Below are 134,502 nucleotides of genomic sequence, written 5' to 3'. Positions count from 1 at the left end.
CCTCCCTTTGGGTTTGTAGCCCTGGTGAACTGCCCAGAAATTGTTCTCTCCGCAGGGAAATTGGACCTTCTCCGGCTTTGTTTCGCACACATCTCTTTTTTTTTCCTGCAACTCCACAGATCCAGGCTCTGAATCTGTTTCCCATTCACAGAAATGAGAGAGTTGACTGGCTGCACCCCTGGGATGGGAATTAAGCTCTAAAACGCAGTGGAGTTAAATCTGAAGGCAACTGAAAAACTGAAAAGGAACACCTAAAACGAATACAGTGTTGTATAACTGTAGCTCAATAAAAGTGGGCGTGTGGGGGTGGAGGAGACTGTTTCGCAGAAAAAGTCAGCGTACATCCAGGTGGATGGGGCTCCTTCGATCTACAGCTTAGTGTGATCTGCCCGAGGAGTTTTAGAATCTTAGCACATATCAGGAAAACTTCAGGCCGCTCCTCCTCAAGATGGATGTTGCTACAAGGCTTGGGATCACTGCCCCCCAGGAAATTCAGAACTCTTATATAACATGAGATAAGCGAAGGAACAGTGGACTTAGAAAATACCAGGCAGGGTACTAATCTTTCAGCTGTGTAAACTCGGAGATGTGGCATAATCTCCCTGGGTAACCTCTCATCAGTAAAACGAGAGTATGAGTATCTGCCTCTTAACAGGGTTGTATACGGTATGTGAAAGATCTTAATACTCTCACGTACCAATCAGGTGAAATATTAATTGTAGTAATGCTCTGTTCATCCACATCTTGCTTATAAAAACTATCACTGGGTTCCTATTATCTGAGGAGATATAGATCTGTACTTGTAAATAAGGATCTGCCCACATCTCTTGAATTATTAAACAAAGACTAGTTCCAGCTAGTTAATTAGTCCAGACTAATTACTAAACAAAACCCAGAAACTCAGGCCTTGAATTTACTTCCCCTCATACTATTTTGTATATTTAAGACATATGCAAATCTAGAGTTTGTAAACTGAGGGCTGCCTGTTTAGTTACAATCATCTTGAAACCCATTTATTTGCCTTTTTTTTCTCCCAAGTTCCAGTTTTGTTAAGAATTATCCTCTCCCTTTGGAAAAGTCCTCAAACATCATCAAATTTTCTATCCATCCTTGTAAAATCTCTTTTAATCCCTACTATGAACACTGTGTACTTAAAGAGAAGCTCCTTGAAATGGTCATCTCAGACTCTAATTTTTTTTTTCTTTTCCTTCTTTTTTTTCTTTTTTTTTTTTGTAGTAAATAGAGGAATTACTTGTCAACATTTTGACTGACAGAGAAAAACAAATACCATACATTAATGCATATATATGGAATCTCAAAAGATAGAACCAATCATCCTACATGCAGGACAGCAAAGGAGACACAGACATAAAGAATAGACTTTTGGACACAGTGGGAGAAGGAGAGGGAGGGATGATTTGAGAGAACAGCATTGAAACATATACATTGCTATGTGTAAAATAGATAGCCAGCGGGCATTTGATGTGTGATGCAGGGAACACAAAGTCAGTGTCATCACAATGTACTGGAGTAATTATCCTCCAATTAAAATAAATAATTTAAAATATTTAACTGACAAACTTATGTTTGCATAAAACTTGTACAAGAATGTTCATAGCTGTTTTCTTCTTAATTACCAAAACCCATAAATAAGCAAAATGTTCTTAAGTGGGTGAATGTTAGATAAGCAACCTATGTTGCATTCATACAATGGAATACTACTCAGCAATAAAAAGGAACTGATTCATGCAGCCATACATTACATGACATCCTAGAAAAGGGAAAACTATAGTGACAGAAAACAGATCAGTGGTTGTCAGGTGTTGAGCGGGGGGAGTGATGGAACTGCTCTATGTTTTGATTACAGTGGTGTTTACACAAATGTATGAGCTTGTTAAAATGCACAGCACTATGTACTAAAATGGTTTTAATTTTACTCTGTGGAAACATACTACAATAAATCTGACTTTTTAAAATAAAATGGATTAATAATTTTTAGCTCAAAAGATCAGTGTGGAAGATCAAAATAGCTCAGGAAGTACATAAACTTCAACACGAAAGTGTGGCTGCAGTCCAATGGCATCAGTATCACTTGAAAGCTGATTAGGTATGCAGAATCTCAGCATGTCCATTTCCGCCACCACCCCAGTTCAGTTAAGTTGCTCAGTCCTGTCCAACTCTTTGTGACCCCATGGACTAGAGCACACCAGGCCTCCCTGTCCATCACCAACTCCCAGAGTTACTCAAACTCATGTCCACTGAGTCAGTGATGCCATCCAACCATCTCATCCTCTGTTGTCCCCTCCTCCCCCTGCCTTCAGTATTTCCCAGCATCAGGGTCTTTTCAAATGAGTCTGGTCTTCACATCAGATGGACAAATTATTGGAGTTAAGGCTTCAACATCAATACTTCCAATGAATATTCAGGACTGATTTCCTTTAGGATTCACGGGTTGGATCTCCTTGCAGTCCAAGGGACTCTCAAGAGTCTTCTCCAACACCACAGTTTAAAAGCATCAATTCTTCGGCACTCAGCTTTCTTTATAGTCCAACACTCACATTCATACTTGACTACTGGAAGAACCATAGCCTTGACTAGATGGACCTTGGTTGGCAAAGTAATGTCTCTACTTTTTAATATGCTATCTACATTGGTTATAACTTTTCTTCCAAGGAGTAAGCATCTTTTAATTTCATGGCTGCAGTCACCATCTACAGTGATTTTGGAGCCCCAGAAAATAAACTCAGTCACTATTTCCATTGTTTCCCCATCTATTTGCCATGAAATGATGGGACCAGATACCATGATCTTAGTTTTCTGAATGTTGAGCTTTCAGCCAACTTTCTCACTCTCCTCTTTCACTTCCATCAAGAGGCTCTTTAGTTCTTCTTCACTTTCTGCCATTACTATGGAGTCATCTGCATATCTGAGATTACTGATATTTCTCCCAGCAATCTTGACTCCAGCCTGTGCTTCATCCAGTCCAGAATTTCTCATGATGTACTCTCCATATAAGTTAAATGAGCAGGGTGACAATATACAGCCTTGATGTACTCCTTTCCTGATTTAGAACCAGTCTGTTGTTCCATGTCCAGTTCTAACTGTTGCTTCTTGAACACATAGATTTCTCAAGAGGCAGGTCAGGTGTTCTGGTATTCCCATCTCTTTAAAAATTTTCCACCCTTTGTTGTGATCCACATAGTCAAAGGTTTTGGCATAGTCAATAAAGCAGAAGTAGATGTTTTTCTGGAACTCTCTTGCATTTTTGATGATCCAACGGATGTTGGCAATTTGATCTCTGGTTCCTCTGCCTTTTCTTTCTTTTTTATTTTTTCATGTACTTTTATTAGTTGGAGGCTAATTACTTTACAATATTGTAGTGGGTTTTGTCATACATTGACATGAATCAGCCATGGATTTACATGTATTCCCCATCCCGATCCCCCCTCTCACCTCCCTCTCTACCCAATCCCTCTGGGTCTTCCCAGTGTACCAGGCCCGAGCACTTGTCTCATGCATCCAAACTGGGCTGGTGATCTGTTTCACCCTAGAGAATATACATGTTTCGATGCTGTTCTCTCGAAACATCCCACCCTCTCTTTCTCCCACAGAGTCCAAAAGTCTGTTCTGTACATCTGTGTCTCTTTTCTGTTTTGCATATAGGGTTATCATTACCATCTCTCTAAATTCCATATATATGTGTTAGTATGCTGTAATGTTCTTTATCTTTCTGGCTTACTTCACTCTGTATAATGGGTTCCAGTTTCACCCATCTCATTAGAACTGATTCAAATGAATTCTTTTTAATGGCTGAGTAATATTCCATGGTATATATGTACCACAGCTTCCTCATCCATTCGTCTGCTGATGGGCATCTAGGTTGCTTCCATGTCCTGGCTATTATAAACAGTGCTGCGATGAACATTGAGGTGCAAGTGTCTCTTTCAGATCTGGTTTCCTCGGTGTGTATGCCCAGAAGTGGGATTGCTGGGTCATATGGCAGTTCTATTTCCAGCTTTTTAAGAAATCTCCACACTGTTCTCCATAGCGGCTGTACTAGTTTGCATTCCCACCAACCGTGTAAGAGGGTTCCCTTTTCTCCACACCCTCTCCAGCATTTATTGCTTGTAGACTTTTGGATAGCAGCCATCCTGACTGGCATGTAATGGTACCTCATTGTGGTTTTGATTTGCATTTCTCTGATGATGAGTGATGTTGAGCATCTTTTCATGTGTTTGTTAGCCATCTGTATGTCTTCTTTGGAGAAATGTCTGTTTAGTTCTTTGGCCCATTTTTTGATTGGGTCATTTATTTTTCTGGAATTGAGCTGCAGGAGTTGCTTGTATATTTTTGAGATTAATCCTTTGTTGCTTCGTTTGCTATTATTTTCTCCCAATCTGAGAGCTCTCTTTTCACCTTGCTTATAGTTTCCTTTGTTGTGCAAAAGCTTTTAACTTTCACTAGGTCCCATTTGTTTATTTTTGCTTTTATTTCCAATATTCTTGGAGGTGGGTCATAGAGGATCCTGCTGTGATTTATGTCGGAGAGTGTTTTGCTTATGTTCTCCTCTAGGAGTTTTATAGTTTCTGGTCTTACATTTAGATCTTTAGTTCATTTTGAGTTTATTTTTGTGTATGGTGTTAGAAAGTGTTCTAGTTTCATTCTTTTACAAGTGGTTAACCAGTTTTCCCAGCACCACTTGTTAAAGAGGTGGTCTTTTTTCCATTGTATATCCTTGCCTCATTTGTCGAAGATAAGGTGTCCGTAGGTTCGTGGATTTATCTCTGGGCTTTCTATTCTGTTCCATTGATCTACGTTTCTGTCTTTGTGCCAGTACCATACTGTCTTGATGACTGTGGCTTTGTAGTATAGTCTGAAGTCAGGCAGGTTGATTCCTCCAGTTCCATTCTTCTTTCTCAAGATTACTTTGGCTATTCAAGGTTTTTTGTATTTCCATACAAATTGTGAAATTATTTGTTCTAGTTCTGTGAAAAATACTGTTGGTAGCTTAATAGGGATTGCATTGAATCTATAGATTGCTTTGGGTAGTATAGTCATTTTGACAATATTGATTCTTCCAATCCATGAACACAGTATGTTTCTCCATCTGTTTGTGTCCTCTTTGATTTCTTTCATCAGTGTTTTACAGTTTTCTATGTATAGGTCTTTTGTTTCTTTAGGTAGATATATTCCTAAGTATTTTATTCTTTTTGTTGCAATGGTGACTGATATTGTTTCCTTAAATTCTCTTTCTGTTTTCTCATTGTTAGTGTATAGGAATGCAAGGGATTTCTGTGTGTTAATTTTATATCCTGCAACTTTACTATATTAGTTGATTAGCTCTAGTAATTTTCTGGTGGAGTCTTTAGGGTTTTCTATGTAGAGGATCATGTCATCTGCAAACAGCGAGAGTTTCCCTTCTTCTTTTCCTATCTGGATTCCTTTTACTTCTTTTTCTGCTCTGATTGCTGTGGCCAAAACTTCCAAAACTATGTTGAATAGTAGTGGTGAGAGTGGGCACCCTTGTCTTGTTCCTGATTTTAGGGGAAATGCTTTCAATTTTTCACCATTGAGGGTAATGCTTACTGTGGGTTTGTCATATATAGCTTTTATTATGTTGAGGTATGTTCCTTCTATTCCTGCTTTCTGGAGAGTTTTAATCATAAATGGGTGTTGAATTTTGTCAAAGGCTTTTTTCTGCATCTATTGAGATAATCTTATGGTTTTTATCTTTCAATTTGTTAATGTGGTGTATTACATTGATTGATTTGTGGATATTAAAGAATCCTTGCATTCCTGGGATAAAGTCTACTTGGTCATGGTGTATGATTTTTTTAATATGTTGTTGGATTCTGTTTGCTAGAATTTTGTTAAGGATTTTTGCATCTATGTTCATCAGTGATATTGGCCTGTAGTTTTCTTTTTTGTGGCATCTTTGTCTGTTTTTGGAATCAGGGTGATGGTGGCCTCATAGAATGAGTTTGGAAGTTTACCTTCTTCTGCAATTTTCTGGAAGAGTTTGAGTAAAATACATGTTAGCTCTTCTCTAAATTTTTGGTAGAATTCAGCTGTGAAGCCATCTGGTCCTGGGCTTTTGTTTGCTGGAAGATTTCTGATTACAGTTTCGATTTCCTAGATTGTGATGGGTCTGTTAAGATCTTCTGTTTCTTTCCGGTTCAGTTTTGGAAAGTTATACTTTTCTAAGAATTTGTCCATTTTTTCCAAGTTGTCCATTTTATTGGCATAGAGCTGCTGGTAGTAGTCTCTTATGATCCTTTGTATTTCAGTGTTGTCTGTCGTGATCTCTCCATTTTCATTTCTAATTTTGTCAATTTGGTTCTTCTCCCTTTGTTTCTTAATGAGTCTTGCTAATGGTTTGTCAATTTTGTTTATTTTTTCAAAAGACCAGCTTTTAGCTTTGTTGATTTTTGCTATGGTCTCTTTAGTTTCTTTTGCATTTATTTCTGCCCTAATTTTTAAGATTTCTTTCCTTCTACTAACCCTGGGGTTCTTCATTTCTTCCTCCTCTAGTTGCTTCAGGTGTAGAGTTAGGTTATTTATTTGACTTTTTTCTTGTTTCTTGAGGTAGGCCTGTAATGCTATGAATCTTCCCCTTAGCACTGCTTTTACAGTGTCCCATAGGTTTTGGGTTGTTGTGTTTTCATTTTCATTCATTTCTATGCATATTTTGATTTCTTTTTTTATTTTTTCCATGGTTTGTTGGTTATTCAGAAGCATGTTATTTAGCCTCCATATGTTTGAATTTTTAACACTTTTTTTTCCTGTAATTGAGATCTAATCTTACTGCACTGTGGTCAGAAAAGATGACTGGAATGATTTCAATTTTTTTGAATTTACAAGACTAGATTTATGGCCCAGGATGTGATCTATTCTGGAGAAGGTTCCGTGTGCACTTGAGAAAAAGGTGAAATTGATTGTTTTGGGGTGAAATGTCCTATAGATATCAATTAGGTCTAGCTGGTCCATGTGTCCTTTAAAGTTTGTGTTTCCTTGTTAATTTTCTGTTTAGTTGATCTATCCATAGTTGTGAGTGGGATATTAAATTCTCCCACTATTATTGTGTTGCTATTAATTTCCTCTTTCATATTCGTTAGCATTTGCCTTACATATTGTGGTGCTCCTATGTTGGGTGCATATATATTTATAATTGGTATATCTTTTTTTTTGGATTGATCCTTTGATCATTATGTAGTGTCCATCTTTGTCTCTTTTCACAGCCTTTATTTGAGAGTTTATTTTGTCTGATATGAGTATTGCGACTCCTGCTTTCTTTTGGTCTCCAGTTGTGTGAAATATTTTTTTCCAGCCCTTCACTTTTAGTCTGTATGTGTCCCTTGTTTTGAGGTGGGTCTCTTGTAGACAGCATATATAGGGGTCTTGTTTTTGTATCCATTCAGCCAGTCTTTGTCTTTTGGTTGGGGCATTCAACCCATTTACATTTAAGGTAATTATTGATAGGTATGGTCCCGTTGCCATTTACTTTGGTGTTTTGGGTTCACGTTTATACAGCCTTTCTGTGTTTCCTATCTAGAGAAGATCCTTTAGCATTTGTTGAAGAGCTGGTTTGGTGGTACTGAATTCTCTCAGCTTTTGCTTGTCTGTAAAGCTTTTGAATTCTCCTTCATATCTGAATGAGATCCTTGCTGGGTAGAGTAATCTAGGTTGTAGGTTATTCTCTTTCATTACTTTAGGTATGTCCTGCCATTCCCTTCTGGCCTGGAGGGTTTCTATTGATAGATCAGCTGTTGTCCTTATGGGAATCCCTTTGTGTGTTATTTGTTGTTTCTCCCTTGCTGCTTTTAATATTTGTTCTTTGTGTTTGATCTTTGTTAATTTGATTAATATGTGTCTTGGGGTGTTTTGCCTTGGGTTTATCCTGTTTGGGACTCTCTGGGTTTCTTCGACCTGTGTAACTATTTCCTTCCTCATTTTAGGTAAGTTTTCAGCTATTATCTCCTCAAGTATTTTCTCATGGCCTTTCTTTTTGTCTTCTTCTTCTGGGACTCCTATGATTCGAATGTTGGGGTGTTTCACATTGTCCTAGAGGTCCCTGAGATTGTCCTCATTTCTTTTGATCCTTTCTTCTTTTTGGGGGAGTAATAGGGAATTTTAAAAGAAAATAAAAGAGAAAAAAATAAAAAATAAACAAAAAAATTTTTTTTAATTAAAAAAAAAAAGTAAAAATGTATCTAGGAATTTCTCTGGAGCTGTTGCGGTCAGTGTGGGTTCAGTTCAGTTTCAGATAGCTCCTCGTTCCAGCTTACACTTCTCCATATCTATAGGCCCCTTCCAGTAGTCAGTGTTATCTACAGGGATTTTAATCTGTTGCACCGGTCCCTTCTGAAGCGGTTCCCTTTGTTTATTTGGCTTCTGTTTGCCGGTCTCTTCAGTGCCTCATTTCCGCTCTGACACTGGCAGGCAGAGGTGGTCTCTTGTTCAGGTTCGCTAGTTCCGTCGCGCTGCGGGGAGGGAGGGACGCTGCTTTCCCCGTCTATGCTGCTCAGGCTCCCAGCTGCTCTATATGGAGCGTGCCCTGCGTTGTGTGCAGTTCCAGTTTTTGGGTATTCCACAAAAGCGCGGACTCGGTTGCACCTGCGTTTTGTGCTCAGCTCAGGCAGCCAGGAGCTTGACGGGCGCACTCTCCCCTCCACGGCCCCAGCCTCAGTTTCCACCCGTGCCGGTCGGGTGCGTGCGCCCTGTGTCTAGCCGCGACCCTCCCGGTGGATGTCGACCATCCAGAATCTCAGGAAGTCTTTGGTTAGAAACCGGAGGCCTGTTTGCAGTGTGGTAGGGGATTCCATCTTTGGGGCCGAGTTTGCCCCTTTCTCCTCCCCGCTCCCCCCACCAGGTCTACTAAATAAGAGTTGCACTTACACCAGAGCCCCAGGTCATCTTTCACATGTTAAAGTTTGAAAATCTCTGCTAGTATAAAGTTGTTCTTGTTGAGTCACTAAGTGGATCCAACTCCTTGTGACTGCAAAGACTGTAGCCTGCCAGGCTCCTCTGTCCATGGGATTCTCCAGGCAAGAATACTGGAGTGTGTAGCCATTCCCTTCTCCAGGAGCTCTTCCCAACCAAGGGATCGAACCCAGGTCTCCTTCATCGACAGACAGATCCTTTACCAGTGAGCCACCAGTAAAGCTCCTAATATAAAGTATCACCATTCAAAGAGTAGTTTGCACACTGCTGCCAGACCAAAAGCTATCACCTGTTCACAAGGCATTCAGAGGGAGCACTTAGAGACTTTACAGCAGTTTGGCAGAGGAATTTCCTACTTGTTGCATCTAGTTTAAGGGGGAAAAGAATGCAAGGCTTGTCTTTTATTTCAGTGTTCTAATAATTCGTTTTTACTCTTTTAAATATAAGTGTTTGTCTGCAATGAATTAAAAAAAAAAAACACTGTTACCACACCTAATGAATGCATCTTTAACAAGAGCCAAGAGAACACACTGGTCATAGCAAACAAACACTCTCTTCTAACAACACAAGAAAAGACTCTACACATGGACATCACCAGATGGTCACCACCAAAATCAGATTGATTATATTCTTTGCTCCAAAGATGGAGAAGCTCTATACAGTCAGTAAAAACAAGACCAGGAACTGACTGTGGCTCAGATCATGAACTCCTTATTGCCAAATTCAGACTTAACTTGAAAAAAGTAAGGAAAACCACTAAACCATTCAGGTATGACATAAATCAAATTCCTTTCGATTATACAGTGGAAGTGAGAAATAGATTCGAGGAATTAGATCTGATAGAGTGCCTGATGAACTATGGATGGAGGTTCATGACGTTGTACAGGAAGCAGTGATCAAGACCATCCCCAAGAAAAATGCAAAAAGGCAAAATGCCTGTCTGAGGAGGCCTTACAAATACCTGTGAAAAACAAACAAACAAACAAATAGCTATGAAAAGAATCAAAGCAAAGGAAAATGAAAAAGGAAAGATAGTCCTACTTGAATGCAGAGTTCCACAGAATAGCAAGGAGAGATAAGACTTCCTCAGTGATCAATGCAAACACATAGAGGAAAACAACAGAATGGGAAAGACTAGAGATCTCTTCAAGAAAATTAGAGATGCCAAGGGAACTTTTCATGCAAAGATGGGCACAATAAAAGAAAGAAATGGTATGGATCTAACAGAAACAGAAACTATTAAGAAGAGATGACAAGAATACACAGAAGAACTGTACAAAAAAGATCTTCATGACCCAGATAATCATGATGGTGTGATCATTCACCTAGAGCCAGACATCCTGGAATGCGAAGTCAAGTGGGCCTTAGGAAGCATCACTATGAACAAAGCTTGTGGAGGTGATGGAATTCCAGTTGAGCTATTTCAAATCCTAAAAGATGATGCTGTGAAAGTGCTGCACGCAATATGCCAGCAAATTTGGAAAACTCAGCCGTGGCCACAGGACTGGAAAAGGTCAGTTTTCATTCCAATCCCAAAGAAAGGCAATGCCAAAGAATGCTCAAACTACCACACAATTGCACTCATCTCACACGCTAGCAAATGCTTAAAAATCTCCAAGCCAGGCTTCAAAAGTATGTGAGCCTGAACTTCCAGATGTTCAAGCTGGATTTAGAAAAGGCAGAGGAACCAGAGATCAAACTGCCAACATCTGTTGGATCATCGCCAAAGCAAGAGATTTCCAGAAAAACATCTATTTCTGTTTTATTGACTATGTCAAAGCCTTTGCGTGAATCACAACAAACTGCGTGAATCACAACAAACTGTGGAAAATTCTTAAAGATATGGAATACCAGATCACCTGACCTGTCTCTTGAGAAATCTGTATGCGGTCAAGAAGCAACAGTTAGAACTGGACATGGAACAATAGACTGGTTCCAAATAGGAAAAGGAGTACATCAAGGCTGTATATCATCACCCTGCTCATTTAACTTATATGGAGAGTACATCATGAGAAATGCTGGGCTGGATGAAGCACAGGCTGGAGTCAAGATTGCTGGGAGAAATATCAGTAACCTCAGATATGCAGATGACACCACAGTAATGGCAGAAAGCGAAGAAGAACTAAAGAGCCTCTTGATGGAAGTGCAAGAGGAGAGTGAGAAAGTTGGCTGAAAGCTCAACATTCAGAAAACTAAGATCATGGTATCTGGTCCCATCACTTCATGGCAAATAGATGGGAAAACAGTGACAGACTTTATTTTGGGGGGCTCCAAAATCACTGTAGCTGGTGACTGCACCCATGAAATTAAAAGACACTTACTCTTTGAAAGAAAAGTTATGACCAACCTAGACAGCACATTAAAAAGCAGAGACATTACTTTGCCAACAAAGGTCCATCTAGTCAAGGCTATGGTTTTTCCAGTGGTCATGTATGGATGTGAGAATTGGACTATAAAGAAAGCTGCATGCTGAATAATTGATGCTTTTGAACTGTGGTGTTGGAGAAGACTCTTGAGAGTCCCTTGGACTGCTAGGACATCCAACCAATCCATCCTAAAGGAAATGAGTCCTGAATATTCATTGAAAGGATAATGCTGAAGCTGAAACTCCAATACTTTGTCCACCTGATGCAAAGAACTGACTCATTTGAAAAGACTCTGATGCCTGGAAAGATTGAAGGCAGGAGGAGAAGGGAACAATAGAGGATGAGATGGTTGGATGGCATCACCGACTCGACGGACACGAGTTTGACACCAACTCTGGGAGTTGATGATAGACAGGGAGGCCTAATGTGCTGCAGTCCATGGTGTTGCAGAGAGTCAGACATGACTGAGCAACTGAACTGAACTGAACAATAGCAACTTCCTATGTGAGAAAAGAAAATGTTGCATAGATATTTACACATCTGCATAAGGCAGGGCATCCCTACCCACTTGTATGTTGGTAATTGCCAAAGACTAGTGTCTCTACAGAGGCCAAGAGCAGAAACCCTGAACTCATTCACTTCCTTAGCACAATTTATTTCTGTAGTCAGGACAGGAGCCTGGGTTCAGCCCAGTTCAACTTGCTTTTGTTTTCCCTGACATCTAGCCTTCTCAGGTGCTACTATCTTCCATCACAATCTTTTAACTTAAACAGTTTCATCTACTTTGGTCTTCGAAAACCTCTTTCAATACCTACTTTGAATACCATATATTTAAGGGGTTCTGCTCACATAATCATTTGAGATTTTCATACTTTTTACTGGTAAACAATCTTACCCTTTTTTTTTTTTTAACCTACTGGAGCACTTAGTTACAATAAGACAAAAGTTTCAGCTGGTCCACAAGGCTCTGATCATATTTCAAACCCTGGTCATTGCTGTCTCAAATTTAAGTGCTCTCAAAGTGGGATAACTAAGACTTTGAGTGTGTGTGTGTGTGCATGTGCATGTGTGTGTGCACGCTCAGTCCTGTCTGACTCTTTGGGACCCCACAGACTGTAGCCCGCCAGGCTGTCCATGGGGTTTTCCAGGAAAGAATACTGGCATGGGTTGCCATTTCCTTCTCCAGGTGATCTTCCTGTTGGCTCAACATAAAGCTATCACCATCACTGGAAAGACAGTTTTATCATACAGTGAGTTTTAAATTTCAATGTTCTAGTAGTCTTTAGCAGACAATAATCATTTTACATTTTGACTCATTTATCACATTAAAATAAGTGAATATTCTCCCCATATTTTCCAAGGCATCTAAGAGACAGAATCCAGAAAAGAAGGTGAATTCTGATCTTACTCAGCCTATCCACTATCCCTAACCTTTCAAAAGGTAAATGCAGAAAATTCTCAATCACAAAAACATGGCACTTAATTACTGAAAAACTACCATTACTATTAAATCATGTAAATAATTGTCACTTCAGACCAGTTGTGTCAAATTCAAAATGGATTCAAAGCCACATATCTATCTCAAAACTTTGAAAATATTTCAGTCTGTGTTCAGACTTTCTTCATTTTGTGATCATGTGTGTAAATTTTGTTCTGAAGACTGATAGATTAAAAATGCAAGAAAAAAACTGGACATCTATTGAAGAATCAATAATCATTGAAATTGTATCAATATTCTATACTTATAGTTTTGGATGTAAAGCCTCCATTTCCTGCCCTCCCTCTCTCCCTTCCTTCTGGAATCACCAGTTAAAAGCTATTAGGCAGGCTTGAGAAAAGCTGCCCAGCATGGGTAAAAACTCAAGGAAAAAAGGTAGCTAAGCAGGGCAGTAGCCTAATGTTTGTGAGACTGAACACATACAAAAGGGTAGGGCAAATAAGTGAGTATACTGAGGATAAGAGCTAGGCTTCTTGTTGTCAGAGAAGTGAGTTACAAATATACCAAGAGGAAAGCTAGAATGAATCCTACAGAGTTGAATTTGAATTAGTGGTATTGGTGTGAATTTACAGTTTTTAATATTTTTAGATACAGAAATACAGAGGTGGTCTCTGTACTCATGGAACATACAGTTTAGTCAGGGCAGATGGAAAATAAATTAATCATACCTCCAGGATAACTTTAATTAGAAGAAATTTGGGTAATATAATAACAATAAAGCTAAGAATCTACAAAACAATAAAAATTTGCTTGTTGTACAGAAGAAATTAATACATTGTAAAGCAATTATCCTCCAATTTAAAAAGAAAGCCTATGATAAACCATAATGGAAAATAATACTTAAAATATATATATATATGTACAATGGAATGACTTTGCTGTACAATAGGGATTAACAGCATTGTAACTCAACTATACTTCAATAAAAATAAAGAAAAAATTTGTTCTTCTAAGATTCATTTTAACAGTTTCACAGTGCATAGAGAAATTTTAAATGCACATTTTTTACTTTAAAGGGTTCATCACTCATATTTAAAATGAGACTTTTTGCTTCATTATTTTTTCATATATTTTTGCTATGTATACTCAAAAATTAAATGTCTTTTACATCGTTTTGCTTGTATCTTCATAAGATCTTCAAACTCATGATCACTTGTTTCTTTGTAGTAATGTGACTGAAACTGTATCTTTTTTTCCCAAAAAAAACCACACGAAAGTTTATTAAAATGAACCCGTATCTTTGTAACAAGTTTTATATAGTTTGAGAGCAATTCAATTTGCAGAAAGTCCATCTTTTTAGTACATTTTCAAAGTGTTATTTTCCTTTTGAAGGAAAAGGATCCACTACTGAAAAAATGGCCACAATGTAATGTTGCTACCAACTCAGCAGAGGGCGCTCCAACTTAAAGATGAAGAACAGCTTTAGGATCTGTATTAATAGTAAAAACAGAGGGAAATGCAGGCAGGCTGCAGAAAGGAAGATTAGTAGGTCTTTATTTTTAAATCATCAATATGGTTATGGATTCCTAAAATATACCAACAAAAATATACAGAACTAAAATATTATTTAAAACCTGGGTATAACATTTTTTCTTTTTAAAAAATATTCTCTGTCCATCTTCATTCATATATTTTATATATTGCAAAAACAATCTATTACATCAACATCCTTCCATCAATAACAAAATAAGTTTCCTTTGGAATCAGGAACTTTATGACCTCTGTGAATGACTTCTCAGTGACTCAGTCATCTATTTAAGCCCTGAAAGATATAATGTAACTTTGTGCTGGGGGCGGGGTGGGCGGGGGAAGGGGGGAACAATGGTTAAAGTTCATTTAGTAACCCTTGAAACCTTCTGTTGTCAAAACATACCTCTTTTTAAAGTTGTTATAGTGTTGATTCTTCTTCATTATTGTTGTTGATTTTAATCAACCTTCCTTTTTCATATCTTTGGGCTTTCCTAGTGGCTCAGCTGTAAAGAATCCCCCTGCAATGCAGGAGACCCCAGTTCTATCCCTGGGTCGGAAAGATCCCCTGAAGAAGAGAACAGCTACCCGCTCCAGTATTCTGGCCTGGAGAATTTCATGGACTGTATAGGACATGGGGCCGCAAAGAGTCAGACACGACTGAGCAACTTCCACTTTTATGTCTTTAAAAGTCTTCTAGATGTTGACTCTGTATAAGGCATTACATTACATGTGTGTGAATACAGTCAATTTATGGTCATACCCTAATTCTGTATTTTCTATTTTCAAAGAAAAATACTTGAAGAAACTTAGTAGGCTATAAAGAGATAGTGTTTGGAGAGTCCAACTGCCAGAAACCCAGACTGACTAATTTATGCAAGAAGCCAAGGACTGCAGCTGGAACTCAGGTAAAATAAAAACCATGGGGACTTCCCAGTAGCCCAGTAGTTAAGATTCTGCACTCCCACTGCACAGGTTTGATCCCATGTTGGGGAACTAAGATCCCACATGCTCAGAGACATGGCCAAAAAATAAAAGCAAATTAAACCAAGAATCATGAACTGGAACAGCCTCAATATTCTGCATCTTGTGTCTCTGCTCCCATCTGTGCTCCTGCTGCTGTCTTCTCCCACAATGCAAATCCCTTTTCTTCACATAGTAGGAAACATAGTTGTACCATCTCCCAGTTTCATATCTTACTACCTCAGGCACCAGAGACAGCATTTTAAACACTTTTTCTGGCACTAAGTTTCCAAATCCTCTTGAGGGACTCCTCAACTTAGGTTAGGTGCTCGTCAGGAGCAAATAACCATGTCCATGGGCCAGGATTATAGCAGTGCATTGCAGTTCCCAGTGAATCCAAATAAGAAAGGGGAGAAGTGCATTTTGTGGAAGAGTATATAGATGTACAGAATTTTCTTTTTAAATATAATTGACTTGGGTTTCAGTATACCAGATTATATGTAATTTGTCAAATGTTCAAAAATTAATTCTATTTGAAAACAAATCAGAAAAAATTAAGCATCTCTGAAATTGACTTAAATCAATGGCAAAATGGGATTCAATTAACAAAAACCAAATTAATAAGCAACCTTGTAGGGACATAAATTTTATATAAAGTAAAGTAGAATTAACAGGCTGTTAAATAGAAATTTAACTAAGATACCACGACAACATATATCCTAAGACAAAATGAGATGCAAGGCCATAAAAGCAGAATTTTCAAAGGACATTTAGTAGAAAGTCAGTTTTGTGGCCCTTGAACCCCTCACCCATATTGAGAATAAAAGGGGTTGGGTTGGGATTAGAAGCTATTTAGAGAGAACTGCTACTGTATTGAATGTCCCCTTCCACTCACCCCCACCTCCTACCTAGGGAAAAGGGTACCTGTCTCTCACCACAGCCTAGGGCAAGGAACTTCAGTGAGACTATCTGAAAAGTTTGGTATAAAAATCTTACGGTTTTAAAGACACAGTGAACTGGTATCTGATTCATGCTTAGGAAACATGTGCTAACCATCCTCACAATACAGTGAAGGAGAAGCTGTGCCTTAGACAAGTTACACCCTCAGAGTTTGTTGAAACAAAGAATGTGTGAATATTTCCCTTGTACCAGAAATAGGCTGTGAAAAGAGAACCAAGGTGGCGTTGTCTTAAATCCTGTCTGCAAGGACTAAAGGGCTGTTTGAAGAGATTAACTTCCGCAGGAAAAAAAAGAAAAATGATGGAGGCACCATCAGATATCTAGAGATTGTTCAGAAGGAGACATAGTGACCAGCATGATGTCCAACAAGAAACTACAGAAGAGAGTTTCCTAGTAACTAGGTGGGTCTACAAAGAACCCACAAAAGAGCTGATAAGAGAAAGAGCTTCATGAGATGTCAGGGCAGAAAACTCAAGTGCTGCTCACCATGGTCTTAGGTAAACACTGGCCAGCTGGACCTTTCCTCAACTCTCTGTTCTACTGGGACTCTGAGGGGGTTGGCAAGCTAAAGAAACTGAATCCTAGACGGGAAAAAACAAGCAGCCAAAAATGTCTCTGTCTCATCATAGGCCTTTTGTCTGTGGCAGGTCTGAGCAGAGGTAGAGAAAGAAATTTTAGTTTAAATCAAGATTGAAGTTTTGATGACTGTGCTAGGCCAAACATTTTATTGATTGAAAGTGATAAGAAAGGTGGTGAGATTTGCCCTGACGTTCATCTAGAGCAAACAAAGAACCAGCCTCAAAAAATGAGTTCAAAGAGACTCTGGGAAAAGTCACAAAGGCCTTTACATCACGCAAGTTATACTTGTTCCCATACATAAAATACTCAGCTACAATACAATCTCACACCTGAGAATGGCTGTTAACAAAAAGACAAGGATAACAAGTGTTGGTGAGGATGTGAAGAAAAGGGAACCTTCATGTACTATTAGTGGGAATGCAAACCAGTGCAGCCAATAAGGAAAACAGTATGGAGATTAGTCAAAAAACTAACAGTAGAACTACCATATGACCTAGTTGGGGCTTCCTAGGCGGTGCGGTGGTAAAGAATCCACCTGCTAATGCAGAAGGTGCAAAAGACACAGGTTCAATCTCTGGGTCGGGAATATCCCCTAGAGTAAGAAGGGGCAACCTGCTCCAGTATTCTTGCCTGGACAATTCCATGGACAGAGGAACCTGACCAGGCTACAGTCCATGGGGTCACAAAGAGCCAGACATGACTGAGCAACTGAGCATGACCCAGTTATCCCACTTTTGGGTATTTATCCAAAGAAAATAAAAACACTAATCCAAAAAGATATATGCACAGTGAGCTCCAACAGTCATCTTGGTCATGTGGTGGTCTGATCAGCATCATCTTGATTGTTTTAAGCATTAGTTAATCTTCATTTCTAGGGCTGATTTGTTCCGACTTTCTTGAGGCCAGTTCTTGGAAATACGCAAGACGGAGCAGCTTATCCCATGGATATAGTCTCGTTATCATACAGTTAGCTTTTTCACTCTGGTTATAAGTAACTGCAGGACAACTCAGGAATGTGCATCCGACACTGTTATCTATGTCCTTCAGGGAGGAAGTAAAGATTCTGTGATGCTATTGTCCTAATCATTAACTGCCTGAGCACCTGTTTTGTGTGTGTGTGTGTGTGTGTGTGTGTGTGTGTGTGTGTGACTAAGAGGAGTCCTGGGTGACTCCGGACTTTTTTACAAAGAGGCAGGCAACATAGGGGGGCTTTCATACTTCGGAGGGCCCTGCACAGTCTTGCTTGGTTTCAAAATGAACTGAGGCAGCTGTTAGAGAAACATCCTAAATTCTAGACACTTTACATATATAATTCTCATATAAGTCCTATAACGATCCTACAAAGTAGGAATTAATAACCCCTCTTTTTTTCATATATGTGATGCCTATCAAGAAGACTGGGTGACTTTCTCAAAAAACAGAGTCATGATTCATATTCATGTTTATCTGGTCCCAACAAACATGTCCTTTCTAAAGGTCACATTAGTTCCTGTTTCTGACATCTTTAAATTCCAGATAATTTATCAAAAATCTCTGAGCTCTAGTTTCTCTGTGGACAAGATTGGATTAAAAATGCCTGCTCTCCTTCCTTCTAAGGATACTGGAAGAATCATGAGATAATACATTATACATTATAAAGAGGAAAGGAACAATACCTTATTGTTCCTTCCTCTGCAGACAGATTTATATTGGAGGTAATCATATGAGGGGATCATAAATATAATCATAAATTGCTTGGGGTATACTATACTAAAAGCCATTATATCTTCTCTGAAAAACATTTAAAAATGGAAATGCTTGCTTTAAATATAAGTTTACTGGTCTACGAACATAAAAAACAAAAGTAGAGAATGGAAACCATTCCTTTTTCACTGTTCACTGAAACAAAAAACTTATTTGGATTATGCAAGTCATTACCAATCTAATAATTGTCTTGGCTGCAGTAATCCAGACTGTACATGAATGACATGGAGGAAGGCTGGCCACTATGTGCACCTGTTTGAATTTTCTTTGGGCAAATTTGTTAAGCCTCAGAATAACTTCCTGTTGCCTACACAACATCCTGCATAGACTTCCTGGTAGCCTTTTGTGGTATGTCAGGGTGAGTAACTAAACAACATTGTAAACAACACTTCAACTTGCAGTGAGGCATTACCATCCTCTCCCTAGGAAAACAAAAGTTATTTATGAGAAAGAGAGGATGACTAAGAAAATTGACTACTATAAAATTACTAAGTTTTAAAAAATGAATTAAAATATGCCCATTTTAGTTACCTTTTTATTCTGTTTAAATGCTAAGGCATTTAATCTTAAATGTAAGGCTTCATTAGCCACCTGTGTTATACTAACATTTTTTCAACCATTTTAAAATTCTCCCCTTTATACCAATTTCTTTTGCTATTTTTAACTGACCTATATAATTTCATTTCTGATTACAAAATGATACATGTTTATTGTGTGGAAAATACAGAAAATCACAGAAGAAAAAAAGTAAGCATGATCTCACTGTCCAAAGGTTTAACTTAAATGTAAAGACTTTCACTTCCTCCCTCCCCTGTCTTTTGTATAACTGCTTTACTGCATATTCCTTTTTTGATTAAAATAATCTCAGATTACATATTACTATGTTTTTAATATTTTTTTTTATTTATTCATTTATTTGGCTGCACCAGGTCTTAGTTGCAGCGTGTGGGATCTAGTTCCCTGACCAGGGATCGAACCTGGGCCGCCTGCATTGGGAGCTCAGAGTCTTAACCACTGGGCCAGCAGGGAAGTCCTACATATTACTATTTTGAATACTGCTTTTCCTAGTTCATATAGTATAGCCATTTGTCCATGTCATTAACACTCCTATATCATTATATCAAATAACTGTTTAATACTGTATTGTGTTACGTTTAAATATTTTGTTAAACATATTCATTAGTACAATTCTCTGCTATTATAAACAATGAAAAATATAAACTCTCTAATAAATCTTAACCTTTTTTCCCCTCTCTTCCTCTACTGCTTTATTTTGCATTACATGAATATTTCTTACATAAAATGGCCACATCTTAATAGGGTATTAGCTCTATAAAGGGTTTTTCTTTCATTAATTCACCAGATACTCAACAAGAAGCTTGTACTGATAGGCTATATTGCTTTAACAAATAGACCCAAAAATGTAACCAGCTAAAAGTAATTATTTCTCACTCACATAATAGTACTACACAGGTGTTCCAGGTCACAGATACCTTTCCTCCATGCAGCTTCAGGAAATCTAATTTCAGGCTTAGAAACTGTACTTATCATTTCCACTCACATTCCATTGGAAAGAACTTCACCGTATGTCTACCCTCACTACCGGGGATGCTGAGAAATCTTTAGGTGTTATTTCAAGGAAGAAGGGGAGATTGCATATTTTTTGGACACCCAGACATCTCTAACTTAGTACTATGAAGAAACCCGAGGAAATATGTTTCTCTGGATAGTTCAACATTCTGGAATTAACTCCTTAATTTACAAGCAAAAATCTTAAGAAGCTTTATTTTAAAAAATTAAGCAATATATATACTTTCACAAAAGAAAAATTAAAGCAGGCTACAGTGTCACAATGCCTTAAAATTTTTTTATAGACCCACAAAATTTAGAGTAGGCTTTTCTTTCCAGGATCACCTGTAGGAGCTATTCCACTAAAGACTATATATTACCTTGTGCTTCACAGTACGTCTAATGTACCACTATTTCTTGGTATTCTTAATCTATCCTCCCCTGATGTGGTTATTGAGGTCATTATACTCATATGGTCCTTTCCTCGACATAATCTTCTATTTTCCTATGGCAGTGTTCTACTGGTCTGACTTTCCCAGTGATAAGATAAAATCTTATGTTTTCACATAGCCCTGTGTCTTCCTTAACCAGACTTCTTTTTAGTCATTCACAGAACCCATAGCTTTTATAGAAGGGACTTTTAAAATTCATTTCCTTCCTGATATTTTCAGTCATTATAGTTATTTTAAAGGAGATATAGCAGATGTCAGGTCAGAAATTCATTCCTTCCTCTTAAAAGGGCTTTTCTTCTCTGATTATAGATCCACTACCTTGGCTAAGAAAAATCTCTGCCGAGGTTGGTGTAAGTATGAACTCTAACAGGACAATATTACATTTCTTAAAGCTCAGTTACTACTCTACACAGCAAGGAAAATCAACTACACTAATTGATTACAGGAAAATCACATCAATGACAGTTTTCACTTGTCCTTCCAGTAATAGGGCTGAGAATTCAAGTGTATTCAGGACTTTCTAACTCCCTCTGTTCAGTTCAGTTCAGTCACTCAGTCATGCCCGACTCTTTGCGACCCCATGAATCACAGCACGCCAGGCCTCCCTGTCCATCATCAACTCCTGGAATTTACTCAAACTCATGTCCATCATGTCAGTGATCCCATCCAACCATCTCATTCTCTGTCATCCCCTTCTCCTCCTGCCCCCAACCCCTCCAAGCATCAGGGTCTTTTCAAATGAGTCAGTTCTTAACATCAGGTGGCCAAAGTATTGGAGTTTCAGGTTCAGCATCAGTCCTTCCAATGAATTCAGGACTGATTTCGTTTAGGATGGACTGGTTGGATCTCCTTGTAGTCCAAGGGACTCTCAAGAGTCTTCTCCAACACCATAGTTCAAAAGCATCAATTCTTCTGCAGTCAGCTTTCTTTATAGTCCAACTCTCACATTCATACATGACTACAGGAAAAACCATAGTTTTGACTAGATGGACCATTGTTGGCAAAGTAATGTCTCTGCTTTTTAATATGCTGTCTAGGTTGGTCATAACTATTCTTCCAAGGAGTAAGCATCTTTTAATTTCATAGTTGCAGTCACCATCTAGTGATTTTGGAGCCCCCCAAAATAAAGTCTGTCACTGTTTCCATTGTTTCCCCACCTATTTGCCATGAAGTGATGCAACTGGATGCCATGATCTTAGTTTCCTGAATGTTGAGCTTTAAGCCAACTTTTTCACTCTCCTCTTTCACTTCCATCAAGAGGCTCTTTAGTTCTTCTTCACTTTCTGCCATAAGGGTGGTGTCATCTGCATATCTGAGGTTATTGATATTTCTCCCAGCAATTGTGTTTCCAGCTTGTGCTTCATCCAGCCCAGCATTTCTCATGATGTACTTTGTATATGTTAAATAAGCAGGGTGACAATATACAGCCCTGACATACTCCTTTCCATATTTGGAATCAGTCTATTGTTCCATGTCCAGTTCTAACCATTGCTTCCTGACCTGCATACAGATTTCTCAAGAGGCAGGTAAGGTGGTCTGGTATTCCCATCTCTTTAAGAACTTTCCACAGTTTGTTGTAGTCCACACAGTCAAAGGCTTTGGCATAGTCAATAAAGCAGAAATAGATGTTTTTCTGGAACTCTCTTGCTTTTTCAATGATCCAACAGATGTTGGCAATTTGATCTCTGGTTCCTCTGCCTTTTCTAAATCCAGCTTGAACATCTGGATGTTCACAGTTCATGTACTGTTGAAGCCTGGCTTGAAAACACCCTCTGTAGTTTATCATTAGTATCCCGTCATCAATATTAATGTAATCAACAATATCATCATCATAACAGTTATGTACTGGGCTGAACATCAAATTATCTAGTAAAAATATTTCACACAAACCCTATGGCAAGTGAAACAGTGTCATTAGCTATTCCTTTAAATAGCTAATACGTGTGTGCATTCCCCTTTACCTTCAATTTTTATAGGTGAGCAAAAGGAGATGGAAGCCATCAGAGCTTAAAGTTTGGGATTAACTCAGTAGGTGTTCAGTGAGCACAATACCACCTCCTAGGAAGCAACTTGAAAATTTATGAAAGAATTTTAAAATTATTCTTAATAAAAAATTAATTTTGGAGTAGTTTGAGATTTACAGGAAATTTGTGATGATAATACAAAGAATACTGAGGTATCCCATGCACAGTTTCCTCCTGTTATTAACATTTGTAATTAGTAAGGTACATTTGTCACAAAGAAGCAATATTGCTAAGTTATTAACTGAAACCCATAGTTTATTCACATTTCTTTGTTTTTAACCTACCACCCCTTTTATTGTCCAGGATCCCACCCAAGATACCACATCCCGTCCAGTCATGATGGCTCCTTAATTTCCTATTGGCTTGGCTATGAGGGTTCTCAGATTTTCTTTGTTTTTGATGATTTTGAAAAACTTTGATGACAGTTTTGTGGAGTACTAATCAAAGAATTTTGTTAACTCTCACTCAGTTTAGATTCCTCTGATGTCTTTCTTATAATTGTGGGGTTTGGGGAGGAAGACACAGAGGTAAATTGCCATTCTCATCACACGGCACTGGTAGTACATATGATCCGTATTGACCTTCCCTGGTGGCTCAGATGGTAAAGCGTCTGCCTACAATGCGGGAGACCCGGGTTCAATCCCTTGGTTGGGAAGATCTCCTGGAGAAAGAAATGGCAACCCGCTCCAGTATTCTTGCCTGGAGAATCCCATGGATGGAGGAACCTGGTAGGCTACAGTCTGTGGGGTCGCAAAGAGTCAGACACAACTGAGCGACTTCACTTCACATTATCAGTATAACTTAGCTGATAATGACTTTGACTAGCTGGCTGAAGCAATGTTTGTCAGATTTCTCCAATTAATCTAAGTAACCTTCCCGCCTTCCATATTACACTCTTTGAAAGTCACTATGCATAGCCCACACCCAATGAATGGGGAGTTGAGGAGTTAATTCTACATAAATTATTTGGAATTCTTCTGCAAAGAAGAGTTGTTTCTTCTCTCCCGTTTATTTATTCGATCATTAATTAACATTAATGTGTACTCATGAATATTTTATGTTGGATTATAATGCCATACCACTTCATTCTGTTGCTAAAATTTCTCCAGCTTTGCTGATTTGGAGCTCTTTCGGTGGGCTCCTGTGCCCTGTTGACATATCTCCTTCAGTGTGTGCACATGTGTGGGTTTGGCTTTTTGTTTTATTTGGTTTTGTGAGCACTTCTTTACTTTCTGGCACTACAAGATGCTTCAGGGTCATCACAGGTACTTACTTCCTGATTCCCAGAACCAGTTATTTCCTGGAGTCCTGCTTCCTTATTGGAGAATGGTATTAGAAACCAAGATTTGGGCATAAGATGTGCTCACTGCTACAGGGGTGTTGTTTCTCTGGGGCAATTTCAGCTGATGATGCAAAGAAACATAGGTGTGTATGCTGTAAATACAGCTAACTACAAATGTTCCCTAGATGTAACTATCTGTATCTATATTAAGATAAATATGAGTTCTTACTGATGTCTCCAACAGTAGTCCTTAACACATAGAATAGAGCCTCCTGCTCTTGTTTATTTCTAACCTTCCACTCCAACAGTGAGAAAGGTGGCTCCCATCATCTGCCACCATGTACTTAACTATCAAATTTCAGTATACATGTATGCATATGTTAGTTGCTCAGTCATGTCCTACTCTTTGCAACCCCATGGACTGTAGCCCGCCAGGCTCCTCTGTTCATGGAATTCTCCAGGCAAGAGTACTGGAGTGGGTTGCCATTCCTTTCTCCAGGGGATCTTCCCAACCCAGGGATCAAACCTGGGTCTCTCACATTGCAGGCAGATTCTTTACCATCTGAGCTACCAGGGAAGCTCATACATGCATAGTGGTTTCAGAATTGTTAAACTGTGCCTCTGTGGGAAGCAATTTTTATCAACTAGAGCATAATGCTCATGTGCAGTTCTTTTTGCCTTTAGTCTTAACAGACTTGTGGAAGCACTTTTTGATGGTCATAATGTTTGTAGGGGTGGCTCTGACATTTATAAGGGAGGACTCAGGAATACTAAATGTCCTGAAATGTGATGCACAATTCTGCACAAAATATTGCATACATGACTTAAACATCCCACTGGCCATGTGTGCAAGTAAAACCTGTTTATTATCTATTTTTACACGGTTTTAATTTTCATTAAACATTTCAAGAAAGTAAGTATCATGTAAATCAAGGGAAAATCATATTTCTTTTGTTCAGAATGTTACCAAGTAAACATTTACCATTTGGGGAAATAATGTCACTGATGGTAACACTGCTTGTGGTATTTGAGCTGCCAAAGCAACTTCTCTACATCTGTTGCTGTCACATTTGTGTAATTCTATGTGTGTATACAATCATGCTTATTTATCCTTTATTTTAAATGTCAAATACAAGGAAAAATTGTCTAAATATTCAACTGAATATATTTGTCTTACTTGGAGTTCCTGGTTCCAATGAAATGAAGTAGATGCTAAGTTTTTAATTGTTCTATTCCTAGAAACTGGAGGAAAAGTAAAAGGAAATAAAATCCCTTAAATACATTTCAGTGAAATGGGAGAAAGTGAAAATCTGAAAATTTCAAAATTGGGCATGAGTGCTGCCCTATGGCCCCTAAGAAGTTGGCATAGGAGTTTGTAACACATGTCCTAGGGAGGAACAGAGGACTCAGCAGTAGATCTCAGAAATCTCCACAAAATGTTGTACTCTAAGAGAGGGCCCTATGTGTAGAGGAAACTGTGTTGAGCAAGACTGAAACTGGATATGACACACGAAGGGGAGAGGCAAAAATTGAATGCTCAGAAAGTGCTGGTGGACGGAGGCCCTGAGGGTGCAGATTTCACCAAGTTCCCACACACTAAACCTTCTAAGATTGCAGCATCTTGGAAGGTGATTACTTTGTTTCCTGGTGATGGAATCCTTTAAACAATGTGTGCAAGCCCACGGGTCCTTAACTAGGCTGGGTTTAAGAACACAGCAAGAGGAGATATGACTATACAAAGGCAGCGATTTTAAGTTGTCCCATGAGCAATGAAGCTTAGAAAGCTACCTTGGCCTCCTCCATCAGAAAAAGATGTGCCCTGGAGAAGGGATGAAAGTATTCTGGCTAATGGAAAGGATTAAGCGCCACTGTAGATTAATAACTTTGCATTATGGTATAAACCTTAGACTTGTGAGTAATTTTGGTTAATTTATCACCAAGAAACTGATCACCTTGAGGAAATGAATAAAGTCAAATTTTCATATCAGCAAGGCTAAGTCTCCAGGCCTGGACTGTATCTGTTTAGCCTGGAAGTTCTTCAGCTGAGTCTGTTGTGGCCAACCAGCCATTACCACTGTCTCATCACACTTTTATTTAATTCCAGCATAGAATTTGATTCTTTTTTTCATAAAACCAAGGAGAGAGATTTGGAATTTCGACTCAATCAACTCCTAAGTTGAAATAAGAATTGCTTTCAGAAATAATGGATTTAATTTTAAAAACTCAAATGTTTTTCAAGCAGAAGGTAAAAGAAAATTCCTCCAATGCTAATTTGTTTTCAGTGCTGACTTCCTTTAAACAGTTGAAAGCATCAAGAATAAAAAACAACAATGTTTACATTTGCAAATGAAAGTACCCAGAGAAATAAGCAATGTGTTATCATGTCATCACTATTCCATCTACAATCTGATAGAAGGAATTATGAAACTCACATTTTATTTTGCTTAAAAGAAGGGAACTAGACTGATCTTCCACACAACATCAATTTTAAATACACTGATTTTTCTTCTAGTGTATAAAATATTTTCAAGCTCTGCTTTTTAAAAAATTGTTTAAATACAAAAAAGCTAACACAAACTGCTATAACTAACCAAATGTTTTATACAGTGTTACTATGGTATCTTCCAACCCAATAAAAACAAGTTTCAAGTTAGGATTATGAGTAGTGGGAAATGTAAATTGAATCTGTGGATGTGAAGGATTTTAAGTTAAAGAACTTTAACAGAATAATTATTTAATATATAAATTCAGTAATAGATAAAAAGAAAATATTTTAACAATTACTTGATATCTCTTTCCTTTCAGGAAAAAAGTCAGTTTCTCCTTACAAACGAAGTATTACCTTACAATTAGGAAATTATAGTAAAGGAAACAATTTGATATTCTACTTTCTAAGTGAATCCTACATGTTCTTTCACTTTTTCAAAAGTCAGACAGCTAATGCATACTGAAGGAAGCACCTTTATGATGTTTGGCGTGACGCCCCTGAAAAATCCCCTTTTTCCTTCTTTGTTATATATATCTTGAATGAGCTGAATCATAGACGTTGTTCTTTTTTCTTCCAGTGCTATAAAGGAAAAAATCAATGTAATACAATACTTAATCTAAAGATAGTTCAGTGGTTAAAGTGAGAATTCATAGAGGTTGAAATTACTTCAGAGTATGCGTCTCTCCCTACATGTAGAATTGTCCTGTGCAGTCCAAGCTGTAGTCTCTAGACACATGAAGCTACACATTTAAATTAATTAAAATTAAGCAAAACCAGAAAATCAGTTTGTCAATTGCATTAACAACATTTCAAGTGCTTGATAGCCCTGTGTCATTAATGGCTACCATACTGGATAGCACAAATAAAAAACAACTCCATCACTGCAGAAAGCCCTCTTGGACAGCACTTGAAATTCTTTCACAAAGGACCTCAAAGGAGCATCTGGAATTGTGTATGACATACATAGTTTGATAGAGGGATAGACAGATCTTCACCTGAACTGCAATATAAATAAATTTTTTAAAATCTCACTAAAAAGAGGAGAAAAACCATTTAAAAGAAGATAACTTACCACATGACCCCTTGAATAGTTAACTCAGGATGACAATCGGATTATGTGGGGTTTCTTTTTCTTATCAAAAAATGACACATGTGTTTTCTTATAGTCTAAATTCCTAATATTTCACTTGAGAGAAACAAAACAGATACCCTCTACTTAATATCTCTTGCTAAATGTACTGGAATACAAAATAACTGCATTCAGATCCACAAGTGTATTAAGTTCCTGATGCAGACTATGATAAGAACAGAACTAGGGGGAAATACGTGCATATTGAGCAAATGATGACTCAATTTGAAGAAAGAAAAATCTTTTCTATTGTTCTGCATAGAACTGCCTAATTTGAAACTCTGTGGAAATCATCAATAATTGAAGGAAATGTGGAGAGTTCCAAATAGAACTTTGGAGAAGAAATAAAATCTAAAATCCTCAAGACTCTGCAATAAAACAACAAATCCAAGATTCATGCTTTAAATATCAGAGTATTAGCTTTTCACTTTTTTTAATTAATTCTACCATTTTTGTTTTTGAAATCATTAATTTCTACTCATTTAAAACAATTTATTTTTAACAGTCTTCAGTTAGTTCTTACTAATGTTTCGTTAAAATTATTTTAAATAACTTTTAAAACTTATGATTATTTCACTTATATAAAACTCACCTTGAGCCTGCATACGAGTTCTAACAAGGTTCAGAGGGAAGCTGGCCATCTGACCACAAGCATGAGACAGTGTACTACATCCCAGCAAAATCACTATTCCAGGGTCTAGAGAGCCTCTTGCGTGTTGTTCTAGCCAACGATTCTTCAAATGCTGGCAGAAAAAAAGAGTAGTAAATACCCTTAAACTACTATGCAAGTCAAGCACAGCACAGCAAGTCTAAGTAGAACCAAGCTCACTGCTTACTCAGTTTCAATAAACATTTTTGAGTAGCTTCTTGATTCAAGAATTATAAAGAGCATTTTCATCGACATCATCTCATTTAATCTCTACAGAAATTTGTTAAGTTAATGCTGTCACCTCATTTTATAAATTTTATAAATGAAGAAAGTAATTCAGAGACTAAATGAATTATCAGGTCAGAAAGCTGAAAAATAATAAGTCAAGCTTGGTCACTTGAATTTAGTAACTGTTCTTTCCAAAATCTTCACAAAAGATTGTTCCTACTCTTCCTTGTACAGAGGAGGCATCTCTGGTGTCCTATTGGGCATTGAGTGCACAGATGTTTTCAAATTAATGATTCATACAATCTCAGTGTGAGTTCTCTGCTTGCTCTCTGTTCATGCTTTATTTTGTTTTGCTTGATTGTTTTGGTCTGTGAGATATTCAAAGACCCAAGCAAAATCTGGAGATTCTCAGAGGGATTAACAGGACACTGCAGAGAAGACTGGATAATGCACTCTAAATTAACAAATCCATATTTTCTCAAATTTTAAGAAAGATTCATCTTTCTAGATTTGCTTTTCTGGGAGTAAAAATGGCCAGAAAAATTATATACAAGTAACTGCTTGAAAATATCACTAGGTGCTTTTAGAACTATTCATTAATTAAAGGATACAACTCCACCATTATATACTGGGACAATTACTATCAAATATATAATTTGACACTTTTGAAAAAATGAATTTCAAAATGTCCTTACTCAGTGTGCATTTATTAGAATTATGCAATAATAAAGAGAGAAATGTGTAATGGCACTCTGTCACAACAGCAAAAAATATTTAACTGTAAAAATAAAAGAATGGAGGGAGCCCAACATAAACAGGGGCAAATAATTTATTTTAATATGATCATAGAAAAGAAAATAAATATATGGTATAATATCGAATAAATTCTATGAAAACATAACTGTATTTCTTTCACAGCTAAATGAAATTGGCTATCTTTCATATAATGGTGGTACCACTTACCAGAAATACCACTAGGCTTATACCTAGAGAGATAATTTTCTTGTATTGAGAAAGAATTTTAAGTTAATCTAGTCACATACTCTCAATGTCCTTATAACCAAGGACATTGTTGGTTGGTATATATTGTTAAATATATGGTATATATTGTTATTAAATGGTATATATTATTAAAGTGGTCTACCTGAAGCAGATGAATAGCCATAAAATGAAATGACTGGCTGAAGTAAGGGGAGCAACTTGCACTTCACTAGAAGGCTATTTACACTATCGCTCTTGCCTCTCCCTCCACGCCCCCCAATTACTAGTCTCCTCAATTCTCATTTTCACACTGTACACTATTAACTCAGTTTTCTTAGTTTTAACTGATATTACATCAGATTTTTCTAGGGAGCTAAAAAACCTGAATTTCAGGCCTCTTCCAAGAACAATGAAATCAGAATATCCTAGGATATAGCCCCAAAATCTTATTTTTTAAATATCCACAGGCAGATGATTCTGATAGGCATATAGAGTTGAAAACAACTATTTTATCAGCCCTGAGGTACTTAATTATTTTTTTCAGACCCATCCCTCTTAACTATGACCTCATAACTATTCTGTAGCTTTTATGTTACTTATAATTCACAGTAAATGTCAGATGTCAACTTAATTCTTCTTCATATGGGTGTTTCAAGTTTAAGGTAACTGGTGCAATAGAAAACTGTGAGACAATCATAAAGAGTAAATTCCTAGGTAAAAAAATGAAATGATAAGTTTAGAGTAGAATATTTAGAATTTGAGTAATCGCCACAAATAGCTCTGGAGTATATTCAGCTCAGTTTGGGGGTTTTATTGTTCTTTCTTTTTTTAATTAAACTATAGTTGATTTATAATGTTGTGTTAGTTTCAGGTGTACATCAGAGTTTTGTATGTATGTAAGTTTTCAGATTCTTTTCCACTAGACAAGATATACTGAATATAGTTCCCTGTGCCATACAGTAAATTCTTGTTTATCTATTTTATATATAGTAATGTATATTTGCTAATTCTATGCTCCTAATTTGTAGCCACTTCCCCTTTGGTAATCAAATAAGCCATATGTTTATTTTATGTGTCTCTGAGTCTGTTTCTGTTTTGTAAATTAAATCATTTATACTATTTTTTAGATTCCACATATAAGTGATCAAATTGCCAACATAAGTTGACAGAAAAAGCAAGAGAATTCCAGAAAAACATCTACTTCTGTTTCATTGGCTACACTAAAGCCTTTGACTGTATGGAACACAACAAACTGTGGAAAATTCTTAGAGATGGAAATACCAGACCACCTTACCTGCCTCCTGAGAAATCTATATGCAAGTCAAGAAGCAACAGTGAGAACTGAACATGGAACAAAGGATTGGTTCCAAACTGAGAAAAGGAGTACGAGAAGGCTGTATATTGTCACCCCCCTTATTTAACTTATGTGCAGGGTACCTCATGTGAAATTCTGGGCTGGATGATTATTTAACTTATGTGCAGGGTACCTCATGCGAAATTCTGGGCTGGATGAAGCACAAGCTGGAATCAAGACTGCCAGGAGAAATATCAATAACTTCAGATATGCAGATAACACCACCCTAATGGCAGAAAGAAAATAAAGTTTTGCACTGTTTCCATTGTTTCCCCATCTATTTGGCATGAAGTGATGGGACCAGACGCCATGATCTTCGTTTTTTGATTGTTGAGTTTTAAGCCAGCTTTTTCACTCTCCCTTTCACCTTCATCAAGGAGCTCTTTAGTTCCTCTTTTTTGGAAAAATGTCTCTTTAGGACTTCTGTCCATTTTTTGGTTGAGTTGTTTGTTGTTGTTTTTCTTTTCCTTTTTTGATACTAAGGTATTTTTACATTTAGAAATTATGCCTTTGTCAGTTACATTGTTTGCAAATATTTTCTCTCATTCTGTAGGATGTACTTTCATTTTGTTTACAGTTTCCTTTTCTGTGGAAAAGTATTTCCCATTTGCTTATTTTTGCTTTAGACTCATTTAAGAAAACATTGGTACAGGAAGGGATACAAGATGGTAGAATAGAAGGACTTGAGCTCACCTTCTCTCAGGAAAACATCAAAATCACAACTAACTACTAAAGAACCATAGATATTGGCTAATTCATTTCAATGTATGATAAAAACTACTGTAATGATGTAAAGTAATTAGCCTCCAACTAATAAAAATAAATGGAAAAAAAAAAATAAAAGACTACTTGTGGAAAAAAAAAAAAAAAGAACCATAGATAAAATATGCACTACTAGATAAAAGATCAACAAGGACCTAATGCATAGCACAGGGAATTCTATTGGGAAAAGAATTTAAAAAGAAGGGATATATGTATATGTATAACTGAATCACTTTGATGTACACCAGAAACCAATACATTATACATCAACTATCCTACAATATAAAATAAAAAAAAATTTAAAGCAAAATATTGGTATGATTTATGTCCAAGAATGTTTTGCTATGTCCTCTTCTAAGAGTTTTATGGGGTTATGTATTATATCTAACTCTTTAGGCCACTTTGAATTTATTTTTGTGTATGCTGTGAGGAAGTGTCCTAACTTCACTGATTTACATGAGGCTGTCCAGCTTTGCCAACACCACTTTCTGAAGAGGCTGTCTTTTCTCCACTGTATATTCCTTTCTCCTTTGTCAAAGATTAATAGATCACAGGTATGTGTGTTTATTTCTGGGCTCTCTACTGTTCAACTGATCTAGATATATATGTTTTTGTGCCAATGACACGCTTTTGATTACTGTAAATTTTGTAGTATTGTCTGAAGTCTAGGAGGGTTATGCCTCCATTTATTCTTTTTCTTCAGTATTGCTTATGCAATTCTGTTCCACATAAATTTTAGGATTCTTTTTTCTAGTTCTGTGAAAAATGTCATGTGTATTTTGATAGAGATTGCATTAAATCTGTAGGTAGCATTGTGTAGTATGACCAATTTAACAATATTGATTTTTCCAATCCAAGAGCATGGGATATCTTTCCAGTTTTTAAATCATCTTCAGTTTCCTTTATCAATGATTTGTATTTCTTAGAGTACAGGTCTTTCACCTCCTTGGTTAGGTTTATTTCTAGGGTTTTTTGGTCCCAATTTTAAACAGGAATTTTTTTAAACTTTCTTTTTGTAATATTTCATTGTTAGTGTAAAGAAACTCAACAGATTTCTGAGTGTTAATCTTGTACATGCTACCTTGCTGAATTCATTATTTCTGGTAGTTTTTATGTGGAGTCTTTAGGGTTTTCTATACAGAGTATCCCATTATTTGCATATAATGACAATTTTACCTTTTCCCTTCCAATTTCCATATCTTCTAGGTTTTTTTGTTGTTTGATTGCTGTAAGTAGGACTTCTAATACTATGTTGAATAGAAATGGTGAGAGTGGGCAATCCTTGTTTTGTTTCACAATTTAGAAAGAAGTCTTTTATAATAGCTTTCACTGTTGAGTATTATATTGCTGTGGGTTTGTCATAAATATTCCCTCTATATCCTTTTGGTGAGAGATTCTATCATGAACGGATGTTGAATTTTATCAAATGCTTTTTCTGTATTTATTGAGATGATCATGTGGTTTTTCATCTTTTCTTTTGTTGATGTGCTGTATCGCACTGATTGATTTGTGTATGCTGAACCATCCTTCTGACCCAGGGATGGATCCAACTTGGTTGTGGTGCATGATCTTTTTTATGTGTTGCTGGATTTGCAAACAAAATGTGTTTGGATTTGTAACAAAAATGTGTTGAGAATTTTTGTATCTATATTCATCAAAGACACCAGCTTGCAATTTTCTTTTTTTTGTAGTATGTTTGATTTGCTATCAAGGTGACGGTGGCTTCGCAGAAAGGTCTTTCTTTATTATTACCAAAAACTAATTCAAACAAAAAAACACAAAACAAAAAGTTATCACTAGACTAGCAGACAACTAACATATAAAAAGAAAAGCCAAATAAAACAATTTAGTTTACTTCTTGGTTGGAAGCTATTTCATGAAAAGTCCTTTATAGCCAGATTTTTAGAATAAAAACTAGTATTGAATCAAATTTTCAAATCTAATACAAAACATCATGTTATAAGAATAAGCTCACCTCATAAACACAAAGATCTATGCCTGCATAAGGTATGATTCCTAGCAAGTTAGGAATATAACCTTTGAAAAAGGCTCTAGCACCTTCTTGCTTCAGAAGCTGCTTGCCACAATCAATAATCCCTGAGTACTGTCCAGTTTTACCTACAGCCAGTCTGGTCTTTATAACCTAAATGTGAAAGAATACAATAAAAATATATTGGTCAGATTCACTCAACTCACCGAGCAATCTATTAAACTGTGTTAGGCCAGGATGTTTGCTAATTATCATAGAAATAAAAAAAGAAAGCAATCTCAAATATAATTTTAACTTTTTGCTAACTCTTAATTATAAACAACTGATACAGTACAGAGATTTTTTTTTAATTATTTAAACAGGAAAATATCTGTGGCGTTAATTGATATACCCACTCAAACACCTTTCATGTGCTATAAGGAAACATATTCTAAAACAAACCAGCTGAGATAACATTATTGATTTAAGATTAAGCAATAACATTCTCGAGGCAAGAATACTGGAGGTGGTAGCCATTCTCTTCTCCAGGGGATCTTCCTGATGCAGGGATTGAACCTGGTCTCCCGCATTGCACACAGATTCTTTATTGTCTGAGCTACCAGGGAAGCCCAAAATAAAGCAGCTATAGCCAAAATTCAAGTTTTAAAAAAGTATATGGTCATGGTGAAGTGAACAACAAGTATGGAAAAAACATTCTATAATATGCTAAAAATACACATTCTGGAAACTATTGTTAACAACAAGGTCTATAAACTAATTTAATATAACTTGGGTTCATTTTGTGCTCATAAAGTAATAACATAACATGGGTTATTAAGACAATATAGCCTCTTGTAGGCTGTCTGTGATCCATATTCCTATGTTTAGTATAATTCTTCTAATAGAACTTCACTTATTTGGGTGCTCAGGGCTGGTGCACTGGGAAGACCCAGAGGGATGGGATGGAGAGGGAGGTGGGAGGGGGGATTGGAATGGGGAACACATGTAAATCCATGGCTGATTCATGTCAATGTATGGCAAAAACCACTACAATATTGTAAAGTAATTAGCCTCCAACAAATAAAAATAAATGGAAAAAAAAGAACTCACTTATTGTCCTTTTAATTTCTATTAATCTAATTTAAGGGAGTTCCAGATACACTTCTCAAAGGAGGAAATGGCAACCCACTCTAGTACTCTTGCCTTGAGAATCCCATGGACAGAGGAGCCTGGCCAGTTCTGGCCCATAGGGTTGCAAAAAGTCAGACACAACTGAAGTGACTTAACATGCACACACGCAGATATACTTGGAGAAATGGCTCTCTAAAATATCCAAGACAAGAAAAACACAAACATTGTCTTGATTGGACAACTGTATGTCTTGATGGAGCTTCCTCTGAGTAGTCAGTTGGAAGCCCTCTGTACGAACTTCTCTGTAGGACCCAACACTTCGGATAATCCCATTCTTAAAACTCTTTGCCTTCTCCAGGGCAGTGCCCTCTCTTCTTACCCAAATAAATTTTTTCTGTCTGCTTCCCTGGCATGTTTTTTGTTCCTTTCATTCTCTAAACTAAGATTTTCTCAAAATTTAAAAATAAAATTATGACTTATTTCTAAGCAATTTCAAGGCTTTAACTAACACTTCTTCACAGATGACACGTCAAGACTTGAAATCTCTCAAGTCTTATTATTACATTTTCAACCGCCTGTAGAAAATCATAGCTCAGTTGCCCACCAATAACTCAAATTAAATACAGGCAAACCTGAACTCATCATCTTTCAGAGTCTGGCTCACTTCCTCCCTTCTGTACCTCTGTTAGAGACCTAACTCAGATATAACTCTCCTAAACACTTGGGCACAGAACCCAGACAGAACTTGGTCATCTTCCTTTCCCTTTCTTCTGTTCTCCATTGCTCAAGTGATCTTATGACTATTCTAATGACTCTAATGTGAGTCAGTTTCTCCTAGTCAATATCATATGTCAAGTCCTTATTATCACTTCTCTGAATAATAGCAATATCTTGTATCTAGTCATCTCATTTCTCTAGTCTCTGCTTCTCTAAAAAACTTTACCAGGATTATACTTCAAGCTCCAAAGTCTTTAATGGCTCTTATTTTTTAAGAAATTAAAGCTAAATTTCTTAAGTTGCATTGATGAGCCATTCTGATCTGGTCCCAACCCATTATTTATAGTATTGTCCTATCTACACCTGAATATCTGCTCTTATACGCCCATTCCTTTGCTCAAGTTGTTATTTACACTTAAAATTCACTTCCTCATCATCTCCAAACATCCAAATTCTAAGTCAAACTCACACATTCAACTCATGTCCTTCATGAAATCCATTAACTGGAATAATATCTCCCTTCTGAATTTTCATAATACTTGGTGTTGATCTCCCTTCTAGAATTTATATTTATATTTGGACCCACTCCATTTTTCTGATCTGGAGAATTCCATGGACTGTATAGTTCTTGGGGTTGCAAAGAGTTGGATACAACTGAGCAACTTCCACTTTCACTTTTCATCATTACTGATGTACATATTCTATCTCCCCTTCTGGACTATATAAGCTCCATGACCAAAATGCCTGTCTGATTCAACTCTGGATCCAGAGAAGTACTTTAAAGTTTGTGGATGTTCAATACAAATTTGATTTTATTAATGAATAAGTGATCCTATCAATTAATTAATCAATGAAATTATTTATCTTCTTAGTACAATACTAATTTTTTCCTAAACCAAAAAATACTGGGCAACTGACAGTTACTAAGGGCAAGTGACACTTCATGTGAGACACATCTTATAGCTATAAAGCTATTTATTGTATAAAATACTGATCTGTGATTCACTTATTTTTTTAATTACAATTTGCATTAAAAACATTCCTTTGGTTAAAATTTTGTAATAGTACATACCTCCATAGGGTAAATACAGGTCTGTGCAGTTGCACCAGCCAATGAACCAGATATAAATCTTTCAATAATTCCTATTTTAGCACCATCAGAACTAAGCCATTTCTTATACTGTACAAATAAAAATATTAAAATGTATAAAATTACTGAAATGGAATATACATTGTTTATTATATTAATATTAATAACAATTATTTGAAAAAAGTATTTCAGACACCCAACATTAGAATATCTAGTAGAATATCAAGTAGAATATCTGATTTTAATTTTATGCAATTAATTGTCTAAGATAATAAGTAAGACCCCTCTATTTTGGCCTCCTTTTCCTCTTTTTTTCTGCAGAAGAAGTTAGCTATTCATGAATTCATAAAAGTATTTCATAAAAGGCATGCAAATGACACAAAGAAACTATATTCTCTTATCTCTTTTTAGCCCCACCCCTTACACATGAAACACACTTCCTATTGTTTGGATAGTAGATAATCAGGAATAGTAACTTTATGTGAGAGGCTTTGTGTTACAAAGAACAACAGTTTCCTGTTGTTAGCTTAATAACAGAAGTTATTGAATTACATGCGGAAATAAGGAAAACAGAAATATCAGTGTAAAGGTCAGGCTTCACAGGGACTAAACTAAGTTTCATGAAAATTGAAACTGGAAACTCATTTAGGATCCAAGATAACTTCAGCTGGCAGATTATCTTGTTACTTCCTAGGCAAATGTTTTTCCATTTGCCTCTTCTGATGGTCCTTCATCAACATGATTCAGCCACTCTCTATGAACTAACTCTCTGGTCCTCAAATCAGTAACTCCCCATCAGAATGTGTGATGGTTCACTTAACGTGTCAGAGACTGCTATCTGTTCCCACGCGTGTGTGCTAAGTCACTTCAGTCAAGTCCGACTCTGTGACCCTGTGGACTCTAGCCTACCAGGCTTCTCTATCTATGGGATTCTCCAGGCAAGAATACTGGAGTGGGTTGCCATTTCCTCCTCCAGGGGATCTTCCTGACCCAGGGATTGAACCTGCATCTTTTACATCTCCTTCATTGGCAGGTGGGTTCTTTACCACTAGGACCACCTGGGAAGCCTAGTACTATCTATTCCCAGTCTTATTTGTTCCCAATACCCTTTATCTTTTTCTTCCTTTTAGTGTAACACACCTGACTCAGCTACAAACTACGGTTTCCTCTTCTTCCTTGCAATAAACTGTATGTTTAAATGATTAATTTTGGCCAATGAGATGTGAGGGGAAGTTAAATATGGAAATTATGAGACATCTCCTTAAACTGAACTATCCTAAACTCTTTTTTCCTCCACCTGGGAAATGGCAAAGATGGGTGCAGCCTTGGAACACATATATTGAAGATGGCAGAGTTGTACAGCTAGCCCCAGACCACTTGCTTCTATCTTACTTAAGCTACTGTATTTTGAACTCCCTTTGTTAAAACATCTTAGAAAGAACCTTAAAGAGTACAAAGATTGGTTACTAAATGGAAGGTAATGCCATTACTAAAACCTAAAATATGTGGCAATGGCTTTATTATTAAGATACAGATATTACAGTCTAAGAAGGTGTTATCTTTCTAATGCTCTGTGGAACTGCTTGATAAAATTACCTCCTGTGATAACTTAGAAGGAAGACCATGTGCTTTTTGAGCCTGAAGTTACAGGAAAACTAACTGTAAAACCTCAGAGTGCTGGAGAGTGTTGCCTGTTCCTTGCTGCTTTTAGCAAGATCTGTGAGACAGGAGCTAAAGCATCTCTCTGCCTGTCTGCCTTAAGGCCTTCTCAAAAGCTAGTTTGTAAGCACAGTTGGAAGGAAATAGAGCTCTGCAAAGGGATTTGTCACTGCCTGACTTAATTTCATCAAGAAATGTGGAGCTTCCAAGTAAGGAAAGTTACCAGCACAGAACCTGGTAATGAGATTGTCCTAAAGAACTTATCTACAAAAATCACATCGAGGGTGTTGTCGTCTGTCAGGCTATTATTTCAGTTAACATCAACATAGCATACTACAAAAAAATGACAAAGGGAAGGAATGACTGAGCATAGGAACTGGAAAATAAAATATCAGGAAAAATATTTTTGGGTGTGGCTACTTTGCATGTATTGACTGGAAACAGACAGGAAGTAAAAGAACTATATTGCTAGAAAGCCCATGAGCATAGCCTATAAAATCCTGTATTTTTAATACAAGCAACTCCTCCAGCTCAACTCCAGAAAAATAAATGACCCAATCAAAAAATGGGCCAAAGAACTCAACAGACATTTCTCCAAAGAAGACATACAGATGGCTAACAAACACATGAAAAGATGCTCAACATCACTCATTATCAGAGAAATGCAAATCAAAACCACAATGAGGTACCATTATACGCCAGTCAGGATGGCTGCTATCCAAAAGTCTACAAGCAATAAATGCTGGAGAGGCTGTGGAGAAAAGGGAACCCTCTTACACTGTTGGTGGGAATGCAAATTAGTACAGCCACTATGGAAAACAGTGTGGAGATTTCTTAAAAAGCTGGAAATAGAACTGCCATATGACCCAGCAATCCCACTTCTGGGCATACACACCAAGGAAACCAGATGTGAAAGAGACACGTGCACCCCAATGTTCATCGCAGCGCTGTTTATAATAGCCAGGACATGGAAGCAACCCAGATGCCCATCAGCAGACGAATGGATGAGGAAGCTGTGGTACATATACACCATGGAATATTACTCAGCCATTAAAAAGAATTCATTTGAATCAGTTCTAATGAGATGGATGAAACTGGAGCCCATTATACAGAGCAAAGTAAGCCAGAAAGATAAAGACCATTACAGCATACTAACACATATATATGGACTTTAGAAAGATGGTAACGATAACCCTATATGCAAAACAGAAAAAGAGACTCAGATGTATAGAGCAGACTTGTGGACTCTGGGAGAAGGCGAGGGTGGGATGTTTCAAGAGAACAGCATTGAAACATGTATATTATCTAGGGTGAAACAGATCACCAGCCCAGGTTGGATACATGAGACAAAGTGCTCGGGCCTGGTGCACTGGGAAGACCCAGAGGGATCGGGTGGAGAGGGAGGTGGGAAGGGGGACTGCAATGGGGAATACATGTAAATCCATGGCTAATTCATTTCAATGTATGACAAAAAGTACTGTAATGATGTAAAGTAATTAGCCTCCAACTAATAAAAATAAATGGAAAAAAATAAAAAATAAAAACAATTTTAAAAATCCTGTATTTTTACTGATCTCTAACGCAACTCTGAGGCCCTCAAACATAAGCAGGCAGATAGCTGGCCATGGCAGACATTTCCAGAAGCCTCCATCACATCTGTACAGTTTTGTGCAGACTCACAGGCAAAATGATTGTCTGAGGAGGCTTTACAAATAGCTGAGAAAAGAAGAGAAGACAAAGGCAAGGGAGAAAAGGAAAGATATACCCAGACTGCAGAGTTCCAAAGAATAGCAAGGAAAGATAAGAAAGCCTTCTTAAGTGAACAATGCAAAGAAATATAGGAAAACAACAGAATGAGAAAGACTAGAGATCACTTCAAGAAAATTAGAGATACCAAACATTTTATGCAAAGATAGGCGCAATAAAGGACAGGAATAGTATGGAACTAACAGAAGCAGAAGATACTAAGAAGAGGTGGTAAGAATACACAGAGGAACTATACAAAAAAGATCTTAATGACCCAGATAACCACAATGGTGTGATCACTCACCTGGAGCCAGACATCCTGGGTGCGAAGTCAAGCTGGCCTTAGGAAGCATCACTACAAACAAAGCTAGTGGAGGTGATGGGATTCCAGTTGAGCTATTTCAAATCCTAAAAGATGATGCTGTGAAAGTGCTGCATTCAATATGCCAGCAAATTTGGAAAACTCAGTGATGGCCACAGAACTGGAAAAGGTCAGTTTTCATTCCAATCCCAAAGAAGGGCAAGGCCAAACAATGTTTAAACTACCGTACAATTACATTCATTTCACATGCTAGCAAGGTAATGCTCAAAATCCTTCAAGCTAGGCTTCAACAGTACATGAACCAAGAACTTCTAGATGTACGAGCTGGATTTAGAAAAGGCACAGGAGCCAGAGATCAAATTGTCAACATCTGTTGGATCATAGAAAAAGCTAGAGAATTTTTTTTTTAAATCTATTTCTGCTTCACTGACACCTGCTAAAGCCTCTGTGTAGATCACAAGTTGTGGAAAAATCTTAAAGAGATGGCAATAGCAGACCACCTTACTGTTTCCTGAGAAATCTGTATGCAGGTCAAGAAGCAACAGAATCAAACATGTAACAACAGACTGGTTCAAAATTGGGAAAGGAATATGTCAAGGCTGTATATTGTCATCCAGCTCATTTAACTTCTATTCAGAATACACCATGCAGAATGCTGGGCTGGATGAACCATAAGTTGGAATCAAGATTGATGGGAGAAATATCAATAACCTCAGATATGCAGATGACACTACCCTAATGGCAGAATGTGAAGATGAACTAAAGAGCCTCTTGATGAAGGTGAAAGAGGAGAGTGAAAAAGCTGGCTTAAAACTCAACATTCAAAAAACTAAGATCATGGCATCCAGTCCCATCACTTCATGGCAAATAGATGGGCAAAAAATGGAAACAGAGACAGACTTTATTTTGGGGGGGCTCCAAAATCATGTGGATGGCAACTGCAGCCATGAAATTAAAAAGACTCTTGCTCCTTGGAAGAAAAGCTATGACAAACTTAGACAGTGTATTAAAAAGCAGAGACATTACTTTGCAGCAAAGGTCCGACTAGTAAAAGCTATGGTTTTTCCAGGAGTCATGTGTGGATGTGAGAGTTGGACCATAAAGAAGGCTGAGCATTGAAGAATTGATGCTTTAGAACTGTGGTGTTGGAGAAGACTCTTGAGAGTCCCTTGGACTGCAAGGAGATCAAACCGGTCAATCCTAAAGGAAATCAGTCATGAATATTCATTGGAAGGACTGATGCTAAAGCAGAAGCTCCTAACACTGGCTACCTGAGGCAAAGAGCCGACTCATTAGAAAAGACCCTGATGCTGGGAAAGAGGAGAAGGAGATAACAGAGGACAAGTTGGTTGGATGGCATCACCAACTCAATGGACATGAGTTTGAACAAACTCTGGAGGATGGTGAAGAACGGGGAAGCCTGGCATGCTGCAGTCCATGAGGTTGCAAGGAGTTGGACACGACTGAGTGACTGAACAACAGTGGCAGAATCCCATCTAAAGAAAAAGCCTCTCATCTCTCTGTTTTTCTGCCTTAGTGCCTTCTGAAAAGCTATGGAAGCCTGTTGAACCTAGAAGTCTGGAAAGTTAAAGTCCTAAGATGATTCTTCAAATAACTGGGGATACAGAACTGGTAAGGGCTTCCCTTGTGGCTCAGCAGTAAAGAACTCACATGCCAATGAAGGAGACACAGCTTCCATCCTTGGGGTCCAGAACAGCCCCTGGAGAAGGAAAAGGCAACCCACTCTAGAATTCTTGCCTGGGAAATCCCATGGACAGAGGGGTCTGGCAGGCATCATATAATCCATGGGGTTGCAAAGAGTTGGTCACGACTTAGCAATTAAACAACAAGAAATTGGTAGATAAATGCCTTAGCTCCTTTCCTCAGACAGATAATCCTGGGGACTATTCTGTCCACTTCTTACAAGTTCTGGAAGAATCAAGCCCCTACCACCTACAGCTGAACCCTCATTTATGTACACTTATATTGGCTTTTCTTCCTTCTGTGTCTTTCTGCATCAGTCCTTCCAATGAATTCCAATTCACCTCTGGGTGACTCCAAACCTAAACATTTGGTACCACTTCAAAAGTCCTATCTACCAATTAAAGACTGTCAGAATGGATCAAAAACCAAAATCCAAATGTATGTTGGTTACAAGGAATCACATATGTTAAAGACACATATGTTAAATGACACATAACACAAATGTTAAATGCAAATGAGTGGAGAAAAATATACCAAGCTAACAGTACTCAAAACAAAGTGGGAGTAGCGATACTAATTTCAGATAGAGCTGACTTCAGAGCAAGGAAAGTTACCAGGGATAAAGATAAAGGGGTCAGTTCTACAAAATGACATATTAATCCTTAAATAATAGTTCTGATAGAAGTGCAAAGAGAAATAGATGAATGTATTATAATAGTTGGAGATTTCAACATCTTTTATCAGAAATGGACATTTCCAATGGGCAGAATATCAGTAATAACATAGCTGAACTAAACATCATTACTCTAATGGAAATAACTGACATCCATAGACTACTTCAACCAACAACAGCAGACTACACATTTTACTCAAGCACACATGGAACACTCACCAAGACAGACCATATTTTGGACCATAAAACACACCTTAACAAATTTAAAAGAACAGAAATCAAACAATGTCTGCTTCTCAGACCACAGAGGAATTAAACTAGAAATTAATGATAGAAAGATAATTGGAAAATACCAAAATATGTGGAGATTAAACAAAACATTTGTTTTACGTAACACACTGGTCAAAGAAGAAATCTCACGAGAAATTTTAAAATATTTTAACTAAATGAAAATAAAAACACTATCAAAATTAGGGGGAAGCAGTACTTTAAGGGAAGTTTACAGTTTTGAATGTATACATTAGAAGAAAGATAAAAATGAATAAGTTTCCACCTTCAGAAAATAGACAAAGAAGAGCAAATCAAGCCAAGGGTAAGCAGAAGAAAAGTAATAATAATAATTAGAATAGAAATCAGTGAAATTGAAAATAGGAAATCAATAGATAAAATCAACAAAAATCAAATGCTAGTTTTTTGAAATGTGGCACTAGAAGGTAAGCCTGCTCATATTATTAGAACTGAATCACTCACCGGTCACAGGCAACAAAGACATGACATGATTACTAGTGGTAAATGGGATGATGATAACTTATGGTATGCTGTGGCATTACCATTACTAAGATTTTTAGTCATAGTGGCTTGGGATGAGGTACTCGTAGAAAGAAAAGCAAGTATCATAATACTTGAACAATATGAGGTAAAGATTGTGGACCTGATTGGCTATGATTCACTGCTTTAGAAACTTTGAAGAAAGAGAATGTCAAGTTTAGGTCAGTCAACTAGCACTTTAAAGCCTATTATGAACATTAAAATGCCTTCCTGGCAGCAATTTAAAGAGACCCTAATATCTTGCAAGTAGAGAATAAACTACTGAAAATCAGACCCAGCATATAAATGTAAAGGTACCAGAATTGCAAAGGAAACTGAAGGCACAGCTTCAAAAGATCTCCTATGCTAAAATGAGGATGCTCACTGGGAGGGAGTCGGACCCTAATACATGAGATGGAGACATCTGGGAATATGCGCCTGAGAATCCTAAACTCCAGCATTCACTCAGTTCAGTCCAGTCGCTTAGTCGTGTCCGATTCCTTGCGACCCCATGAATCGCAGCACGCCAGGCCTCCCTGTCCATCACCAACTCCCAGAGTTTACTCAAATTCATGCCCATCGAGTCAGTGATGCCATCCAGCCATCTCATCCTCTGTCGTCCCCTTCTCCTCCTGCCCCCATCCCTCTCAGCAGCAGGGTCTTTTCCAATGAGTCAACTCTTCGCATGAGGTGGCCAAAGTATTGGAGTTTCAGCTTCGGTATCAGTCCTTCAAATGAACACCCAGGACTGATCTCCTTTAGGATGGACTGGTTGGATCTCCTTGCAGTCCAAGGGACTCTCAAGAGTCTTCTTCAACACCACAGTTCAAAAGCATCAATTTTCCGGCACTCAGCTTTCTTCACAGTCCAAATTTCACATCCATACATGACTACGGGAAAAACCATAGCCTTGACCAGACGGACCTTTGTTGGCAAAGTAATGTTTCTGCTTTTTAATATGCTATCTAGGTTGGTCATAACTTTCCTTCCAAGGAGTAAGCGTCTTTTAATTTCATAGCTGCAGTCACCACCTGCAGTGATTTTGGAGCCCCAGGGTTCACTAGAACCTTTCAATTCAGCAAAAAGTTATCCTCTTCCCGCTGCTCGAGCAGAGCAGCCTCTCCTTGTCCAGAGGCCGTGCAAAGGCCTCAACGAGGCAGATGTACAAGATGATGCCTGTCTCTCTCACGGTGTGCTCCCACCTCCTCTTATTGCCTCCTAACCAATAATTTTTATAAGATTAGGTCTCAGATAGCCTGGTGAAGAAATAAAGCCCATGTCCTAGGAATAAATATCATTCCGATCAAATTGTTGCAGGACCCGGCTAATATAGATTAGAAGGAACCAGTTGAACATGTATAGGAGTGGATCATCAGTTTTGAATAGTGGGCTTATCAGGAGTGGAATATAATGCTGGACAAGGGAGACTTTATTCATGTTGAACACTCTCCCATGACACAGGACACCTGAAACCTGTCCTAATATGCTGCTGGGATGGACCTTTAAAGCTTGGACACAATTATGACTGACAGTAAATGAGGTAGAGATGCCAAAGTTTTGGTAGAGTGTGGAGGAAAGGATCGGTAGACTCAGGAAGGTGGAAATGTCATAATGCATTTTATCACGAGATTGACAAACCTGCTAGTCAAGCGTGTTTCTAGGATGAGACGGAGCCCTTGTTGAGAAGTCCAGTGATAGCTGTTATGAGGGCTGACAGCGGAAGATGCTGCCATGGAACTAGATTCAGTGGTATAAAAGGAAATGGAAAGTTCCAGAATAGCAGAGTCCAAATGACGGCACTTCCTCATCAGATGCAAGATGAATATAATTGTCTTAAAAGACAACAAGACTGGAGTTGCAGCTAGGATTCCCTAACCCACAGGGATAACTTGATGGCTAATTACCCATGGACTTCCTAGGGGCCAGACAGTGAGCTATACTCAAGCAGTAATAAATACATACTTGAGAACTGTTTGATTTGTATAATCAGACAAAAGAATTTCACCTGGACCATCTGCCTCCAGCAATCTTATTTAATTTCCTCTATCCATTAGCTTTTCCACTTTCCTGGAATACCAACTCATGCCTTCTCCTCCTTCCTCACACCTCCACATGTCCTTGCTTCCCGTTTCATTGAAGAAGTTGAAGCACTAGAAAGAAATCTTCCATAAACCCACCTGCATCTGTGCCCACATAGTAGAGCTTCTCCCCAAACTATGGAAGAAGTGCCTACCCAAGGCCAAACCCTTCCATGAGCACTAGTTCCCATCTTCTTTCACTCTCTCAGAGACTCAAGGATAATAATAATTTATGTTACTTGCACTACTCTCCCCTCTATCCTGTCATTAATGGTCCCCTCTTTACTGGATCTTTCTACCAAGCATACAAACATGCTGTTGCTTCTTTCATTTTTAGAAAATTCTCTATCCCACATCTTCCTACAATTACCACTCAATTTCTCTCACTTCTTCATAGAAAAACTCCTTGAAAGAGTTGTCAATTCTTACTGTCTCCAATTTCTATCATCTGTTTTTCCCATAGCATTTATCAACATCTGATTTGTTTGCTGCTATATCCCCAGCACCTCAAATAAGGTCTAGAACACATTTAGTGCTCAAGAAACATCTGTTGCTGAAAGAAACATTTCTTGAATGAGTAAGCAAATCCCAATTTAAATAAGTGATGTCCATTTAAATAAGATGTCCATTACAAGTCTAGTGTCCTATACAATCATCCATTTGCTTTTAAACGATTTGGGTTGAGAAAGGATATTATTTACTTTTTATCTTTTCTTAAAATTTTGAGGTCATCTGACTGTAAACCAAGGTTCTACCAAAGAAGCAAATTAATGCTATGTATTATTAAATGTTTAAAGAAAAAAATTACTATAAGATTTACACTGAAAATGGAAAACTGGAGATGCACAGTGTACTCAAACTCTAATGTGATGCTAATAATTTATATTACTTGAAAATCAATATAGCTCATCTCAAAGTGAATTATTTGAGCAAAAGTAAAATCCTAAATCAGATTAACAAATTTTTGTTTGTTTTGTTTTTTGTTTTTTTTCAGATTAACAAATTTTAAAACAAATATATTAAAAGGAAAAACCATACTGAAATGTTTTTTGAGGGTCTCTCACATCGGGAAACTGAAATTAAAAGAACTACTAATAGACAATAGAATAGATTATATTAAGTTATAACATGGCCCATGGACTACCTCTTACAAACAAAAGCAATATGAAAATATAAAAAATAAATAAGAATAAATAAAGTCACTTATATTTAAATTCACATCTATTGCTTGAGCACACTCTAGCAATGTTTTATGTTTTCTCTCATAAAAGTCTAAAATTTTTAAAATTTTAAATCTGTCTTCTCAAATTCCACAGACAGTAATATTTTACCTGTTCATAGGTCCCAACCTTGAGTGCTGTCTCAGGTGCAATTTTTAAAACATTTACACCATTTCCTCGCCAAAGAGAACGAACTCCTCCTTCTTTTACCATCTGCTTAAACCCATCCAGCAATCTCATTTTCCCTGACTGTAAATTATGAATCTAGAAATAAACAGCAAATTTATCTATTTTAAAATTTATTTTGCTGGTAATACAGCATTGATATTATGACTAATAAAATAATGCTACATATATGTATAAACTTGTGATCTTCAAAATAATTTTCATTTTCCTTTAGAGACATATGAAGTTGATAACATTAATTAGCTGTTGTCTCCAAATACATACTTTAATTTCACACATGAAAAAAAAGAATTAAACAAACAGGTATAACTTAGTTTTCAGAGAATTTTTTCATACACAAGATGTATTGTTGCTGCTAAAATATTACAGGTTCATTAAAGAGTGCGTTGAAATGGATGAAAAATACATCAAACTTTCAATACTCCTGGGTAGAGAGGTGTTATTGGTTGAATTGTGTCCCCTGAAATTCATATGCATGTCAAGTCCCTTCAGGTGTGTCTAACTCTTTGTGATCCTAAGGCCTGTATCCCATCAGGCTTCTCTGCCCATGGGATTCTCCACGCAAGAATACTGGAGTGGGCTGCCAAGCCCTCCTTCAGGGCATCTTCCTGACCCAGAAATCAAACCTGCATTTCTTATGTCTCTTGAATTGGTGGGCAGGTTCTTTACCACTAGCGCTATCTGGGAAGCCTGAAACTTATATCTTTAAGTCCTAATCCTTAGTGTCTCTGAACATGACCTTATTTAGAGACAGACACGGTCTTTACTAGGATAACTAAGTTAAAGTCAAGTCATTAAGTGGGCCCTAAAATCTAATATGACTGATATCCTTACAAAAAGGGAAAATTTGGACACAAGTATGTATGTGTTAGTTGCTCAGTCATGTCCAGCTCTTTGGGACCCCATGGACTGTAGCCCACCAGGCTTCTCTGTCCATGGGATTGACCAGGCAAGAATACTGAAGTGGGTGGCCATTTCCTTCTCCAGGGGATCTTCCCAACCCAGGTCTCCTGCATTGCAGGCAGATTCTTTACCCTCAGCCACCAGTGAAGTCCATCTACAAGCCAAGGGGAGAGACCTGGAACAGATCCCTCCCTCACAGCCCTCAGAAGGCACCAACCCTTCCAACACTTTGATCTTAGACTTCTAGCCTTCATAACTGTGAGACAAATCTCTGTTGTTTGAACCAGTCAGGGGGGATTCCTGGGTGGTGCAGTGGTGATGACTCTGCTGGGGGCCCAGGTTTGACTCCTGGTGGGAGAACTAAGATTCCACAAGCCATGCAGTGTGCCCAAGGATCACAGGTCATTTTAATGTCTTCCTTTATGTTTTCCATATTTTCCCATTTTTCTATGTATTATTTTATAATAAGAAAAATGTTATTTTTAACAAAGTGAAAATTAAAACATTAATACTTTCCTGTCTATAAGAGAACAATAATGAGAGAGCAAAGTGAAATGGGCATTCTCATTTCCTATGAACAGAAAAAGTTCATGTCCATGGGATTTACCAGGCAAGAATACTGAAATGGGTTGCCATTTCCTCTCTCTTCTTCATATATATATACACACACACACACACACACACAGCCTTTAAGATATTCACATCAGTACTTAAACTTCTCAGAATTCATCCTAAGTAGGCAACTCTAAATATGAAAAAATTCATAAACTATTATGAATAATAGTTTTAAAATAGCTTTAAAGGAGTTTTAAAAATCCCTACATGTACAAGAATAGAAAAAAAAGGTAAGTAAATTATGACATCCATGAGAATACTACATAGTCATTAAAAACTATATTTAAAGAATATGCAAATATTTTAAATATTTGAAGAATATTTAATGTGACATGAAAACATGCTCATGTTAACACAATGAATTAAACAGGATATAAATTAATTATAAAGTAAACACTACTATGTAAAAAAATATATAGGACAAAGGACAAGAAGAAATTTACTCAGTGTTAAGAATGATAATTTTGGATGATGAGAAAGAATTTTTCTACTTCCTACTTTTTTACTTTCCAAATATCCATTAGTAAGCACATACTCACTTTATTTAAAAAATACAATTTTTAAAAGACCAAATAAGTGACTATAGAAAGTTGAATGTGGTTTTCCTAAAATGGTAACAGAGAAATTTTTTCATCTTATTTCTCCACAAAAATGATGGCTCTCATATTTTAAGCACTGATTACAATGACAGGTACAATGCAAAGCACTTTATAAATTTTTTTTTAATTCTTAAAATAACCCTGGCATCATAATCTTCATTTTATAGACCCAATTAAGAGAGATCAAATGACTTTCCCAGCTATAAAGTAAGTAGCAAAGCCAGAATTAAAACCTCGGGCTCTCTGACTCTACAAGAGACCTGCTTTTAAATGACGGTAAACTACTTCTCACCACAAAACACATGCCCTTCTTTTATTCACAGTGTTCTTTTCCCGTTGTGTGAAGCTCACAGAGAAATACCTCTATCAATAAAGGAGACAACTTCTAGTGAACCCATCTCCCTGTCAAATACACGTATGAATGAAAGCCATGAGATCCAAGCCAGAGCAGCCCAAAAAGGGCAGCGGCTTGCCTCCTCTTGCTTCTCATTAGATTACTCTTCTCTTCCATTTCTAACCCATTTTTCATCTATCATAGCTTCTCTTCTTTCTCACTTATTTTATTCTCTATTTTCCTTTTCTTTCTTTCAATCTCTCATCCTCTTCGTCCTCCTGTCTATCCAGCCCCCTTAAATCTTTCTCTTTTTTCACTCTTTCTGAAAATACCCCCACTATTTACTCTATACTTTTTCATTCTCCCTAATCCCCTCACCTATTTTCATCCTCTAGGAGAAAATTCATACTCTGTATGTCCACAATACCCATCTATCTGGACTCATAGCAAGTACTCATAAGTTATGATTATTATTTTTCAACAGCACCATCAGCATATAGATTTGTTGTCTACATTTCTGTTAGGTTCTGAAGTATAAGAAAATATGCTTTTAATCCAGCACCAAGCATATTAACAATGGGCACTTAAAATACATATTTATTCTCTTTATTTTCCCTCCGAGTCCCTTTCCCATTTTTTCATCTCCTTATATGTCTCCATTTCTAAGTAGCTCTGTATGGTATCCACATATTTTTCCTTTCAATCTCATTTTTAAATTTTCTACCAGGTCTGGTCACTGAGGAAGCCAGCTCTTCTATTTCTACCTGCAAAAGAGAACTTTCCATTTCTGCTCTTTTCTAAAAGCTAGCTGAATTTAGTCACCTGACAGAATACAATATAGGTTACATATGGAATCAAATGTACAGAAGAATGATAGGTTATTTGCCTTACTGTCTTATACCAATTAAGCCACAGTGTACAATTATAACCATTCAGCTTATTTTCATAGTATCTTGGAAGCAATCAGCTGCTTCCAGATGAAGCTGAACACTTCCTTCCCGGCTACTGGTTGCTCATTCACAGACGTGAATGATGAACACAAATGTCCTACCTTTTGAGGGAAGCATATGGATGAAGAAGTTGCCGCTGATGCTCTGGGAGAAGAATGGGAGGGTTATGTGGGCTGAATCAGTGGTGGGAATGACAAACAAGATTTTCCTATTAAGCACAGTGGCGTGACCCATGGCCACGTCCACCTGCTACTGAGGAAGAAGCAATCCTGTTATAGACCAAAGAAAACTGGAGAAAGGAAGTGAAATCTGTTCAGAGTTGCACTCTGAATGCCAATGTGAGTGTTCTCAACTTGGTTATTGCAAAAATGAGATATTCCTAATACTACTGTGCCTCACTGCCTGGGACACATGTACCCCACCCCACCCCACCCCACCCCCCGCAAAAAACAGCTGAATCCTCAAATGTTTCAGTCACTAAAGAAGATGATGTTCACCAGTATGTTGTCAGAAATCCCCTGAACAAAGAAGGTATGAAACCCAGGACCATACACAAGACTCAGTATCCTGCTGCTCCATGTGCCCTGCGACACAGATACCGGCATAATGCTCTGAAGCAGCAGCATACTAAGGAAAATAAGGAGCAGGCAACAAGAGCATTATGAACTTTTGACCAAGAGAATGAAGCAAGCCAAAGAAAAACAGGAGCAGGCTGCCCAGAGATGGAGGCTGTCCTCCCTGAGGGCCCCATTCTGTAATTCTGAGTCGGTCAAAAATAAGATTTTCTAATATTTTTACTCTTAATTTTTTTTGGCCATGTCGCATGTGGGGTCCTACTTCTCCAACCAGGGGTTAAGCCCACACGCCCTGCACTGGAACTGCAGAGTCTTAATCACTGGGCCACCAGGAAAATCCCCCCAAATAAGATTTTCTGAGTCACAAACAAGCAAAATCATATAGCACCAAAAAATACTAGTCATAATCCATTACCAAATATCACCTATTTACCCAAAAAAGACAATAAAATACCCAGGTACATAAATTTAATTACAAATTTAAATTTACTAGGTTGGGACTGGGCTTCCCTGGTGGCTCAGACAGTAAAGAATCCACCAGCAACGCAGGAGGTGCAGGTTCGATCCCAGGGTCAGGAAGATCCCCTGGAGAAGGACACGTTGACCCACTCCAGTGTTCTGGTCTGGAGAACTCCATGGACAGAGGAGCCTGGTGGGTGTAGTCCATGGGGTCGCAAAGAGTTGGACACGACTGAGCGACTAACACTTACTTACTTACTTAGATTGTGTATTATTAATTTTGTATCATCGTAAAGAAAGTATTCAGCAAATATTACATTTAAAAAGAATTTTTTTGGCCACAGGGCATGTGGGGTCTTAGTTCCCCAACCAGGGATCGAACCCACACCCCCAAATTGGAAGTAGGGAATCTTAACCACTGGACTTCCAGGGAAGCTTGGCAAATATTAACTTTTAATTGACACTTAACAGATTAAAATTAAACCATGCACTATTTTATAAGTACTGTTGACAATCTATTAATCAGTAAAATAAAATTAGACAATATTACCTCTAAACAGATACTAGTCAGTAACACACTCCTAGTAACTTATTTTCCAATTCTTAGAAATACCATTAGTACTTAAGTAGATTAGAACCATGTTATTATGTTAAGTTTCAGGGGCTCGAGACACCTAATAAGTTAGACTAATGGTATGTCTTAACACTTCGTTCATAGATTCAGTTATAATCCTGAGAAAAAATATCTAAGAGTGGTTCTATTATTATTTCAAATAAAAATTAATTTTAAAAGTATTGGAAAGAAAATTAAGGCACCTTTTAATATTGAAAAGAAGAAAATTTATGTTTTCATAAAAATTGTAAAACTTCAGGGAGAAGTAGTATGAAATGTGCCAAAACATTTCTTTTGAAAATTATCAAGATTTTTTTCAAGTTACTTTAATGCTTAAGGGCTAAAGTGCAAACTACCTGCATCATGACCTTCAAGCGGTCAAAAGGTGCCGTGCACGTCCTTGAAACTCCGCCGGCTATCCCTCCTGCTACCAAGCGCTTCCACCAATTTCCAGAACGTTTTTCTTGATCAGTAATGTCATCTGGAATAGCTATACTCTCCCCTATGTCAATCATCTAATAAAATGTAAAACAGAATTAGACAGTCAAGTGTAAATACTTGATAAGTAAAAGGATAACTCTGTACAAAGACCAAAAACCCAAAGATTATTTTTCATATCTCACCTCCTATTAATGAAGATTGACAATATCCTTAGCACTTGTACTAGACCAAATAATTTCTAATAGCACATTCATATATTGATTTAATGTAATATCCCAACTGGAGGTTTTAGTTTTAAATTCTCAAGCTATTTAGAGAATTCTCAAATATTAGACTAATCTCTTTCATGAAAAATCTAAACATTCCATGCAGGGATGATGTTCTAGTTATGCAACATAGTGTCTGCCACACAGGAAATAAGGAATAAATGCTTAAAATTTTTTCTCTATTTTATTTCAAGTTCTCTCAGATAACACTGTGCACTTACTTAACCTGAGTCAAAATTCAAGAGTAGCATTTTATATGTTTTCATTTCTTTCTCTATTATTTACATTGACTCTTCAAATGTCAGTTTTCTTTTTAAAAATCTGAACTCTAACAAGTTTTGCATTTCACTTTATTTTCAGTTATTATACATGATTTTGCTAAGACTATACATTTTTGCTAAATGTTGAGGCAGTGTGGTTCAGTAGGAAAAGGGCCAAATTGGAGCTAGGTTCCATTACTTGTCAATCATAGTGTGTGTGTGTGTGTTAGTCGCTCAGTTGTGTCCTACACTTTGCAATCCCATGGACTAAAGCCTGCCAGACTCTTCTGTCTATGGGATTTTCCAGGCAATCATAGTGAGCAAGTCCTTCTCTGCTTCTCAGTTTACCCATCTTCATTTATTCATTCATTGAGCACCCTCTTTCCAAGCACCATCTCACCTCAATGCCTTTGTTTTTTATTTTCCCCCTGCCTAGAACATTTCTCCTTGGCTCTTTCCATTGCTTCTTTCCTAATATGTAGCACAATCTTAATTAGTTCATTTCTATTGCGTGTTTTTTCCTCCAGAAGGTAAGCCTAATAAGAGCATCAAACTGGTCTGTCTTGTGCATCGATAAACCTAGCATCTTGGTCAGGGGAGATAACAGTGTTCCCTAAGTGGTGGTTGAATTAGTGAATTAAAGTCCAGGGCCCTGGGCTACATATCAGTAATGTAATGGTGCAGAAATCAGTTTCTGCCCTTTAGTCCTGAATATTCATTGGAAGAACTGATGCTTTTGAACTGTGGTGTTGGAGAAGAATCTTGAGAGTCCCTTGGACAGCAAGGAGATCCAATCAGTCCATCCTAAAGGAAATCAGTCCTGAATATTCACTGGAAGGACTGATGCTGAAGTGGAAGTTCCAATACTTTGGTCACCGATGCAAAGAGCCAGCTCATTGGTAAATGTCGTGAAGTTAAGAAAGATTGAAGGTAAAACGAGAAGGGGGTGGCAGAGGATGAGACAGTTAAATAGCATCACCAACTCAATGGACATAAATTTGAATAAACTCCAGGAAATAGTGGAGGACAAAGGAGCCTGGAGTGCTGCAGTCCATGGGATCACAAAGAGTCTGACACAACTTAGTGATTGAACAAAAAGAAAGAAGCCTAGTAAAGCAGATAGTTTAAGGTTGGAGTGATCAACCAAATCAAACACAACTGAGAGGCCAAGTAAGCTGAGATGTAAGAATGGATGACTGGAGTTGGAACATGGAGATCATTGCTTCAGAAGTCACTGAAAAGAAAGCTCGTAAAGTTTCAGGTCAGAATGGGGTCCAACAAAAGATTTTCAAAATCATTCAAATTAAAATTACAATGATATTCTACTTAATATTAACAAAATTGTCCAAAATTCTAGTCAGATAATAACAACTACTTGCAAGCATATAGAGCAAGAATAATTTTAATCCATCACTGGTGAAAACAAATGGTACAAAAATTTTGGAAAATACTTTGGTGCTACCTAGTGAAAGTAAATACTCTACAAAACAGCAATTCCATTCCTGTGTATATGCCCTGTATTCCTAGAAAAAGTCTTATTCATGTACACCAGGAGACATATACAAGAAAGCTTATTGCATCATTATTTATAATGGCAAAAATCTAGAAACGACATGAATGTTCAACAATTGTGAAACTGATAAATAAAGAAATATATATATTTCTTTATTTATATACATATACATATTCATACACTGGCATACTATATGAGAGAAAATGGATAGAAGACAGTTACAATCAACATAGTTTAATCTAAATAAATATAATGTTAAAATACCATATACAGTTTAAAATAGGCAAAATCAAATAATATGTTGCTTATACATACATACTTAGGTGCTAAAAGAAGTATAAAGAAAAAGGAGAAAAATGGTTTGTAGAAAATTCAGTATATTGGTTAACTCTTGGTGAAAGTAGAGGCATATGACTGGGGAGGACACAAAGGGTTTTAAAGTAAGGAGAATGCCTATTTCTTAACCTGGTAGTGAGCACATTAGGGTTAATAATACAATTTCTAATTGTATTTATGTTATTTATTCTTTTTTGTATTTGCGCTGTTTATGTCACAATAACAAAGAATTTTATAAAAACAAAAAACGTCCACACTGACTTCCACACCATTTGGCATGTGTTACTGCCAGACCAACTCTTACTTTCAGACAAAGGCACTGAATTGTGACAGAAGAAGTCTTGGTTTTGTGAAATAGCAAAAAAGAAAAATAGAAATGGATGATGTGATGACAGTTTAAATAGACACTTTAGAAAAGAGCTTCAGTGAAAGAATGCAGAGATATGGGCAGTCACTAGAAGAGGAGGCATGGTCAAGGGTGTATTTTTAAATGGGAGAAATTGTCGTGTTTTTGTACGCTTATGGGAATGATACAGCAGAGATGCAAAAATTGATTGTGACTGAGACTACTGTTCAACAGACTCTATTCTTTTTGTTTTGTGACAACCCAGTCACATCCACATTCTGCATTTTGCCTGGGTAAATGGCCACCCAAATAGAAACCACATTTCCACACTTCCCTAGGAGCTTGTGTAGACACTAGCCTAGATTTTGGCCAGTTAGTTATGAGCAGAGTAAATATGTACAACCTCCACTTCACATCCTTAAAAATGAAGCAATGACCCAGTTTCAAATATGTATATGAGAACAACATCTTGGGGAACAGAAAGAACCAGTGGATTTCTCAAGGCTTTCGTGAAACAGAGGTACCCTATCAGCTTAAGAAAGCCTTAGTATTACACAAATAAGAAATAGATTTCTATTTAAGTCACTTATTTATTAACATTCTTTGGGATGTTGTTGCTATAGTTTCTTATCTCTCATACTGATGATGCAAGAGAGAGGGAACAATGACAGGAGTAAAGTAAATGAGAGGAATCCGATCCAATGCCCAGGTAAAGCACTTGACAGAGGAAGTCTTCAAATATATCACACCAGAAAAATGATATCAATGAGATAGGAAGATTTATGCTGTAGAGAGGGGGCCAGGGAGAAATCCTTTGCAGATGGGTCTAAAGGAGAGAGGAGCAAAGCATATTGATAACAGATAACACACTCTACTTCACTGACATATTCCAGTGCTATAACTCAGAATTTTGAGGCATCCAGGAAATGTCAGAAAGCATCTCTTTGCCCACGGTATTATAAAACAAATAGATACTATTAAGTAGTTACGTGTGTGCTAAGTGGCTTCAGTCGTGTCTGACTCTTTGCAACCCTAAGGACTGTAGCCCGGCAGGCTCCTCTGTCCATGGAATTCTCCAAGCAAGATACTGGAGTGGGTTACCAGGCCCTCCTCCAAAGGATCTTCCCAACTACTTAACGAGGGCTTCCCAGGTGGCACTAGTGGTGAAGACCCAGGGTCTTTCTTTACCTTTCATCAAATTGTATAGTTTGCAATATATTAAGGTGATGGTATTATAGTAACAAATAACACATTCTGGTTGTCAAGTCCTTATTTTGTGTCAGAGGCTATTCTAAATTAGTGGTCTGTTAATTTAATGTAATAACTAATGAGAAACCTCATAAATCATGTAATTTTGGAGAAGATGGTGAGTGGGCCCTGAGACCAACACCTCTGCTGACAATCTGCTGAAGCATAGGTTTTGTAGAGGTGACATTCTAAGCAAATGCACATTTGTTTATTATGGTAGTTCAAAAAGAATTCAACAGTATATTAAAAAGATCACATACTCCAATTGCTGCTGCTGCTAAGTCACTTCAGTTGTGTCCGACTCTGTGCGACCCCACAGACGGCAGCCCACCAGGGTCCGCCATCCCTGGGATTCTCCAGGCAAGAACACTGGAGTAGGTTGCCATTTCCTTCTCCCATACTCCAATTAAATGGGATTTATCTCTGGAATGCAAGGATGTTTAAGCATACACAAATCAATAAATATGACACATCACATTAACAGAATAAAGGATAATAATTAGATCATCTTAACAGATGCACAAAAGCACTTGACAAAATTCAGTATCCTTTATGATTTGTTGTTGTTCAGTCATTCAGTCATATCCGACTCTTTGCAACCCCATGGACTGCAGCATGCTAGGCTTCCCTGTCCTTCACCATCTCCTGGGAGCTTACTCAAACTCATGTCCATTGAGTCAGTGATGCCATCCAACCACCTCATTCTCTGTCAATCCCCTTCTTCTCCAGCTTTCAGTCTTTCCCATTATCAGGTCTTTTCCAATGAGTTGGCTCTTCATATCAGGTGCAAAGTATTGGAGCTTCAGGTTCAGCATCAGTCATTCCAATGAATATTCAGGACTGATTTCCTTTAGGAGTGACTGGTTAGATCTCCTTGCAGTCCAAGGGACTCTCAAGAGTCTTCTCCAGCATCACAGTTCAAAAGCATCAATTCTTTGGTGCTCAGCTTTCTTTATGGTCCAGCTCTTACATCCACATTTGACTACTGGAAAAACAACAGCTTTGACTAGATGGACTTTTGTTGCAGTAATGTCTCTGCTTTATAATAAGCTGTCTAGGTTTACCATAGCTTTTCTTCCAAGGAGCAAGTGTTTTTTTAATTCCATGGCTAAAGTCACTATCTGCAGTGACTTTGAAGCCCAAGAAAATAAAATCTGTCACTGTTTCCATTGTTTCCCATCTATTTGCCATGAAGTGATGGGACTGGATGTCATGATCTTAGTTTTTTGAATGTTGAGTTTTAAGACAGCTTTTTCACTTTCCTCTTTCACCTTCATCAAGAGGCTCTTTAGTTCCTCTTTGCTTTCTGCCATTAGGGTGGTGTCATCTGCATATCTGAGGTTATTGATATTTCTCCCAGCAATCTTTATTCCAGCTTGTGCTTCATCCATCCCAGCATTTCGCATGATGTACTTTGCATATAAGCTAAATAAGCAGGTTGACGATACACAGCCTTGACATACTCCTTTGCCAATTCGGAATCAGTCCGTTGTTCCACATCTGGTTCTAACTGTTGCTTCTTGACTTACATACAGGTTTCTCAAGAGGCAGGTAAGGTGATCTGGTATTCCCATCTCTCTAAGAATTTTCCAGTTTGTTGTGATCCACACAGTCAAAGGCTTTAGCATAGTCAATGAAGCAGAAATAGATGTTTTTCTGGAATTTTCTAACTTTTTCTATGATCCTATAGATGTTGGCAATTTGACCTCTGGTTCCTCTGTCTTTTCTAAGTCCAGCTTGTACATCTGGACGTTCTTGGTTCACCTACTATTGAAGTGTAGCTTGGAGGATTTTGAGCATTACCTTGGTAGCATGTGAAATGAGTGCAATTGTGCAGTAGTTTGAATGTTCTTTGACTTTCCCTTCTTTGGAATTGGAAAGAAAACTGACCTTTTACAGGTCACTATGGTCACTGCTGAATTTTCTCAATTTGCTGGCATACTGAATGCAGTGCTTTAAGAACATCATCTTTTAGGATTTGAAATAGCTCAGCTGGAATTCCATCACCTTCACTAGCTTTGTTTGTAGTGATGCTTCATGATTAAAAAGTCCTTACAATTTTTTTTAAAAAACTCAAAAAATTGGATGTAGAATAAATGTATAGTCATATATAACATTAATCATACTCAGTGATGAAAAATTTTAAGCTTTTACTTAAAATCAGGAACAAGATGATGGTGACCACTCTCACCACTCCTGCTCAACATAGTAGTGAAAGTTTTAGCCACAGCAATTAAGCAAGTGAAAGAAACAATAGGCTTACAAATTGGAAAGAAAGTAAAATTGTCCCTGTTTGGAATAACATGATTTTCTATTATTAAAAAAAAACAAACCTAAAGACTCCACCAAAAAAACTGTTAGAACTAGTCAATGAAATGAGTGAAGTTAAAAAAAAAAAAAGAAATGAGTGAAGTTGTGGGACATACAATAAGCATTCAAGAATCAGTTGAATTTCTATTAACTAACAATGAAATATCTAAAATGGAAATTTAGAAAATTCTATTCATAATAGCATCAATAAAATACTTAAAAGCAAAGTTAACCAAAGAGATAAAAGACAATCAAAAACTGTATGACATTGATGTAAAAACTGAAGAAGACATAAATAAATGAAAAGATATGACAAGCTCATGGATTGGAAGAATTAATATTGCTAAAATACCCATATGACCCAAAGACATCTACAGACTCAATGTAACTCTTAGAGAAATTCCAATGGCATTTTTCAAAGAATCAGAGAAAATAAAGTCCTAAACATGTATGTGTATGATTAGGCCACCCAAGATGGCTTGATCTCCTGCTGTCTGTACATACAGTGCTTGACCAGTGCCTGCTTCATCTCCACCCTACTCACATGACAGACTTTCTTCTATACTTGCCCTTGCCCACTCAGAGATGGTTCTAATCTTTAGATCAGAATATCTCCACCCTAATAGACTATCAAAGAGGTGGTGAGGCGGTGTCCCTCTGCTAGTTTCCCTGGTAATCAATAACCCAAACTGATGTCAATTCCCACTGTAACTGATAACCCTCATCCCAGGAGCAAAGACTACCACCATGTCCTGCCCACCAAGTGCTGCACATAGTAGGATATTGCTCCAGGACCTTGCTTTAGCTGTGTAAATCCCCCTATCCATTAAACCCCTGATGTCTCTGTTGCTGACTCCAGGCTCTTTCTCTTGTCTCAAGGCTAGACAAGTACAAGGCTTTCAGGTCTGTGAGGTGCAATCCAATAGTATGGACCCTCAAAAGACCTTAAACAGCCAAATCAATCTTGATACAAAATAACAAAGCTGGAGGCATCACATTTCTGGATTTCAAACTATACAACAAAACTATAACAATCAAAACATACAATGTTAGCATAAATACAAATATATAAGTCAATGGAACAGAGTCAAGAGCCCATAAATAAACCATTTATAAATCATTTCTATAAAGATTTACAATCATTTCTTATCAGCTAATATTTGACAAGAACACTCAATAAGAAAAGTATGGTCTCCTAAACGGTGTCAGGAAAACTGGCTAACCACATGCAGCAGAATGAAATTGGACCACTATTTTACATTAGTCACAAAAATTAATTCAAAATGAATTAAAAACTTAAAATGTAAGATCTGAAACTGTAAAATTAACCAGAAGAAAACATAAGGGACCAATGGACAGATCATTCAGACAGAAAATCAGTAAGGACACACAAGCCTTAAATGATAGGTTAGACCAGATGAACTTAATTTATATTTATAGAACATCCCATCTGAAAGCAGCAGAATACACTTCCTTCTAATGTGCACATGGAACATTCTCCAGGATAGATCACAGGTTGAGCCACAAATCAAGCCTCAGTAAATTTAAGAAAACTGAAATCATTTCAAGCATTTTTTCTGACCTCAATGCTATGAGATTAGAAATTAATTACAAGAAAAAACTATAGAAAACACAAACACATGAGGGCTAAACAATATGTTACTAAACAATCAATGGATCACTGAAGAAACTGAGGAAGAAACTTAAAAATTACCTAGAGACAAATGACAATGAAAACCTCAGAACCCAAAACCCACGGGACATAGCAAAGGCAGTTCTAAGAAGGAAGTTTATAGCAGAACAATCTTACCTTAGGAAACAAGAAAACTCTCAAATGAACAACCTAACCTAAAACTAAAAGCTAGTTCTTTGAAAAGATAAACAATATTGATAAACCTTTAGCCAGATTCAGCAAGAAAAAAGGGGAAAGGGTTAAAGTTAATAAAATTAGAAATGAAAAAAGAGAAGTTTCAAATGACACCACAGAAATACAAAGGATTATAAGAGACTGCTACAAGCAATTATATGCCAATAAAGTGGACAACCTAGAAAAAAATGGACAAATTCTTAGACAAGTACAAACTGACAAGACTGAATCAGGAAGAAACAGAAAATACGAGTAGACAAAGCACAAGTATTGAAATGGAAAATATGATTTAAAATTTCCAACCAACAAAAGTTCAGAACTAAATGGCTTCACAGTTGAATTCTATCAAACATTTGGAGACGAGTTAACACCTATCCTTCTGAAACTATTTCCAAAGACTGCAGAGGAAGAAACACTCCCAAATTCATTCTATGAGGCCACCATCACCCTGATAAAACCATATAAAGATACCACACACAAAAAAAGAAAATTAAAGGTCAATATCACTGATGAACATACTCACAAAAAAAATCTTTAAAAAATATTAGAAAATTGAATTAAACACCACATTAAAAAAAATCATATACCAAGATCAAGTGGAATTTACCCCAAAGATGCAAGGATTCTTCAATATGCACAAATCAATGTGATACACCACATTAACAAATTGAAAATTAAAAATACATGATAATGTCATAGATGCAGAAAAAGCTTTTGACAAAACTCAACACCTATTTATGATAAAAACTCCAGAAAGTGGGAATAGAGAAAACGAACCTCAACATAATAAAGACCACAAACAAACCCACAGCTAACATCATTCTCAGCAGTGAAAAACTGAAAGCATTTCCTCTAAGATTAGGAGCAGGACAAGAATATCCATTCTCACCACTTTTATTCAACAGAGTTTTGGATGTCCTATCCATGGCAATCGAGAAGAAAATGAAATAAAAGGAATCCAAATTGGAAAAGAAGAAGTTAAACTGATAATGTTTGCAAATGACATGATACTACATGCAGAAAATCCTAAAGATGCTGCCAGAAAACTACCAGAGCTCATCAATAAATCTGGTAAAGTTGCTGGATAAAAAATGTTGAATTCCTATATACTAGCAAAAAAAGATCAGAAAGAGAAATTAAGAAACCAATCCCATGTTACATTATATCAAAAAGAATAAAATACCCAGGAATACATCTATCTAAAGAGGCAAAAAGACATGTACTCTGAAAACTATCAGATGCTGATGAAATAAATCAAAGTTGACAAAAACAGAGAGAAAAACCATGTTCTTGGGCTGGAAGAATAAATATTGTCAAAATGATTATACTACCTAAAGCAATCTACAGATTCAATGCAATCTCTATCAAATCCCCAGATTTTTTTGTGTTCATTTTCTGTGTTCCTCAGATCGTGTTCATTTTTCACACAATTGAACAAAAATCTTTTTTATTTGTATGGTAACACAAAAGACCCCAAATAGCCAAAGCACTCCAGAGAGAGTAAAACGAAGCTGGAGGAATCAGGCTCCCTGACTTCAAACTATACTACAAGTCTAGAGTCATCAAAACATTATTGTGCTGGTACAAAAACAGAAATACAGATCAATGGGACAGAATAGAAAGTCCAGAGATAAAGCCATGCACCTCTGGTCAACCAATCTATGACAAACGAGGAAAGAATATAAAATGGAGAAAAGACAGTCTCTTCAACAAGGGGTACTAGGAAAACTAGACAAATACATATAAAAGAATGAAGTCAGAACAACATACACAAAAATAAAATCAAAATGGAAGGCTGGATACTATAAAATCTTTAGAGAAAAACATAGGCAGAACACTCTCTGATATAAATTGTAGCAATATCTCTCTTGATCCACCTCTTAGAATAATGAAAATAAGAACAAAAATAAAATGGGACCTAATCAAGCATAAAAACTTGCACAGCAAAATAAAAAGATAACCCACAGAATGGGAGAAAATATTTGCAAATGATGCAACTGATAAGGGATTAATCTCTAAAATACACGAATAGCTCATGCAGCTCAATATCCCGCCCCCCCCAAAAAAAGGACAGAAGATCTAAATAGACATTTCTCTAAAGAAGACACACAGAAGGCCCAAAAGTACATGAAAAGATAATGTCGCTAATTATTAGAGAAATGCAAATCAAAACTACAATGAGGTGTCACCTCGCACTTGGTTAGAATGGTCATCATTAAAACGTCTACAAACAATAAATGGTGGAAAGGGTGTGGAGTAAAGGGAACTCTTCTATACTGCTGGCTGGAATGTAAATTGGTACAGCCACTATGGACGTTTCTTTAAAAACTAAAAATAGAGTTTATGTATGATCCAGCAACTCCACTCCTGGCCATATACCTGAACAAAAATCATACTTTGAAAAGATATTCACTGTATCATTATTCACAATAGCCAAGACATGGAAGCAACTAAAATGTCTATTGACAGAGGAATGCATAAAGAAAATGTGGGATATATATATATTTATATATATTTAATATAAAAAATTTTATATTTATATTATATAAAATATAATAAAATATTACTCAGCCTTAAAGAAAGAATGAAATAATGTCATTTGCAGCAACATGGATGAACCTGGAGTGCATTATGCTTTGTGAAATAACTCAGAAAAAGAAAGGCAAATACTGTATGTTATCACTTATATGTGCAGTCTCTTACTAGGGGAATGGATAAGGAAAATGTATTCAATGTGTACTATGTCATAGTTAGAAGTAATAAACTAGGTGAACACATAACAATAATAATGTCTTAAAATCATAACAATTAAATAAATCAAGAAATAAGATGTGAACTTTAGTACAATACTATCTATGTAAATTTAAAACACACGTGAAACATTATATGATTTTTAAGAATACAAATGGAAAACATGCCTATTACAATAAGTAACACTTTGAACACATATATTACCTACTGAACTTTAACTCTCGAAACTTTAACCATTATTATCCCCAATCTATAAATAAGGAAATTGAGGCACAGAGGGATTATATAGCTAGTGAGTGGCAGATGTGGGGTTTAAACCTTGGCAATCTGACATCAAAGGCTATGCTCTTAAGTCTTCCCCAAAATGTACATGAAGAGGAGGCATAAAATTACAATGGTGGATGCAAATATTATGCCCTGAAAAATGACTGACTTAACTTCCTGCGGGGTTCCCTGGTGGCTCAGACGATAAAGAATCCTCCTGCAATGCAGGAGACCTGGGTTTGATTCCTGGGTTGGGAAGATCCCCTGGAGGAGGAAAAGGCATCCCACTCCACTATTCTTGCCTGGAGAATCCCCAAGGACAGAGGAGCCTGGCAGGCTACAGTCCTTGGGCTTGCATAGAGTTGTACACGACTAAGCAACAAGCACATAACTCGCTGCACCTGAGATCTAAAAAAGAAAAAAAGCTTATTACTAAATCTCATTTGTTCCTCACAACTCTTAATCAAATACTTATATTAAAATGGCAGATATATTATGTAGCTGATTCTTTCTGATTCTAAAATTTTGAATCTTCATCTTTAACTTTACATTTTCTATGACAGATGGCCTAATTGAGTATGCTATATCTGTGAAAAAAAAGAAGGGTGTACTATTTTTCCACTTTTCTAGGACAATTAACTGTATAAGAGTCAGTTATTCTCAACATAAAGTAGGCCTTTTCAGCAGATGGATATCTATATTAAGTTCTAGGTTTTAGCAAACAAAGTTATTGTGATAGCTATGTTTGCACACTTCTTGCTAAGAGTACTGTTACTTTAGACAGTGAGATCAAAAGAGATTATGTGATCATAAGAGATATGACATTTATGGCAAAATAAAAATAGAGCAAAATACAAAGTAATATTACAGTAGAACGCTTCCAGAAGTGAGCAATTTCATCGATATTTTTTGCAGGATGAAGCAAGAAGTAGTTCTTCCATTCATCCCAGTCTACTGTCATTGTTCCATCTCTATCAATGCTGAAATACAAAAAACATTTATAACAAAGTTAGCAACATTATAAAAATTAATTAAACACTTCCTACATATTTATTGTAGAAGCCACTTCTTTGGGCTTCATCAATTTTCCCATCTTCAATAAAAGTTTATTTTTTGGAATAGTTTAAGACTTTCAGAAAATCTTAGAGAATATTTATTGAGATTCATTGTACAACCTATTAAGATAGTACTGAGAGTTCCCACATATCCCCACATCCAGTTTCCCCTAATGGTAACATCTCATATTATTATGATATATTTGTTACAGTTAATAAACCAATATTGATATATTATTATTATTAACTAAAGTTAAGACTTTAGGTCCTTTAATGTCCTTTTTTTGTTTTAGGGTCCCACCTGAGATACCACAAGCCATTTGGTCATTACATCTCCTTAAGACTTTCTTGGCTATGAAAGTTTCTCAGATTTCCATTGTTTTTTGATAACTTTAATAGTTTCTGTTATATGCTGATCCAGATATTTTGTAGAATACTCCTCTAATGGAATTTATTCTGTATTTCTTTTTAATTATTTACTTGTCTTTCTCTCATACTTGCCTATGATCTTTCAAAAGGAAAGACAATTTAGAAGCCACTTCTACATCTTTAGCACTAAGTACTCAATGTTGAATGAATAAATAAATGAATAAAATGGACTGAAATTTAACCTTATACCTTTTGACTCTCTCTGGTAGTATTTTTCCCCTGACCATCTTCTCCTTTAACTCAATTCTAAAATAACATAAAATCAGGCTATCCTGTCAATCCTTTTAAAAATGTTTTATTGTAAGTAATCTTACTTCTTGTTTAATTGTATGAAGGTTAGAGAACATATTCTACATGATTCCATTTCTATTTAGTTTTTCACATTTCCTTTATGACCTACCATGTGGTCAATTCTTGTGAATTTTCTATGGGTCCGTAAAATAATGCATACCCTGCAGCTTTTGAGTGCAATATTCTAGTTATGCTTGTTAGGTAAAGATTGATGGTGTTGGTGGTGGTGGTTTAGTCACCAAATTGTGTCCAACTCTTGTGACGCCATAGACTATAGCTCACCACGCTTCTCCGTCCATGGGATTTCCCAGTGCTATTATTGAAATCTTCTATTTTTACTGATATTTTCCTGTGTGCTTGTACTATTATTGAGATAACTTTCTTACTAGAATCATTGATTCATCTTGCTTTATAAATTTGAGACTACATTTTTAGATCCATACATATTTAGAATTGTTATATATTCTAGGTGAATTAAATCTCTAATAGTTATAAAAATGCTTCTTTTAAGTTTCGTAATGAATTTTGCCTTTGCTGTTCTTTTTTCTTAAACAAAAGGAGATGTTAGCAACATCAGTAAGATAACAGAGTAGGAGGTACCAGCCTTCCTCCCCCAACAAGAAAATTATAGTTAGACAGCTATCCAGAAATGAGAACATTCCTGGGAGGGTTCAAGAATCCAATTAAGAAACTATAACAACATGGTAGAGTAAAAAAAAAAAAAAAGTGGAGAATGGTCACACAGAAACGATCACTGATGAGGCTCGCTTAGCTGATACATGTGGAGACGGCAAGAGACAAAGAAGGGTGCGGGCTGACATCAACCACGTGGCAGGTGTCATCATGGTCTCCAGGGGCCTGCTCTATGGAGGGCCCCAGCAGCCTTTGCCACTGAGGACTTCAACAGGCCCCACAACAGCCAGAGATTCCCCACAGTTTTCACAGTGAAGGAACCTGAAGTGGCATCGGTGCAGACCCCAGAGCCTGCTCCACAGAGAACACTGGCAGCTTTTGCCGCCGAGGTAAACAACAGATGTTGCTGCCGTGGATGCACTGGAGACGGAGATGCTGTGCACCCTCACCAGAGGGAGCCACTGTTGCACCACCCTGGCGCCAGGCCTGTCACCGCCATGATCCCTGAGCCCCGGCTGCTCCCCCGTGCACCCACTCTTCAGGCCCCAGCAGCACGGCTGCTGCTTGGTTCACACCTGCATCTCAAACACCAGAGCCACTGTGACCACAGGCTAGTTAGTGCCTTGGGCCCCAGAGCCACAGTCACTGTACGAGAGCCTACACTTCAATCCCCAGCTCCGCGGCTTTTCCAAGCATGGTTGCACCTCAGATATTGAAGGCACTGCCAAGGAGAACTAGCCAACATGCTGAACCTTGGAACTACAGTCAATCCATGAGCATCTGTGCTCCAGACCCTGGCTCAAAGGCTGTTCCACAGGTACCTGCACATCAGTACCTCTGCACTACAGGGGACCTTGCAAGCTGGATCCAGCACCATGACTGATCCCTTGGCCAGGACAGCGCCACTGGAGACAAGGAGATCAAGAGGTTTGCAGAAGACTTGAGCATCAAAGACTCCAACAGTCCTCATCACATTGCAGACATCTGCAGCCTTGGCCATTGAGGATCCTGGTAATCTTCACTGATGCCAACGTCAGCTGACAGAGTTACACATAAATTATGTCACTGGGCTTTTCACAGAATCAGAACTACCACACACACCCCACCTGGCACCCTTGTACCTACCCACAAGTGAAGGTCTTTCCCCACCAAAACCACTCTGAAAAGTCTGAAAGACTTCAGACTTCAGACTCCATCAAACGTGCATATATCAATTCAAGGATACAAGAAACATGAAAAATCAAGAAAACATGACACTGACAAAAGAACAAAATACTTTTCAGTAACTGATCTCAAAGAAATGGAGGCCTACAAATTGACAATAAATACAAAATACTTGTTTTAAGGAAATTAAGCAAGTTATAAGAGAACACAGATAGACAACTCAATGAAATCAGGAAAAGAAACACATGGACAAGACGAGAAGTTCAACAGAGAGACAGAAATCATAAAAAAGAAAGAGAAGCTCTGGAGATGAAGATACAATGAATGAAATGAAAAATGCAATAAAGAATATCAACAAAAGACTTAAGAAGGACAAAGAATCTGTGAGCTCAAACATAGATCATTTCAAATTATCCTGTCAGAGAAGAATAAAAGAAAAAATGAAAAACATCTACATGAATTATGGACGAGAAAAACAACATACACATTAAGGGTGTCTGAGAAGGAAAGAGCGAGAAAAGGGGCAGAGAGTGTCTTTTAAAAACTAATGGCTGAAAATTTCAGCCAGATTTGAGGGAGCTTTCTTGATAGCTCAGTTGGTAAAGAATCCGTCTGCAATGCAGGAGACCCTGGTTCAATTCCTGGGTCAGGAAGATCTGCTGGAGAAGGGAGAGGCTACCCGCTCCACTATTCTCAGGCTTCCTTATGGCTCAGCGGGTAAAGAATCTGCCTGCAGGGCAGGAGACTTGGGCTGGGAAGACCCCCCAGAGAAGGAAAAGGCTACCCACTCCAGTATTCTGACCTGGAGAGTTCCATGGACTATATAGTCCATGGGGTCACAAAGAGTCGGACATAACTGAGCGACTTTCACTTTTTCATGAACATCTAGGTACATGAAATTCAAAAGTCCCCATACCTAATGAGGACTTCTCCAAGACACATTATACTAAAATTGTCAAGAGTCAGAGACAAAAATTGTCACAGAGAAGAGAGAATTTTGAAAGCAGCAAGAGAAACAAACTTCACTTCATACAAGGTAACTTCCCTGAGGCTATCAGCAGACTCCTCAGCAGATATCTTACAGTTCAGGAGACAGTGGGATTAAGAAGAGATAGCTTCCCAGGTAAACAAAACCTGAGGGAGATCATCACCCCCCAGACCTGCCTCACCAGAAATACTAAGTGGAATTCCTTAAGTTGAAGTGGAAGAACACTAATTAATATCATGAAAACATATGAAAGAATAACACTCACTGGTGAAGGTACATCAGACTGAGAACACTCTAGTACTGTAATGGTAGTGCATAAATCACTTAACTGTAACATAAAGGATAAAAGACAAAAGCATTAAAAATAACTATAGCTACAATAATTTATTAATGGGTGTACAATATTAAAAAACATAGTAATTTCAAAAATTAAAATGTTGGGGGCAGTAAAGGGGTTCAGTTCAGTCGCTCAGTTGTATCCAACTCTTTGCAACCCCATGGACTGCAGCATGCTAGGCTTCCCTGTCCATCACCAACTCCTGGAGCTTATTCAAACTCATGTCCATTGAGTTGGTGATGTCATTCAACCATCTCACCCTCTGTCGTCCCCTTCTCCTCCTGCTTTCAGTCTTTTCCAGCATCAGGGTCTTTTCCAATGAGTCAGTTCTTCACATCAGGTGGCCAAAGTATTGGAGCTCCAGTTTCAGCATCAGACCTTGCAATGAATATTCAGTACTGATTTCCTTTAGGGTTGACTGCTTTGATCTTCTCGCAGTCCAAGGGACTCTTGAGGGTCTTCTCTGACACCACAGTTTGAAAGCATCAATTCTTTGGCGCTCAGCTTTCTTTACGGTCCAACTCTCACGTCTCTACATGACTACTAGAAAAATCATAGCTTTGACTATACAGACCTTTGTTGGCAAAGTAATATCTCTGCTTTTTAATGCTGTCTAAGTTTGCCATAGCTTTTCTTCCAAGGAGCAAGCATCTTTTAATTTCATGGCTGCAGTCACCATCTGCAGTGATTCTGGAGCCCAAGAAAATAAGTAAAGGGATAGAATTTTTGTATGCAAAGTTAACTTTTATTCAGCTTAAAATACTTTATAAGATGTTTTATGTAAGCTTCATGGTAATCACAAAGCAAAAAGCTATAACAGACAAGAGAAAAAGAAAGGAATCAAAGCAATTACTACAGAAAGTCACAAAATCAAAAAGAAAGATGTCTAGAGAAGAATAAAGGAACAAAGAAACTAAAAGCCATTAAAAAACAATTAAGAAAATGATAATAGTAAGTCCTTATGTATCAATGATTAAATTCTCCAAACAAAAGTCATTGAGTGGCTGAATAAACTTTAAAAAACAACACTTAGCTTCTTGCTGCCTAAAAGAGACTCATTTCAGCTCTAGGGATACACATAATCTGAAGGAGAAGGGATGGGAAAAGATAATCCATGCAGATAGAGACCAAAACAGAGCAAAGTAGGAATAACTAGAGTTTAATTCAAAAACTATAAAAAAGACAAATAATGAGATTATATAATACTTAAGAGGTCACTTCACTAACAGACTACAATTATAATATTCATATATATTATATGAACCAAATATTTAACTAAATATATTAAGCAAATACTAACAGATCTGAAGGTAGAAACAGACAGCAATGAAACACAGTATGAGACTTCACTCTCCCACTTTGAACAACAGATAAACCATCCAGACAGAAAATCAGTGAAGAAATAATTAACTTGAACTACACATTAGACCAAATGAACCTAAAAAACAAATACAGCAGCAGAACACATAGTCTTCTCAAGTGCACACAGAACATTCTCAAAGATAAATCATGTCTTAGGTCACAAAACAAGTCTCAACTTTAAGACTGAAATCATATCAAGTATCATTTCTGACAATAGTATGAAACTAGAAATCAATAACAAGAGGAAAACTGGAAAATTCACAAGTACATAGATATTAAACAACACTCCTCTGAACAGCCAGTGGGTGCAGGAAGATATCAGAAGAGAAATTAAAAAGTCTCATGAAAAATAAAAATAGAAACACAACATAACAAGTCTTATAGCATGCAGCAAAAGCGGTTCTAAGAAGGAAGCTTATAGCAATAAAGGTCAACATTTATTTTTTAAAGAAAGATCTCAAGGGGAGGAGCTAAGATGGTGGAGGAATAGGACAGGGAGACCACTTTCTCCCCTACAAATTCATCAAAAGAACATTTGAACGCTGAGCAAACTTCACAAAACAACTTCTGACCGCTAGCAGAAGACATCAGGTGCCCAGAAAAGCAGCCCATCATCTTCGAAAGGAGGTAGGACAAAATATAAAAGATAAAAAGAGAGACAACAGAGCTAAGGACGGAGACCCATCCTGGGAAGGGAGTCGTAATAGAGGAAGTTTCCAAACATCAAGAAACCCTCACACTGACGGGTCTGGGGGAAGTTTTCGAATCTCGGAGGGCAACCTAACTGGGAGGAAAAATAAATAAAACCCACAGATTACATGCCTAAGAGCAACTCCCAGCACAAAAGTACCCCAGGCGCCCGCATCGGCCACCAGCAAGTGGAGGCAGAACAGAGAGGAGCGGGCAGCATTGCTTAGGGTAAGGACCGGGCCCGAATGCCCTGAGGGCAATCAGAGGGAGCTAACGTGAGATAGCAGCTTAAACTGGGGGATAACAAGAGAGAGAGAGAGAAAATTAACCGGCCCGAACACACTGCGGGCCATTGGCAGAACAAAGGGACTGAGCAATTCCAGAGAAGGGCTAGCTTGCTGCAGACCGATCCATCCCCTGCCAGAGGCAGGAGGCAGCGGGGAAGGGAAAGGGGCAAACTCGGCCCCAGAGGCGGCATCACCTACCAAACTGCAAACAGGCTTCTAGTCTCTAACCAAAGACTTCCTGAGAATCTGGATAGTCGACATCCGCAGGGAGGGTCCTGGCTAGAGGCCAGCTCCCAAGAACAGACACAAGGCGCACACACCCGCCTGGCGCGCAGAAACTGAGGCTGGGGCCGCGGAGGCGAGAAGGTGCACCGCACCCGGGGAGAGTGCACCTGTCAAGCTCCTGGCTGCCTGAGCTGCTCGGCCAGGGAAGGCACAAAACGCAGGCCCAACTGAGTCCGCGCTTTTGTGGAATACCTGAAAACTGGAACCGCCCGCCACGCAGGGCACGCTCCATATAGAACATCCAGGAGCCTGAGCAGTGTAGATGGGCAAAGCACACACCCGTGGGCAGGGCAAACCCAGTGTGGCCGGAACACTGCGAGTGCGCCCCACACACGCCAGTGATATTTGTCCGCAGCGCCCCTCCCTCCCCGCAGCACGACTGAACAAGCAAACCTAAACAAGAGACCACCTCCGCCCGCCTGTGTCAGGGCGGAAATTAGACACTGAAGAGACTGGCAAACAGAAGCCAAATAAACGGAACCGCTTCAGAAGTGACTGCTGCAACAGATTAAAATCCCTGTACGTAACACCGACTACACCAGAAGGACCCATAGATATCAAGAAGTGTAAGCTGGAATGAGGAGCTATCTGAAACTGAACTGAACCCACACTGACCACAACAGCTCCAGAGAAATTCCTAGGTATATTTTTACTTTTTTTTTTTCCAATTAAAAAAATTTTTTTTCTTTTCTTTTTTAAATTTTTTCTCTTTTATTTTCTTTTTTTTTCCATTTATTTTTATTAGTTGGAGGCTAATTACTTTACATCATTACAGTAGTTTTTGTCATACATTGACATGAATGAGCCATGGATTTACATGTATTCCCCATCCCAATCCCCCCTCCCATCTCCCTCTCTACCCGATCCCTCTGGGTCTTCCCAGTGCACCAGGCCCGAGCACTTGTCTCATGCATCCAACCTGGGCTGGTGATCTGTTTCACCCTAGATAATATACATGTTTCAATGCTGTTCTCTTGAAACATCCCACCCTCGCCTTCTCCCAGAGTCCACAAGTCTGTTCTATACATCTGAGTCTCTTTTTCTGTTTTGCATATAGGGTTATCGTTACCATCTTTCTAAAGTCCATATATATGTGTTAGTATACTGTAATGGTCTTTATCTTTCTGGCTTACTTCACTCTGTATAATTGGCTCCAGTTTCATCCATCTCATTAGAACTGATTCAAATCAATTCTTTTTAATGGCTGAGTAATATTCCATGGTGTATATGTACCACAGCTTCCTCATCCATTCGTCTGCTGATGGGCATCTGGGTTGCTTCCATGTCCTGGCTATTATAAACAGTGCTGCGATGAACATTGGGGTGCACGTGTCTCTTTCAGATCTGGTTTCCTCGGTGTGTATGCCCAGAAGTGGGATTGCTGGGTCATATGGCAGTTCTATTTCCAGCTTTTTAAGAAATCTCCACACTGTTTTCCATAGTGGCTGTACTAATTTGCATTCCCACCAACAGTGTAAGAGGGTTCCCTTTTCTCCACACCCTCTCCAGCATTTATTGCTTGTAGACATTTGGATAGCAGCCATCCTGACTGGCGTATAGTGGTACCTCATTGTGGTTTTGATTTGCATTTCTCTGATAATGAGTGATGTTGAGCATCTTTTCATATGTTTGTTAGCCATCTGTATGTCTTCTTTGGAGAAATGTCTGTTGAGTTCTTTGGCCCATTTTTTGATTGGGTCATTTATTTTTCTGGAGTTGAGCTGGAGGAGTTGCTTGTATATTTTTGAGATTAATCCTTTGTCTGTTGCTTCGTTTGCTATTATTTTCTCCCAATCTGAGGGCTGTCTTTTCACTTTGCTTATAGTTTCCTTTGTTGTGCAAAAGCTTTTAAGTTTCATTAGGTCCCATTTGTTTATTTTTGCTTTTGTTTCTAAAATTCTGGGATGTGGGTCATAGAGGATCCTGCTGTGATTTATGTCGGAGAGTGTTTTGCCTATGTTCTCCTCTAGGAATTTTATAGTTCTAGTCTTACATTTAGATCTTTAATCCATTTTGAGTTTATTTTTGTGTATGGTGTTAGAAAGTGTTCTAGTTTCATTCTTTTACAGGTGGTTGACCAGTTTTCCCAGCACCACTTGTTAAAGAGGTTATCTTTTTTCCATTGTATATCCTTGCCTCCTTTGTCGAAGATAAGGTGACCATAGGTTCGTGGATTTATCTCTGGGCTTTCTATTCTGTTCCATTGATCTATATTTCTGTCTTTGTGCCAGTACCATACTGTCTTGATGACTGTGGCTTTGTAGTAGAGTCTGAAGTCAGGCAGATTGATTCCTCCAGTTCCATTCTTCTTTCTCAGGATTACTTTGTCTATTCAAGGTTTTTTGTATTTCCATACAAATTGTGAAATTATTTGTTCTAGTTCTGTGAAAAATACCGTTGGTAGTTTGATAGGGATTGCATTGAATCTATAGATTGCTTTGGGTAGTATAGCCATTTTGACAATATTGATTCTTCCAGTCCATGAACACGGTATGTTTCTCCATCTGTTTGTGTCCTCTTTGATTTCTTTCATCAGTGTTTTATAGTTTTCTATGTATAGGTCTCTCTTTTATTTTCTTTTAAAATTCGCTATTACTCCTCCATTACTCCTTAATTTTCGTTTTAATTTTCATATTTTTTATTAGAAAATTTTTTTTCCTTTTTTTATTTTTTTCTCTTATTTTCTTTTAAAGTCCTCTATAACTCCTCTATTACTCCTTAATTTTGATTTTCATTTCACTATAACCTTGCAAAAAAAAAAAAGAAGAAGAGGCCCTATTTTTAAACTGAACTTCATATATATTTCTAAAATTTTTTGTTTTTGTTTTTAATATTGTATTTTTAAGAGTCTAACCTCTCCTCTAGATTTTTAATCTTTGTTTTTCAGTATTTGATATCAATATTGGACATTTAAGAATCCAATATTCAATACCCATTTTTACTCAGGAGTGTGTTGATTACTCTCTCCCACTTTTGACTCTCCATTTTCTCCCTCAGATCACCTCTATTTCCTCCTCCCCCTTCTCTTCCCAATCCAATTCTGTGAATCTCTGTGGGTATCTGGGCTACGGAGAACACTTTAGGAACAGAGAACTGCGTAGATCTGTCTCTCTCCTCTTGAGTCCCCCTTTTTCTCCTCCTGCTCATCTCTATCACCTCCTTCCTCTCTTCTTCTTCATGTAACTCTGTGAACCTCTCTGGGTGTCCCTCACAGTGGAGAATCTTTTCATCATTAACCTAGAAGTTTTATTATCAGTGCTGTATAGTTGGAGAAGTCTTGAGACTACTGGAAGAATAAAACTGAAATCCAGAGGCAGGAGACTTAAGCCCAAAACCTGAGAACACTAGAAAACTACTGACTACAGGGAACATTAAGTAATAAGGGACCTTCCAAAAGCCTCCATACCTACACTGAAACCAACCACCACCCAAGAGCCAGTAAGTTCCAGAGCAAGACATATCATGCAAATTCTCCAGCAACACAGGAACATAGCCCTGAGCATCAACATACAGGCTGCCCAAAGTCACACCTAACACAAAGACCCATCTCAATACTCACTACTGGACACTACATTGCACTCCAGAAAGAAGAAATCCAGTTCCACGCACCAGAACACCGATGCAAGCTTCCCTAACCAGGAAACCTTGACAAGCCAATCGTCCCACCCCACCCACTGGGTGAAACCTCCACAATAAAAAGAAACCACAGACCACAAGAATACAGACAGTCCACTCCAGACACAGCAATCTAAACAAGACGAAAAGGCAGAGAAATACCCAACAGCTAAAGGAACATGAAAAATGCCCACCAAGTCAAACAAAAGAGGAGGAGATAGGGGATCTACCAGAAAAAGAATTTAGAATAATGATAATAAAAATGATCCAAAATCTTGAAAACAAAATGGAGTTACAGATAAATAGCCTGGAGACAAAGATTGAGAAGATGCAAGAAATGTTTAATAAAGACCTAGAAGAAATAAAAAAGAGTTAATTAAAAATGAATAATGCAATAAATGAGATCAAAAACACTCTGGAGGGAACCAACAGTAGAATAACAGAGACAGAAGATAGGATAAGTGAGGTAGACGATAAACTGGTGGAAATAAATGAAGCAGAGAGGAAAAAAGAAGAAAGAATCAAAAGAAATGAGGACAACCTCAGGGACCTCTGGGACAATGTGAAACACCCCAACATTCGAATCATAGGAGTCCCAGAAGAAGAAGACAAAAAGAAAGGCCATGAGAAAATATTCGAGGAGATAATAGCTGAAAACCTCCCTAAAATGGGGAAGGAAATAGTTACACAGGTCCAAGAAACCCAGAGAGTCACAAACAGGATAAACCCAAGGCGAAACACCCCAAGACACATATTAATCAAATTGACAAAGATCAAACACAAAGAACAAATATTAAAAGCAGCAAGGGAGAAACAACAAATAACACACAAAGGGATTCCCATAAGGACAACAGCTGATCTATCAATAGAAACCCTTCAGGGCAGAAGAGAATGGCAGGACATACTTCAAGTAATGAAAGAGAATAACCTACAAGCTAGATTACTCTACCCAGCAAGGATCTCATTCAGATATGAAGGAGAACTCAAAAGCTTTACAGACAAGCAAAAGCTGACAGAATTCAGCACCACTAAACCAGCTCTTCAACAAATGCTAAAGGATCTTCCCTAGACAGGAAACACAAAAAGGTTGTATAAACGTGAACCGAAAACAACAAAGGAAATGGCAACAGGATTATACTTATCGATAATTACCTTAAATGTAAATGGGTTGAATGCCCCAACCAAAACACAAAGGCTGGCTGAATGGATACAAAAACAAGACCCCTATATATGCTGTCTACAAGAGACCCACATCAAAGCAAGGGACACATACAGACTAAAAGTGAAGGGCTGGAAAAAATATTTCACGCAAATGGAGAACAAAAGAAAGCAGGAGTCGCAATACTCATATCAGATAAAATAGACTCTCAAATAAAGGCTGTGAAAAGAGACAAAGAAGGACACTACATAATGATCAAAGGATCAATCCAAGAAGAAGATATAACAATTATAAATACATATGCACCCAACATAGGAGCACCACAATATGTAAGGCAAATGCTAACGAGTATGAAAGAGGAAATTAATAGTAACACAATAATAGTGGGAGACTTTAATACCCACTCACAACTATGGATAGATCAACTAAACAGAAAAGTAACAAGGAAACACAAACTTTAAATGACACAATGGACCAGCTAGACCTAATTGATATCTGTAGGACATTTCACCTCAAAACAATCAACTTCACCTTTTTCTCAAGTGCACAGGGAAGCTTCTCCAGAATATATCACATCCTGGGCCATAAATCTAGCCTTGGGAAATTCAAAAAAATTGAAATCATTCCAGTCATCTTTTCTGACCACAGTGCAGTAAGATTAGATCTCAATTACAGGAAAAAATTATTAAAAATTCAAACATATGGAGGCTAAATAACACGCTTCTGAATAACCAACAAATCATTGAAGAAATCAAAATATGCATAGAAACGAATGAAAATGAAAACACAACAACCCAAAACCTATGGGACACTGTAAAAGCAGTGCTAAGGGGAAGGTTCATAGCATTACAGGCTTACCTCAAGAAACAAGAAAAAAGTCAAATAAATAACCTAACTCTACACCTAAAGTAACTAGAGAAGGAAGAAATGAAGAACCCCAGGGTTAGTATAGGAAAAGAAATCTTAAAAATTAGGGCAGAAATAAATGCAAAAGAAACTAAAGACACCATAGCAAAAATCAACAAAGCTAAAAGCTGGTTTTTGAAAAAATAAACAAAATTGACAAACCGTTAGCAAGACTCATTAAGAAACAAAGGGAGAAGAACCAAATTAACAAAATTAGAAATGAAAATGGAGAGATCATGACAGACAACACTGAAATACAAAGGATCATAAGAGACTACTACCAGCAGCTCTATGCCAATAAAATGGACAACTTGGAAGAAATGGACAAACTCTTAGAAAAGTATAACTTTCCAAAACTGAACCAGGAAGAAATAGAAGATCTTAACAGACCCATCACAAGCAAGGAAATCGAAACTGTAATCAGAAATCTTCAAGCAAACAAAAGCCCAGGACCAGATGGCTTCACAGCTGAATTCTACCAAAAATTTAGAGGAGAGCTAACACCTATCTTACTCAAACTCTTCCAGACAATTGCAGGAGAAGGTAAACTTCCAAACTCATTCTATGAGGCCACCATCACCCTAATACCAAAACCAGACAAGGATGCCACAAAAAAGAAAACTACAGGCCAATATCACTGATGAACATAGATGCAAAAATCCTTAACAAAATTCTAGCAAACAGAATCCAGCAACATATTAAAAATTCATACATCATGACCAAGTGGGCTTTATCCCAGGAATGCAAGGATTCTTTAATATCCACAGATGAATCAATGTAATACACCACATTAACAAATTGAAAGATAAAAACCATAAGATTATCTCAATAGATGCAGAAAAAGCCTTTGACAAAATTCAACATCCATTTATGATTAAAACTCTCCAGAAAGCAGGAATAGAAGGAACATACCTCAACATAATAAAAGCTATATATGACAAACCCACAGCTAAGCATTACCCTCAATGGTGAAAAATTGAAAGCATTTCCCCTGAAATCAGGAACAAGACAAGGGTGCCCACTCTCACCACTACTATTCAACATAGTTTTGGAAGTTTTGGCCACAGCAATCAGAGCAGAAAAAGAAGTAAAAGGAATCCAGATAGGAAAAGAAGAAGGGAAACTCTCTCTGTTTGTAGACAACATGATCCTCTACATAGAAAACCCTAAAAACTCCACCAGAAAATTACTAGAGCTAATCAACGAATATAGTAAACTTGCAGGATATAAAATTAACACACAGAAATGCCTTGCATTCCTATACACTAACAATGAGAAAACAGAAAGAGAAATTATGGAAACAATACCATTCACCATTGCAACAAAAAGAATAAAATACTTAGGAGTATATCTACCTAAAGAAACAAAAGACCTATACATAGAAAACTATAAAACACTGATGAAAGAAATCAAAGAGGACACAAATAGATGGAGAAATATACCGTGTTCATGGATTGGAAGAATCAATATTGTCAAAATGACTATACTACCCAAAGCAATCTATAGATTCAATGCCATCCCTATCAAGCTACCAACAGTATTTTTCACAGAACTAGAACAAATAATTTCACAATTTGTATGGAAATACAAAAAACCTTGAATAGACAAAGTAATCTTGAGAAAGAAGAATGGAACTGGAGGAATCAAACTGCCTGACTTCAGACAAAGCCACAGTCATCAAGACAGTATGGTACTGGCACAAAGACAGAAATATAGATCAATGGAACTGAAGAGAAAACCCAGAGATAAATCCATGAATCTATGGACACCTTATCTTTGACAGAGGAGGCAAGGATATACAATGCAAAAAAGACAACCTCTTTAACAAGTGGTGCTGGGAAAACTGGTCAACCCCTTGTAAAAGAATGAAACTAGAACACTTTCTAACACCATACACAAAAATAAACTCAAAATGGATTAAAGATATAAATGTAAGACCAGAAACTATAAAACTCCTAGAGGAGAACATAGGCAAAACACTCTCTGACATAAATCACAGCAAGATCCTCTATGACCCACCTCCCAGAATATTGGAAATAAAAGCAAAAATAAACAAATGGGACCTAGTGAAAGTTAAAAGCTTTTGCACAACAAAGGAAACTATAAGCAAAGTGAAAAGAGAGCTCTCAGTTTGGGAGAAAATAATAGCAAATGAAGCAACAGACAAAGGATTAATCTTAAAAATATACAAGCAACTCCTGCAGCTCAATTCCAGAAAAATAAATGACCCAATCAAAAAATGGGCCAAAGAACTCAACAGACATTTCTCCAAAGAAGACATACAGATAGCTAACAAACATGAAAAGATGCCCAACATCACTCATTATCAGAGAAATGCAAATCAAAACCAAAATGAGGTACCATTACATGCCAGTCAGGATGGCTGCTATCCAAAAGTCTACAAGCAATAAATGCTGGAGAGGGTGCGGAGAAAAGGGAACCCTCTTACACAGTTGGTGGGAATGCAAACTAGTACAGCTGCTATGGAGAACAGTGTGGAGATTTCTTAAAAAACTGGAAATAGAACTGCCATATGACCCAGCAATCCCACTTCTGGGCATACACACCGAGGAAACCAGATCTGAAAGAGACGCATGCACCCCAATGTTCATCGCAGCACTGTTTATAATAGCCAGGACATGGAAGCAACCTAGATGCCCATCAGCAGACAAATGGATAAAGAAGTTGTAGTACATATACACCATGGAATATTACTCAGCCATTAAAAAGAATTCATTTGAATCAGTTCTAATGAGATGGATGAAACTGGAGCCCATTATACAGAGTGAAGTAAGCCAGAAAGATAAAGACCAATACAGTATACTAATACATATATATGGACTTTAGAAAGATGGTAATGATAACCCTATATGCAAAACAGAAAAAGAGACTCAGATGTATAGAACAGACTTGTGGACTCTGTGGGAGAAGGCGAGGGTGGGATGTTTCAAGAGAACAGCATCAAAACATGTATATTATCAAGGGTGAAACAGATCACCAGCCCAGGTTGGATGCATGAGACAAGTGCTCGGGCCTGGTGCACTGGGAAGACCCAGAGGGATCGGGTAGAGACGAAGGTGGGAGGGGGGATTGGGATGGGGAATACACGTAAATCCATGGCTCATTCATGTCAGTGTATAGCAAAACCCACTACAATATTGTAAAGTAATTAGCCTCCAACTAATAAAAATAAATGAAAAAAAGAGAAAGATCTCAAATAAACAACCCAATTGTTGTTTATTAGAATAGAAGGAATTAGAATAGAAGAAAAAACTAAGCCCAAAGTTAGCAGAAGAGAAAAAAATAATAAATATCAGAGCAGAAATAAATACCAAAACCCAAAGCCACAGAAAAAAAGATCACCAAAATTAAAAGCTTGTTTGTTTAAAAGGTAAACCAAATTGGCAAACTTTTAGCTGGACTAACTTAAAAAAGAGAGAAAAGACTCAAATAAATAAATCCAGAAAAGCATAAGGAGACATCAAGACTGAAGCCACAGGAACACAATAGGTTATAAGACACTACTATAAACAATTATACACCAACTAATTGTAAAATCTAAAAGAACTGGATAAATTCCTAGAAATATACAACCTAGCAAGACTGAATCATGAAGAAATAGAAAATCTGAACAGAGTAGTGACTGAACAGATTGAATCAGTAAACAAAAATTTACCAACAAAGAAAGTCCAGGACCAGACGGTATCCCTGGTAAATTCTATCAAAAAGAAGGAAATCTCACCATTTGCAACAACATGGATGGACTTTAAGGGCATGATGCTAAGTAAAATAAGTCAGACAGACAAAGACAAATACTATATGATCTCATTTACACGTGGAATCAAAAGAAAGAAAAAGAAAGGAAAGAAAAAGACCTTATAGATAGAGAAAACATATCAGTGGGTTACCAGAGGTGGAGGGGTTTAGGAGGTGGGTGAAATGGGTAAAGGGGACAGTCAAAGGCACAAAACTTAAAACGTCAAGGATATAATGTACAGCATGGTAACTATAGTTAATAATACTATTTTGCATACTTAAAGTTTCTAAGAGGGTAAATCTTAAAAGTTCTCAGCATAAAAAAAATCTATATATACAGTGACTGATGTTAACTAGACCTATTGTGGTGATTATTTCACATTATATACATATATTGAATCATTATGTTATACACCTGAAATTAATATAATATTATGCATCAGTTATACCCAAATTTAAAAAACAAGTAAATTTAAGTTTTAACTATAAGAAAGTATTCTTATCAATATAGATCAATGGAACAGAATAGAAAGCCCAGAGATAAATCCATGAATCTATGGACACCTTATCTTTGACAAAGGAGGCAAGGATATACAATGCAAAAAAGACAACCTCTTTAACAAGTGGTGCTGGGAAAACTGGTCAACCCCTTGTAAAAGAATGAAACTAGAACACTTTCTAACACCATACACAAAAATAAACTCAAAATGGATTAAAGATATAAATGTAAGACCAGAAACTATAAAACTCCTAGAGGAGAACATAGGCAAAACACTCTCTGACATAAATCACAGCAAGATCCTCTATGACCCACCTCCCAGAATATTGGAAATAAAAGCAAAAATAAACAAATGGGACCTAGTGAAAGTTAAAAGCTTTTGCACAACAAAGGAAACTATAAGCAAGGTGAAAAGACAGCCTCAGATTGGGAGAAAATAATAGCAAATGAAGCAACAGACAAAGGACTAATCTTAAAAATATACAAGCAACTCCTGCAGCTCAATTCCAGAAAAATAAATGACCCAATCAAAAAATGGGCCAAAGAACTAAACAGACATTTCTCCAAAGAAGACATACAGATGGCTAACAAACACATGCTTGTTTGTTAGCTCAACATTATCAGCATCATCAAAGATGCTCAACATCAATCATTATCAGAATAATGCAAATCAAAACCAAAATGAGGTACCATTACATGCCAGTCAGGATGGCTGCTATCCTTACAAGCAATAAATGCTGGAGAGAGGGTGTTGGTGGGAATGCAAACTAGTACAGCCGCTATGGAGAACAGTGTGGAGATTTCTTAAAAAACTGGAAATAGAACTGCCATATGACCCAGCAATCCCACTTCTGGGCATACACACCAAGGAAACCAGATCTGAAAGAGACGCATGCACCCCAGTGTTCATCACAGCACTGTTTATAATAGCCAGGACATGGAAGCAACCTAGATGTCCATCAGCAAATGAATGGATAAGGAAGCTGTGGTATATATACACCATGGAATATTACTCAGCCATTAAAAAGAATTGATTTGAATCAGTTCTAATGAGATGGATGAAACTGGAGCCCATTATACAGAGTGAAGTAAGCCAGAAAGATAAAGACCAATACAGTATACTAATGCATATATATGGAATTTAGAAAGATAGTAATGATAACCCTATATGCAAAACAGAAAAAGAGACACAGATGTATAGAACAGACTTTTGGACTCTGTGGGAGAAGGCAAGGGTGGGATGTTTCGAGAGAACAGCATCGAAACATGTATATTATCAAGGGTGAAACAGATCACCAGCCCAGGTTGGATGCATGAGACAAGTGCTCGGGCCTGGTGCACTGGGAAGACCCAGAGGGATCGGGTAGAGAGGGAGATGGGAGGGGGGATTGGGATGGGGAATACATGTAAATCCATGGCTCATTCATGTCAATGTATGGCAAAACCCACTACAATATTGTAAAGTAATTAGCCTCCAACTAATAAAAATAAATGGAAAAAAAAAGAAAGTGTTCTTATCATAAAAATAATAGCAATAATAAGAGGGCGGGAAGAAACTTTAAGAAGTAATGGATATGTTTATGGCATAGATTATGGTTATGGTTTCCTGGGTGTATGTGTGTGTGCATGCTAAGTCTCTTCAGTCGTGTCAGACTCTTTGTGACCCCATGGACTGTGCCCACCAGGTTCCTCTGCCCATGGGCTTCTCCAGGCAACAATCCTGGAGTGGGTTGCCATTTCCTCCTCCAGGGATATTCCCAACCCAGGGATCAAATCCACGTCTCCTGCATTGGCAGGCAGATTCTTTACCACAGGGCCACCAGGGAAGCCCTCCTGGGTATACACTTACTAACAAATTCATCAAGTTGGATACATATATTATGTACTTTTTTATACTTCAACAAAATTTTAAATCAATTACTTAAGAGAATTAAAACAATTCTTAGACCTAGAAGCAGGAAGAATCTTTTTCTGAGGACTTTATAAAGAATACTTCCTGTTTTAGTCAATAGCATTTCAACAAATTTCTTAGGGTTCTTTCTTAAAACATTGTCAATAAAAGGCGATGCTATCAGAACTAAAAAGAAAGGAAAGAAATGAAGAAAGAGAAGAAAGAAGCTATACTTATAACCACCAGTCACTAATATTAAACAAAAAACGATTAAAAATAAGGGTAAGGGCTGACCTTTGTATAATCTTTTTTGCTTGAGTTTCAGAAATATTTATACCCAGTGATTTCAAAACAGCAATTATTTCTGAAGTTTCTATTATTCCTTTAAAAAAGTGAAAATATGTCAAGTTAACGAATCTGAAAAGATAACAAGGCAAAATATACTTAGAAGGCAATAGCCTTTAAAAGTCCACGTATTTTATAGGTCTATAATCCCACACTCACAACCCAAAGCTTAAAAAGTTCTAAAAATTTAAAGACTTTTTGTAAATTTTGGCCCAAAAATTCACTATATGACAAAACCTGCCTTAAGCTGATGTGAAGTTAATCTTAGTCAATTATTTTTCTAATCCAATATGGTTATTCATTTGTTTCACTGAAGAAATATTCATGTACATAATTACACAGTGGTGCTCCAGACCCCACCTGGAGTATTATATCAGTTCAGTTCAGTTGCTCAGTCGTGTCCGATTCTTTGCGACCCCATGGACTGCAGCATGGCAGGCCTCCCTGTCCATCACCAACTCCCAGAGTTTACCCAAACTCATGTCCATTGAGTTAGTGATGCCATCCAACCATCTCATCCTCTGTCGTCCCCTTCTCCTCCTGCCTTCAATCTTTCCCAGCATCAGGGTCTTTTCAAATGAGTCAGCTCTTCGCATCAGGTAGCCAGAGTATTGGAGTTTCAGCCTCAACATCAGTCCTTCCAGTGAACACTCAGGACTGATTTCCTTTAGAATGGACTGGTTGGAACTCCTTGCAGTCCAAGGGACTCTCAAGAGTCTTCTCCAAAGAAGAGTATTATATAACATATCACATATGTGCTAATATTGCTTTTCTAAAATCCAAATTCTAAATTTCTAATCATATCTGGTCCCAAGGGCTTCTAATCAGAGATTATAGATCTATAACAGATATTGATAAAGAAAAAGCTAATTCTGAAGATCTGATTCAGGGGCATGAAAATAAGGCTACTCAACATTTTATAAGGTAAGTTTTAAAAGAAATAGCCTACTTAAAATAAGATGCAACACCAAACTCTTTTTAACACAAGCATATCAGATGTTAAATAACTCAAAACTACTAATATATTTAATACAAGCCTATCACACATTTCAATCTCACACTGCTAGATGTTCTGAAGGAAAAATTAAGTATTCCATACTGTCCTCAAGCCCTAAACCACATATATAGTCATGTCACTACTCAAAAGAAAAAAAAATTTTTTAATTCTTCCCATGCAAGCAAATAGTTGAGGATACCAAATATGAAAAAAAAAATATTTAAAAAAATCAACTTTAGTGTCACCTAGATAAAAACTATATAATGTCAAAAAACTAACATAAATTCAGTCATAACTTTATATTATACTTTACTAACCATAGCTGCATATGCATGCATTTAAAATATGCATAAGTAAAAACAGTATACATATATATGAGTTATATTATTTATGTAGCCTATAAACAAAGCCCAAAATTCATATGTAGAAACTCAGATTCTTTACAATGACTCTGAGGCCCCTAGTGTGGAATTTACTGGTAGAATTTATATAGGGTGGAATTTACTGGCCTGCCTAGAAGTTTTTTTCAAATGAGGAAGTTGAATCCTCTGTATTATGCCATTATAGTCCATTATATCCCATTATAATTTTCAAACACTATACAATAATTTTTTTAATTTTTTTACTATTTTTTACTATTTACTAAAAAAGTTTACTATTCAAATCACTATGCTAAATGTGAAAGAAGTCAAAGATTAATGAATCAACCACCCCAAGGAGTTTACCAGTTTGTATGCATGCACTAATTATTTTAAAAATATATCACTCTGTGTTATTGTATGTCATAGAAGAGCTATGAATAATGTGCAGTGGAAAGATAAAGGAATGAAAAACAAAAGTCACAAATGAAGTACTATAAAAGGATAAGCAAGAGACCACCAAAGAAACAAAGGCATTTCAACAAAAGGTAGAGTATAAACATGGTAAACTTATTTGTTTAACAAATATAGATTGAGAACTTACACATAGTAGTAGAAAGCAGGATAGCAGGTACTTTGGAGGGTGGTGGTGATTTGGAGAGGATACAAAATGGATTTTTCTGAGATGCTACTAATATTCTGCTTCTTTATCTGTATGTTATTTTCATGTTGTATGTTTGCCTTGTAAAATTTCATGAAGCTTTTACTTATAATGTATGCACTTTGCTGTATATGTTACATATCAATGAAATTTTCCCCAAAAAATGGTAAGTTAGGGCCAAATTTGAAATGGCATTTTAACAAGCTATGACTGACAATTTCCCAATTCTGCCTTTGTTATCCCTGCAAAAAAAAATAAATAAATAAATAACTTTCTTCAGGATAGAAAGCCCAGGTATAAAGTCATGTACTTATGGTCAATTAATCTACAAAAAAAGGAGGCAAGTATATACAGTGGAGAATACAAGAATATACAATGGAGTCTCTTCAATAGTGGTGCTGGGAAAACTGGATAGATTAAAAAATGAAATTAGAACATTTTTAACACCATACACAAAAACAAACTCAAAATAGATTAAACTCCTAAATGTAAGACTATAAAACTCCTAGAGGAAACAGTAAGCAGAACACTCTTTGACAAAAATTGTAGCAATAGTTTTGTGGATCTGTCTCCTAGAGTAATGGAAGCAAAAGCAAAAATAAATAAATGAGACCTAATTAAACTTAAAAGATTTGCACAGCCAAAGAAATCACAAAACAAAATGAAAAGACCACCTATGGACTAGGAGGAAATATTTGCAAATGAAGCAACCAACAAGGGATTAATATCTAAAAACTACAAAAAGCTCAGGGATTAATATCTAAAAACTACAAAAAGCTCATACATCTCAATATTAAAAATAATAATAAGCAGAAGACATAAACTGACATTTCTCCAAAGAAGACATACAGGTGGCCAGCAAGTATGTGAAAAGATGCTCAATAACACTAATTATTAAAGAAAAGCAAAATTATAGAGAGGTATCACCTCACACCAGTCAGAATGGCCATCATTAAAAAGTAATTCGCCTCCAACTAATAAAAATAATTGGGAGAAAAAATAAAATAAAATACAAAAAAAAGAAAAAATTTTTTAAAAAAAGAAAAAAATCTACAATAAAAAATGCTGAAGAGGGTGTGGAGAAAAGGGAACCCTCCTAAACTATTGATGGGAATGTAAATTTGTGCAACCACTATGGACAACAGTATGGTGGTTCCTTAAAAAACTAAAAATAGAGTTATCATATGATCCCCACCAATCCCACTCCTGGGCATATATCTGGAAAAGATGAAAACTCTAATTCGAAAAGATATATGTACCCCAATATTCACGACAGCATTATTTACCACCATTACTTTACCAACAGCCAAGATATGGAAAGCAACCTACAAGTCCATTGATGGATGGATAAAAAAGATATGGATAAAGAATATTCCATACATACAATAGAATATCAGTCATAAGAAAAAACAAAATATTGCCATTTGCAGCAACACAGATAGACCTAATCATACTGTGAAGTAAGTCAGACAAAGACAAATATCATATGATATCACTTCTAAGTGGAAGCTAAAATAATGACTCAAATGAGCTTATTTGAAAACAGAAATAGACTCACAGACAAAGAAAATAAATTTATGGTTATCCCAAAGGAATAGGGTGTGATAGAAATAAATTAGAAGGCTGAGATTAACACATACACACTAACTGTGTAGAGGACATAAACAACAAGGTCCTACATGTATAGAACACAGACTGTATTCAATATCTTGTAATGACTTATAATGGAAAGAATCTGAAAAAGAATAATATACAACTATATACATATATAAAGAACATATAAGTAAATCAATTTGTTGTATACTTGAAACTAATACAACATTGTAAATCAACTATACTTAAATTAAACAACAACAACAAAAAAAAAAAAACGAAAATACAGTAGAAGAGCAGAGATGAATGGTACCATGTGTTGACCTTCACATCAGGGAGATAATAAGGAATGGCAAACACTATGGTCTATGGGGAGCGGATATCTGTACAAATGGAGTAATTGCTACTAAACCCCACTGATTTTTACCATGTTGTAAAGTGGGTCATCTGTTTCATTTTAAAGAAAACTGGGGAAACAAATTTTTATATGAAATCTCCCAATTTTTATATGTTAAATAAAAAGTAATTTTAAAAAAAAAACTCCTTTCTTTCCAATTATGTTTATATATTGACCCAGAAGATAACTAAATTGTTCCTGAGCACAATTAAAGTCTCCCTCTATCACTCATATAGCAATTATCATAGTCTAGCTTGTGTATGGCTATTCATTCTTCTTATTTTGCCCAAAACTGTCTGCTTCTGAAAACTTTGTTAACAGTTCCTAGTGCACTAGCTCACATATACTTCTCAAAAACTCTTTGCTTCATTGACCTAAAATTACATTAAGTAATTAATCCTTATGCAAAAGAATTTAAAATTTCAAACTATGATGTAGAGAAAAATTAGGTAATGCAATTCAGAATATAATCAATACCTATGGACTGAATGGGAGATTCAATGTTGTCTTTAATTATATACAGCAAGTTTTCACTGAGAAAGATGGGCTTGCAATGGATTTGCTAGAGTAACAGTTGTTAGATGTATGGAGAGGAAGACTGTGACTATTCCAGTCCTGTAATTCCAAGGGGAAATGCAAAATATTCCTCTTCTATACTAGAGATTATTTTGCTGAGTCAACAAGCCATCTCAAATTTTACTGGTTTAATAAGAATGTATTTGATAATAGCATGCAATCAGAGTTTGGTTCAACACATTGGTTCTTCTGCTGGTTTTGCCTGGGTCAGTCATGTGAATTCCGTCATCTAGAGGTTTGACCATAGCTGAAAATCCAAGATGGCTTCGCTCACATGTCTTTTACATCAGATGGAAAAGTAGAACAGTTGGAAATGCCCATTTGGTCTCATTAGCTTGTGGCTTTTTTCTGGTGGCTCAGGGTGTTCAAGAGCAAGAATTCCAAGAGGACAAGTCCCAGTATGCAAGTACTTATTAAGCCTTGCTAATGTCCTAATGCAGGTCAAGAGCAAGTTAGAACTAGACAGGATCTGGAACAAAGGATTGGTTCAAAGTTCAGAAAGGAATACTTCAAGGCTATATACTGTCACCCTGCTTATTTAACTTCTATGCAGAGTGCATCATGCTAAATGCCAGGCTGGATGAATACCAAGCTGGAATCAAGATTGCTGGGAGAAATATCAATAACTTCAGAAATGCAGATGACACCACCCTAGTGGCAGAAAGTGAATAGGAGCTAAACAGCCTCTTGATGAAGGTGAAAGAGAAGAGTGGAAAAGCTGGCTTAAAACTCAACATTCAATAAACTAAGATCATGACATCCGGTCCCATCACTTTGAGACAAAAAGATGGGGAAAAATGAAACTGGCAGACTTTATTTTCTTGGGCTTCAAAATCATTGCAAATGGTAACTGCAGCCATGAGATTAAAAGACACTTGCTCCTTGGAAGAAAAACTATGACAAACATAGATAGTGTATTAAAAAACTGAGACATCACTTTGCCAACAAAGATCCATCTAATCAAAGCTATGGTTCTTCCAGTAGTCATGTATGGATGTGAAAGTTGGACCGTAAAGAAGGCTGAGCATTGAAGAACTGATGCTTTTGAATTGTAGTGTTGGAAAAGACTCTTGCCTTGGACAGCAAGGAGACCAAAGCAGTCAATTCTAAAAGAAATCAACCTTGAATATTCATTGGAAAGACTGATGTTGAAGCTGAAGCTCCAAAACTTTGGCCACCTGACGCAAAGAGCCAACTCACTGGAAAAGATCCTGATGCTGGGAAAGATTGAGGGCAGGAAGAGAAGGGGACGACAGAGGATGGGATGGTTGAATGGCATCACCCACTCAATAGATATGAATTTGAGCAAACTCCAGGAGATAGTGAAAGTGAGGGAAGCCTGTCATGCTGCAGTCCATGGGGCTGCAAAGAGTGGGACACGACTCAGCAACGGAACAACAACAGTGTCCTAATGATTGAAGCAAGTCAACTGGCCAAGCCCAGGTCAATGCGGTTCAGGGTTACACAAAGGCATAAACCCTGCTAGATGAGGTTCACTGAAATACCAAATGTATTACTTAGCATTACTGTTCTCATATGTAAAAGGTAGCTGCTATGAGGACTGCATGAGACAAAAATAAGATATAGAAGATAAAGCAGCTAAAACAAGTATGGCAGATGGTAAAGTACAAAAAATTCTAGTTTCTTTCCCACCATTTTCCCAATCTAAAAAAAAAAAAAAACACAACTCCTTCCAAAAAAGAATCTTAATGATGAAATTCTGTCTAATAATTACTTCATTTCACATATTTATGACCACATAAATAGAGCCAAAAAATGATGAAGGCCAAAAGTCTGAAACCAAGGTGTTGGCAGGGCCACGCTCCTTTGGAAGATGCTACGGAAGGATCTGTTCTGTATTTCTCTCCTAGTGTCTGGTAGTCTCAGGTATTCCTTGGCTTACAGACAGATCACTCCAAGGCTGACTCCATTATCAAATGGCTACATCATATTATCTCCCTCTGTTCATGTCTGTCCCTGTATCCAAATGTCCCCTTTATGTGACACCTGTCCTACTGGGCTTCCCTGGTGGCTCAGGTAGTAAATCCGCCTGCAATGCAGGAGACCTGGGTTTGATCTCTGGGTCGGGAAGATCCCCTGAAGAAGGGATAGGCTACCCACTCCAGTATTCTTGGGCTTCCAAGGTGGCTCAGACAGTAAAGAATCTGCCTGCAATACAGGAGATCCGGGTTTGATCCCTGTGTTTGGAAGATCCCCTGGAGAAGCGTGTGGCTACCCACTCCAGTATTCTTGCCTGGAGAATTCCATGGACAGAGGGTATTGGGCATACCCTAATGACCTCATTTTTCTTGGTTACTTCTATAAAGACCTATTTCCAAATAAGATCACAGTCTGAGATCTGGGGGCTAGGACTTCAACTTATCTTTTAGGGGTACACAACTCACTCCATTGGAGAAGGAAATGGCAACTTACTCCAGTATTCTTGCCTGGGAAAACCCATGGACAGAGGAACCTGGGGGGCTACAGTCCATGAGGTCACAAAGAGTCAAACACAAACTAGTGACTAAGCAACAACAAATGCAATCTGTAATAGAGGAGGTACACCATTTCATACCCACAAAAAGCATCATGGCCAAGGTAAACTGGCTGAGCTTTACGGAAGTGTGGTCTCTGGGGAGGCAGCGATGATGACACAAAGCGAGCGCCTGAATCAGAACAGTGCCTCTGCAGGTCCGCTCGGGCCTGTGCTCTGCAGTTCAGGCGGGCAGCAGCTCTGGTAGCCACAGGACAGCTTCACACCCACTGTCACAGCTCAGATGCTAAGAACAAAAGAAGCCAGTGGGAATTCAGACAAGAGCTCTTCCGGAATGGTGCCGCTTCAGGACTTGGCTGTGATGTTCCAGTTTGACCAGTCAAGGCAGAAGTTAAAAGATCTATATTGCTAATTATTACATTACTTTGGATGGCCATCTAGCCTCAGAAAGAGTATTTTCTATTATTACCAAGAGCTATAAGCACTGATTTTCAGAGACAAGAGTAACATTATATTTTTTTACTAGGGGTTTTCTACTTTCACTGATTATGATACAGTGTATTTTCAGCTTACAAATGATGACCATGGTGGTAACCATCAATAATGGAGTGAAATTCCTGAAGAGCACAAGAATAGAACTATCAGTCTTAGATCAACAGCAAATGATGACCAGGTTTAATTCATAGATATGAATGAGTAGTACTTCAAGCTTCTGGACATTATTTAAGTAGGAGGGCCCACAAAGGCCTACACTTTCTCCTGGAAGGTAAATGGAAGCTTGAAACCTATGGTTTGATATTAAGGGAAATACAACCACTTCTGTGCTTATAGGTCACTAAAGCTTGTGACATTCAGGTTACACTTTGTCTTACAAAGAATTCATCAGTGAAATCCTTAAAACATCTTTTCTGGTATACTCAGAATTTTTCAATTAAAAAATTAGACTTTACAGAATTTTTAAATTAATATGTATGTTTCATAAATAAAGTATAATCAATTTCTAATTACCCATAATGAATTAGCCATATGCGAATACAGAAATGGTATTCTACTTTTACATTTAGTCTCTTTGATTTAAGGATTTGTAACAAAGTGAGAGTATTCCTTTCCTCTGCAAATCAGCATGGATATTGATTGTATGTATAAAAGACTGGAAACATTCTAAACGTCTAACAATATGGGATTGATTAGATACATCTACTCACCAACTGAATATTTCAAAGTCATTAAAAACTATGCTTGCAAAGAACATTAAATGAAGTGAAATGCTTACACTGACATTAAAAGAAAAAAGTAGGACATCAAACTATACATACAGTGTGACCACAGTTTCACTTAAAGAGAAAAAGATCAAGAAAGAGACAGAAACAAAAAGTCTAAAAGGAAATATAAAAATATATTAAAATATTAAGCCTGATCTCTAGACAGCAAGGTCACAGGTAACTGTTTCTTTCTTTCTGTTATCTATCTGTGTTAACTAACTTTCCTACAACTGAAATTTTTCAAAATCATCTAGAAAACAACAAATATAATGATTTAAATCACCATGATACTTTTAGCTCATATATTGCAAAAATACTGAGGAGGTCTACTTACTATGCCAAGAAGTTCTAAATTCAGAAGACAAAAAACAATTTTATTAAAAATATGACTAACCCCACAGAAATTTTAATACTAATAAATATCATTCACATATTACTCTTAGAAATTAAAAAATTACTACAAGACAAGTAATAGATATAATTGAGTATTTGATAGTGGGAGTAAGTTAAAAGCTAGTAAAAACATCCTTTAGTATTCACAGTTATCATTAATGTTAATCTAACTGTGGATAAAACACACACACACCATCATCATTTTTGTCCAGGCTATTAAATGCCAGCGTCATTTTTCTCTCGTGGTCTTTAAGGTAGCGCATAAAATCTTCAAAGTTCAATCCAGAATCAGCATTGGTATCTATGGTTTTATAAATATCCTATAAGAAAGAATAAACTCATTACAGATATATATAGCAAGTAAAGCTACTATACCATGTTAGCATTGGCACTTTCACTCATATTAATTATGATTTCTACCCACATCCATTGTCATAGTTTTTCAGTCACAGCCACAAAGCTAAATACATTAGGTGATTTTTTTTAATTTATTCAATACTGAAGTCAAAAGTCATTTCAAATAATTATGAGTCTTACATGTAGTAAGTGTTTACCTAAGGTAAAAAATGAATGCCATATACCTTGAGGGAATATAGATACTAAGGTATATAGTCTTTGCAGTCAGAGACCTCACACTCCATCAAACTCAATGGGATAAAATATGTGAAATTCACATATGACCCACAGATTATGATTTGAAATGTAGCTTTATGAAGAGTGTATGTTCAAACCTCACTAAGGTGTTCTGCTTTTTTGAACAAAAAACTAATAATTTTAAAATGCATTATCATATATATTTCTAGAAGTTTCCTATCTCAAAGGTATAGATCGTGTCTTATTCATCTTTGTACCATAAATGCCTAGCATAGAGTAAGACATACCAAGGTCCTTAATCTATATTTGTTGAATTAATACTGTGAACTGGGCAATGCACTATGTGGCAGGGATTAAAAGACAAGAAGATGCAGTGTCTGCCCTGAAGGAAATTACAGACTAGCAGAGACCATTCACATAATAAAAGAGAATTTGTTAGGTGATGTGATAGGAATGTATTCAAGGTACAGTGGAGTGTGGGAGGATTCAGGAGAGTCTTCACAGAGGGAGAGGACTTGAACTGAGAACTACAAAGAATAATTGGCATTAGCTGGGCAGACCAATGGGATAGGGCATTCCAAGAATATGTGACAGTATTTGTAAGCAGGCAGAACATATATTAGTTAGAAAAAAATACAATAATAATGACAATGATAACAGCTAATATTTATTGAGCACTTCCTTTTAAGCACTTTATATATACAATCTCATTTAATCATTATAACAACCCGAAATAGTTCTAATTTGCTAAGGACAAAATGCAAGGGAGAAAAGCGGAGATAAGGTAGGCAGGGGAGAGATCATGAGAACTTACATGTCACAAAATGGATTCCAAATTAATTCTGTAGGTAGTATTTCCCAGTAAGTGGGATGATAAATTGGGCTTACATGGAAACAATATTAACATTAAATCACGGTGAGAAAATTATTCATGTTTAATTGCCTTCCAACCCTTCTGATTACATCATGGAGAATATCTGTTTGGAGCCAATATGTCTTCATACTTCCCAACTTGAAAAAAATCCAAGAATAGTAGCAACCCCTTGCCCCATCTTCTGCACTTTCAGTTGTTGTTGTTCAGTCACTAAATCATGTCCCACTCTTTGCAATCCCATGGACTACAGCACACCAGGCTCCTATGTTCTCCACTATCTCCTGGAGTTTGCTCAAATTCATGTCCATTGAGTCAGTGATGCTATTGGGCCACCTTATTCTCTGCTGCTGCCTTCTCCTTGTGCCTTCAATCTTCCCCAGCATCAAGGTCTTTTCCAATGAGTTGGCTCTTTGCATCAGCTGGCCAAAGTATTGAAGCTTCAGCATCAGTGCTTCCAATGAATATTCAGGGTTGATTTCCTTTGGGATAGACTGGTTTAGTCTCCTTGCAGTCTAAGGGACTCTCAACAGTCTTGTCCAGCACCACAATTTGAAAGAATCAATTCTTCAGTGTTCAGTCTTCTTTATGGTTCAACTTTCATATCTGTACATGACTACTGGAAAAACCACAGCTTTGACTATATGCACCTTTGTCAGCAAAGTGATTTCTCTGCTTTTTAAAACACTGTCTAGGTTTGTCCTAGCTTTCCTTCCAAGGAGCAAGTGTCTTTTAATTTCATGGCCGCAGTCACCATCCACAGAGATTTTGGAGCCCAAGAAAATAAAATCTGTCACTGTTTCTACTTTTTTCCCTTCTATCTGCCATGAAGTGATGGCACCGGGTGCCATGAGCTTAGTTTTTTTAATGTTAAGTTTCAAGCTGGCTTTTTCACTCTCCTCTTTCACCCTCATCAATAAGCTCTTTAGTTCCTCTTCACTTTCTGCCATTAGAGTGGCATCATCTGCATATCTGAGGTTGTTGATATTTTTCAATTTTGTTACCCATGGTCAACTATAGTCTGAAAATATTAAATGAAAAATTCCAGAAATAATAAATTTTAGATTAAGCACCATTCTGAGTAGTGTGATGGAATCTCACTCCATCAGGTTCCATCCTGCCCAGGATGTGAATTATCCCTTTGCCCAGATATCCCACTCCTTATTCACTTACTAGCCATCAATCTAGATTATCATGTTGCCTGTCATAGTATCACAGTTATTGCATTTGAATAACACTTATTTTACTTAGTAGTGGCCCCAAAACACAAGAGTGGTAATGCTGAAAATTTGGATATGCCCAAGAGACGCCATTGGAGAAGGAAATGGCAACCCACTCCAGTACTCTTGTCTGGAAAATCCCATGGACAGGGGAGTCTGGCAGGCTACAGTCCACGGGGTCACAAAGAGTCAGATATGATTGAGCAAGTTTACTTTTACTAAGAGATGCGATAAAATGCTTCCTTTAAGTAAAAAGGGGTAAGTTCTTGACTAATAAAGAAAAAAAAAAACCTGTATACTGAGGTTGATTAGATCTACAGTACGAATGAATTTTCTATCAGTAAAACTGTGAAGAAGGAAAAAGAAGTTCACGCTAGTCTTGCTGTCACACCTGAAACCGCAAAAGTTACGGCCATAGTGTGTGGTAAGTGCTTAGTTAAGACAGAAACATCATTAAATTGTACAGTACAATATTCTGAGAGAAAGGCCATATTCATAACTTTGTTTTAAATTACTTCATTTAACTATATTCAATTTACAATATTGTGTTAGTTTCACGCATACTTTAGATACTTTTCCATTACAGGTATTACAGGATATTAAATACAGATCCTGTGCTAAATAAATAAATAAATCCTGTTTATCTGGGGTTTTTTTTTCTGTTTATCTGTTTTATATATAATGGTTGCTGCCGCTGCTAAGTCACTTCAGACGTGTCTGACTCTGTGTGACCCCATAGACGGCAGCCCACCAGGCTCCTCCATCCATGGGATTTTCCAGGCAAGAGTACTGGAGTGGGTTGCCATTGCCTTCTCCAATATATAATGGTATGTAACTACTAATCCCACACTCCTAATTTACCCCCCACCCCGAATTTTCCCCTTTGGTAACCATAAGTGTGTTTTCTGTCTGTGAGTTTGCTTCTGTTTTCCAAATAAGTTCACCTGTATTATTATTTTTAGATTCCATATATAAGTGATACCACATAATACTTGTTTTTTCTCTGCCTGACTCACTTCACTTAGTATGATAATCTCTAGGTCCATCTGTGTGGTGCTCAGTTGCTCAATTGTGTCCGACTCTTTAGCGACCTCATGGACATAGACCACCAGGCTCCTCTGTCCCTGGGATTTCCCAGGCAAGAATACTGGACTAGGTTGCCATTTCCTCCTCCAGTGGATCTTTCCAACCCAGGGATCAAATCTGTGTCTTCTGCTTCTCTTGCACTGCAAGCGGATTCTCTACCATTGAGCCACTGGGGAAGCCCATGATCCATCTATGTTGTTGCAAATGGCATATTTCATTCATTTTATGTTTGAGTAATATTCCATTATATATGTACCATATCCTCTTTATCCATTCATCTGTTGATTGACACTAAGGTTGCTTCCAAGTTCTAGCTTTTGTAAATAGTACTTCCATGAACACTGAGGTGCATATATCTTTTCAAATTAGAGTTTTTGTCTTTCCCAAATATATGCCCTGGAGTGGGGTTGCTGGATCATATCATAACTCTATTTTTAGTTTTTTAAGGAAACTTCGTACTGTTTTATATAGTGGTCCACCAATTTAACAGTGTAGGATGGTTCCCTTTTCTCCACACTCTTTCCAGTATTTATTATTTATACTTTTTGATGATGGTCATTCTGACTTGTATGAGGTGATACCTTATTGTAGCTTTGATTTGCATCTCTCTTATCAGGGCTTCCCTGGCGGCTCAGATGGTAAAGAATCCACCTGCAATGCAGGAGACCTGGGTTTGATCCCTGAGTCGGGAAGATCCCCTGGAGGAGGGCATGGCAACCTACTCCAGTATTCTTACCTGGAGAATCCCCATGGACAAAGGAACCTGGCAGGCTACAGTCCGTGGGGTCACAAAAAGTTGGACATGACTGAGCAACTAAGTACAATAATTAGCAATCACATTCTCATAACTTTTATTACAGTATATTGTATAATTGTTCTATATTTTATCACTGAAAAAGTGAAAGTGCTGGTCGTTCAGTTGTATGATTCTGGTGCATATTTTATGCTTATTTTAGACCAGGGAAATGACATTAGACAAAAAGCAAATTCGAACAATTTTCTTATTAACAGTTCAAAATGAGTCATAAGGCAGCAGAGACAACTTGCAACATCAACAATGCATTTGGCCCAGGAACTGCTAATGAACGTACAGTGCAGTGGTGGTTCAAGAAGTTTTGCAAAGGAGATGAGAGCCTTAAAGATGAGGAACACAGTGGCTGGCCATTGGAAGTTGACAATGACCAACTGAGAGGATCATTGAAGCTGATCCTCTTACAACTACATGAGAAGTTACTGAATAACTCAATGTCGACCATTTATTGGTCGTTCAGCATATGAAGAAAAAAAAAGAAACCTGTATAATCCAGCACACCTTTCCTCATCAGAGAAGGATATAATATAGGGACCAAAGCCCCAACTTGGAGTGTCCTTTGTGTTGTACCTCACTCCTGATGTCTAGCATGTCTATCATAGCATCCTGGTCCTCACACATTCCTCAGAGATACAACCAACAACAAGGTACACACCTATATTAAATTGTTCGAGGTTACAAACTTCCTCCATCTTGACAAATCCCTTAGTTAAAATCAGTCTTCACCTTATAAGACCCCTTAGCAGACCTCTCGGCCTTATGTCATAACTCCCTCCTTGAGATATTTGACTCACATTGGCTCCCAAGAGATCACACACTCCTGATTTCCTTTCACTTTATTAAGTGCTGCTTTTCAGAGTTGTACATCGGCTCTTCCTGATCTCAAAACGTTGCAGTGATCCAGTGTTCAGTCCTCAGACCACTTCTCTATGTACACCTTCTAGGCGATCTCATCCAATATCAAAGCTTTGCATATATAATGCTGATGACATACATCTCTAACCCTGACACCTCCTCAGAGATTCAGGCTCAAATACAAAACTACTATTTGATATATCCACTTGGATGTTTAAAAGAAACCTCCAATGTCCACACTAAGAACTCTTTATTAACCACTTATCCTACCTCACTACTCTCCAATTCTGCCTGATTTTAGCAAACAGCACCATTATCCATTCATTTTTTCAAATTGAAAATCCTGGAGTCATTCTTTTTTTTTTTCCATTTATTTTTATTAGTTGGAGGCTAATTACTTTACAATATTGAATCCACCTGCAATGTTGGAGTCATTCTTGACTTCCTCTTATACCTCACAGTCCAAATCCAATTAACCAATGAATCCTATCAGCATTACTTTCAAAATTTATCACTCTAGTAAACTCTATAGTGCACTGCCCACCAATCCCCCTCAGGACTGAGAGTAGCTGTCAGTATTAACAACTGACAGCTCTCAGTTGAGTCCCTCCCTTCATGTCACCCTGGGCTGAAAAGATTCACCTTGCCTAAAGTCATTCCCTAGGAGCAACCCACATTCAATAAATGGGGGAGGGGGTGAAGAAGTAACAAAGGCCTGGTCTTCCTGCCTCAAAATGGGACAACTCTTATTTGTTTCTTTATTTGCTGCAAGAATCTTTGATCTTTCAGACTCTCTAGTTGCAGTGCGCAGGCTTAGTTGCTCCACAGCATGCAGGATCTTAGCTCCCTGACCAGGGATCAAACCCACAGTCCCCATACTGCATGGTGGATTCTTAACCACTGGACCACCAGGGATGTCCCAAGGTAGCACAATTCTTAAGGGCCTATGTAGTAACTCCCTCCTTGAGATATCTGACTCACATTGGCTCCCAAGGAACTCTTAAGATCCAGAGTTCCTCTTGAATTGTCTGAAGCCTCTGTTGTAATTCCATCACAGTTCAACTTCTCCCTCTGTCCACTCCTGCTTCCGCCAGCCCTCTCAGGTACTGTCCCTAGGAGCACTTCCCAATAAACTTCTCAAGAATGAATCTGAGTAGTAGAGGCAGCTCTTATGGAATACAACCTATGGCAGCTGATGCCACAAATGGTCTTAGGATGCTGACTGCACACAAAACACCATCACTGGTGGTAGATGATGAACTGGGATGGGAAGAGAATGCACTGGCTAATTATAAAAACTATATAATTGGATGGATGTTGACGGAAGCATCACTGCACTAGAGAAAAACAATGAAAGGCTGAGAATAATACAGCACCAAAAATGGGGTATATACATACCATGGAATATTAATCAGCCTTAAAAAGGAATGATTCTAACATATGCTACAACATGGAGGGAAGTGAAGTGAAGTGAAAGTCGCTCAGTTGTGTCTGACTCTGCGACCACACAGACTATACAGTCCATGGAATTCTGTAGGCCAGAATACTGGAGTGAGTAGCCATTCTCTTCTCCAGGGGATCTTCCCAACCCAGGAATCAAACCCAGGTCTCCCGCTTTGCAGGCGGATTCTTTACCAGCTGAGTCACCAGGGAAGACACATTGGATGGATGGTGAGGTATTATGCTAAGTGAAGTTAGTCAGTCACAAAAAGACAAATACTGTATGATTCCACTTCCATGAAATACACAGAGTCATCAGAATCATAGAGACAAAAAATAGAATGGTGACTGTCAAGCCAGGAAGAAGGAGGGGATGAGGAGTTACTGTTTAATGGGCATAGAGTTTCCACTTTAAAGATGGAAGAGTTCATGATGGATAGTGGTGATAATTGCACAAATGAATATTATTATTAAATGTATTTAATATAATTAAATATTAAATGTATTTAATACAAAAATTAAATACAAACATGAACAAAGCTAGTGGAGATGATGGAATTTCAGTTGAGTTATTTCAAATCCTAAAAGATGATGCCGTGAAAGTGCTGCACTCAATATCTCAGCAAATTTGGAAAACTCAACAGTGGCCACAGGACTGGAAAAGGTCAGTTTTCTATTCTAATCCCAAAGACAGGCAATGCCAAAGAATGCTCAAACTACCACACAATTGCACTTATCTCACACACTAGCAAAGTAATGCTCAAAATTCTCCAAGCCAGGCTTCAGCAATATGTGAATCAAGCTGGCTTTAGAAAAGGCAGAGGAACCAGAGATCAAATTGCCAACATCTGCTGGATCATCGCAAAAGCAAGAGAGTTCCAGAAACACATCTATTTCTGCTTTATTGACTATGCCAAAGCCTTTGACTGTGTGGATCACAATAAACTGTGGAAAATTCTGAAAGAGATGGGAATACCAGACCACCTGACCTGCCTCTTGAGAAACCTGTATGCAGGTCAGGAAGCAATAGTTAGAACTGGACATGGAACAACACACTGATTCCAAATAGGAAAAGGAGTATGTCAAGGCTGTATATTGTCACCCTGCTTATTTCACTTATAGGTAGAGTACATCATGAGAAACATTGGGCTGGACAAAGCACAAGCTGGAATCAAGATTGCCGGAAGAAATATCAATAACCTCAGCTACGCAGATGACACCACCCTATTGCAGAAAGTGAAGAACTAAAGAGACTCTTGATGAAAGTGAAAGAGCAGAGTGAAAAAGTTGGCTTAAAGCTCAACGTTCAGAAAACTAAGATGGCATCCAGTCGCATCACATCGTGGCAAATAGACGGGGAAACAATGGAAACAATGACAGACTTTATTTTCTTGGGCTCCAAAATCACTGCAGATGGTGACTACAGCCATGAAATTAAAATACACTTACTCCTTGGAAGAAAAGTTATGACCAACCTAGACAGCATATTTAAAAGCAGAGACATTACTCTGTCAACAAAGGTTTGTCTAGCCAACCAAGGCTATGGTTTTTCCAGTGGTCATGTATGGATGTGAGAGTTGGACTATAAAGAAAGCTGAGTGCTGAAGAATTGATGCTTTTGAACTGTGGTGTTGGAGAAGACTCTTGAGAGTCCCTTGGACTGCAAGGAGATCCAACCAGTTCATCCTAAAGGAGATCAGTCCTGGGTGTTCATTGGAAGGACTGATGTTGAAGCTGAAACTCCAAAACTTTGGCCACCTGATGCGAAGAGCTGACTCATTTGAAAAGACCCTGATGCTGGGAAAGATTGAGGGCAGGAGGAGAAGGGGAGATGACAGAGGATGAGATGGTTGGATGGCATCACTGACTCTATGGACATGAGTCTGACTAAACTCCAGGAGTTGGTGATGGACAGGGAGGCCTGGCGTGCTGCGATTCATGAGGTCGCAAAGAGTTGGACATGACTGAGCGACTGAACTGAACTGAATATAAAAATGTATTTTATACCCATTTGAATGCAGAGTTCCAAAGAACAGCAAGGAGAGATAAGAAAGCCTTCCTCAGTGATCAATGCACAATGCAAAGTAATAGAGGGAAACAATGCAATGGGAAAGACTAGAGATCTCTTCAAGAAAATCATAGATACCAAAGGAACATTTCATGCAAAGATGGGCACAATAAAGGACAGAAATGGTATGGACCTAACAGAAGCAGAAGATATTAAGAAGAGGTGGCAAGAATACACAGAAGAACTATACAAAAAAGATCTTCATGACCCAGATAACCACGATGGTACTGAAGAGGAAAAGGTAAAATTTTACATAACCTCCTGCTCATTCTGCCTTTGTAACTCAGCTTGCTCCTTACAAAGTCTGGATCACGTAGGTCATGTGGTCTGTGAAAGTGGGGACTTACAATACCAGGAACTGGAGCTTATCTCACACACCCTTGTCCTGCTCTTTGCAATTGCCCAGCCCTTGCAAACCTGCTTAAACATGCCTGTCCATGTAAAGGTCAGGCATCCCCCTTCCTGTCTTGACTGCTGTTCCTGTGCGTATGAAATACCTTAGTTTAAACCAGCCTGTTAGCAGCTAGTGCTGCTTGGTTTCTCGAGTACTGGTTTCTGCAACAGTGTGATTACTCACCTAGAGCCAGACATCCTGGAATGCAAAGTTAAGTGGGCCTTAGAAAGCATTACTATGAAAAAAGTTAGTGGACGTGATGGAATTCCACTTGAGCTATTTCAAATCCTAAAAGATGATGCTGTGAAAGTGCTGCACTCAATATGTCAGCAAATTTGGAAAACTCAGCAGTAACCACAGGACTGGAAAAGGTCGATTTTCATTCCAATCCCAAAGAAAGGCAATGCCAAAGAATGTTCAAACTACTGCACAATTGCATTCATCTCACACGCTAGCAAAGTCATGCTCAAAATCCTCCAGACCAGGCCTGAACAGTACGTGAATCACAAACTTCCAGATGTTCAAGCTGGATTTAGAAAAGGCAGAGGAACCAGAGATCAAATTGCCAACATCAACTGAATCATAGAAAAAGCAAGAGAGTTCCAGAAAAACATCTACTTCTGCTTCATTGACTGCGCCAAAGACTTTGACTGTGTGGATCACAACAAACTGTGGAAAATTCTGAAACAGATGGGAATACCAGACCACCTTACCTGCCTACTGAGAAATCTGTATGCAGGTCAAGAAGCAACAGTTAGAACTGGACATAGAACAACAGACTGGTTCCAAATCAGGGAAGCAGTATGTCAAGGCATCATATTGTCACCCTGTTTATTTAACATATGCAAAATACATGATGTGAAATGTCAGGAGAGATGAAACACAAGCTAAAATCAAGACTGTTGGGAGAAATATCAATAACCTCAGATATGCAGATGACACCACCCTATTGCAGAAAGTGAAGAAGAACTAAAGAGCCTCTTAATGAAAGTGAAAGACGAGAGTGAAAAAGTTGGCTTAAAATTCAACATTCAGAAAACTAAGATCATGGCATCTGGTCCCATCACTTCATGGCAAATGGATGGGGAAACAATGCAAACAGTGAGAGACTTTATTTTGGGGGGCTCCAAAATCACTGCAGATGGTGATTGCAGCCATGAAATTAAAAGACACTTGCTCCTTGGAAGAAAAGCTATGACCAACCTAGACAGCATATTTAAAAGCAGAGACATTACTTTGCCAACAAAGGTCCGTCTAGTCAAAGCTATGGTTTTTCCAGTAGTCATGTATAGATGTAAGAACTGGACTATAAAGAAAGCTTAGCACCGAAGAATTGGTGCTTTTGAATGGTAGTGTTGGAGAAGACTCTTGAGGGTCACTTGGACTGCGAGAAGATCCAACCAGTCCGTCCTAAAGGAAATCAGTCCTTGGTGTTCATTGGAAGGACTGATGCTGAAGCAGAAACTCCAATACTTTGGCCACCTGATGCAAAGAACTGCCTCATCAGAAAAGGCCCTGATGCTGGGGAAGAGTGAAGGCAGGAGGAGAAGGGGACGACAGAGGATGAGATGGTTGGATGGCATCACCAACTTGATGGATATAAGTTTGAGTAATCTCCAGGAGTTGGTGATGGACAGGGAAGCCTGGCATGCTGCAGTCTGTGGGGTCACAAAGAGTTGGACACAACTGAGTGACTGAACTGAACTGATTTAATACCACTGAACTGTACACCTAAAAGTGGTTTAAGATGCTAAATTTTATAATACTTGAATTTTTATCAAAATTTTAAAAATCGGGAAAAAAACCAGTATCACTTCCTAGCAGCAGAGATTAGTACTATCCTTAAAGACTTACTAAAAAATTCAGGGGTGTGGTCCCCACCACTTAATTCACTGGTATAAGCCCTACAAAAGCTAGATGAGGAGGAGGATGACAGTGGATGACTTCAAACTCAACCAAGTAGCAGACAAGTCAACTGCAGCTCTAGATCCTTATGTGGTATTTACTAGAGCAGATTAACACCATCTCAAGGACATAGCATACAGCCATTGATCTGATGAATGTACTGTTTTCTGTTTACCAAGAAGGATACAGAAGCAGTTGATATTCACGTGGGATGGGCAATAAATACGTTTAAATCTCCCACCTCCTGTCATAAAGGGAACTGGTCCAACTACACATTCATAGAACATCATGCTGGTCCTCTACATTGATGAAAACATGTTCAACGGACTCGGTAAACAAGAAGTAGCAATATGTTGGAAGCCTTGGTAAGGTATATGCCTCCAGAGAATGAGAAATAATAAAGCCAATAAAGATGCAGGGGTCTACCACATCAATTAAGTATTTCCAAAACCAGTGGTCTGGGGTATGTCAGGATATGTCCCACCACCACCATCAAGGTAAAGGGGAAATGATGGCATCTCATACCTCCCTAAGAAGGGAAGACAAGATCTGAGGCTTCTGAGTTCTGGAGGTAATGTATTTCAAAATTGAAAAAACTGCTCTGACTCACTTCTGAGAACCAGGAAAAGCTAACAGCATTCTAAGGGGACCATAATGGGCAAGAGCTCTTCAACATGTCCTAGCTATAGAGCAAGTGGCCCTGCCTCTAGGGCCACCTGACCCAGCAGACTGTATGGTATTGAAAGTATCAGAAGTATGAAAAGATATTATGAGAAGTTTATAGTGAGCCCCCAAAGGAGAGTCTGCAGGAGAAAACTGTAACAGCTCCTGACTTGCTATGGGGCCCTGGTAGAAACAAAGTGCTTAAATATGGGACTTCAAATGATTACCCAGGGCTTCCCTAGTGGCTCGGTGGTGAAGAATCTGCCCGCCAATGCGGAGACACGGGTTTGATCCCTGGACCAGGGAGGAGCCCACATGCCAGAGAGCAACTGAGTCCAGGCACCACAACTATTCAGCCTGTGCTCTAGAGCCCGGGAACTGCAACTACCAGAGCCCAGGTGCCCTAGAGCACGTGCTCCACAACAAGAGAAGCCACTGCAACTAGAAGCCTGCGCACCACAACTAGAGAGTAGCCCCCACTCGCTGCAACTAGAGAAAAGCCCACGCAGCAATGAAGACCTAGCACAGCCAAAGTAAATATAAATGTAAAAAAAAAAAAGATGTTAAAAAATAATAACAAAATTAAAATGAACACACAGCCATGGTTGACTATCATGAGTTGGGTTCTATTAGATTCACCAAGTCATAAGTTTTGGTGAGTCCAGGAGCAACCTATGTAATGGAAGAGAACATCTGAGATCAAGCACAAGCAGAACTAGAGCGCAAACAAAACAAAGAATGGTTCGGATCTCCAAGCTTCACCACTGTTTACCATCACCTCTCCTTAAATTCATTCCTATAAATACATGGAAGTTCATTATTACCAGCCAACACAGGCGGAAAAAGGATGAGCTTGGTCCTTGGATGGGTTTCTGAGTATGTGAATGCAAACCGAAAACAGCTTGATGTGCACTATAATACCATTCAAGAACAGTCCAGAAAGACAGCAATAAGGGGAAAGAGAGAAGAATGTCAAGTTGTGTACCTGATCATTCACTTTATGTAGAAAGAGAAGAGGATAGAAATAACAATGTATAGAGACTTATGGACAGTGGTGAGTAGCTTGTTTGGACGATCAGTAGCCTGGCAAGAAAGAGATTAAAAGATCAGAGACACAGAGGTCTGGGGAATATGCATGAGGATGGATCTATGGGAGTGAACACAAAGTAAAAATATTCTCATTTTGTACAGTTGCTACTGTGGAAGAGGTACAAAATAACCAAGTAGATACAGTGACCCAGTCAGCTGAAGTCAGCCAGACTCTCTCATCAGTTGACATAATGAACAGCAGTACTGACACAGTAGACTCTGGGATGGAACAGCCATGGTGGTGGAGATAGATGCCATCCATGGATGCATATCCATCAGTATGGGTTCCACTTTAAAAGCCTAATATTGCTACTGATGCTTCCAAATGCCCAACCTACTGCCATCAGAGACCGAAGTACAGACATAAATAACATCATCCTTTCAGGGAACCTACCAGCCACCCAGCAGCAAGTCCATTACCCTGAAGTTATTCTATCCTGAAAGGTACAGTGTTTCATCTTCACTGGAATTGATACACTCTATGTGTTTGTCTTACTTCCCTGCAGAGCCTCAGCTGGCAGGACAATCAACAGTAAAGGATGTTTGATTTCACAACATGTGTATATAGAGTACACTGCATTGGACCAAATGTCCTATTATACTCCAAAGGGGCCATATAACGTTAACAGGACCCACCAGGCCTATCACATAAAGTACTAACCAGAAGCTGCTGGCCTGCTGTACAGACGGAACAAGTAAGTGGTGCTCTTCCAAGTGAGGGCTTAAAGGTAATACCTTTCATGAGTGGCATACCATTTTCAAAGACACAGTGTACATACTAAAGCAGTATTCATGCTAATGTTCCTATATTCCTACCCCTCCTCTCTGATTCCTACCTACCTCTCAGGTTTATTCTCTGATATCCATTCTCAGGTAAGCAGAAGCCTAACACACTTGACAGACTGAAGTACAGGGTCCTGGAATTCTGGCCTAAGGATGTATAACCAGAGACTGTCCTAAGAGACAAGACCCAGGGACAAAAGAAAAATAAAGCCAAGGAGACAGTTTGCTTGGCATCAATCTGAAAAGACTAAGCAGAGTGGGAGGATATAGGATTGAGATGAGATAATCAAACCAGAGCAATACATTTTTGGAGTACAGAACTCAAGGAATTTCCTGAGCCATGGTAACCATTTGGACCTCTAATACACACACACACACACACACACACACACACACACACACACACACATCTCACTGGTAGAAACCTGAACAAGTAGGTTAATATCAGAAGACTGTTTTGCACTGGAAATAAAATGATTGTTTTCTCTTGGTATTCTGAAACTTCCATCTAAACAGTTTTTAAATAATCAAGATTCATCTAGAAAAAAAAAAAGATTCATCTAGAGAAGAAAGGCATCCCTAATTTAGGCAAAGTACTGAAACAATCAGCTGAAGTGTAAACCCATGGATCAAGGTCTGACTCCCCTTCGGTCTTCAGTGTGGGATCATAGCTCTGGGAACCCAGGTGTGCCTGTCATTTGAAGAAGACTCTGAAGCATAAATCGTGGGTGGTGAATGACTAGAGAAAAGATAAAGTCTTTGACTTCTGCATTGGCAAAGGCTAATGAGGCCTGTGAAATTCTGTGCCAGTACAGTAAATGGTGAATGAGTCACCAGAAACCCAATCAGCATCTTCCAAAAACCCCAAGAGGAGGTTCTGGTGTTTGTTCAAAGTGATCACTTTAAGAAGATGGAGACGGTGTTTTGCTGGGCTACCTTTTCCCTCCTGAGAGGCTCATGGAAGTTATGCCCACCCAGGACCCTTGGGAGCGCCTCTGGAAAGGGCAAGTCTAGATTTGAGACAGGCTAGGGCCTGGGACCCTTTGCGGAAGTGCTTGCATTTTCCTGGACAAACATCTGGGGCAACAAAATACAAAGAAACTATGAAGGACTAAAAATAACTAAGTGGATGCACCCCGGGACAAATATGGACAAGGTACAAAAAGACAAAAAACCCAACCACCACTTTTGAAGAACCTAGAGCAAAAACAGAGATACTGCACAGGCTCCCCTGCCAACGGGATGGGCAAACCACCTAAGCCACCCCTCCTGCCTGATGCCTGAACACATTCCTACCCTGACCCCATAATAGGAATCATCTTGCTCCCGCCTCTGGGAGCGAGTAAGGAAAACTGTTACTTGTTTACACTATATACCCTGTTGCAGCAGTGGCCCCAATAAAGCCTTGCCTGAATTTCCTGACTGACCTCTTATCAATTTTTATTGATTAGGGAAACCCAAGAATCCTGGTCCAGTAACACCTTTACCCTCTGCCCAGCACCTCTCCGGACCGGCGGGGCCACTCACCTCCCGGGCGAAAGATGGGTTCCAGTTTTTCAGGCCCTCTTGGAGCTCCAAGATGTCCACCACGCCGTCCCCGTTGTGGTCCAGGTCTTGGAAAAGGATCTTGTAGTGTAAGTAGTCTTCCTCGTCGGTGCGGCTCGCCGCGGGCAGCACGAAGCCCCGCAGCCAGCGCAGCATGGTCGGGCCGGCGCTGCCCCGCGGCGGCGGGGACCGCTGGCCGCCTCCCCTCCCGGCCCCAGGGAGGGCGTCCCGCCAGCGGCCGTGCCACCTGCCTCCTCCTCGACGCCGCGGCTGCTTAGGGCCGCGGGTCCGCGCGGTCAGCCGGGCTGCCGCAACCGCCCGACTCAAGCCACCGCGGTTCTCAGCCGCCTGAGGCGAGAGGGTCCGCGCCAGTGGCTCTCGGGCGTCGCTTGAAGAGCCTCGCGGGGGAGGCCCTGGCCGGGACGCCGCGGGAGCATCAGCCCTCCCAGAAGTTGGAAGCCGAGGTGCCAAACGCGGCGGCCGGGACATTCCAAGCCTAAGTCTACTGCGAGCCGAGGAGAGCTTGGGAGGGAGGAAGAACACCTCCCTTAGGAGGGAGGAAGGCGTTCCTCCCCGGCCCCGGCGGCATCTAAAGAGCGCTCCGGCGTCAAGGATCTTCCCGGCAAACTCAGTGCACCTGGGGCAGCAGGTCAGTGACTTGCTCTGACCTGCACCTCTCCTGAGAGCGCCCAGTGTCACAGCGTAGGTCATCGCTTTGCAGTCGGGGCCCCGCTGACCCAGCGGAGGTAGAGCTAAAGAAGGCAGTCCTCCCCCTAGCAGCCTTCGTCTCTGTCTCTCTCTTCCCCTCCCTGGAAACCTGCGGTTGTTTCGAAGAACCTGTCTCCTCTTCACCTCCCACTTTTCTCCTGGATCCACTGCAGTCTCATCTCAGCCACCACCACCTACCTCACTGAACTTCCTCGTCACAGAATCCAGAGGACACTAAAATGCTTGCTTTACTTAATCCCAGTTCTGTTTAAGACACTACTGACCACGCCCTCCATCCTGAAATATTTAACTTTTTACTTTGTCTTCTGGAACATCACATATTTCTACCATTCCTGCAACCCACTCCAGTATTCTTGCCTGGAAAATCCCATGGACGGAGGAGCCTGGTAGACTACAGTCCATGGGGTGGCAAAAAGTCAGACACGACTAAGCGACTTCACTTTCTTATACTGTCTTGCAGGCTCCCACAAAAAGAGCCTGAAATCATCTACAGTTGAGGCTCTACAGAATTGCAGTAGATAAGGTTGAGGGAGTAGGTAAAAACCTAGTTCTGTAATTTGTTGCATTGAAGCTTTGCACCCTCAATCCCTAGTCATATCCTTTGAAAGTCAATGGCATAATCTAATGACAAGCCCACCAGTGTTTTGAAAAGTTTTCTTGTAAAATTCCACAGACCACAGAATAAAATTCACCTATTTTTCAAAATAACAGTTTGAGATGTTATTTATTCCATCAGTTTTTATACCATTTGTTATTAATAAGTGTTAAAGATATAAAAGTAAAGAACATTGAATCTGCTCTCACAGCAGCTCACCATCTAGTGTGCTCTAGGTGTGTAAACAAATAAAATTCAACCTAATAAACATATGCTTTACATTAGATATAGTGAAGTGAAGTTGCTCAGTCGTGTCCGGCTCTTTGCAACCCCATGGACTGTAGCCTACCTGGCTCCTCCGTCCATGGGATTCTCCAGGCAAGAATACTGGAGTGGGTAGCCATTTCCTTCTCCAATATTAGATATAAAGCATATATAAATAAAGATAACTGAGATGTGACTACACATGATAAAATACATGTTATTTAAATGAATGTGATTTAGGAATTAATAAACAGAGGCTATTAATAAAGCTTTTAGAAAATATTCTAATAGACATGTGTAAATATTAAGGACTTTTTCTTTAAAAGATAATTGTCAAAAACAAAATATATTGTGGAATTTATGTTGAAGTAAAATGTATGACAGCAGTAGGAAAAAGGATAGGAGAGGGGACATAGAAGTATACTACTAAAAGGTTCTCACATTATATGTGAGGTAGTATACATTTAAATGGAGGAGGACCTGGCAACCCATTCCAGTAATCTGCCTGGAGAATCCCCATGGACAGAGGAGCCTGGCAGGCTACAGTCCATAGGGTTGCAAAGAGTCAGACACGACTGAAGCGACTTAGCATACATTTAAAACTGCATGCTAGAAACCCTAGAGCAACCGTTGAAAAAAAAAATGGAAGTACAGCTAATAAACCAATAGAAGAGATAGAATACCAAAAAACACTGAATTAATACAAAAGAATATAAGAGGGGAAAAGGAAAAAGAACAGTTGAGATAAGCAAAACAAGAAAGATGTGGGACTTAAAACCATGTCAATAATTATTCTATATGCTTCAATAAAAGGGCAGAGCAAACAAGACAACTATATACTTTATAAAAAACTGAAATATAAAGATAGAATAGATTAAAAGCAAATGGATGGACAAGGAAACACTTGATAACACTAATCTTGAGGAAGCTGGGGTAGCTATATTATTATTAACCAAAGAAGACTTCAAGACAACAAAGACATTTTATAATCTTAGGAGGGTCTATTCACCAAGATGGTATACCAATCATAAGGTATATGAAGCTAATAACAAAGCTTGAAATTACATAAAGTAAAAATGAACAGACTGCAAAGTGAAATAGATACATCCATAATTAGAGCCAAACAACTGGTAGAATGAGGAAACTGTCAATAGGGTATAAAATACTTTAGTAATATGATCAACGTTATTTTCAACTGCACACATAAAGTTGAAAGACTAAGGAAGATCATATGCTGGGCCATAAAGCAAGTCAATAACTTAAATGACTGAAATCATACAGAGTATTTCTTTGATTACAATAAAATTAAATTAGGCATCAATCACGAAAAGATAGTGAAGACTACACAAACACTTGGAAATGAAATTATTTACTTCTAAAAAACACATGGGTCAAAGAAGAAATCACAGGAAAAATCAGAATATATTTTGAACTGAATGATAATGAAAGCATATCAAAACATGTAGAATATAGCTAAACTAATAGTAAAATAATGCTCAAAATTCTCCAAGCCAGGCTTTCGCAATACATGAACCATGAACTTCAGATGTTCAAGCTGGTTTTACAAAAGGCAGAGGAACCAGCAATCAAATTGCCAACATCCGCTGGATCATCGAAAAAGCAAGAGAGTTCCAGAAACACATCTATTTCTGCTTTATTGACTATGCCAAAGCCTTTGACTGTGTGGATCACAATAAACTGTGGAAAATTCTGAAGGAGATGGGAATACCGTACCACCTGACCTGCCTCTTGAGAAACCTATATGCAGGTCAGGAAGCAACAGTTAGAACTGGACATGGAACAACAGACTGATTCCAAATAGGAAAAGGAGTACGTCAAGGCTGTATATTGTCACCCTGCTTATTTAACTTATATGCAGAATACATCATAAGAAACACTGGGCTGGATGAAGCACAAGCTGGAATCAAGATTGCCAGGAGAAATATCAATAACCTCAGATACGCAGATGACACCACCCTTATGGCAGAAAGTGAAGAGGAACTAAAAAGCCTCTTGATGAAAGTGAAAGAGCAGAGTGAAAAAGTTGGCTTAAAGCTCAACATTCAGAAAACAAGATCATGGCATCTGGTCCCATCACTTCATAGGAAATAGATGGGGAAACAGTGGAAACAGTGTCAGACTTTATTTTTTTGGGCTCCAAAATCACTGCAGATGGTGATTGCAGCCATGAGATTAAAAGACGCTTATTCCTTGGAAGAAAAGTTATGACCAACCTAGATAGCATATTAAAAAGCAGAGACATTACTTTGCCAACAAAGGTCCGTCTAGTCAAGGCTACGGTTTTTCCAGTGGTGATGTATGGATGTGAGAGTTGGACTGTGAGGAAAGCTGAGCACGGAAGAATTGATGCTTTTGAACTGTGGTGTTGGAGAAGACTCTTGAGAGTCCCTTGGACTGCAAGGAGATCCAGCCAGTCCATCCTAATGGAGATCAGTCCTGGTGTTCATCGGAAGGACTGATGTTAAAGCTGAAACTCCAGTACTTTGGCCACCTCATGCAAAGAGTTGACTCATTGGAAAAGACCCTGATGCTGGGAGGGATTGGGGGCAGGAGGAGAAGGGGACGACAGAGGATGAGATGACTGGATGGCATCACTGACTCGATGGACATGAGTTTGAGTAAAGTCCAGGAGTTGGTGATGGACAGGGAGGCCTGGCATGCTGTGATTCATGGGGTCACAAAGAGTCGGAAACAACTGACCAACTGAACTGAACTGAACTGAGTGCCTAGATTAACATTATATCTTTAGATGTTTGTGTTAGAAACAAGAAAAATGTAAATATGTGACTAAGGTTCCACTTTAAGAAATTATAAAAAAGAGCAAATTAATGCCAAATAAGTAGCAAGAAAGATTTTAAAGATTTGAAATCAATGAAATAAAAGACAATAAAGAAAACTAGTAAAATTAAAAGCTATTTTCATTGAAAAATTAATAAAATTGATAAACCTTAACTAAACCAATAAAGAAAAAATATTACCAATATCAAGAAAACATCAGCTTCTGGTTCAAGACGGCAGAATAAAAGGACATGCACTCATCTCCTCCTGCGAGAGCACCAAAATTGAAACTAGCTGTTGAACAACCATTGACAGGAGAATGCTGGAACCCACCAAAAAAGACACCCCACGTCCAAAAACAAAGAAGCCACAGCAAGATGGTAGTAAGGGTGTAAACACAATAAATCAAATCCCATACCCATTGGGTGGATGACCCACAGACTGAAGAACAATAATACCAAAGAAGTTCTCACTCTATTGTGAAGTTTCTGAACCCCACATCAAGCTTCCCAGCCTGGAGATCTGACAAAGGGCCTGGGAATCCCCAGGGAATCTGTCCTTCAGGGCCAGCAGGATTTGATTATAGAACTTCAGGAGGATTAGGGGAAACAGAGACTCCAGTCTTGGAGGGCACAAACAAAAATTTACATGCAACAAGACCCAGAGTAGAGGAGCAGGGACCCCACAGGAGACTAAACCGAAACTACCAGCTGGTGTTGCAGGGCTTCCTGTGGAGGCATGGGGATGGGGGCACTGGAAGGTGGCCCTTAGCATAAACCCCCTTGTAGTTCACCATTAACCCTACCACCGAGCCTGTAGACTCCAGGTCTGGGTTGCCTCAGGCCAGCTAACTACCAGGGAGGGAGTGCAACCCCACACATCAGCAGATAATTGGATTAAAGCTTTACTGAGCAAGGCCCTGCCCACCAGAGCAAGACTCAGTTTTTCCAATCACCAGTCCCTCCCATCAGGAAGCTTACACAAGCCTCTCAGCCACATCCATCAGAGGGCAGACAGAAGAAGCAAGAAACACAGTCTCACAGCAGCTAAACAAAAACCATATTACAGAAAATTAATCACGGTGAAAAAGCAGAAAGTTATGTCCCAGATGAAGGGACAAGATAAAATCCCAGGAAAACAACTAAAGGAAGTAGAGATAGGCAGCCTTCCAGCAAAAGAATTCAGAATAATGATAGTGAAGATGATCCAAGATCTTCAGAAAAGAATGGAGGCAAAGATTGAGAAGATACAAGAAATGACCTAGAAGGATGAAAGAACAAACAAACAGAGATGAACAATACACTAGAAGGCATCAATAGCAGAATAACTGAGGGAGAAGAATGGATAAATGACCTGGATGACAGAATAGTGGAAATCACTGCCACACAACAGAATATAGAAAAAAGAATGAAATGAAATGAAGCCAGCCTAAGAGACCTCTGAGACAACATTAAATGCATCAACAATCACATTATAGGGGCCCCAGAAGGAGAAGAGAGAGAGAAAGGACCTGAGAAAATATTTGAAGAGATAATAGCTGAAAATTTCCCTAACATGGGAAAGGAAATAGTCAACCAAGTCCAGGAAGCACAGAGACTCCTAGGAAGGATAAACCCAAGGAGGAACACATCAAGACACATAGTAAACACACTGAAAAAAATTAAAGACAGAGATAAAACATTAAAAGCAACAAGGGAAAAATGACAAATAACATACAAGGGAACTCCCATCAGGTTATTAGCTGATTTCTCAACAGAAACTCTACAAGCCAGAAGGGAATGGCATGATATATTTAAAGTGATGAAAGAGAAGAAACTACAGCCAAGACTATGCTAATTCAGCAAGATTCTCATTCAGATATGTTGGAGAAATCAAAAGCTTTGCAGACAAGCAAAAGTTAGGAGAATTCAGCACCTCCAAACTAGCTTTACAACAAATGCTAAAGGAACTTCTCTAGGCAGGAAACACAAGAGGAAAAGACCTACAGAAAATAAACCCAAAACAATTAAGAAAACGGTAATAGAATTATACATATCAATAATTACCTTAAATGTAAATGGATTAAATGCACCAACCGAAGGACATAGACTGGCTGTGTGGATGAAAACATATATATATATGCAGTTCCACTTACCACATCATTTTGCCTGCCCCCCCTCCCAAATTGTATGTAATTATTTTATATTGTTAAGTTAATTATGTTCCCATTATGGCTTAAAATTATAATTATCTTTTATTTTTTGTCTGGTTATTGATTGTGAAAACTGGTAAACATCTTTTACTATTGTGATTATGTAACTATTTTTCACTTAGTACCATTGTATCATGATTGGTCAACAGAAAAACAAGAGATCTATATCACCAAAACTAAGATCTAATAGAAAAACTTGTAATCACTTTTTAAAATCCAGCTGCATATCAGAATTATCTTGAAATTTCTTGAAAAATACAAATGCTCAGGTATGGCATTTTCTCCAGAGTGCCAGATATGTCTCTAATAAGCAGTCATGTTTAAAACAACTGGACTTATGATGCTCTTTTACCTAGTTTGTTTCACTTGGTCTATTACATATTCAGTGCTCCCATTTCATTTAGTTTATGTTCTCAATTTCTGCATCTGTCCTTCCAAGGAATATTCAGGATTGATTTCCTTTAGGATTGACTGCTTTGATCATCTTGCTGTCCAAGGGACTCTCAAGAATCTTCTCTAACACCACAGTTCAAAAGCATCGATTCTTCAGCACTCAGACTCCTTTATGATCCGATTCTCACATCCATACACGATCTTGGAAAAACCATAGCTTTGACTGGACAGACCTTTGTTGGCAAAGTAATGTCTGTTTTATAATATGCTGTCTGGGTTTTTCATAGCTTTTCTTCCAAGGAGAAAAAAAAATTAAATTATTTTAATTTCATGGCTGCAGTCACTATCTGCAGTGATTCTGGAGCCCAGGAAAATAAAGTCTGTCACTGTTTCCATTGTATCCAAGTCTATTTGCCATGAAGTGATGGAACCAGTTACCATGATCTATTTTCTGAATGTTGAGTCTTAAGCCAACTTTTCACTCTCCTCTTTCACTTTCATCAAGAGGCTCTTTAGTTCCTCTTTGCTTTCTGCCATAAAGGTGGTGTCATCTACATATCTGAGGTTATTGATATCATTATTTCTCCCAGCAATCTTGATTCCATCTTGTGCTTCATCCAGCCCAGCATTTCTCATGATGTACTCTGTAAGTAAATAAGCAGGGTGACAGTATACAGCCTTGACTCCTTTCCTGATTTGGAACTGTTCCATTGTTCCATGTCCAGTTCTAACTGTTGTTTCTTGACCTGCATACAGGTTTCTCAGGAGGCAGGTAAGGTGGTCTGGTATTCCCATCTCTTGAAGAATTTTCCACAGTTTGTTGTGATCCACACAGTCAGAGGCTTTAGTGTAGTCAATGAAGCAGAAGATGCTTTTTGGAACCCTCTTGCTTTTTCTATGATCCAATGGATGCTGGCAATTTGATCTCTGGTTCCTCTGCCTTTTCTAAATGAGCTTGAACATCTGGAAGTTCTCAGTTCACATACTGTCTTGAAGCCTAGCTTGGAGAATTTTGAAAGGTACTTTGCTAGCATGTGAGATGAGTGCAACTGTACAGTAGTTTGAACATTCTTTGCATTGCCTATTTTTAAAATCTTAAGAATTTTTGCCTAACTAAAAAAATTATAACATTTTATTCTACTTGTTTGACTTAGTACAAATAGAATGCTAGACTTCTAATTTAAAAATAGATATGCAACAAGCAACCGAAGTTTACTGTATAGCATAGGGAGCTATAGTAATAACCTATGATGAAAAATAATTTCAAAAATAATATATGTGTATTTGTATAACTGAATCACCTTGCTGTGCACCTGAAACATTGTAAGTCAACCATACTTCAATAAAATATATATTTTTTTTTAAAAAAAGGAAACATCACTACAAATTCTACACATAGTGAAATAATAGAGAACATTATGAACTCCTCTGTGGCAATAAATTTGACAACTTAGATGAAATGGAAACATTCCTTGAAAGACATATTTTCAAAGCTGGCAAAAGAAGAAACAGTAAACTTGAATAACCAGTTATGTAAACCTAAAGCTAACATTCATAGTGGTGAAAGACTAAGTGTTTTCTCCCAATAAGACAAAGTGACTGGGTAAAAATGTTCTTACCCCTTCTATTCAATGCTGTACTGGATGTTCTATCCAGTGCAGTGAGGCAAGAAAAAGAGAAAAACACACATTGAAAAGAGGCAAGTCAAACTTTGCTTATTTGCAGATGGCATGATGATTTACACAGATAATCACAAGGAATGTACAAAACAACTCTTTGAATTGATAAGTGAATTTAGCAAGGTTTCCAGAAACAAGTCAATATAAAAAGTTATATTTCTATATATATAATAACAATTGGAAAATAAAATTTAATAACATTTAAACAGCATCAAAACTGAAATACTTAGTGATAAATTTAGTTAAATATGTGCACCATCTAAAAGTGAAAGTATTTTTGAATTAAAGAATACCTAAATAAATGGAAAGATATATCATCTTGATAGATTGAAAGGCTCATGGATTAAGTTGATTCTCTACAATTTGATTTAGAGATTTAATGTGATCTTAAACTAATTCCTAACTGGCTTGTTTATACAAACTGATAAGCTGATTCTAAAATTTATGTGGAAATGCAAAGGATGTTGAATTACTAAAACTATCTTGAAAAAGAATAAGTTTCAGAGGTCAGAAATAAACCTACACATGTATAATCAATTTATTTTCAACAATTCTATGATGAAAGGATAGTCTTTTCAACAAATAGTACTAGAAAATAAGATATCCATAAAGGAAAAAAAGAAAACAAAACTTGAAACTGTGTCTTGAAAAGATATTGTTATGAAAATAGGCAAGACAGAGTTTGGGAGAAAATATTTCAATACTTTTATCTACAGTACCTAAGAACACTTAAAATATTACCAAAAAAAAACAATTCTTTTTTAATGAGCAAAAGGTCTGAACAAAAAAGAAGATATGTGAATGACCTATTTTTAAAATGCTCAAAAATCCTTAGTCATTATAGAAATACAAATTAAAACCACAATGAGATACCACTCTAGAATGGATAAAATTAAAAACACTAACAGTATCAAGTAGTGCTGAGTTTATAGAACAACTGAAACTCTAGTATGTAGCTGCTTCAGTTCAGTTCAGTTCAGTCACTCAGTCGTGTCCAACTCTTTGTGACCCCATGAACTGCAGCATGTCAGGCCTCCCTGTCCATCACCAACTCCCAGAGTCCACTCAAACCCATGTCCATTGAGTCGGTGATGCCATCCAACCATCTCATCCTCTGTCATCCCCTTTTCCTCCTGCCTTCAATCTTTCCCCACATCAGGGTCTTTTCAAATGAGTCAACTCTTCGCATCAGGTGGCCAAAGTATTGGAGTTTCAGCTTCAACATCAGTCCTTCCAATGAACACTCAGGACTGATCTCCTTTAGGATGGACTGGTTGGATCTCCTTGCAGTCCAAGGGACTCTCAAGAGTCTTCTCCAACACCACAGTTCCAAAGCATCAATTCTTCTGCACTCAGCTTTCTTTATAGTCCAACTCTCACATCCATACATGATTACTGGAAAAACAATAGGCTTGGCTAGATGGACCTTTGTTGACAAAGCAATGTCTCTGCTTTTTAATATGCTGTCTAGGTTGGTCATAATTTCCTTCCAAGGAGTAAGCGTCTTTTAATTTTATGGCTGCAATCACCATCTGCAGTGATTTTGGGTAGCTGGTAGGAATGTAAAATAGAACAAGCAAAAAGACAGTTTGCTAGTTTCTCATAAATTGAACAAGTAGTATATAATCCAGCAATTCCATCTCTACATTTTAACTCTAGAGAAATGAAAATATGTGTCAAAAAAAAAGGTGTTGGTATACCAATATTCAGAGCAGCTTTATTAATACTAGCCAAAAGCTTAGAAGCAACATTCTTCATCAGTGGATAAACAAATTGTGGTATAGTCATGCTATGGAATACTACTCAGCATTTAAAGGGAATGAACTACTGATACATAACACAGATAACACTCAATACATTTTGGAAATGATAGAAATCAGTATGATAGTCGTTACACAAATGTACACTTTCATAAAAATTCATCACAACAAATACTTAAAATGAACACATTTTATTAAATGTTAACTATGCATCAACAAAGTTGAATTTTAAAGTTAAGTAATCAGCTATTACTAACTGAATATTGCTCAATATTTTCCTATACATATAGTATTCTGTACGTTTTGGGTTAGTCATCAACATAAAGGGGAACTATAGTAGGAATGTTCAAGCTGGTTTGAGAAAAGGCAGAGGAACCAGAGATCAAATTGCCAACATATGCTGGATCATCGAAAAAGCAAAAGAGTTCCAACTGCTGCTGCTGCTGCTAAGCCAATTCAGTCGTGTCTGACTCTTTGCATCCCCATAGATGGCAGCCCACCAAGCTCCCCCATCTCTGGGATTCTCCAGGCAAGAACACTGGAGTGGGTTGCCATTTCTTTGTCCAATGCATGAAAGTGAAAAGTGAAAGTGAAGTCGCTCAGTCGTGTCCAACTCTTAGCGGCCCCGTGGACTGCAGCCCACCAGGCTCCTCCATCCATGGGATTTTCCAGGCAAGAGTACTGGAGTGGGGTGCCATTGCCTTCTCCGCAAAAGAGTTCCAGAAAAACATCTATTTCTGCTTTATTGACTATGCCAAAGCCTTTGACTGTATGAATCACAATAAACTGTGGCAAATTCTGAAAGAGATGGGAAAACCAGACACCTGGCCTGCCTCTTGAGAAATCTGTACGCAGGTCAGGAAGCAATAGTTAGAACTGAACATGGAACAACAGACTGGTTCCAAATAGGAAAAGAAGTACATCAAGGCTATACATTGTCACCCTGCTTATTTAACTTATAAGTAGAGTATATCATGAGAAACGCTGGGCTGGAAGAAGCACAAGCTGGAATCAAGATTGCTGGGGGAAATATCAATAACCTCAGATATGCAGATGACACCCTTATGGCAGAAAGTGAAGAGGAACTAAAAAGCCTCTTGATGAATGTGAAAGAGGAGAGTGAAAAAGTTGGCTTAAAGCCCAACATTCAGAAAACTAAGATCATGGCATCTGGTCCCATCACTTCATGGCAAGTAGATGGGGAAACAGTGGAAACAGTGACAGACTTTATTTTCTTGAGCTTCCAAATCACTGCAGATGGTGACTGCAGCCATGAAATTAAAAGACGCTTACTCCTTGGAAGGAAAGTTATGACCAACCTAGACAGCATATTAAAAAGCAGAGACATTACTTTGCCAACAAAGCTCCATATAGTCAAGGCTATGGTTTTTCCATTAGTCATGTATGGATGTAAGAGTTGGACTATAAAGAAAGCTGAGTACAGAAGAATTGATGCTTTTGAACTGTGGTATTTGAGAAGACTTGAGAGTCCCTTGGACTGCAAGGAGATCCAACCAGTCCATCCTAAAGGAAATCAGTCCTGAGTGTTCATTGGAAGGACTGATGTTGAAGCTGAAACTCCAATACTTTGGCCACATGATGTGAAGAACTGACTCATTTGAAAAGACCCTGATGCTGGGAAAGATTGAAGGCAGGAGGAGAAGGGGGCAGCAGAGGATGAGATGGTTGGATGGCATCACTAACTTAATGGACATGAGTTTGGGTAAACTCCGGGAGTTGGTGATGGACAGGGAGGCCTGGCGTGCTGCAGTCCATGGGGTCGCAAAGAATCAGACATGACTGAGTGACTGAACTGAACTGATAGTAGGAATGTAATCAAACCACTCACCAGGAAAAAATTACATTTATTGTATTATGGCTGACTATGTTTCTATCTGATGACAGGAACAGAGTCTTACTCAATTTCTGAGTGTAGCATAGTTCTGGACAGAAAAAAGACTTAAGCATATGTTTAAAGTCTTATTAAATCTATAAACAAAGTTTTACTCTCCAGAGGGATTTTCATTCCATTGTCCTAGAAACTTAACTTTTTCTAGTATTCCATGTTTGGTGAGGGACTTAGAATCTCTCCAAAGTTTGTTTCATCTCTCTACCCCTTTATTAACTTCTTTCAACCATATGATTAAAAGCACTAGAAGTCACACCTGAACTTGAATCCCTCCTCTAACACTTACCACTTATGCAACCTTAGGCAAACTACTTAACTACTCCAAGACTCCATTTTCTCATTTGCAAAAAGGAGATAACAATTATACCTACCTCATAAGATCATTATCAAAGTAAAAAAAAAAAAAAAATGAGGTGAAGTGTTTGCAACTAGCCCATGGTAAGCATTTAAAAATTTGCTATTACTACTTTACTTGTTAGAAACCATATCCTTACAACAAGCAGTTTGGAAATTTCATTAGTGGGATATTTTGGCATAATAGTATCAGTTGTTTACAGAATTACTTGGGGGCTATGGCAGATACTTTGGACTGGCTCTTCCAACCTACATTTTTCTTTGGAGACTGTGGAATGCTCAAAACTGCGTTTCTAAACTCCTTTGATGTTAGGGTTCTATATGAAAATTAGCTTCCCCAAAAACCTTACACGGAATTTGGAAAGAATAAGTAAGGCTGCTTATTCCTGTTGTTTTCATGGATATTCGAGTTTAGATAAGTTTTGGTGCCTGGACTCAGCAATCCAATGTTTATTCACTGATTTCACGGGTATCTTGAAGCAGATGTGACAGTGGTGATGGCAGCTAAACAAATTTCTAAACTATGAATCACAACTATATTCAACTTATTAGTATAGTTCAGGGATTATCTTTTTTTTCTACAAAGAACTAATTAGTAAACAATTTAGGCATTGTAGGTCACATACAGTCTCTTATTATTTTTGTTTTTGCTACAAACCATGAAAGGAAAATTGAGAAATTATAGACTTCATCAACATGTGGAATTGCTGTTCATCCAACAACACAATTGAGAAAGTTGATATTCCAGAAAGTTGTTAACAAACTGAAAAAGTTATTCACAATACATATTGCTAACAAATGAGTCCTATGCAGAAGTTTGAAAAAATCCTACAAATCAGTAAGAAAAAGGCAAACAATATTTAGATTAAAAAAAGAAGAAGACTTGCCCAGACACTTCAAAGAAAGAATATCCAATGGCTTTTGTTTTTTTCTCTTTGGCCACTCTGCAGATCATACAGAACTTCCCAAGCAGGGATAGAACTCATGGCCCTGTAGTGGAAGTGTTCAGTCTTAACCATTGGATCACTAGATGTTCCAATGACTTCTTTTTTATGATTTATTTTTAATTAATTTTTATTGGAGTATAGTTGATTTACAATGTTGTGTCAGTTTAAGCTATATAGCAAAATGAATCAGTTATACATATATCTACTCTTTTTTAGATTCTATTCCCATATGGGTCATTTCGGAGATTTGAGTCGAGTTCCCTGTGCTATACAGTAGGTTCTCATTAGGCATCTATTTTATGTATAGTAGTATGTATATGTCAATCCCAATCTCCCAATTTATCCCTCCCTACTCTCTTCCTTAGTAGCCATAAGTTCCAATGCCTTCTTAACAGAGCTGGTTTTGGGGTTTTTTGATTTTGTTTTTTGTTTTTTGTCTCCTCTTGCCATGGAGCATGGGCTTTAGCATTGCCTTTAGGGCTCATGAGCTCAGTAGTTGCAGCTCCCCGGCAGGCTCAATAGTTGTGACAAATGGGCTTAGTTGCTCTGTGCTGTGTGTGATCTTCCCAGGTCAGGAATGGAACTTGTGTCTTCTGCATTGGTAGGCAGGTGGATTCTTTACCTCTGAGCCACCAAGGAAGCCCCAATAAAGGTGTTTTTTAAGACAATCAAAGGGGAATTACAGAGGTTATGCTGTGTTTTTAACCCCTGAAAGTCTAAAATTGCACATCTTAAATAGTAATTTATCACTCTGGTAATAATGTTTAAATTGACTTCTCTATTTTCTGAAGTGTGAAAGTACCTGTTCAAGTGCCTTTGTTTCTTCATCAGTTCTGAAGAGACTTTTGGAATTACCCCCATCCTTTGCTCATAAAAGTATAAAAACCTCTAAAATGGGTTGAATTTTTACTCTTTGAAAGGAGTGCTGTATAAATGGAGAAGTCTTGAGCCTACTGTGAGAATAAGGCTGAAAACCAGAGGCAGGAGGCTTAAGTCCAAAACCTGAGAACACCAGAGAACTCCTGACTCCAGGGAACATTAATCAATAAGATCTCATCCAAAAGCCTCCATACCTACACTGAAACCAAGCACCACCCAAGAGCCAACAAGTTCCAGAGCAAGACATACCACGCAAATTCTCCAGCAACACAGAAACAGCCCTGAGCTTCAGTATACCGGCTGGCCAAAGTCACACCAAACCCATAGACATCTCAAAACTCACTACTGGACATTTTATTGCACTCCAGAGAGAAGAAACCCAGCTCCACCCACCGGGACACCGATGCAAGCTTCCCTAACCAGGAAACCTTGGCAAGCCACCCGTCCAACCCCACCCAACAGGGAGGAACCTCCACAATAAAGAGGAACCACAAACTGCCAGAATATGGAAAGGCCGCCCCAAACACAGCAATATAAACAAGATGAAAAGGCAGAGAAATACTCAGCAGGTAAAGGAACAGGATAAATGCCCACCAAACCAAACAAAAGAGGAGGAGATAGGGAGTCTACCTGAGAAAGAATTCAGAATAATGATAGTGAAAATGAGCCAAAATCTTGAAAACAAAATGGAGTTACAGATAAATAGCCTGGAGACAAGAATTGAGAGGATGCAAGAAATGTTTAACGAGGACCCAGAAGAAATAAAAAAGAGTCAATCAATAATGAATAATGAAATAACTGAGATCAAAAATGCTCTGGAGGGAACCAACAGTAGAATAATGGAGGCAGAAGATAGGATAAGTGAGGTAGAAGATAGAATGGTAGAAATAAATGAAGCAGAGAGGAAAAAAGAAAAAGGAATCAAAAGAAATGAGGACAACCTCAGAGACCTCTGGGACAATGTCAAATGCCCCAACATTTGAATCATAGGAGTCCCAGAAGAAGACAAAAAGAAAGGCCATGAGAAAATACTTGAGGAGATAATAGTTGAAAACTTCCCTAAAATGGGGAAGGAAATAGTCACCCAAGTCCAAGAAACCCAGACAGTCCCAAGCAGGATAAACCCAAAGCAAAACACCCCAAGACACATGTTAACCAAGTTAACAAAGATCAAACACAAAGAACAAATGTTAAAAGCAGCAAGGGAAAAACAACAAATAACACACAAGGAGAGTCCCATAAGGATAACAGCTAATCTTTCAATAGAAACTCTTCAGGCCAGAAGGGACTGGCAGGACATACTTAAGGTGATGAAAGAGAAAAACCTACGACCCAGATTACTGTACCCAGCAAGGATCTCATTCAGATATGAAGGAGAAATCAAAAGCTTTACAGACAAGCAAAAGCTGACAGAATTCAGCACCACCAAACCAGCTCTTCAACAAGTGCTAAAGGATCTTCTCTAGACAGGAAACACAGAAAGGCTGTATAAACGTGAACCCAAAACAACAAAGTAAATGGCAACAGGATTATACTTCTTGATAATTACCTTAAATGTAAATGGTTTGAATGCTCCAACCAAAAGACAAAGACTGGTTGAATGGATACAAAAACAAGACCCCTATATATGTTGTCTACAAGAGACCCACCTCAAAACAAGGGACAGATATAGACTGAAAGTGAAGAGCTGGAAACAGACATTCCACACAAATAGAGGCCAAAAGAAAGCAGGAGTAGCAATACTCATATCAGATAAAATATACCTTAAAATAAAGACTGAAAAGAGACAAAGAAGGACACTACATAATGATCAAAGGATCAATCCAAGAATAAGATATAACAAGTATAAATGTATATGCACCCAACATAGGAGCACTGCAATATGTAACGCAATTGCTAACAAGTATGAAGGGGAACTAAACAATAACACAATAAGAGTGGGAGACTTTAATACCCCACTCACACCTATGCATAGATCAACCAAACAGAAAATTAACAAGGAAACACAAACTTTAAATGATACAATGGGCCAGTTAGACCTAATTGATGTCTATGGTATATTTCACCCCTAAACAATGAATTTCACCTTTTTCTCAAGTGAACACGGAACTTCTCCAGGATAGATCACATCCTGGGCCATAAATATAGCCTTGGTAAATTTTTAAAAAAAAAATGAAATCATTCCAAGCATCTTTTCTGACCACAGTGCAATAATGCTAGGTGTCAATTACAAGAGAAAAAATATTAAAAATCCCAACACATGGAGGCTGAACAACACGCTGCTGAATAACCAAAAAATCACAGAATAAATCAAAAAAGAAATCAAAATATGCATAGAAATGAATGAAAATGAAAACACAACAATGCAAAACCTATGGGACACTGTAAAAGCAGTGCTAAGGGGAAGGTTCATAGCAATACAGGCTTACCTCAAGAAATAAGAAAAAAGTCAAATGAATAAACTAACTCTACACCTAAAGCAACTATAAAAGGAAGAAATGAAGAACCCCGGGGTTAGTAGAAGGAAAGAAATCTTAAAAATTAGGGCAGAAATAAACGCAAAAGAAACAAAAGAGACTATAGCAAAAATCAACAAAGCTAAAAGTTAGTTCTTTGAGAAGATATATAAAATTGACAAACCATTAGCCAGACTCATCAAGAAACAAAGGGAGAAAAATCAAATCAACAAAATTAGAAATGAAAATGGAGAAACCACAACAGACAACACAGAAATACAAAGGATCATAAGAGACTGCTACCAGCAACTCTATGCCAATAAAATGGATAACTTGGAAGAAATGGATAAATTCTTAGAAAAGTATAACTTTCCAAAACTGAACCAGAAGAAATAGAAAATCTTAACAGACACATCACAAGCATGGAAATTGAAACTGTAATCAGAAATCTTCCAGTAAACAAAAGCCCAGGACCAGATGGCTTCACAGCTGAATTCCATCAAAAATTGAGAGAAGAGCTAACCCCTATCCTACTCAAACTCTTCCAGAAAATTGCAGAGGAAGGTAAACTTCCAAATTCATTCTACAAGGCCACCATCACCCTAATTCCAAAACCAGACAAAGATGCCACAAAAAAAAGAAAACTACAGGCCAATATCACTGATGAACATAGATGCAAAAATCCTTAACAAAATTCTAGCAAACAGAATCTGACAGCATATTAAAAAGATCATACATCATGACCAAGTGGGCTTTATCCCAGGGATGCAAGGATTCTCCAATATCCACAAAATCAACGTAATACACCACATTAACAAATTGAAAGATAAAACCATATCTCAGTAGATGTAGAGAAAGCCTTTGACAAAATTCAACATCTGTTTATGATAAAAACCCTCCAGAAAGCAGGAATAGAAGGAACATACCTCAACATAATAAAAGCAATATATGATAAACCCACAGCAAACATTATCCTCAATGGTGAAAAATTGAAAGCATTTCCCTTAAAGTCAGGAACAAGACAAGGGTGCCCAGTCTCACCACTACTATTCAACATACATTTTCAAGTTTTGGCCACAGCAGTCAGAGCAGGAAAAGAAATAAAAGGAATCTAGATTGGAAAAGAAGAAGTAAAACTCTCACTGTTTGCAGATGACATGATCCTCTACATAGAAAACCCTAAAGACTCCACCAGAAAATTACTAGAGCTAATCAACAAATATAGTAAAGTTGCAGGATATAAAATTAACACACAGAAATCCCTTGCATTCCTATACACTAACAATGAGAAAACAGAGAAATTAAGGAAATAATCCCATTCACCATTGCAACAAAAAGAATAAAATACTTAGGAATAAATCTACCTAAAGAAACAAAGACCTATATATAGTAAACTATAAAACACTGATGAAAGAAATCAAAGAGGACACAAACAGATGGAGAAATATACCGTATTCATGGATTGGAAGAATCAATATAGTGAAAATGAATATACTGACCAAAGCAATCTATAGATTCAATGCAATCCCTATCAAGCTACCAATGTATTTTTCACAGAACTAGAACAAATAATTTCACAATTTGTATGGAAATGCAAAAAAAACCTCAAATAGCCAAAGCAATCTTGAGAAAGAAGAATGGAACTGGAGGAATCAACCTGCCTGACTTCAGGCTATACTACAAAGCTACAGTCAACAAGACAGTATGGTTCTGGCACAAAGACAGAAATATAGATCAATGAAACAAAATAGAAAGCTCAGAAATAAATCCATGCTCCTATGAACACCTTATCTTTGACAAAGGAGGCAAGAATATACAGTGGAGAAAAGACAATCTCTTTAACAAGTGGTGCTGGGAAAACTGGTCAACCACTTGTAAAAGAATAAAACTAGAACACTTTCTAACACCATACACAAAAATAAACTCAAAATGGATTAAATACCTAAATGTAAGACCAGAAACTATAAAACTCCTGCAGGAAACGTAGGCAAAACACTCTCTGACATAAATCACAGCAGGATCCTCTATGATCCACCTCCCAGAATATTGGAAATAAAAGCAAAAATAAACAAATGGGACCTAATGAAACTTAAAAGCTTTTGCACAATGAAGGAAACTATAAGCAAGGTGAAAAGACAGCCTTCAGAATGGGAGAAAATAATAGCAAATGAAGCAACTGACAAAGAATTAATCTCAAAAATATACAAGCAACTCCTACAGCTCAATTCCAGAAAAAGAAACAACCCAACCAAAAAATGGGCCAAAGAACTAAACAGACATTTCTCCAAAGAAGACATATAGATGGCTAACAAACACATGAAAAGATGCTCAGTATCACTGATTATCAGAGAAGTGCAATTCAAAACCACAATGAGGTACCATTTCACACTGGTCAGAATGGCTGCTATCCAAAAGTCTACAAACAATATACACTGGAGAGGGTGTGGAGAAAAGGGAACCCTCTTATGCTGTTGATAAGAATGCAAACTAGTACAGCCACTATGGAGAACAGTGTGGAGATTCCTTAAAAAACTGGACATAGAACTGCCATATGACCCAGCAATCCCACTGCTGGGCATACACACTGAGGAAACCAGAATCGAAAGAGACACGTGTACCCCAATGTTCATCACAGCACTGTTTGTAATAGCCAGGACATGGAAACAACCTGGATGTCCATCAGCAGATGAATGGATAAGAAAGCTATGGTACATGTACACAATGGAATATTACACAGCCATTAAAAAGGATACATTTGAATTAATGAGGTGGATGAAACTGGAGCCTATTATACAGAGTGAAGTAAGTCAGACAGAAAAACACCAATACAGTATACTAATGCATGTATATGGAATTTAGAAAGATGGTAACCCAACCTTATATGCAAGACAGCAAAAGAGACACAGATGTATAGAACAGTCTTTTGGACTCTGTGGGAGAAGGCAAGGGTGGGATGATTTGAGAGAATAATATTGAAACATGTATATTACCCATGAAACAGATTGCCAGTCCAGATTCAGTGCATGAGACAGGGTGCTCAGGGATGGTGCACTGGGATGACCCAGAGGGATGGGATGGGGAGGGGGATGGGGGGGTTCAGGATGGGGAACACATGTGCACCCATGGCTGATTCATGTCAATGTATGGCACAAACCCCACTACAATATTGTAAAGTAATTAGCCTCCTATTAAAATAAATAAATTTTTTAAAAATAAATAAAAAATTTAAAAAGAGAAGGTTAAAATTAAATAAATAAATATATTTGAAGAGAATTGGCATGTTTACCATACTGAGTCTTCCATTCCATGAACATGGTATACATATCTGATTTGGGAGTGTTACAAAATGTCTGTCACTAAAGTTTTATAATTTTCTCTGTAGTCATTCTGCACAAAATTTATTACATGTATTTATAAGCTCTTCTTATTTTATATGATTATAAAAATTATTAAAATTTCATTTGCTGAATAAAAAAGAAAATTGCAACCAAAACTTCTCATGAATATAGATATAAAAATATTAAAAATATTCATCAAAATATTATCAATCAAATTAAACCCTATACAAAATGGCAATGCAGCATGAACAAGTGAATTTTTCCCCATGATTTCAAGATTAACATTTAAAAATCACTGTGTAATTTACAGAAGAAAGGAGAGAAATCAGTGTTATTGTGATAAATGCAGAAAAAGCAATTGATAAAATTCAATGCCAATTCATAATTTAAATTTCAGCAAACTAAGAGCAGAAGGGAACTTTCTTAATCTCCCCAAGGGTATATTCAAAAAACCCACAGCAAACAACAGACTCAGTGGTAAAATGTTGAACAATCTTCCTCTGAGTAGGGATGATATAAAGATGCTTACTCCTACCATTACCATTGTAGCATTACACTGGAGGTCTCAACCAGTGCCATGAGGCAAGGACAAAAGGTGAGAAGTATAAAAACTGGAGAGGAAGACACCAAACTATCGTATTCACAGAAGGCATATCTGTGTACACATAAAACCCAAAATGGAAAGAAAAATTGACAGATAAACTATTACAATTAATACATATATTTAGCAAGGTTGATGGATACAAGATTATTGTTCCAGAACCAACTGTATTTCTAAAATCTGGCAAAAGCTAATACTTAGAAATAAATATTGTAAAAAATTCCATTTGTTATCACACACAAAAAGTTAAATGTCTAGTAATATACCTAAGAAAAGATACACATCACCTACATATTGAAACACATAAAATATTACTATGAGAAATTAAATAAGACCTAAATAAATAAGTGAAGGGGTATACCATGTTCATGGACTTTTAAGATGTAAATTATTCCTAAATTAACCTAAAAAACAATTTATATTATCATTATTAATCAAAATAATCTCAATCAAAATCTTAGCAGGGTTTTTTGATGTGAGAATTAACAGGATGGTTTTACAGTTTATGTAAAAATGCAAAGTGCCAAAAATTTCTAAGATAATCTTGAAAAGCAGAAACATTAAAGGGCTTATAATACATATGAAGATTTCTTATAAAGCTACAATAATTAAAACAATATACTTATTAATATAAGTAATTAAATAGAACAGAGTAGAGAATTCAGAAACAGGACCATACAACTAGAGTAACCTGATTTACCACAATGCAATAAAGAAAGAATGATCCTTTCAGTAAACTGATCTAGATGAGAAAAAAAATAAGTTTTTACTTTCATCACTATAAATACACACAAAATATCCTGCGTTGCAGACCTAAATAGGAAAAGGTAACATGATAAATTTTCTAGTAGAAAAGAGAAAAATTTTGTGATCTTGTGTTAGGCAGTTTTTTAAACAAAATACCAAAAGAAACGATTAGTAATTTGTACTTCAAGAAAGTGATGTACATCTGTTCATCAAAAGATACCCTTAAAAAACTGAAAATGCAAGCCACAGACTTGAAGAAAATATTTGCAGTATACAAATTTGACAACCGACTTGTATCCAGAATATATAAAGGACTTCTACAAATCTGGGGGTGAGGGGAAGCAATCCAGTTATTTTTGATGGACAAAAATACTTTATAGAAGAGGATATACAAATGGTAAGGGCTTTCCTGGTGGCTCAGTTGGTAAAGAATCTGCCTGCAATGCAGGAGACCTGGGTTCGATCCCTGGGTCGGGAAGATCCCCTGGAGAAGGAAGTGGAACCCACTCCAGTATTCTTGCCTGGAGAATTCCATGGACAGAGAAGCCTGGCAGGCTACAGTGCGTGGGGTCACAGAGTTGGACATGACTGAGTAACTAAACCACCACCATACAAATGGTAAATGAGCACATAAAAAATACTCAAAATCACTAGACACTGAGAAATGCAAATTAAAGTCACAAAGAGATTTTATTGTACATCAGCAGAATATCTAAATTGTAAGACTGACAATAACAAGTGCTAACAAAGATGAGTGACTGGGACTTATAGAATGATTTTATAATGCAAAATGAAGTAAGCATTTTGGAAAACAAATTTAATAATATCCATAGACAAGTACATGAATATTCATATCTGTTTTATTCATAATAGCCCCAAAACAGAAACAACCCAGATGGTCATCAATAGTATAATGGATAAAGTGGAATATTATAGAGCAAAGAAAAAGGCTACATGTAACCATGACTCTCCAAGAGAGTACATAGTTTTTAAGAACAGATAAACTAATAAATAGTGATAAAATAAGAATGACAATTACTTTGGTGTGGAATGTTTATTAACTGGGAAAGGCATAAAGAAACCTTCTGTAATGCTAAAAATGTACTGTCTTAATCTAGTTGGTTGCTTCATGTATATATATATTTGTAAAAATTCCTACAATCAACAGCTGTCAATTGAAAGATAGACTTTCTGAATTCAAGATAAATTTTTTCTAATAATTGGCAGATATTTTATCAAATTCTTTTTAAATGAATTTGAATCACTATATACCATATTGCAAAAATCCTTTAAAAGTCACTTAGATAAATATTTAAATTTTGAATCCTTCATTATCACAATCTTATAAACTCTAGTTCAAGAATAGACTGGATACCTCTGGGCATGGAGACATTAATTCTACCACCCAAGGCAGAATATCCCATCTTCACGTGGCTATAAAGTTTAGATTTGATCTTTAAAACTCAATTTCAAATAAATAGCACCATTAAAACTAATATGAGGAGGATTTCCTAATTTAGTCTTTTCAAAAGAACCAACATGAATGATGCTAATGAGGAGAATTCTAAGATATTCTTCAGAGCAGAAAGTAAAAATCCTAAATCATCCTTCTCACAAAAACTCACCTTGAACCTGCTTGCAAATTCTCACTAGATTCAGGGGGTAGCTGACAAACTGACCACAAAAGTTAGAGAAGGCACAACATCCCATCAAAATCACCAATCCAGGGTCTTCTGCATGAGTGTTTAGCCAGTGAGTCTTCAAAAGCTGACAGATAACAAAGTAACAATACACTTTAACAGCTGTTAAAGAAGAATCAAGATAATAAAATGCTAATATGTTTTCTCACCATATCATAGTCATACTCCTTGCTATCTTCTGTGTTACATTAGCAAAGTATATAAAATGCAGAATGCAGTAATCCAGTACAGAGCAGCAAGAGCCATAGGATATATATTTTTGAACAGCTAACTTTTCACATAATTTAATGCAAATTAATAAAGCCCTCAATATTTCACTTTCCTGGTGGCTCAGATGGTAAAAGATCCACCTTCAATGTGGAAGACCTGTTTTCGATCCCTGGGTTGGGAAGATCCCCTGGAGAAGGGAACAGCTACCGAGTCAAGTATTCTGGCCTGGAGAATTCCACAGACTACATAGTCCACGGGGTTACAAAAAGTCACACCCGAAAGAGCAACTTTCACTTTTTTTCTTTTCAACATTTCAAGGACTCAAATTATCTAAATATTATCTCTTTTCCTAAGCACCATCCTAGCAATCAAAATTATCCAGAGGTGTTCTCTATGCATAAAAACACCATGAGATCAGAGGACCTTATTGATGGAAACTGAATCTGGACTTCAGATCCCTGGTTGCCTAATCTTTATGGAAGCTTATTATATCAAGTTGCATTTCTTCTTACAGCAGTATTTTTGTTTCAGCACTCCTTTACACTCTTAAATATCCTTGAGGACACCAAAAAGTTTTTGTTTATGTAGGTGACATCTATCAATATTATCTATCATATGAGACATTAAAACAGAAAAATTTTAAACTGAAGAATATGTTCTTATTAACCAGCAGAGGAATGATGTTATCACTAATCTGGAGGGGAAAAAAAAGAACAAACCTCTTTCATCGCAACAGAATGAAAGTGACAAAGGCAAATAACATCTTCATATTATGAAAATAGTTCAGGCTTCAAGGACCCTTAGAAAGGGTCTCAGAAATTCATCCCTCAAGTGTCCAGATCATGCTTTAAATGACTGATTAAATGGTTTTGAAATATCAAAATAATTATTTTAATCTAAAGATACTAGACAATGCCATTGTTTACTTCTAATGGGCTAAATTGTGTCCCCCCACCACCAAAATTCTTATGTTGAAGCCCTAACCCTCAGGACTTCAGAATGTCACTGTTCATGGATAAAGTCTCTAAAGAGATAATTAAGTTAATTTCATTAGGTATTCAGAGTGGAGTGTTTGTGTTCACACATGCTTGGTTGCATCTGCCAGGATCCCCTCTCCATGGAATTTTCCAGGCAAGAATACTGGAGTGGGTTGTCATTTCCTCTTCCAGGGGATCTTCCCAAACCAGGGATCAAACCCAGGTCTATTTTGTCTTCTCCATTGGCAGGCAAATTATTTACCACTGTGCCACCTGGGAAACCTCTATTCAGAGTGGACCCTATTCCAGTATGTCTGGTGTTCTTTTAAGTAGAAGTTTGGATACATATGCACTTGCACACAAAGGAAAATATGTGAGGGCAGAGGGAGCTGGCCATCTGCAAGCCAAGGAAAGAGTTCTCAGGGAAATCTTGATCTTGGGCTTCTGGTCTCCAGAACTGTGAGAAAATAACTTCTTACATAAACCACCTAGTCTGTGATATTTTGTTATGGCAACCCTAAAAATCTAGTGCACTACTTTTAAGGCCTTTCCTCATTTAATGATTCCTCTGATTAATTATCAGATTTACTTAGGATTTTTTAATTTATTTTTTATTAAAGTATAGTTAATTTCACCTGCTAGTACTCATTTCACATACTAGCAAAGTAATGCTCAAAATCCTCCAAGCTAGGCTTCAACAGTATATGAACTGTGAACTTCCAGATGTTCAAGCTAGATTTAGAAAAGGCAGAGGAACCATAGATCATATTGTCAACATCCACCAGATCATAGAAAAAGCAAGAGAATTCCAGAAAAACTTCCATTTCTGCTTCATTGACAACACTAAAGCCTTTGACTGTGTGGATCACAACAAACTGTGGAAAAATCTTAAAGAGATGGGAATACCAGACCACCTTACCTGCCTCCTGAGAAATCAAGAAGCTCAGTCATGTCTGACTCTTTGTGACCCCTTGGTCTGTAGCCTACCAGGCTCCTCTGTCCATGGGATTTTCCAGGCAAGAGTACTGGAGTGGGTTGCTATTTCCTTCTCCAGGGGATCTTCCCAACCCAGGGATTGAACCCAGATCTCCCGCATTGCAGGCAGACACTTTACTGCCTGGGCCATCAGGAAAGCCCCTGCCTCCTGAGAAACCTGTATGCAAGTCAAGAAGCAACAGTTAGAACCAGACATGGAACAACATACTGGTTCCAAATTGGGAAAGGAATAGATCAAGGCTGTATATTGTCACCCTGCTTATTGGACTTCTATGCGAATACATCATGTGAAATGCTGGGCTGGACGAAGCACAAGCTGGAATCAAGATGGCTGAGAGAAATATCAGTAACTTCAGATGTGCAGATGACACCACCCTTATGGCAGAAAGCAAAGAGGGAACTAAAGAGCCTCTTGATAAAGGTGAAAGAGGAGAGTGAAAAAGCTGGCTTGAAAACTCAACAATCAAAAAATGAAGATCATCGCATCCAGTCCCATCACTTCATGGCAAATAGAAGGGGAAACAATGAAAACAGTGACAGACTCCATTTTCTTGGGCTCCAAAATCACTGCAGATGGTGAATGCATCCATGATATTAAAAGACACTTGTTCCTTGGAAGAAAAGCTATGACAAACTTAGACATCATATTAAAAAGCAGAGACATTACTTTGCCAACAAAGGCCTGTATAGTCAAAGCTATGGTTTCCCAATGGTCATGTATGGATGTGAGAGTTGGACCAGAAAGAAGGCTGAGCACCGAAGAACTGATGCTTTTGAACTGTGGTGATGAAGACTCTTGAGAGTCCCTTGGACAGCAAGGAGATCAAAGCAGCCAATCCTAAAGGAAATCAGTCCTGAATACTCATTGGAAGGACTGATGGTGAAGCTGAAGCTCCAATACTTTGGCCACCTGATTCAAAGAGCCAACTCACTGAAGGCAGGAGGAGAAGGGGACAGAGGATGAGATGGTCAGATAGCATCACCAACTCAATGGACATGAGTTTGAACAAGCTCCAGGAGATAGTGAAGGACAGGGAAACCTGGCATGCTGCAGTCCATGGGGTCTCAAAGGATCAGACACGACTGAGCGACTGGAATGACAATAGTTAATTTACGATATTGTGTTAATTTCTGATGTACAGCAAAGTGACTTAGTTATACACATATATACATTCTTTTTTATATTCTTTTCCATTATAATTTATCCCAGGATTTTTAATATAGTTTCCTGTACTGTACAGTAGTACCTTGTTGTTTATACATCCTATATATAATAGTTTGCATCTACTAACCCCAAACTCCCAGTCCCACCCTCACCTACCATCCCTCCCCCTCAGCAGTCACAAGTCTGTTCTCTATATCTGTGACTGTTTCTGTTTCATAGATAGGTTCATTTGTGCCATATCTTAGATTCCACATAAAAGTGATGTCATGTGGTATTTGTCTTTCTCTTTCTAGCTTACTTCACTTAGTCTGATTTTCTCTAGCTGCATCCATGTTCCTGCAAATGACTGCAAACCATCCTTTTTATGGTTGAGTAGTATTCCACTGTATATATGTACTACGTCTTTATCCATTCACCTGTTGATAGTTGTTCAGATTGGTTCCATGTTTTGGCTATTGTAAATAGTGTTGCTATGGACATAGGTGTTGGTGGTTTAGTCGCTAAGTCGTGTCTGACTCTTGTGACCTCATGGATTGTAGCCTGCTAGGCACCTCTGTCCATGGGATTCTCCAGGCAAGAATACTGGAGTGGGCTGCCATTTCCTTCTCCAGAGGATCTTCCCCACCCAGGAATCAAACCTGGGTTTCCTTCATTGCAGGCAGATGCTTTACCGACTGAG

General features: G+C 37.8%; 1 protein-coding gene across 2 annotated transcripts; it reads right to left on the bottom strand.

Moving 5' to 3' along the window:
* Positions 1 to 24,551: 24,551 nt before the first annotated feature.
* On the bottom strand, positions 24,552 to 107,378 carry LOC139035172 (mitochondrial adenyl nucleotide antiporter SLC25A24-like). 2 transcript variants are annotated; one of them, XM_070467718.1, is made up of 10 exons: positions 107,117 to 107,375; positions 92,004 to 92,130; positions 83,028 to 83,115; positions 64,255 to 64,366; positions 52,141 to 52,299; positions 46,662 to 46,814; positions 36,324 to 36,431; positions 33,410 to 33,577; positions 28,053 to 28,203; positions 24,554 to 26,910 (listed from the first exon to the last, which is right to left on the bottom strand). In XM_070467718.1, exons 1-10 carry the CDS (start codon positions 107,288 to 107,290, stop codon positions 26,735 to 26,737), a joined length of 1,416 nt encoding a protein of 471 aa, XP_070323819.1. In that variant the 5' UTR covers positions 107,291 to 107,375; the 3' UTR covers positions 24,554 to 26,734. The 2 variants fall into 2 exon arrangements, with proteins under 2 accessions (XP_070323820.1, XP_070323819.1); XM_070467719.1 differs by lacking the exon at positions 52,141 to 52,299 and having other exon boundaries at positions 24,552 to 26,910; positions 107,117 to 107,378.
* Between the last annotated feature and the right edge of the window lie 27,124 nt (positions 107,379 to 134,502).

The sequence above is a fragment of the Odocoileus virginianus genome, chromosome 5 (assembly GCF_023699985.2).
Source record: "Odocoileus virginianus isolate 20LAN1187 ecotype Illinois chromosome 5, Ovbor_1.2, whole genome shotgun sequence".
Lineage (NCBI taxonomy): Eukaryota > Metazoa > Chordata > Mammalia > Artiodactyla > Cervidae > Odocoileus > Odocoileus virginianus.
The sequence above is the reverse complement of the archived record's forward strand: the minus strand, read 5'-3'. Positions and strand labels throughout refer to the sequence as shown.

Excerpts from the sequence above, each read along its gene's own strand:
- LOC139035172 (XM_070467718.1), bottom strand. The coding sequence starts at position 107,290 with ATGCTGCGCTGGCTGCGGGGCTTCGTGCTGCCCGCGGCGAGCCGCACC. Across the intron at positions 92,131-107,116 it reads ACCCATCTTTCGCCCGGGAG|GATATTTATAAAACCATAGA; the intron begins GTGAGTGGCCCC and ends TCTTTCTTATAG. Across the intron at positions 83,116-92,003 it reads CCTGGACAAAAATGATGATG|GAATAATAGAAACTTCAGAA; the intron begins GTGTGTGTGTGT and ends ACTTTTTTAAAG.